Genomic DNA, 144,179 nt, shown 5'->3' on the forward strand with positions numbered 1-144,179 from the left:
AGCCACAAGGTGCCTTGCTTTTAGAAACGAAGGTACTCCACAGAGAGATGGAATAGATACTTAAACAATGAGAGGGAAGATTAACAAGGTAGGACAGATCGAAGGTGGTAAAACTGCACAGTCAGCTAGGTAAGAAGCAAAGGAGGAATCAGTAGCAATTTCCAAAATGCTTCACAGGTGAAAATGCCAAGAAGGAAGAGGAATGGTGTAGCTGGGAATAAGTCAAGGTAATGGGATAAAAATAAATAGGAAATCAACTCAGTGGTCATGTGCTTCTGATCTCAGGCTAATAAAATGTGATTGATTACACATGGAGAAGGCACAGTTCTGCTTCATCTAAGCAATGATTGTGGCAGGCAGAATTCCCTGCCCATCTTCCTCCTACACTGTAGACTGTCTTTGAAGTTCCTTTTTCCTGGAATTATTTGGCTCATGTCTTTTCCTACACATTGACTCTCTTGTAAGTTTGGCTCAGCCAGGCTTAGCAGTACTGTTGTTTCCTATATATGCAAATAAATGTTCGTTAGAAGGTTGTTTCTAGAAGATATCAGATCTGGGATTCATTCTGGCTCGTAAGCATAGGGAAAAAAGGGATCAAGAACTGGGTTCTCATTGGAAGTTGGAGAAGTCATTGTGGTAGGTGTAAAATAATAAGTTAACTAGCTATTTTATTAGCAGGGATTAAATTATATGATTAATCTAGCTCAGGATTCTTAATTTAGGGTCTGTGAACTTAAAATATATTTTGTTAACAATATTTCATTATAATTGATTTCTTTGATAATTTGGTATATTTTATGGATTTCAGAACATTATTCTGAGCTGGTGTTCATAGGGCTATGCCAGATTGACAAATGAGTCTATGACATTGAAAAGGTCAAGAATTCCAAACCTGTGCTACTCATTGTTATAAGACAGAAAGTAGTGCCATGATGTTTGGGATGCAGTACAGGAAAGTGATAATTGACACAGTTTGCTCACAGTGAGCTTCTGCAGTGGCAACTGCTACTCATGGCCTCTAAGTATTCAATGCCAAAGGAATGATAAAGTGGGTACCAGAGAATTAGACAGGGGGACAAAACTTTGTTTAATTCAGTCCAAGTAGGGCTTCCACTGAGTCAGTGATGGCTTTTTATAAGATAAATGGTTACCTTGTTCCTATAATTTGCACTCTTGGGATAACAAGGACTGTTTGGAAGTAGCAACAGATTGATTTGAGTAGTATCTAACCTTTAAAATCATATTTCAAAAATGCTTACATCACATCTCCTCATTAAAAGCTTTTCTACATATTGTGAGATGGTCAGCGGCACTGCCGGGGAAAATGATAGGAAGGGGACAAATAAATCTTAGCTATTTTCTTAACAAAGTTATTATTTTAACTAATAACAAATGAATATTAAGTATCTAGGCACTGTACTAAGTGGGGGGAGCATAAGGATGAAAAGGAACAGAATTCTTGCCCTTTTGTTGTTGTTATAAGATACAGATATAGGATAAAAGGTAAAATGTGATCAGCACAAAGGAGAGATCCAGAAAAAAAACCACTATAAGATTTTGAGTAGGGGGAGATGAATGGGAGGAAATCAATGAGGAGAGCCTACATTGGTACATCCAGCATTTGATGTAGGGGAATATTTAAGTAACGTTCAGTAGGTAGTTGAAAATATGGGATTAAAGCTCACGGGTTGTTTGTCCTTTCTTCTCGAAGAGGACCATGACATTAGGAAAATGATGCCATGACTTGCAAGTGAATTGGATTTAAGTGAGGGAGGTTTGTGCAAAGTTACCAGCCTCATTCTCTCCTATAGAGTCATCTGGGTCCAGTGGCCAGATATAGATTAAGATGACTGGAAATGGTCCCCAAGATTTAAAGCTAAAGGGAGAAGCCAGGGTCAGAGTTAGATATTTGGAAATTAAGCCCAGGAAGTTATAGAATTGAATAAACTTGCCAGTGGAAAGAATATAGAGGGAAGATATCCAAGGATAGGGTCATGAAAAATATCTAAACTTAGTGACCAGAAGACATACGATGAACTAGTGAAGAAGATGGAGAAAATTCTGTTGCAGAATTAGGAAGAAAATCAGGAATAATTTTCTAGATTTGATCTTCAACAATGCACAATCTGTTTGCTTTTGAAGGAGGATTTTCTGAAATGTAACATATAATTCTATGCCTTACTAGAGTGTAATATTGGAATGCCTTTGGGGTGAATGAGGTGTGCATAGTAGTTTCTTGAACTTTCTTATCAATTCCCATAGTCAGTTATCATCTTTATGCTGATGATTTGCATGTCTGGTTATCCCATTCTTGTTCTTGAGTTTGTCCTTCCTTCTTGAAGAGGACCATGACATCAAGATGATGACATAACTTGCAGTTGACTTTGATTTGAGTGAGGGAGGGCTGTGCAAGGTCACCAACCTCACTTTCTTCTCCTGAGCCATCTGGGGCTAGTGGCCTGATATTCATCAGGATGACTGGAGATGGCCCAGTTATCCTATTCTAAAATTTCTCCAATCTTGGATCTCTAACTGTATAGCATCTCAAACTGGATGTCCTGTGGCTGTCATAAATTCAACATGTCCGAAATTGAACTCTTTATCTCTACCCTCTTCCCTTCTTTCTAATTTTCCTACTACTGTGAAAGGGACCATGGTTATCCCAATCACCCAGGTTTATAGCCAGGGTATTATCTTCAATTCCTCACTCTCTCAACCCTTCACCCCATTTCCAATCTATTGCTAAGACATTTGGATTTCATCTTTATAACATCTTGGACTTGTTCCCCTTCTTTTCTCTGGAACTGTCACCACTCTGGTTCAGACTCTCATCCCTTTCTGCCTGACATATTGTAATATGCCGCTCATTGATTTGCTCTGCCTCAAGTTTCTCTGAACTCCAGTCCATAATTCATTGAGTTGCCAGAGTGATCTTCCTAAAACTCAGGTCTAATCATGCCACCTCCCTACTCAATAAACTGTAGTGCCTCACATTCACCTCCAAGATCAAATATAAAACCCTCTTTCTGCCTTTGAAAGTTCTTCATAACCCTCCTCAACTCCCCACCCTCTAGTCTTCTTACAACTTGTAACAGTAAGCACCCCAACACACATGAGGGGTCTGCTATCACAGGTTCTTTGATCTGCATTCATAAAAGGAAAGACAATTTTTGAGGGGTTAACAGTCACTTTAACCAAGCACATATATCAGTCACCTAGTTCAGGGGAGTCAGTACCTTGAATTTCAAAGAAAATACAGAGAAATCAAAAGATCAACAGATATGGCTTCCTCTGCTTGAATTCGACAGACAGTTGGACCCCAACTGTCTGACCATAGTTACCAGAGAGGGAAGCACTGACATCTGGGTTTTCAAAGTGGGGGTGGAGTGGGGGGGTGGTCCTTAAAAGGGTTTCCCAGAGTCCTCATCTGGCCAAGAAAACACTTCCAGTCAGTAAGTCCCAAAGTAAAAGCTCACCCTCAGAGTCTTCATACACCTTTTAGAGCTAGAAGGCATCACATTCTCAGAGAACCAGTGCCTCATTAACAAAAGGCATGGACCTTCCTACAAATCTCTCCAGGCCCAACAATGGGTGGGAAAGATCCTCCTTAGTCACATTCAAATAGAAGCATTATACTTCTTGATTATACTAAAACAACAAAACATCCTATTTTACTTATCACTACATCTGTACCCTCTCATGCCTGTGGCCCTGGTCTCCTTCCTAATCCTCAAATAAGACTGTCTCCAGACTGGACATTCTGGGTCCCCCATGTCTAAAATGCTTTCCCCCAATCTCTGTTTCTAGACTCCCTTCATGGACCAACTAAAATCCCAACTTCTTTAGGAAGCCTTTTCTGATCCTTAATTCTAGTATCTTCTCTCTGTAGATTATTTCCTATTTCTCCTGTTTCTTAGCTTGTTTGCAAATAAGTGTTTGGATATTGTCTCTCTAGTTAGACTACTGACTCTTTAAAAATATGATTTACCTTTTACTATTTTTGTGTCACCATTGATTAGTAAGTAGAACACCAGGCACAAAAGGTGCATGTTTAACAAAAATTTGTTGGCTAACTGGGTGATGGGTATGAGGTAGAGCCTCATCATTGTAGTAAATTTCATTTATTTTAATATTAGTGATTTGAATCATATTTTCTCTCTAATGTGGTTGTTAACTTGATTTTTTCACTTGAAAACTGCCTCTTTATGTCCTTTGAACAAATATTTATTAGAGAAAAGACTCTTGTATATTTTTATCAGTTCTTTCTTGGACATATAGGTAGCACAGAACCTGGACTCAAGATGACTGAGTTCAAATCTGGCCTCAGACACTTACTAGCTGTGTGACCCTGGGCAAGTCACTAAATCCTGTTTGCCTCAGTTTCCTCATCTGTAAAATGAGTTGGAGAAGGAAATGGCAAACCACTCCAATATCTTTGTCAAGACGACCCCAAATGGAGTCATGAAGAGCTGCACACAACTGAAAAACAACATCAATTTTTCTATATCTTGGATATTGGACCTTAATCAGAGAAATTCGCTGTGATTTTTTTTCTCCAGTTGTTTCCTTTCTGATTCTGAATGCAATTGTTTGTTTATTTATGAAGTAGAACAAAACAAGCCTTATGAACCATGAGGGTACTATCTAGTCTTTGCACATAGTTTTCAGTTTCCCAGCATGTCCTCTGTGACCTTAAAAGAACTAACAGAACAATGTTTTCTAATTGGTGCAAATTATGTAACTTACCTGTGAAGACCTCTGCATGTGAAACTCATGGGCTAAAGGAAGAAGTAGTTATACCATGTGAATTAAGAATAGGATTTAAAAATTTATATGGAAAAAAGAAGAGCAGTGGGTTAAATTCCAAATCAATCTGACTACCATCTAAATAGCTTCAAATGACTGGCTATAAACCTCAGGGAGGATAAAGTAGCATCAGTAGAACAATAGATATGACTTGCACGGCTGGAACATAACAATGTCAGGTATTTATAACAAGCATGGTGAGCAATGAGAATCATGAAAAGACTCAAATGCAAACTGAAAAATGATGGCTGCTACCTTCTCCACTTTCAGCTCTCCTCAAAGGAGTCTGGATGACATATGAAATCATCTTTTATGATACCGTGAGGTAATGCTGGTGAAACAGGAACACATATAGATCAAGGTAATGAACGAGTGGCCAAATAGCCTTAATGATTTCCATTTCTAATCAATCCTCATATTAGAAAAAAAACAGTTTTGAAATATATTTCTCTCCCTTCCTTTGAGGAAGAAAAAAAAAATCCCACCAAGGGTTTTTTTTTTTTCCTCTTGGTTTCCTTGTACGTGGGTCCAAAAAAAAAACCTGAAGGATAGGAACATGTCACTTGTTTAGTGTTTATACACTATACACAATGAGTGTTTAAACACTCATTAGTGTTTATAATGTACCTTTGATCACAAAGCATTATATTTTACAGGAGAACGTGCCCTTGAGGACCTATTTACTTTAATTTTATGCTTAATCTTCTTCTTATAGGCAATATTTTTCCTTAATTTCTAGGACTTGGGGGATGACTATATAAAGCATATTTATCATCAGGCAACTTGGGCAAATAACTTTTAATGCAAAAAATGATACATAGGTTTTTAAAAGGTCTCTTTAGTATGAATAGATATATTTTCTTGATGATTTGAGATGATGTGGTTTTTGACTTATATATTTGCACATAGAATGTTCCTTAAGCTATCTACATAGTATTTAGACTAAGTAAACCAATTACACATGTCAAGATGTTTAACATACATTATAATCAAATATGAACTCGGTTGTTCTATGCAATGTGAAAAGAGGTTCATTTGATCTAAAAGCTGTTCATAAATAAATATAACTCAGTCTTAACTTTAAAGTATGCACAATGGATTACTTGATCTAATATACAGTAGCTGATATATAACTTAGTCAATGAACATTTATTAAGCACCTACTATGTGCCAGACAGTGTGGATACAAATCTGAAAAAACAGTCCTTGACCTGAAAGACCTTAAAATCTAATGGGGGAAGACAAAACATAAAAAGAAACTGAAAGGAGGTGAGGGAGTCTGAGAAGATACTCATTGTGGGGCCATGGTGGAGAAGTCATTCTCAAAGTAATATAGCCAGGTGAGAAATGAGGAGATGTCTGAGCTGAGCTCTCTTCTTAAATGCAGGTTTGGAGTTCATGGCCCCATCATAAAACATAGGGATGATGAGATCTTATAGAATGATGTTATTGTTCAATGGTATCCAACTCTTTGTGACCCCATCTGGAGTTTTCTTGGCAAAGATACTGGAGTGCTTTGCCATTTCCTTCTCCAGTTCATTTTACAGATGAGGAAACTGAGGATAACAGGGTGAAGTGATTTGACCTGGACCACACAGCTAGCAAGTGTCTGAATGTGGACTTGAACTCAGGAGGAAGAGTCCTCTTGACTCCATACCTAGAATTCTATCCCTTGTGCCATCTAGCAGTGTTACAGAATGATGAAGTTATCCCAGTAATGAATTTTCTGGGGGCATGGAGGAGACATCAGTTAGAAAAGTTCCAAGGAGGGGGCGGAGCCAAGATGGCGAAGTAGAAAGACGCACATACACATAGCTCCAAACCCACAAACCACAGAACGGCTAGAGGGGACTAACCCAGGGCGAATTCTGCACCCAGAGACCACGGAATATTGGAGCGAGGGAGATTTCTGTTCCGGAGAGACCTGCAAACCTCTCGAGGGGGGGTCCTTCGCGCCGTGGACTGGGCGCCGGGACAGGAGCAGAGGGCAGCCCTGCCACGGCCACGACATCGTGAGGAAAAGATCCAAGCGGGCTACGGGGATGGGATCTCCAGCAGCCACGCGGGTCCCCCCACCCACAGAGGGACCTGCAAACCTCTCGCAAAAGGTCCGTCACGCTGCAGATGCGGAGCCCAGCCCGGACCTGTGGTGGCAGCGGCGGCAGCGGCGGCTCCGAGAGGTACAGATCCGAGAAGGCTCCAGAGACAGGATCTCCAGCGGTGGCACTAGCCCCCCCACCAACAGGTGACTGACGGGGATAGGTGAGAGAGTGTCTTTGGCGGGTCGAGAGGGGAGTGGGGTGCCCCCATGGCTTGGGCCCCCCCAGGAGATAGAAGCTGAGAGGCAGCTACAGACAGGGGCTCCCCAAATGGGCGGGAGCCTGGATCCATTGTGGATGGTCTGTGCATAAACCCCCTGAGGGAACTGAGCCAGAGAGGCGGCCCTGCCCCTGACCACCTGGACTTAATTCTCACACTGAATAGCAGCCCTGCCCCCGCCAAAAACCCTAAGGCGGGAAGCAGCATTTGAATCTCAGTCCCCAAACGCTGGCTGGGAGGACCAGGAGGCGAGGTGGGTGTGAGGAGAACATTCAGAAGTCAGGTCACTGGTTGGGGAGAATGCCAAGAAAAGGGAAAAGAAATAAAACCATTGAAGGGTATTTTCTCGGAGAAAAGACACTTCCTCCCTTCCTTTCTGATGGGGAGGAACAATGCTTGCCATCAGGCAAAGACACAGAAATCGAGGATTCTGTGTCCCAGCCCACCCAATGGGCTCGGGCCATGGAAGAGCTCAAGAGGAATTTTGAAAATCAAGTTAGAGAGGTGGAGGAAAGACTGGGAAGGGAAATGAGAGGGATGAGGGAGAAGCATGAAAAGCAGATCAGCTCCCTGCTAAAGGAGAACCAAAAAAATCTTGAAGAAATTGGCACCCTGAGAACTAGCCTAACTCAGTTGGCAAGGGAGGTGCAAGGGGCCAATGAGGAGAAGAATGCTTTCAAAAGCAGAATTAACCAAATAGAAAAGGAGATTCAAAAGCTCACTGAAGAAAATAGATCTTTCAAAACTGGAATGGTACAGATGGACGCTAAGGACTTTATGAGAAAGACAGATATCTCAGAACATACCGCGCAGATTTGAAAAATGGAAGATAATGTGAAATATCTTATTGGAAAAACAACTGACCTGGAAAATAGAATCAGGAGAGACAATGTAAAAATTCTGGGACTACCTGAAAACCATGATCAAAAGAAGAGCCTAGACATCATCTTCCATGAAATTATCAAGGAAAACTGCCCTGAGATTCTAGAACCAGAAGGCAAAATAAATATTCAAGGAATCCGCAGAACACCGCATGAAAGAGATCCAAAAAGAGAAACTCCTAGGAGCATTGTGGCCAAATTCCAGAATTCCCAGGTGAAAGAGAAAATATTTCAAGCAGCTAGAAAGAAACAATTCAAGTATTGTGGAAATACAATCAGGATAGCACAAGATCTGGCACCCTCTACATTGAGGGATAGAAGGGAATGGAATAGGATATTCCAGAAGTCAAAGGAACTAGGACTGAAGCCAAGAATCACCTACCCAGCAAAACTGAGTATAATACTTCAGGAGAAAAAATGGTCTTTCAATGAAATAGAGGACTTTCAAATTTTCCTGATGAAAAGACCAGAGCTGGAAAGAAAATTTGACTTTCTAACACAAGAATGAAGAGAACCATGAAAAGGTGAACAGCAAAGAGAAGTCATAAGGGACTTACTAAAGTTGAACTGTTTACATTCCTACCTGCAAAGACAATATTTGTAACTCTTGAAACATTTCAGTATCTGGGTATTGGGTGGGAGCACACACACACACACATGCACACACGCACACATACATAGAGACAGAGTGCACAGAGTGAATTGAAGAGGATGGGATCATATCTTAAAAAAAAAAAATGAAATCAAGCAGTGAGAGAGAAATATTGGGAGGAGGAAGGCAGAAGTTATATGGGGCAAATTATCTCTCATAAAAGAGGCAAGCAAAAGACTCATTAGTGGTTGGATAAAGAGGGGAGGCAAGAGAAAAACATGAGGTCTACTCTCATCACATTCCACTAAAGGAAAGAATATAATGCACACTCATTTTGATAGGAAAACCTATCTCATAATACAGGAGAGTGGGAGACAGGGGCACAAGCAGGGTGGGGGGGTGGATAGAGGGGAGGGCATGGGGAGGAGAATGCAATCCGAGGTCGACACTCATGGGGAGGGAAAGGACCATAAGAAAATAGAAGTAATGGGGGACAGGATAGGATAGAGGGAAATATAGTTAGTCCTATACAACACAACTAGTATGGAAATCATTTGCAAAACTAAACAGATATGGCCTATATTGAATTGCCTGTCTTCCAAGGGGAAGGGTTGGAGAGGGAGGGAGCTAAAGAAGTTGGAACTCAAAGTGTTAGGACCAAAAGTAATGTTCTTACCACTGGGTAACAAGAAATACAGGTTAAGGGGTCAAGAAAGCTATCTGGTCCTACAGGACAAAAGAGAAGATGGAGACAAGGGCAGGGAGGGAGGATAGAGGAGAGAGCAGATAGGTCACAGGGGCAATTAGAAAGCTTGGGTCTGGGGCGGGGAGGGGATAAAAGGGGAGAAAATTTGTAACCCAAATTGTGTGAAAATAAATGTTAAAAGTTAAATAAAAAAAAAAAAAAGAAAAGTTCCAAGGAGCACAACCAGGTAAATAAGGAGGAGCCTAACTAGCATTTTCAGGCATAAAAAGAGTGCTTTCCATACATTACCTTAACTAATCCTTAGGAGAACTTCAAAAAATAGATACTTCATTTATCATTAGCCCCATTTTGCAGGTGAATAAAAAAGAATTCTAGATCCTAAGTGATTTGCTTAGAGTTACACAACCAGTGAGTGACACTTAACTGTGTCAGAAAAGGGGGTTTAAATCCCTATCTTTCCAGGTAGGCCAATGCCCTTTCTACCAAACCATAGTAATTCTCTAAATATCTGCTTTGTACAGAAAATTGTTGATGAAAGATACAAATGATTTTAGAAGACATAATTTCTGCCCATTGATAAACGCAGCATTTTATAGAAGAGATAAGACCAATGCATGATGAGGTAAAGCTGAGTAGAGATTTGTCTGTCCATGCTAAGGAATTACTGTGGTGATTGAAGTGACCAGTCACGTAACATTAGGTTTGGATGGTTTTATGAGCAAGTTTCGAGGAACAGAATCATATAAAGTTATTTAGGCTTATCCACAGAGGATTGTAATTTTTTTTTTTTTTTTTTGCCATTGCAATTCATGAAACTATTTGCTAAGGTATGGAGGTATTACATTCTGCATGAGTCTGGGGAGTACCCACACAAATTAAATAATAGAACTGAAGTAATAAGTATTAAGGTACCTTGTCTGTAGAATCCTAGGGACCTTAGAGGACACGTGATCCAATTCCCCTACCTAATTTTGGTCTCCTCCATAGCAATCATAACAAGGAGTCATCCAGCCAGAAACATTAACTCAGGAAGTGCCCCATTCCATTTTTAGCTCTGATTGTTGAACTCTGCTGAACTCTGCCTCCCTCTAACATCTACTCTATGGTTCTAGTCCTGTCCTCTGGGAGGCTAGTCTCTCTTGGACATAATATCCCTTTAAATATTTGCAGACATTGATCAGTATGTAAGTCATCCAAAAGTAAGGCATGTTCCGTTCCATCAATTCTTCATATGACTACTTTTCTAGATTCTAATCCTCATCCTTTTCCTCATTTGGAGGTTTTTTTTTTACTGTTATTAAATTGGCTTCCCAAACTGAATGTAATATATTTTTTTAAAGCTTTTACTTAGTATTTTTTTTCCCTAGTTACATGTAAAATAATTTTTCATATTCATTTTTAAAACTTTGAGTTCCACATTCTCTCCCTCCCTTCCTTTCTATCCCAACCTTCCCCCATTGAGAAGGCAAGCAATTTGATGTAGGTTATACATGTGTAATCATGTAAAACATATTCATAATAGTCATGTTGTGAAAGAAACTATCGACAAGAAAAAAACTCAAGAATATGAAGTTAAAAAAAAACAAGTATGCTTTAATCTGTATTGAGACACTCAGTTCTTTTTCTGAGGATGGATAGCATTTCTTTCACAAGTCTTTCAGAGCTGGATCGTTGTATTGCTGAGAATGGTTAAGTCATTCAAGGCTGATCATCTTACAGTATTGCTATTACTTTGTACACAGTAATACATTTCACATTGCATCAGCCCATGCAAGTCTTTCCATGTTTTTCCAAGATCATCCTGCTTATCATTTCTTATTCTACAATAGTATTCCATCATAATCACATACCACAACTTGTTCAGCCATTCCCCAATTGATGCACATCCCCTCAGTTTCTAATTCTTTACCTCCAGAAAAGAGCTGCTATATTTTCTACATATTTCCTACTTTTCTGTTTTGTTTTTTAATCTCTTTTGGGATATAGACCTAGTAGTGATATTGCTAGGTCAAATGGTATGCCTGGTTTTTATAGCCCTTTGGGCATAGTTCCAAATTGCTTTACAGAATGGTTGAATCAGCTCACAACTTCAGCAACAGTGAATTAATGTCTCACAGAATGTAATAGTCTTAATATAGGGTGGCATGCATCACCAGAGCTCCTGTTTCTCTTGTTCTGTGCACTAGACATCAGTTAATACAGTCTAAGATAGTATAAGATCCTTTTTGGGGGAGAGGAGAGGGAACTGCTTCACACTGCTAACATACTGAAACTTCTCTTAACTATAGTTACTAAATCTTTTTTCATGTGGACTGCTATTAAATCAGATCTGCTGTATCCAATAGAGGCTTTCTGTTCTAGCCTGTCAAGCTCTTTTTTGACCCTAGTTCTTTAATCTAGAATAGTAGCTATTGTTTCTGGATTTATGCCATTTGCATATTTTATGAGCATGTCAGCTACATCTTCATCTAAGCAATTAAGGCAAATGTTTAATGGGATAGGACACATCTCTAATGACCTTGTTTCAATCTGGTAATAATCCATTACTTAACATTTTTGGGGTATAGTCAACCAACCAGCTATGGATTCTGCCAAATACCATCCACCTCACATTTATTAGTTTTGTCCACCAGGATATCAGAAAGACTTAAGAAATGTTTATTAATTACCTATAGAATTAAAACATTGTACTAGGGACTGGGGATTAAAAAGCAAAAATGAAATAGTCTTTGCCCTCAACAACATAATTTTCTACTAGAGAGAAAAAAAATACATTAAATGACTTTTTGAAAATCAGATCTACTTAATGTAAACTGTTCATTTAATAGCCTAATAATTCTGACCAAAAAAAAAAAAAAAAGAAATGTGCTTTATCTGGCATGATTGGTTTCCTATACTATCTCCCCTGCCCCCAGCATGTTAATAATTCAACTTGTTAATAATCCATTATAGAATTCTGTTGGGACTTGACAACAAGCCTGCTAAACTAGTTTGGAAACTACCTTCAACATTTTGAAAATTGTTCAACCTGCTCAACTCTTAGTAAAATGTAAACCATTTTAAGGTGGGGACTAGTTTTTATTTTGTCTTTGTATCCCTTGTATGCAGCAAGTGCCTAATAAACGTGTTTCAGATTGGATGGGAAAGTGTAGTTAAAGGTGATCAAGACTGTCGAGTGTGAACAAATCTGATAGTGGAAGCCATTTCTCACCTCCCTACCCCACATCATGAGCCACAAACAAGGAAACAATTATCTCTAGGATGGATTGGCTCTACAGTGAGGTTGTTCTAATTCTCCATATGGCTTCAAAAAGTATTTGATGAAAGCTTTCAGGTGGGAAAGTTGATTCATTCAAGCATGTGATGTTAGTTACTCTGTATAGGCATCTCACTGAAGCTAACATTATGAATATTGCCTGACATACCCTTTGGTAACATAAGTCCCTGTGTACCACAGCAGTGGGGGTCATCTTATTTCTAGGCCCCCAAAAGCAGGTCTAGGAAGAGTTGGGTCCAAATTTTCTTGGAAATGATTTCTTGAAAATCACATAGCTGTCATTCTGGCAGGTTCTTATTAAATACACAAATTAAGTCAATAATGTATAAATGCTAATACAATAAAAGACAAGTCTCAGACAAGAGAAGCAGAGAAGAGAAGTGGAAGAAAATATTCTTCCAGATGACTTTTTGCTAGAAGGAGAGAGAATAAACAGTTGGGGAAATCTTGCCTCCTATGCTCTCTCTGGTAAACCTGTTTGGAGCCGAAAAAGGAGAGCACAGCTAAACTTCCTGAGGTAGGAAAGCAAATTAAAGCTACCACAATAGAAAACTGGGCAGCCACACTGGAGGGTGAAAGACATATGGAACTCAGAAGCTTAGGAACAAATGAAAAAGGTGACTGCTGCCATCTGAGAGTACCCTAAAGGAAATATTCTATGAGGTTTTGCTGATACTAGATCTGGAAATCTGGAAATGAGGAACGTAGGAGTAACTTCAGTGTAGGGGAGTGTCTTTCCTCTTTTGAATGAAGTCCTTTCCTGTAACTAACACTAAATAATGAAATCTCTAATGGCTTTTTAAAGAGAGATATCTCCTCTACCTATTAGTTGCTCAGAGGAAAGCTTTGCTATATATAGAAAGAGCTGGGATTTTCAAACCCCAAAGCTCCTGCATCATGAGTCAGGAAAAGGACTGTTGCTCCTCCTTCCCCCAACCAACCAAAAAAAAAAAAAAAGAGGAAAATAATTGGAAACTCAAGCATTCCAAGGATGCCAAGGAAATTTCCCTTCTTTGCTTATTGGTTCATCGTTGCATTACAAAAATTGAAGAATTTATTGTGTACTGAATCTGTTTATAAAGGGACACATCACAATCTTTTTCTATTAGCCTCAGAAAGAGGAATTTACCCTTGAAAATGCATTGAAGCTTCACAGAAGAGAATAAAAAAAAAATACCATAAGAAAAGAGAAAATCATAAAAGACTAAAACTAGAGGAGAGACTAGCAGGAAGAAAACCAATATTAGGAACGTGAAGCAGTAGGAACAGACAGGCCTTTCATGAATGGTTTACATTCCCTGAGAGTCAGCCAGATAAGAAAAATCAATTGTAAGATTGAAAGGTGAGGAGGACAAATATGAGAGTATCTGGGGACCTTATTTACTATATTACAAGAATCAAGCCTTTCCTCCCCTTTCCTTACCTCTTTTCCCATGTTTTAGCTTTTAAGAGAATAACTGAAACACATTTTTTTTTGTGGTGCAAGAAGTCCTTTCCCTTCCTCTTGAATTTTATGATACATATTTCTTTTTTGACCATTTTATTTGTCTTTTTTTTTCAAGTGTCTTTATATTCTGTAGAAATGATGCATGGGATTGTGGGCCAAAGACCAGTCCTGAAGTCAGAAAGAACTGGCAAGACTTGAGTCAGTCTTCAAGCTCTGCTTCCAACCCACATAAGCTGGTGATCCTGGGCAAGTCACTTAATCCTTAAATGTCCTGGGCAACTCTCTGACAAGATCAGTTACAGAGGAGCTGCCTAATGGGCCAAAGGCTGGTATTATGAATTCCTCACCTGTGAAACTAGCATGCTTTATACTATGACTGATGATGGAGAAACTATAGGTTTAAAGGAAGGTTGTAGAGACAATGAACAGGTAAAATGAGTTTTTGTTTTTTATAGAACTTTTGTATTGTGGTTATTATTCATTCATATCGTAGGACTATATATTTAGAGGGACTATATAGTAAGGGACTGTAGAAGTCATCTGATCCAACCCCTTCATTTGACAGATGAAAAAACTGAAGCCCAGACAGTTGGCTTGCCTATGTTCACAAAGGGAGTGAGTAGCAGAGCTAGAATTCAAACTCAAGACCTTTGACTCCAAATGATAATTTGTATGATTGCAAAATGATAAGGATTTTATAGAGTCGTGAGCCTAGTGTGGACTATAAATTAGTTCTGAAGTCAGAGAAGAGAAAAATCAAGGCGATATAATATGTTTTTGTGTAATGCCTTAATTTTCAAACAGATTGGATTGGTAAATAATTATATATGAGACTTTTCTTCCTCCGAAATGATGAATTTCCAGGCCATCTGACATTTGACAGACATTCATAGCTTTTTTTGGAAGGCAGTATGATTACACTGCTTACAAAATTATGCAAATGTCCTAGATTTTCCTTCCCTGAAACCATCTTCCTTTGCCCTTATGGACTGAATAATGACACACAATAAGACAGTTTTCCCCCTTTCCCACACCTGTTCCATAAATCTGGCCCCTCTTGGTTTGGCCTCAATTGGTTGATAGAAGCCTGAATGGCAAAGGCACAAAGTGACAGGACAGAGTCATTCTCCAGAACTGAGACCCTCAAGCTAAAAGCCCTACATGATATGAACTCACCAGGTTGGACACACAGGAGGCTGAATTCAAAGACAACAGAAACCTCCTCTGGCTCATGCTGCTTCAAAGCCCATTGCTGAATAAATTAAAATCTTTGACCCACTTCCCTCAGGTGGTGCTCCAGTTGCAATGTACACAGAAGGCCCGGCACTTTATTCAAGCATTGCATCTTTGTAAATAAATAATTATCAGGAAGACTATATATTCTATACTTAGATGCCATAATACAGGAAGCATCCCCAAGCACGCTCTCTCTTTATTGGAGCAAACAGGGGAATTGAAAAGGAGTGGGATAATAAAGTGGGTGGAATTAAAAGTATTGGTAGCTTATTCCCAAATAAATAAAAAAAAAACTTAAGATGTTATTATTTTTCTAATTGTGAGGAAAACATTATGGCTTGTTAAATGTCTCTAGAACTCCTTAACTTGCCAGACTAGAGATATTTCTGCTGTTTGAATATGGTATTCATTACTACAGGCTTTAGGCATTGGGATGTACAGTCATTGTATAATTACTAAGTCACAGTGATTGGATGGTGAATTATTAGTAGGAGGCAATGTGGTATAATGGAAAGAGAACAAGACTCAGAGTCAGGAGAGACCTCAGTTCAAATCCGTCCTCTGACACTAGCTGTGGGACTGAGGGATCTCTCTCAATCTTTCAGTGTTCTCATCTATATAATGGGGATAATATTATAAAGTATTTACCTCACAGGGTTATTGTGACAGTTCAATGAAATAAGGTGTGTAAAAGTGTCTCATAAACCCTGAAGCCCTTTATAAATATCAACTCTTATTATCCAAGGTAATTCTAAGTCCTTTTGTGTTTAAACCAAATGGTAGCTTGAACACATGTGAAACATGTCAGTTTCCTATAAGGAATAAATTCTGATGTTAAGTGTAGAAAGTTTTTCAGTCAGTTGACCTTCTGCCCAAATCATCTGTTTTGTTTTTTTTTTTTCCTAAATGTCCAAAATGAAATCAATACTTGGGGAAAACACTTCTTATTATAATGTTTTCTACATGAGCATGGGCTACTAGTTAGTATCCTCAAGAGAACTCCTTACAATTTGTTACACAATAAAACTGGTAGGGTCTGAAGTCAATTACTAAACAATACGATGTCTTATTCTTACTTTAAACAAAATAAGATGGTCCATTAGTGTAGTTATTGTGCTGGGGCTGGAAATATAAAGACAGTAATTATAAGAAAAAACCCCAAACAGTCCTTGCCCTTAAGAAACTTAGCATCTTCTAAGAACAGGACATATGCATATCAGTAAACAATGCCAAAGTGAGAAGAGGGTAAAATTCTGGGAGGATCAGGGGAGACTTCAAGTAGGCGGCAATGCCTGAACTGAACCTTGAATTAAATGGAGGCATGAGTAATATACAAAGGTGGGAGATGGCACTTTGAGTTTGGGGAACTCCTAGTAATGCAGTTTGGACCTTGCACACAAATACACTGTAAAGGGGAGTAATGTGAAATAAATCTGTAGAGATAAGTTGGAATCACGTTGTGGATGGGCTTAAAAGTTTGTATTTTATTCTATTTAACAGGAAGCCAATGAAGATTTTTGATCAGGGGCATAACATGCTTAAAGCTATGCCTTAAAACCAATTATTTTGGCAGCTGGTAGAGGATGGATTTGAGCCGTGAGAAGCTGGCATCAGAGAGATCAGCTTAGGGGCTATTAACAATACTCCAGGGAAAAGATGATGAGTACTTGAACCAACGTGATGGCAGTGTGAATGGAAATAATGGGATGAATATAGGATATGTTGTGGAAGTAAAATTTACAGTATTTAGCAACTGGATATGGCATTGTATGAGGAGGAAGATTCTAGAATGATTGCATTTGTGAACCTGGGGGACCAGGAAGATAGTTATTCTCTCAGCTGAGGTAGGGAAATTAGATAAGAGGATGGATTTCCAAAGCTGATTTATATAAATCGTTTATATGGTGTTTTAATTGTTTGTAAAGTGTCTTAATACATTGTTCATTTGCTCGTCATAGCAATATGAGGTAGGTGCTAGTATTACCCCTATATGACAGGTGAGGAAACAGTCTAAGAAGTTAAATAGCTTGTTCAGGGTTGAACAGCTAGGAGCTAAGTGTTTGAGGGAAGATTTGAACTGGGGTTTTCTCCCAGACACTAAATCTAGTGTTCTGTTCACTTACTTGCCAGAGTGTTGGCATATTAATTTTGAGTAAACGAATGAATGAAAGCTTACTGTGTGGAAAGTACTGGGGATACTAATATGGGGATACTAATAGAAAAAATATGACAGTCCCTGCTTTCAAAGAGCTCATATGGGAGGAGACAGTACATATGATTTAGCTTTAGGTAAGATAGAAAGGTCTAGTGATACTTAGGGTGTAGTGGCAAGCCAAATGGTATTGTGTTTTCTATCAGACTATTTCTACTGATAGGTGATTTTGATATTGAAACATTTGATTGTGCCAGGGACTTTTGTGATATGAACTCTCTTTTATGGGGCTGTGGTATCTGTGGCTGCTCAGGAGGTACATTTAGGTGGAGCTGTTCAGTAGGTGATGGTCTCTGGAGGTCTAGTGGGAGATCAGGCTTTCTCTGGATAGGTACAAGAAGAAAGGTTTGTAACGTGAGGTTACATTCAGCTTCTCTTGGAGGATGTGCACCATGTATATAATTGACATAGGGTAAGGACTGAGTCCATGTCTCAGTTGCCTTTGTAGCTTCCTAAACACCATGAGCAATACTTTGCATACAGAAGGACCTAAATAAAGTTTTGTTGAGTAACCAATGTGCTTGTTGAATGCCTGAGGCTGGACCCTGTAAAACACAGTGAATACAATTTGTGGAGACTAACTTGGTTGTCTTGTTTAGCTCTTACCCTTTAGGTGGAAATTACCCCTGAAAATGACTTCACCATTAGATAAAAATGACCCAGTCAGCATAGACTGAAAATCACCGAAAAGAGCAAAATGTTAATAGTATATAACTGGAAGAGGTGTTAGAGACCACACAGTCTAATAATTCAGAAGATGAGGAAACTGAGACTCAAAGAGGTTAATTGATCTATAAGTTTTACATCTATATTGTAGATCTATAAGTGGCCAAAATGAGATCAAATGCAGATCTTCTGACTTCAGATGCATCATTTTACATGTGTTACTGAGAAAAATAGAAAATGAGCTTAAATTGAATATTCTCTCACTTATTCCCCCCTCCCTTTTGTTTTGAGGCAATTGAGGTTGTGACTTTTCCAGGGTCACACAGCTAATAAGTATCTGAGGCTGGACTTTGATCCTTCTGACTCCAGGGCCAATGCTCTATCCACTGCACCACCTAACTACCCTCATTTCATCTTAGCCATCCACCTCACAGGATTATTGTGAGGGTCAAATGAGATAATGTTTGTAAAGCATGTAATACAGCGTTTGGCCCATAGTAGATGCTTAATAAATGCTTATTTTTCCCTCCTCACTCCCCTTCCTTAGGCTTTCATAGTACCTGATAGGATCAATTTAGCAACAGGGACTCTTTGGGCTGTCAGCTATAAAGAGTATAATAGATTTTTTTTTTATAAGGTCCTAAGGGACCTTAGGAGTTGTGTCCTCATTTGATAGATGAGAAAACAGGTTCATAAGGATTAAATCACCTAGGTCATAGAACTAACAAACAGCAGAATCAGAATTTGAACCCAGGTGATTTAAATCTACATCCAGGACTCTTCCCAGTCTCCTGAATGCTTGTCAATAGAAGACTGGAAAAGGAAAACCTATTCACTCAGCAGGGCAGGTGACCCCTATTCAAATTGTATTACCTAGGAAGTTAAAGGTCCCCACTCAGATGTGACCTGAACGTATAATTAGCACATCACTGTCAGAGGCAGATTTTTGAACCTGGAGGCCTGTTTGACTTCAGAGCCAGATGCTCTCTACCCCTCTAGACGGCCTTTCTCTCTACCAGTAATGGCTTGCTAATATGAGAACTGCTTGCCTACCTTAATGGGGAAGGGAAATGCCGGCCTTGTTATCCGCCCCTTTAAAAATGTGAAGAACAAAATTGAAATTCTCAAAACAGATTGTCTCTTTTGCTCAAATACTATTGTATACTTCTTGTACAAATGCCTGTGTAATCCTCTTCAGAATGTTGTTTGCATTTGAATATGGCACTTAGCACCAACCTTGTCAGAATCACTCACCTAAAAAATGATTTCAGCTTTTCTTTGATGAAAAGAACAAGATAGCTAACATTTTATTGATCTTTTTGCTTTGTCTGCTCGTTTGACAAGCCCAGAAGCCCTAAGCATGGAGTTGGAACATAGCTAACACATCGAGTACTGACAGCTAAAGAAGAGGAAAAAAATGGAAAGATTATAATTATTTGGTTAATAGTGAAATCTCATACAGGAGTTGTTGCCGAGCCTGAATTTTGCATCTTTTCTCCTTTGGCAATCTCCCATTCTACTGGGGGATGGAGGGGTAGAAGAGGGGAGAGTTAGGAAGACAGAAACAACCTAACCTTCATATACATATGTGTATGTGTATATATATATGTGTATGTATATATACACACATACATACATGTATATAACATATATGTCTGTATTTATATCTCTATTTTATATAATGCAATGGTACATCTACAGCTCTGTGGCATAGTGGATAGAATGGCAGATCTAGAGTCAGGAAGACTTATATTTCTGAGTTCAAATCTGACTTCAGATACTTATTACTTGTGTGACCCTGGGCAAGTCATTTAACCCTGTTTGCTTCAGTTTCCTCATCTTTAAAATGATCTGGAGAAGGCAATTGCAAATTACTTCAGTTTTTTGCCAAGAAAACCCCAAATGGAGTCATGAAGGGTTGGACACAGTTGAAAAATAACTAAACAAAATTAAAAACAAAAGCTCTTATGTTGCCCTTCACAGCATCATAGACTTAGGACAGAGAGGAATCTTTAAACTCATTTTGCCCAAAGGCCCTTAACCTAAAATCCATGATCTTGGAGGGAAAAAAAATAATCTTTTATTTTTACTAACCTCTAATGCTAATTGAACATTTCCTGCAATTGTTTAAAAACATGATTCTGAGAAGGGGTCACCAGACTGCAAAAGGGGTCCATGACACAAAGGTTTCAGAACTTTTGATCTAGTCTGATTCCTTCCTTTTCTAGATGAGCAAATAGCACTGGACATGAAGTGGCCTGTTGAATGTCCCTCAGGGATGTGTATGATAGAACCAGGCTGTGAACTGAGGTCCTTGAATTTCAAATACCACTGGCCTTTCCACTGGCCCTCATCTAATTTTCCTTGGTATTACTTCTTGCAAAGCTGATAACTGCAGTGCCCCTCTTCAGTTAGGTGGATGCAGCAGGAGCACAGGTTTCTGTTATGGTTTACTGTCATCTGGGGGGCCATTGCTTCTGAAATACAGTCTCTAGCTTTAAATATTCAATCTACAGTCGCCATTTGGTGCTTACTACTTTCAGAGGCAAGGAAAGGAATAACTGAAAAAGATTCAGATACCATTGCAGGAAAAAAGACTATATCTTAATGCATTACACTCTCTTTCCCAGCAGGCAAGCTATCTGGGTTGGGAAAATTAGTGGTTGTGTCTTATGTGTACTTTGCTTAGCTCTTCAGTTCCAGTTGCGGAAGAGTCCGTGAATATTACCTGGTTTGTGGTCCCAAACAACAACCAGGTTTCATATTTATAATCTTGTGAGTATTTTATAAGATATTTGTATGAGCCATTGTGGGTACTGGAAGTGGAGTCAAGAAAACCTGGTTTCAAGTATCACCACAGACACTTACTATGTGTGACTGTGGACACGTTATTTACCTTCCTTGTCATTTTCCTCTATAATATCAAAGGATTGAACTTGAATGCCTCAAAGGTCCCTTCTAGTTGTAAATCTATGGTCTTGTGATTAGGATAATGTCCCGCATTATGAGGACTTAGTAACAGTGAGATCTTATTATATCCCTGTGAGATTTGTCTTGATTATGGAAGGATGATTACAGAATACTGTATTCAATGACTGAGGTCCTCCGATTTTGGTTTGTTGCCTTCAAGTTCCAGTGACCCAATTAAGAGTTTCATGTTTTAGACACTAGAGGGAAGCATGTGACTGAGCTAAATTCCCCTCTAGCCTAGAAGGAAGAAACTTCCAATGCTGGCTCTCTAATAACAGTCTTTTTGAAGAGGGGGATGGAATTGAAATATTTAAACTAGTTTCACAGGGGAAAAACACTGGGGGATCAGGAAATGAACAAAGGTTTTGAGTTTTGTTCTCCCTGTAATGGATAGAGATATAATTCATACCATGGGTTATGGTTTGTTTCGTTGTTCAGTCGTGGCTGACCTTTTGTGACCCCATTTGGGGTTTTCTTGGCAAAAGTACTGGAGTAGAGTTTCCATTTTCTCCTCCAGCTCATTTTATAGATGAGGAAACTGAGGCAAATGGGGTTAAGTGACCAGCCAAGGGTCACACGGCTAATAAATGTTTGAGACTGGATTTGAACTCACAAAGCTGAGTCTTCCTGACTCCAAACCTGGCACACTATCCACTACATCACCTACCTGCTGTGTGGTTTGGGAACAACTGCTAAATTATCTATTAAACTAATCAAAAGATTCTTTTAGGGCACATTTTCCCTCCATGTGATATTTATTCAGCTAAATCTGTCTTGTCTATACTGTTAACTTTTAAGAAACATTCGTGAGAATGTTTTTCTCCGAGAGAAAAAATACCTCTGAATCTTATCAGACTTTTCCCTATTGTCTCTATGTCAGGATTTCAATTCTTTGAAAAGCAAGCAGTCTCTAACGTGATGCACTGTTACTTGGGCTTAGTCTTAATGAAAACAATATTCTGCCCAACACATTAGCAGTGATTTAACAACATGTACAGTATAGTATAGTGGCTTCCGTGATCTACCTTTTCTCCTGGATAAGAGACCATTGTTATGGCTACCAGTAAAGAGATAGTGAGACCACTCTTCACCTCTTCCTTCTGGATCTTAGGATCTTAGGTTTGATGTTAGAAGAAGATTTTAAAGATTATCTAAGTGAATTCCCTCCTTTTACTGATTAGGAAACCTAGGCCCTCCCAAAGATAAGTGACATGTCCAAGGTCATTCATTCTTGGAACCCTGCTCCTATTGGCTCCAAATCCAGAACTCTTGAGTTCCTAGGGGGCAAGAATTGGTGACTCCTTTTTGCTTGTATGCCTCCTGGTAAATTAGAAACGTTAAATGCATTTGTGTGTTTATAGTGACTTTACAAATCATCAGCAGAAAGATAAAGAGGTTCCATCTATTTAAATGTCTGGCCAAGTTGTGTTGCATCCCAGGATGAGAACAAGATAAATAGGAAGTACCTGCTGCTGTTTAAAATATGGTTTGTACTTGTACAGATGACCCCCTTTCGGCTTAACTAATTTTGGCTTGTTTTTTGTCTCATGGGAAAATCCAATATTACAACATTAATTATTGAAATAATATAGGCTAGCACTGTTCAGAGAATCTATACCTTCTAGATAGTATAAAATGACACTTTTTAGATTTAGTTCTTAAGTAACAATTACCAAGGTGGGGAGAGGGAAATAATGAAATAATGTATTTACGTAATTACCATACTACAGGGGACCTGTTCTATGATCCCCAGGATATCCTTTCAATGTGTTCCTCCTATTCATTGGGATGACCCTTGAACAATTTATCTTTGCAGAAATGTGACAGGCAAATCCTGCTTTTTTCTCTTGCTTTCTTCCAAGGAAATTGTGAATTTTAATCCGAGTTATCAGTAAATCCATCAAACCCGGACAAAGAGGAGTGTCAGATTCTATTTGCAAGATTTCCTCCATTCCTATTTCACTGCAGAATTTGTGTCAGTATATGATGGGTGCCCTGATCAAGGAGACACAGCAGCTGTTCATAGTTTGTCCTATTTATCCAACTGACAGTTCATTGAGATCTATGCCACTGAAAAATTTGGTCTCTTTTATGTTACACTGTTATTACACAGGGTATCACGATAATTTTTTTCTTCTCTTTAGGTAACCTCTTCTAGTATATCTGAAAAATTCAATTTTAAGAAATCTCAGTAATAAGGAATCAGACTTGATAACATGTAATGTTATACTTCTTGTTCCTCATATTCTATTTTAATTTGGTTAATGTTTTATATTGCTATCAACTTTTTAAAGATCAGAAGTAGTTTCTTCTTTTACCTATAGATCCTAAGCTTTTCCATTGGCTAAGTTTTTCTCTCCATCAGTTTGTTTGGTATTCTAATATGCTTTAGTCTATGTATTTTAATATATTTCTACCATACTATATTTTGTGGGAGGGGAGGGAACATTTGTTAAGCATTTCCAATGTGCCAGGTTCTGTGTTAATATTATTACAAATGCTATTTTATTTGATCCTTGTAACATCCCTGGGAGGTAGGTGCTATTATTGTCCTTATTTTACAGTTGAGGAAACTGAAGGATTAAGTGGCTTACCCAGGGTTACTCAGCTAATAAGTATCTGAAGCCAGATTTGAACTCAGGTCTTCCTGACTCCAGGTCCAGTGCTCTATCCACTGTGCCACCTAACTGCCTCTGTAATAGCCTGGGAAGCATTTTTATAATCGGCCTTGTGTGAAAGACACTTAAAAAAATTCAAAATAGTTGCTTGTATTTTTTTTCTAAGAAGGATGAATTTAACTTTCATATGTATGTTGAAAGCTTCTTTTCTATTGAGGAGAGTTTAGTGTCTTTTGCTGTAATACTATGTTGTTTTTTGTGCACCATAATTCATTTCTATAGCATGTGCGTATATATGCACACACACATATACACACATGCAAGGGTCACCCTATATAATAGTTGGTGGGTGTATACATCTCTTAAACCACAAATGAACTTTCAAGCTATTATTCCTATTATTTCATCACTTTGATTGTAGCAGGGTGGATTTACCTTTTTTTGTAGGGCTGGGTGCTATCAAATACTAATTGTGACGTAGTTGTTGATCAATATTAACCATCCAAGGTGGTATGAGCAACTGAATCAACTGTGCTAAAATATAGATGTTTAGAAATACACAGTCTGAATTTTGAAGAAGTCAATGGTCCACTTGCAATATGGTATAGTAGAAAGAACTTGAGACTTGGGGGCAGAAGACCTGGGGTCCAGGTTTGGCACTGTCACTTCACAACTTGTGCAAACTTCACGAGTCCCTTCCCTTCTTGGGGTCTGTTTCCTCATCTTTAAATGAGAGGTTTGGACTAGATCATGGGTTTTGTAACTTGAGGTCCATGGATTCATAAGGGATCCTTGGATAGAGGGTTCTATGAACTAGAACTAGTTATTTTTCCTGATTTCTAACAAAAATATGACATCTCTTTCAAAGAGTGTAGATGATAGACATTATTATGTTTATACAAATGTAGGCAACAAATATTTTTTGGAGAAAGGGTGGTTAATTTCATCAGATGGTCAAAGAACATATACCAAAAAACTTAAGATTGCTTGAGATAGCTCAAGAGATGTTACTCTTCAAGTGCTATCATTCTGTGATTCCAAATACTCATGAGCATTTTGGACCTCCACTCATGGCAGGACCAAAAGGGGCTCAGTGTTAGAGAAAGACTTAAGCAGTAGTCAGCCTCAAAGAAAGATTTTTTGGGTATTAAATATCCAATCAATATTTGCTGAATGAATGAACAAGTGTTTGCAAGAAGGAATGAATAATCGTGAATCAGCCTTTCCTGGCAAGATGCAGACTTCTGCATGGAGAGATTCCTTTCTTATTCTTTCACTGATCATTTTTTTTGGTGGTGTCTTAAATGCATGAATATATATGCCATTGCTTCAGTCTCTGAGAAGATATTTTTGCCTTTGCTTGAGTTCTTTGCTGGCAGCAAGGAATGAGGTAATGATTTGAGATTTGCCAGCAGTGGAATCCTTTGCTAATTTATAGCTATAATTTCACTGAGATTTTTCTCTGGAATATGTTAGTTATTCATATACTACTCCATTTACACAGAAAGATTGCATTATTTGTCTTATGAGAAACTAAACAAGAATATTTTGTCTGTGCAATAGAGACTTGTTAAGATCATAAGGTTATACCAACCTCTTCATAATTCAGGGAAATAGCGTGACATTCATATAAAAGCAGAGGACTAGAGATCAGAAAAGTTGTTTTCTGGAAACTTCTGTCTCTTACTTGCTATGTGACTGTGGCAAGTCATTAAACTTTCTGTGTCCTAGGATCTTCACTACAAGAAAAGGGTAATGGTTACCTTCCTCTTCTACCTCATAGAGTTGTTGGGAGGATAAAAGAAGAGATATCTTACAAAGCATTAAGTGCTATAGAAATGAATGTAAAGCATAATCATTATTAGAATGAAATAGGATATTAGAATTGGGAGGGGTCTTAGAGTTCACCCAGATTAATTCCATATTTGTTATATGAGAAAAATGAGACAGGGAGAAAAATGTCTTGTATAAGATCATACTGATGGTTTGTGTCAGGGCTTCAATTAGAACCCAGGTATTCTGACTACTTGTTTAGTGATCTTTCTGCTAAATATCACTTGCTGTCAATTTCTTGAAATCATACCTGAATGGACTATGATGGACCAAGTCATGGGAAATTCAACACTTCCACATTCACTATAAACTAGGAGTTGTTAACCTGGTGTTGGGTAGGTCTGATACCAATGCCCTGGCAGTTCACGTGCAATCTCAGGGTGAAATGAGACAGTCGTAAATCATTGAACAGTTAACAAAAGGGGGCTTACTTTGCTCTTGCAAAACAAGGATATGAAATAAAGATAGAGTAGGTACTTAGTTTCTATAAAAGCACTTTCCTCCACTGACGCTCTATTAAAATGAGTCTAGACAGCAGTACAATATGTGGTGACTCACATGGTCTTTAGGCATCCAACAAGTTTTCAGACATTCATCAAGTTGAGGGATCCTGCCTCTATGTGGGTGAAACTTTTTATGTTTTTAGGTGACTAGAAGGCTGCATTAGGGGAAGATGGGCCAATCAGGTCCTAGGGATAGCTTTGTTGTCTTTTGGGGAAAACTAATCCTGGTTGTGGAAAACTTTGACATTTTACAATTGGGGTCCATCAACTTTAAAAAATATTTTTTCTGTGATTCAATGTGATTGGCTTACTTTGCCATCCTATCAATTATATATAAACATATAATATATATATTTATATATATATGTGTGTGTGTATGTGTATGTGTGTGCATATTATTATGAGAAGTAATTCATTGGTTTCACCAGACTGCTAAGAAGGTCCCAGATACAAAAAAGGTTAAGAACCCTTGCTCTAAGCTATGTGTGAATAGGTTATAAAAAGCTAGGAAATGTCAAAACAAGATAACAAATAGCCTGCCCTTCTCTAATCTTTCTATAGCTGGCCATCCTCCCCCGTCTCTGCAGTGTGGGAGTTACACATCCCTTTCATCTCTCAGGCAGAAAAGTGTAAGCATTATCAGCCTAAAGCACTTTAAAAATAACATTGGAAAAAATAAAGCCCCTGATTGGCTTTGAATCAAATTTAGTAGTATCAGTTAATAAATCATTTACTACCAATTTCTGACTGAATTTGCTTTTCTGGGTTTACCATTTTTTAAGTTCCGTTCCTTAGCTAGTCAATTTTAACTGACTTCAGTGTGCTAATTAATGTCAGTAAATGAATTAAAACTCTAATTTAATTCTTTCTTCAGTCTCAAACACAGTCATTCCCTAAAGAAGTCTACAATACATTGCACAATACATATGTTTCAAGAAAGCTTTCCCTTTTATTGCACATATTCTAGCCAGAGGTTAGTTGATAGTATTTCTCAAGTGACTATGGGAAATGAGTATATATTCAAATGAATCTGGGATCTCATTGATTAAGGAGTTCCTTCCAATGATGCTGATTGGAACTCATACATTCTTCATGTTGACTCTCCTTCATGTTCTCCTAAAAGTTTACCATGGTGGTAGTGGGAGCAGGAATGGGAGTGGGGGGTTGTCTACCTTTACTTTCTCCCCTCTTGGGTACCAGGAGTGCACTCTGGTCATCTCCATGTCATCTCTCATTCTTGACATTTGACATCTTTCTTGCCACATATTCCTTGATTCCATCTTTAATTCTTGTTTTCCTTAAGATTCCCTTGTTACATGTTATGATCTTTCCTTTCCATTGACTTCTGTGTAATATTTAATCTTAGTTCTTTGGAAGCAGTGTTACTCCAAGTTTTGTTGATTTATAGTAATACTAATAAAATATTCATATTGAAAACATGGATCTTTGCTCTCATGGGAAACTTAGAGTCAAAAAAGAACTTTCCAACTTCTATAGTGTATCCACTCAAATGCATACTGACATCTGGGCAATAAGTATTCTTCACATACTATATTTGATACCTATATTTATTCTCATCTATTTCATTCTTGTTCTATCTTGACATTTGGTAGTGGACTATATCATTTATAAATAGATTAGGGTGGAGAATTACAAATAGCATTGCTTCATTAAGTAGAAACCAACAGTGGAAACAAATCTAAACAAAATTGGCATGAAACCTAAATGAGACATATTATCTCAAGAATATTCACATGTGAAATTCACAAGGAGAATAATAAATACACGGAAAATGAAATGAATTTTTTTCATCTATAATGATTTCTTTTCATCACTAGTGAGAGAGAAGTCATTACATTTTAACTCTAATGCATTTGTCCATGATATTGTCTATGGCACTTGAGAAGATAAAGTCAAAAAAAGTAGCTGGATCAGACCAATTATAAATTTTTTTATTTATAAGCTATCCCATAATGAACAAAAGATGCATGATTTTTGGTAATATTGCAGGTTACATGTAAACAATATTTGCAAAACAAGCTATATGTAAGATAAATAGGAAATAAGTAGCATCAGTAGAGGCTTCTTAGAGAAGATGGGATTTTAGTTGGGACTTGAAGGAAATTAGAGAAATGTAGAGGTAGAGATGAAGAGGGAGAGCATTCAAGGTTTGTTGGGCAGCCATTGAAAATGCCTGGAGTGGGAGATGGAGGGTCTTGTGTGAAGAAGAGCAAGAAGGCCAGCATCATTAGGTTGAAAAGTACATGGAAAGGAGACAAGATGGCAGAGCATAGACAGGAATACAGCTGAATTCTCTCAATATTTCCCTCCAAACAACTTTAAAATAATGCCTCAAATCAAATTTTGGAGTGAGAGTCAACATAAAATTGGGGTGAGACATTTTTCCAGCCTAATACAACTTAGGAGATTGGAAGGAGAGATCTGTGACACTGATATGGAGTCCTCTCTGGAGGGCACACACATGGCTACAGGTGACTTTGGAGGCATAGCCACAGCAACAGCACCTTTGGGAGCTCTCAGCCTAGAGGTGGTAGGGGGGGTCAGTCAGAAAGAGATTACGGAGGAACCTTTGCTGATACTAGTACGGCTGGCATTGATTGTCAACTATATTGTTCATAAGCAGTTATGATTCACAACGATGGAGAGGAATGCTTTGGTTGGTCAAAAGGGTGCAGAGGCCCTGGTCACAGTTTCAGGACCAAGAGGAGTGCCAGGGTTTGAGGGTGCAGGAGAACTGGGAACCTGATCACAATTCCAGGGGCAAGAGGAGTGCTAATGCTTCTACCTGCAGGGAAGGAAGAGCTATTCCTGGGTAAAGACCAGAGCAAAGACTAGGAAAACAATGAACACACTTCTCCTTATGTCACACCACCTTGGAAACACCAAAAACTTGTAGACCCTCAAACTATCCATGGAAACAGCAGCATGAAAAAGCCTGGAGTTTGACACAGTGCCCCTCTATTCCCTAGAGGGACAGAGCACAACTTTAACAAAAAGTTTAGTCAAGAAATAGGTTGGAAAATGAGCAAATATCAACAAAAAAAGAACTTGACCATAAAAAGCTACTATGGTGGCAGTGAAGGTCAGAATACAAACTTACAAGAAGATAACTATTTGTAAACAGCTACGATCAAAGCGTCAAAGAAAAATGCTAATTGTATCCAAGTCCAACAAAAGTTCCTGGAAGAATTAAAGAAAGAGTGATAGAAGAAAAAAAAGGAAACAAAATGAGAGTGATGCAAGAAAATTATGAAAAGAGAATTAACAGTTTGGTTAAAAGAGGCACAAAAAAATACTGAAGAAAATAATGCCTTAAAAATCAGAATTGGCCTAATGATAAAAAAGGCACAAAATCTGCTGAAGAAAAGAATTCCTTAAAAAAAGCAGAATAGATCAAATGGAAAACGACATACAGAAGCTCACCGAAGAAAATAATTCCTTAATAATTAGAATTGGGCATCTGGAAGCTAATGACTTCATGAGACATCAAGAAACAATAAAAGAAGTGAAAAGAAAGAAAAAAATAGAAGAAAATACTTAATATCTAGTCAGAAAAACAACTGACCTACAAAATAGATTGAGGAGAGATAACTTGGACTATCTGAAAGCCATGAACAAAAAAAAAAGAGCCTGGATATAATATTTCAAGACATCATCAAGGAAAAGTGCCTCCTCTATCTTAGATCCAGAGGGTAAAATAGAAATTGAAAGAACTCACCAATCACCTTCTGAAAGAGGTACCAAAATGAAAATTCCAAGGAATATTATGCCAAATTGCAGAGTTCTCAGGTCAAGGAGAAAATATTGGAAACAACAAGAAAGAAACAATTCAGATATTATAGAGCCACAGTCAGTCTCAAACAAATTTTAGTAGTTTCTATGTTAAAATAGAGGGGGGCTTGGAATATGATATTCCAAACAGCAAAGGAGCTAATATTACAACCAAGAACAACTTATTCTGCAAAGCCGAGCATCATCCTACAGGGGAAGATGAATATTTAATGAAATAGTGTACTTTCAAGTATTCCTGATGAAAAGACCAAAGCCTAATAGAAAATCTGACATGCAAAAACAAGATTTTAGAGAACCAAACAAAGATAAACATGAGAGAGAAATCATAAGGGACTTAATATGTTTAAACTGTTTACATTCCTATATGGGAAGATGATGCATATGGGAAGATGTAACTCCTAAGAACTCTGTCATTATTAGGGGTCTATATAGAGGGCATGAATGTGAGTTGATTATATTGGGATAATTCACCCTCCCCCCAAAAAAGGAATGAGAAAGAGGGATGTACCTGCAAAGGAGAAGGGAGAGGTACAATGGAGAAATATTTCTTTCATAAAAGGAATGCAAGGAAGTGCTTTTGCAGTGCAGGGGACTATGGGTGGGATGGGGTGGCAGACAATGCTTGAACCTCACTCTCATTGCATTTGGTTAAAAGAAGGAAGAATATGTACACATATTTAGTTGGATATAAAAAAAATCTGTCTGACTCAATAGAGAACAAGAGGGGAAGGAGATAAGAGATATGGGGGGGATGACAAAAGGGAAGAAGGGTTATAGGAGGCATTGGTCAGAAAGAAAAGACTTTTGAGGAAGGACAGGATAAAAAAAGAGAGAAGGATAAACAAAAGAAAACAGAATGGAGGGAAATACATAGTAATCATCATTGTGAATGTGATGGGATGGGAATGGGATGAACTCACCCATAAAATGGAAACAGATAGCAGAATGGATTAGAATCCAGAATCCAGTGCCACATTGTTTGCAAGAGAAACACCTGAAATAGAAAAGCGTGCACAGAGTTCACATAAAGGACTGGAGCAGAATGTGTTATGCTTTAGCTGAAGTAAAAAGGAAGGGGTAGAAATTATTTTCTCAGACGAAGCAAGGGGAAAAGTAGACTTAACTAAAAGATGCAATTAGGGGGACTATATTTTGCTGAAAGTGCTATAGACAATGAGTAATATTAAACATTTTTACAGGGCATTGAGTTCAAATTATAAAAATAAGACCATTCTCCAGTTGATAAATTATCAAAACTTATAAATTGAAAGTTTTCATAAGAAAAAAATTAAAGCTATCTAGTCATATAAAATGCTCTAAATCACTATTGATTAGAGAAATACAAATTAAAACAACTCTGGGGTACCACTTCATTCATACCTATTAGGAATGAAAAATGTTGGAAGGATTGAGGGAAAATAGATACACTAATAAACTGTTGGTGGAGTTATGAGCTGGTCTAATCATTCTGGAGAGTTTAGGACTATAAGGGGAACAATTTGGAACCAAAGGGCTATAAAACTGTACATGCTCTTTGACCCAGAAGTCCTCCTACTAGGTCTGTCTCCCAAAAAGATGAAGAAAAAGAAAGAGGACCCATATCACAAAAAATATTTATAGCAGTTTCTTTTGTGGTGGCAAAGAAATGGAAATTGAGGGGATATTCATCAACTGGGGAATGGCTGAATAAGTTATGGCATTTGATTGTGATGGAATACTATTGTGCTATGAAAAATGATGAGGGGAGTGGTTTCAGAAAAAAAAAAAAACATGACAAGATCTATATGAACTGATGCAAAATGAAGCCAGAAGAACCATGAGATGATTGTGCATAGTAACAGAAATGTTGTAATGATGATTGACTGTGAAAGACTTGGCTACTTCAATCAGCAAAATGATCCAAGACAATTCCAAAAGACTCATGATAAAAAAATGCTATCTACTTCCAGAGAGAGAACTGATGAACTGAGTATAAACTGAAGTATCGCTTTCTTATTTTCTTTATTTTTATGTTGCTTTGTTTTTGGATGTGTCTAATGTGGAAATGTTTTACACAAGTTTACATGTATAATTGATACAATTTTGCTTGCTTTTCAGTGGGAGGTGTGAGTGGGAGGGAGAGAATTTAGAACTCAAAATTTAAAGAGAAAAGAATGTTAAGAATAACTAAATAATAATTTTATTTATTAAATATTAAAGAGAAAAGTCCATGGAACCCCAATGGATTAAAAGGCATGATGAGTTATGACTTGCACCAGTAAAAGGCATATCTATATTAAAATCACAGCACCAGCACAGTTTTGAAGCATTGAAGGTTTATAAAGCCTTTGTCTAATTTGATCTTCATAGTAACTTTCCGAAGGAACTTTTATTTCCATTTTTACCAGTGTGGAAATGGAGACTGAGAAAGTTTCAGTGACATAATACTCTTGAAAAGGGGATGAAAATGGGTTATTTGAGACTTGTAGCCTCAGTGGGTCTGTTGTGATAAATAAAAGAGTACGCTGAAGTTTCCTGTGCCATCCACAAAAAGAAAAAGAGAAGCAGAGCTTATCCCTGCTTTTTTGTTCTGCAGGATGGAAAGGGAGCTAAACATCTATGTCTTTAAGGTCGACCTACCACTGCTTAGGTCATGTTTCTAGACATGGTTCTTTTTGTCTGCTCCTCAGTTCTACCTTACTGGGAGTGAGAAGCACTATCTTATCTTCTATGCTATCAACTCTTTCAGTACTAACCCTAACCCTTTTTAAGGAAGGATCCAGTTTTAAAATAAGGGGTCCTGTACTATCAATACATAGGAAACCATGAACACAATCCATTCCACTTGTCTCATTGGGATCAATATTTGGAGTGAGGAAGATCCTATCCTACTTAATAGAAACTAACACCCTCAATTTGGTCACCCTGAAACATTGGGTATGACTTTTTCCAGGCAGTTATTAGATTTTGGCTGAAGATATTGGTGGCGGTAGGGTTGGTGGAGAAGTGACTTAGTTCCAATTTAGTTTTTATGTATCTTATTTTGTACGTAATTGTTTGAACACAGGCTGCTCCTCGAAGGCAGAGACTGTACTTTTCTTTGTATCCCTAGTACTTAGCACAATGCCTGGCACACAGTAAGCTCTTAATAAATGTTTGACTTGACTTACTATCCCAACTGCTCTGGATCTTGATTTTTTTTTTATATTTAAAAAGAGGAAACTGGAGTAAGTGATCTATTAGAGGCCCTCCCAGTTCTAAATTTATGATCTTCTGACCCCTACCCCCCCAGTTCCAAACATTTAGGAAACAGATGGGTGTCTGTTGATAACATAAAATAATGCCAAAGATGGCTAAGCATTTAGCTTTAGCTAACAGAGAGATTAACTGGATAGGGAATATGTGTGAATTTTTGCATGATTAAGAGATCTACTGAGGGGAGCACTGGGAAGGCCATGGAAGGTCAGGTGCTGCATCAAGGCACACATGGCCTTTGACGTCCTTGGAGAATCATGACTTATGAAACTGAATTGATGTTCTACTTCCTCTAACCATGATAGAGGGATTCAGGCCCTGTCATGATGTTGTCATCTGGCTGCAGGTTTTTGCCATATAGAAATTTTCAGCATATATTATTTTAATCATTGCTCCTTGTCCTCATTTTAGCTGAAGATTGAGAGGAAATACTGCATGAGATGTTAGCATTTTTATTTTATGGGAAACTGTGTCTAAGTGACTTTTGATTACTTGTACCCTCCTCCCCCATGTTATATTTACAGACACAATAGCGAGCTTCAGACAGTGTTCATGATTTCTTCATTACCAAAGATTTGTTCTTATTTTCTCCAATCTGTCTTCAAAGGAATAGAAAGTTCTGATTTATTTCAAGAGTTGTGGGTTGTTTTTTTTTTTTTTTAAACTCTGAAAGCAAATACTATTTGCAATGTGACAGGCAATTAGCAAAGCATTTAGATTTATTATAAAGTCCTGGGAATTGTAGGGCTCTATTTTTTTGTTCACAGGAGACTTATAAACTCACTTAAAGGTAATGAGATCAGATTGTCCTTTCCCTACATCCAAATCCCTAGTCCAGGGATTTGAAATCCTCAAGTCCTGTTGCTGTAATCCATCAGGATGATTGCTTTCTTTTCCATCTTGCAGCCATCCCTCCAATCTTTTAAAAATACTGTCAATAAAGTCAACTGTTTTTCTTTCCATTTTTGACCCTATTATTTCCCCTCGTTAAGCCCTCCAATGGATACAAATACTTCAATTAGAGTCTTAAGGTTGTCTCTATTCTGTCTCAGGATAATAACTTCATAGTTCTGTCTACATTTGTCAGGTTGCTTTTCCCTCCTCACATCATGCGAAGTATCATTTTGTTTAATTTTCCGTAGTCTACATCCACACCTTTTTCTGCAATGTATTTGACATCAACAGTTATCTTCTACTTTGACATTCCTCCTGTTGCCAGGCCAACAATCTCTCTGATGAGTAGATATCTCTGTCTCTTGTGGTCTCCTTTGACTCAACTCATATCTTTTCTGTGAACCAGTCCCTTCTCTTGATTTTTTTTTTCCTGTTCCCTAGTGTTCCAGGCCTGGTGACTGGGAGAATGGGTCTTCTCTGATTCTTTTGTTTCTCTCTCTGCCCATCCTCTTCATCCCCACATTTAATCAGTTTTCAAGTCTCATAGATTCTTTCTTGTTTCTCTCCATATCTATTTTTCCTCCTCTAGCAGAAGTTAACACTGACTAAGAGATATAAAATACTTCTTAATTCCCCTGAAAATTAACTCTTCTTTATTGAATATCTATATTCAGGTAGGAAAATAGAATTTTAAAAAGTGTAAATGAAGATAATTTATATGTAGATATATGATGGCATAGCAGATAAAGCACTGTGCTTGGAGTCAGGCAGTTCACTTAACCTCTCCAACCTCAGTTTCCTCATTTGCAAAATAATGGTGCTTATCTCACAGGGTTGTTTGGAGGATCAAATGAGATATTTCACATTCATTTCCCACTAAGTTGTATACCTCCAGAGTTCTCCATCATGCCCCAACATCATTAGACTGGATTATCATTTCAGCCCTGGGACTCCCTCCTTGGAAATACACTCTACCCTTAATGTGCCCCTTCCTCTCATTGGATGACTCCTTCCAGAAATTCCATTTGAGGAGATCATCTAAGCCAACAGTCTCCTCTCCCTCAGGTCTATTAATGTAAATTGCATTCTCCTAGTCAAAGCAGCAGTCATTTTGATTCTTTCCCACGCTTTCTCATACCTCCTGTGCATCCAGTCATTTGCTAGGTCCTATCCATTCTACCTCCACAATATTTCTCCCATCTCTCTGTTTTTCTTTTTCCCCACTGTGGCCTTCCTGCTTTCAGGCACTCATTGTTCCTTACCTTTGCTATGGTAATAGCCTTCTAACTGGTCTGGCTGGCTCCATTCTTTACCCTGTCCAAATTGTATGAAATTAAAGGTTTAAAAACTATGCCCTAACTGATCTCAAAAGCACCATGCTTCAGGTCAGCCTTACTTATACAGACAAAAAAAAGAGAGTTGGGTGGACTGAGGGAGATATGATATATTGCTGGGAAATAAGAATATTGAACTGAATGTTGGAGATGAGAGTAGAATAGAAGGGGCAAGTTTTTTTTGCTCTATACTCTTTCCACTCCACCCCCACCTCTGCCCCCATTTTAAGCCTAATCCATGAGCTAATCATGGCTAGCCATGACAAGGTTCCTTGTTGTGACAGGACACCAAATGGAAGAGCATTGGGAAATGATAATAACTGTCTACTTCTGAAGCCATGGAAGACTGTATACTACACCTCTAACCATATCACTGCCCTGTCCCCAAACCTCCAGTGGCTCCCTATGGACTACAGGATAAAAGTATAAACTCCTTACATTGGTACTTAAGGCCCTTCAACAATCTAGTGTCAACTGACTTTTCTAGCTTTGTTTAATATTTTTTCTCTTCATGTTTTTTAGATTTCAACTAAATTGGATTACCAGAAGCTTACAAATTTCATTCCCATTCTCCCACCTCATCATATTTGTCCTGGCTAGTCCTCATGCCTAGAATCTACTCTCTTCAATCCCTTTTCCTTTGAAAACGAACTCAGGTACAACTCTTTGCATGAAACTTGCTTAAAAATGTTCATTTTGGGGGATCTCTTGGATAAATAAAATTCAGTCGAATATTACTATGTAAATTTAAGAGGATGGTGAAAATGCTTTTTACTGATTCAAGTTCTGTCCGTAGGTACCAGGTTGAATACAATAAAAGGCTCAAGGGAGACCTTATACTAGGGCTAACGTACAGAATTGTTCCTAATGGTTCTGTGGAAGGAGCTAAGAAGCGAAAATTAAGACAATTGTTGATTACTAAGCAAAGCTGAGGGGAATGACTTCTATGAAGAAAAATGACTAGGCTTGACAGTAAAAACCCTTGTTCACATCTTTATGCATCTTCTTTAAGAAGGTCTAGATAAGGCTGATGAGCATTTCTGGTCTGTCACAGAAACCCTCATTTCCATTCTTTTATTTATTTCTTAAATGTATTATTAAAAATGACATTGAATATCAAAATAAGCAACTAAACTTGTTTGGTGATAATTTACATTTAAATGAATTAATTTCAATGCATAAAGTATCACAGTACTGTCCCAGTGCCTTCAAGTCCCCATCAGAATTCTTTGTCCATTCATTCTTACATAATTCTCCAAATGAGATCATAGTCAGTGTGTATTCCATTTTTTCATTCTACTTTTTTGCCTTGAATTATTTTTAAAAGTTTTCTTAGATTTCTTTCTCTTTCTCGGATTTATCAGTCATAATTTCATTAAAGTATTCTATTACATTAATATATCATAATTTACTTAACTCATCACCATGCTTTAAATTTAGTTTGACCTGAACATAAAGTCTGACCTTTTTTTCCTTGGAAAGGAAATTTGCAATGAATGTTTTTCCTTAGGTGCTTTCTCATAAATATTAATTTTTCTCTGACCCCCATTTTTTCCCTTTATTTAAGGAAATTTTATTTTCATCATCCTTTTAAGGAGGCTTAGGGCTGTAATATGTTCCTATCCAAAATTTATTTTCCTCTAGACTCTTATTTAAATTTAGATTATAACCTCATAAAAATTTTGGGAAAGTAATAAGTAGCCATATGTTCAAAAATCATTCTAATTTCCATTTAATTCACTCATAAAATCACCCTCCCATTCAGTCAGACTGCTGTAAGGTGGTTTAGATGAGCGATGTGCTTAACGCTGGCAAACGGCTAGCTCATAAGAAGGCCTTGATCTTACTAGCACTATTAATCTTTCTCCTTTGCACATGTCAGGTCCCCTCACACACAAAGAAGGAAACAGGACCATAAAAAAGGAAGAAAACCATTAGAAGTACATAAAAGAAGAGCTGTGAGATTTTAAATTTTATTTTTATTTGCATGAAATTTACAGAAAAAGGAGTTGGGAAGACAGCGGTGATTTCACAGGCCACATCCTGCTTCACCATCAGGGCCCCCAAATTTCATCCTGACAGAACTGAGTCTGACTGTTCTCTCAAGTGTCCAACAACCATGAACCTGCACCCCCAAAGTTCCAGTGTTTTTCACATCTAATGCCTATTGTCATTATAGTTAATAACTCTTTATATGATCCATCCAGGTCAGGTAAATGAATGCTTCATTGCTAGTTAAATGATTAAGAGTTGCAATTCATTTAACATACTCAATGATTCATATTTAAACTATTATATTGAGTTCAGGCTTGGTGTGACCTATGCATGGCACTATGGTACTTTTTAAAGCCTGCTGCCCAGTATATGGTTATTTTGAAAAACTGATCAGTATTGCCATGTGTTTGAGTTTCAAAAACCATGTTATTTTTTATGTTGCTACCTAATTTAGTACTGTTTTCACTAATGAGTCTCATGGGATTGCTTGGCTTCCCATCACTGGTTTCTTTGGCTCTTTTTTGGCCAGTAGGCTGGGACAAGATCAGGATTGTGTAATTTAGGTCAGAAGGGCAGCTGTCAGGAAATACCAGATTTGTATTTTACCATCTTTTCCTAGCACGAAAGGAAGCAATAAAAGCATGCCTTGTTTACCTCTAGGGGCATGAATTATATATAATTATTCCCTGATAAGTCAAGCAGCATTTGCAGTTGGCCATTAAACATGTTGGCTATGGTAGGAAACCAGGCTGGATGACAAATGATCAGAGGTTTTAAAAAAAATACATAACACTGCAATATGTTTGGCAAAGAAAGAAGGTTTTACTTTGTTCCATTTCTTATTCTAACTTTTGGTTATTAAATCCCCACTAAAAATGACTCCATAAAGTTACAAATCTTTGTAAATTCTACAAATTGTAAAGATTGTTTTGCCTCCAAGAAATTATGATTCAGCTTCTATTTTAATTTCCAGTTAACAAATAAACTCTTGATCCCCAAAGAGCAATGGTAATTTCATACTCAGATCTATATAACTTGTTCTAAATTATACCCTGTAGTGAATTTGAAAATGCTGAGTGCAAAATATTCTGGGTGGTTGGTTGCCAGCATTGCAAAGTACATATTCAAATCAACACTTGTGTAAAAACTACAAAAATGGACCCAGACATTCATCTTTAAGCTGTTTATCGCGCAAGTTTTATTTCATGAGAACTGTGATCAAAAGAATTAGCTCCTATGTTCTGTTGGTGGTGGTGGTGGTGATGATGGTGGTAGTGGTGGTGGTAGTGTGTGTGTGTGTGTGTGTGTGTGTGTGTGTATGTGTGTATTACATATCTGTGTAGCTTGTGAAAAAGAGTCTAGGTAGCAAAGTCATGCTCTAAAACTAGTGTAGATGGCTATTAATAATAATTACTAACTCACACATAGCATTTATATTTCTAGGCTTTGTCTAATGTGTTACAATCACATCAGCTCTATAAGTTAGGTGCTATTATTATCTCCATCTTATAGATAAGGAAACTGAGGAAAACATAAGTTAAGTGATTTGTCCAGGGTCACACAGCTAGTGAGTATCTGAAGCAGCCTTTAAACTCACATCTTCCTGACTCCAGGTCCAGCACTCTATCCATTGTACAACACAGGAAAAAACAAAACAAAACGATGTTTTTCAAGTACAAGAAGCGGGGTAGAAAGGATAACTGGGTACAGATGGAGTCATAGGCCGTGGGATGGTGAGAAAATTCCTTCATTCATCTGAATCTCAATTCTCTTGTCTGAGCTTAGGCTTTCTCATGATGGCTTCCACTATTTCTTTTAGGGCATTCACCTAATAAGTATCAACTCTGCTAAATACGTAGGTCTGAACCCCTAGGTTCAGTTCTTTTCCAATTTTGGTCTGGACTGAAATCTCACCTATCAAAAAAGAGAAATTCTCTTTTTCTTCCTAATCTCATGCAATGAGTAGAGTGTTGGATTTAAGTCAGGAAGGCCTGAGTTCAGATGCTACCTCAGATTCTTATTAGTTCAGTGACTCATCGCCAGTTAGTTAGACTCATTTTCCTCTTCTGCAAAATGAGGATAATCCAGAGTTATTGTGGGGTTCCAAGGAGAGGATAGATAAAGTGATTTATGAACCTTAAAACTCTATATAAATATTAATTATCACAATATTGCTGTTATTATTTTTATCAGTACATAACTGAGTCCCGTAAAAATAAAACAGGCAGTTTGACTTTATGCTGATCAACAGTTTTTTTTTTTTTAATTAATGACTTAAGAGGAAAATTGCTCATTTAGAACAATGATGAGCCCAGAGGGAGTCAAAAGGGAATAGATAGTGTACAATCTATTTAGCTCTCTCCCTAGAAGGAGGGAAGGCAAAGGGGAAAGCATGTGTCACCATCAATATTGCTGGCCAGTGCTCAATCAGTGGCACAGATTGAGCTGAGGGCATAGTCTGTCCTTGGATCATCCCATCACCCCCAGTTAGGAAGGACTGAGTTCCTTGTGCTGGCTAATCCCCCCTGCTGTCCTCTCTCCATGAGTCCTCCCTCCTCTCTACTGTCTTACAGAGGCTTCTCCTTGTTTGCTTGCTCACACTGGTTTCCTGCTTCTCCTACCTGTAAATTCTTTTAAATCCCCTGGTCAGAGGCAAGACCCTAGGGACGTTGCGGATTCTGTGTGAAAACCAACCCTAGTCAACAAGACAGGGACCTAGATTTATTTTCTTGAATCAAACCAGGAATGAGCCACATTCATGTAATACTTCATATGTATTGTCTCTTGATCCTCATAATAACTGTGGGAGATGCTGCCATTATCTCCTTTTTTGTGGTTATTCTGTCATTTCAGTCAAGTCTGACCCTTCGTGATCCCATTTGGGGTTTTCTTGGCAAAGATACTACAGTAGCTTACCATTTCCTTCTCCTCCTCATTTTTACAGATGGTTAAACTGAAGCAAGCAGGGTTAAGTGACTTGCCCAGGGTCACACAGCTAATGAGTACCTGAGGCCAGATTTGAAATCAGAAAGGTGAGTCTTCCTGACTGTAGGTCCAGTACTCTATCCACTGCACCACCTACCTATCTGCTCTGTCTTCATTTTACTTAGGAGGAAACTGAGGCGTAGAAAGATTGAATGACTTGTTCCTGGTCACAGAGCTCATAAGCATCAGAGGCAGGATCCAAACCTTAATTTTCTTGACATCAAGATCAGCATCATTGTGACTACACACTGCTTGTCAGCAGAACTGGGATGTGAACAGAGGTCCTGACTCTAGATTCAGAGCCTGTCCATTAAATGCCATACTACTGGACTGCCTCTCCTGCCATTACCAAATATATGTCGAGGCAGCGAGGTTAGTGTTGTGGGTAGAGTGCTGGGCCTGGAGTCAAGAAGACCTGAGTTCAAATCCAGCCTTAGACATTTACTAGTTGTGTGATCCTGGGCAGGTCACTTTACCTCTGTTGGCCTCAATTTCCTCTTCTGTAAAATGGGGATAATAATAGTATCAGCCTTGCAGGGTGGTTCAGAGTATCAAATGAAATCATAATTGTCAATGTTTAACATAGTGCCTGGTACACAATAAATGCTATATAAATGCTATTTCTTCTTCTCCTACTGGATAGAAGGAGTATAGGCATCACTTGGCCTTCTCTTGCCCCTACCTGTAAGATACTTACAGTGCTCCTCCTTCTCCTCTTCCTTCTTCTTCTTCTCCTTCTTCTCCTCCTCTTTCTCCTATTCCTCCTCTTTCTCCTTTTTTTCTTCTTCTCTTCCTCCTTTTTCTTCTTCTTCTGCTCCTCCTCCTTTTCTTCCTTCTCCTCCTTCTTCTTCTCCTTCCACTCCTCCTTCTCCTCTTCCTCCTTCTTCTCCTTACCTGGTGACCTGTAGTCATTATTTATTTGTGTGGCTTATTTAATTTTGTTTAGTGATTCCTTATGTTTTCCCCATACGTTTATAGCTCCTAGTAATTTTCTCAACATAACAAAGAAAAAAGGCCAGCAAAATTGCCAACAGAGTGACCACATTATGATAGGCACCATAATGTAGGGAAAAGAGTTTTGACTATGGAGGAAGAGAACCCACATTTAAACCTTGAGACTTCTAAGTGATATTTGATGAGTCCCTTTAAATCTCATGGTATCCATTTCTTCACGGGTAAGATGAGCTGGGCTAAACTCTATCCCAGCTTGAAAATTATGACCCTTTGCTCATATTCAGTACCCTTTGTGACCTACTCTCTTCTCCACATCTTCCTCCCCTTATTTCTAGTGCCACTCGCTCACACTAAAACCGAGGTGTACTCCCTATTTCTAGCTACATATTAAATGCTAACTGCAAAGACATGAAGCAAACACTAAGATGCTGCTCTCACTCTAAGATCATCAAAAGATTAGCATCCCATTCAGGGTGTGCAGGCAAATGTTCTCATTCTCAGCTTTCCAAATAAAATAAAATCAGCACCAGGGTAATGTCTTCAGACCCCCAGCTGACTTTGCCTTGCTTTTTTAGTAACACACTTCCCTAATGCTCAACAGGCATTTTTGTTGCTACCTATTGTTTTGCTAATATTTAGAAAGGCTTTCACAGTGGGAGTTTGCAAATGTCTCCACAGCACTCGGACAAACCAAATTAATATAATTCCAGACCTAATAGCTTTTGTTTAGCAAGTGAGAAAAAAAGTGGGTTTGCTTTTTTCCAGTCATAGTGAGTTTGAGTAGGAAAATGAGTAACCCTGGGAAAACCCTTAAAGATTAAAAAAAAAAATAAAGCAGCACAGTTTGTCTTTACTGCAACATTTGGAACAATATTTCATAGGTTATTTTCCAAAATTTTTCTGGCTTCCTCTTCATTTTTAAAGCATTCTTTTTTCTTTACTTTCTTAAAGGAAAGAGACTGATCTCTCAGCCTAAACTCTGGAGCCCCTCTTCCCACTGTATCTTTGAGAGTATTGATCCATCATCTTTCCCCTTCCTTTTACATCACCTCTCTCCTTTCCCTTCTCCTCTTCTCTCCCTTCTCGTTTCTTCCTTTGCTTTCCTCTGCCTTTCACTCTAACTGGGGTCAGAATTTATATGTTTGATAGCTATACTTTTCAGGACAGAATTATTATAAATTCAGTCCTTTCAATCTGTCCTATCAGACCCTGAACACAGCTAGTTATGACTTCTAGTTATAGAACTCATGGTTAGAATTGGAAGGACATTAGGGATGACTGAGTCTAACACTCAAAGAACATAAGTAATTGTCCAAGTGCTAATTATTCATATAGATGGGTTTGGAATCCAGGTCTCCAGACTTCTGATTCTGCACTGTTTTAAGTATTTGCTGTTCTTATTGCCAATGCCATGAGCCTAGATTTATCTCATTCCTAAATCCCTCTTCATCACATCATCCCTTGATAATTATCATGGTTTCTTAATTATAACCTTTTCTTGTCTCCTCGATTCTATGCTTTTGTTCTTCCTACACCTCTTCTACTTCACTACCAAGTTAATAATCCCCAAACTCTGGCTTGCTCAAATCATCCCTTGAAAGCTTTCAGTGACTCCCCATTGCTATGTTCATGGGGCTTTTTAGTTTCACCCTTTCATATTCCACCTTGGATAAGCTGGTATAAGACACTATGCTAGATGATGGAGAGGTATAATGTATATGGTTCGTGTTCCTAGGGAGTTTATAGTCTAAGTGGGGTGATGGGTTGTTACATGAAAATATAGATAAAAATGTAATGATGAAGTGCTTGGGTGCATGTGCTCGGACCCCAATTCTAAAATCACATTTCTCTTTAAAAATCACATTTCTCCCTAACCTCAAAACACCATCCCAGGCAGTGTTTCCTGAGCCCAAGGACACAGCTTGCCCCAATAACTGTTATCTCCCTTCCTGATACAGTAGCCAGCTGCACCTATAGAACTTACTAGTCTGAACTAGCTGTGTACTGGCTGAACAAGCTGCGTACTGGGTCATAATGACATTTACTGCTCACTGACCAATCACAGGTATCCTAGACTTAGGCATACATATACCTCCCTTACATTTATCTTGTCTAACAAGACATTGATGAGAGCAGCCTGGTATTCCTTAGTCAGCCTGGACCATTAGTTGACTTAGTGACATTTCAGGCCAAAACCACACCTCCATGTAGCACCCCACCCCCCTTGGGATATTTCCTTATGAACTCTGGGTAAAATACCTGTGTAGTAGATACCAAAAGTACATGTTCCTGTAAGAATTAACCACTCACTAATCCCACCCTGAATCACCTAGGTAGCATATTTGGCACATGGTTTACTATAGAATATCCTATGTAAACTTTACCTGTACCCCTTTAAAGTTGCAAGTTCCCTAAGAACTCTTGCCCACTGAAAAGTGTAATAAATCTTTATCTTGACTTCGAGAATGCTTGAGTCCATGAATTCATTCTAGGTGACCTGCCCTGGTGCTCCAGGCTTTGTGGGGGTCTCATCAGTAATACCTTCTACAACTTGATTCCAATTAATCTCTCAGTCTGTCTCCCATTATTCCCCAACTAAAACATTCCATTTCAGCTCAAATGGTCTATGGTGTACCCAGTCTTCCCTGAACCCCTATTATTTGTATTTTACCCTATGCGACTTTCTTTGCAGCCCCATCCTTCCTGATTGACCTGCCCTTTCAGAATTTCTTAACTTGTCTAAGTTCTATGCCTAGCTTTTATCCCACATTTTTCAAGAATTTTTTCCCAATCATTCCATATTTTGGGATCGTTTTTTCTTTGGAACTCTAGAGCACTGACTAAAACACCCATTTAGAACTTGATATATGGTATTTTAAACTATTTCTGATCTTTCCCCCCACCCTAAACTTATCTTCCTATCTAGATTTAGAAGTTCTCCTTCCCCCAATTTAGTGTAGAGCCCCATATATAACTGATCACCAAATGTTTGTTAGTAATGATGTTTGTTAGTTTGTTAGTACTGATAGTAATGATGACCTTAGAATGTTTATTGGGAAATGCTCATTTCAATCCCTAGTGAATACATAGCTAGAGAGATAAAGGGGTGTAACAGAATATTCTTAGGTTATTTTAGGAATATCACTTTCCGCTGAAGATGGAGTAGAGACTTTGGCATGGGATTAAATGTTTCAAACATTTCTCACGTATCCATTTCTTCCTTCTTGTTATTCAACAAATATTTATTAAATATTTAATATATTGAAAGCTCTGAACTAGGAAGTATGTAGGGTACAAGAGTGACCTTGTGACCTTGACTGTGACCCTGAAGCTGTTTATAATCTCATGCTACTTGTTGTGGATATATTTTGAAATTTATTTTTTAATTTTTTTAAATCTCTTTAAAAATTATTTTATTTTCAGTGCTCCACAATCACTTCCACATAATCTAGACTTTTTTTCCCTCCCTCCTCCTCCTTTCTTCCTACATTCCCCTTCTCTCCGCGAGATGGCATACAATTCTATATAGATTCTACACATACATTCCCACTAAATACGCCCTCACCTTAGTCATGTTGCATAGAAGAATTAAAATGAATGGGAGAAATCATAAAACAAACCAAAATGGAATACAAAAGAAATTCTAGGATTGAATTCCATAGCTCTTTCTCTGGATGTGGAAGGCATTTTGCCTTAAAAGACCATTTTTTAAGTCCTTGCATTGCAATGAAGTTCTAAGTCTACCAGAAAAAATCCTTATCCACTGTGGTTGTTGCTGTGTACGAAGTTCTTCTGGTTCTGCTCCTTTTACTCATCATCAATTCATATAAGTCTTTCCAGGCCTCTCTGAAGTCTTCCTGTTCATCATTTCTTATAGCACAATAGTATTCCATTACATTCATATACCATAATTTATTCAGCCATTCCCCAGCTGATGGGCATCCCCTTGATTTCCAGTTTTTGGCCACCACAATGAGTGCTGCTATAAATATTTTTTTTTTACATGTGGGACCCTTTCCCATTTTTATGATCTTTTTTGGGATACAGTCCTAGAAGGGATATTGCTGGGTCAAAGGGTATGCACATTTTTGTAGCCCTTTGGGCATAGTTCCAAATTGCTCTCCAGAATGGTTGGATCAGCTCATAGCTCCACCAGCAATGAATTAGTGTTCCAACTTTTCCACATCTTCTCCAACATTTATCATCTTTCTGCTTTGGCATGTTAGCCAATCTGATATGTATGATGTGGCATCTCAGAGCTGTCTTGATTTGCATCTCTCTAATCAATAGTGATTTAGAGCATTTTTTAATATGACTATAGGTGTCTTTAATTTCTTCCTCTGAAAACTGCCTGTTCGTATCCTTTGACCACTTATCAATTGAGGAATGTATTTTAAAATTTTGTAGCACATAGGGATATGGAGGTGCTTAGCTGCTAGTAAAAGCTTGAAGAAACTTCATAATGGTAATTTAGGGATGAGAAGAGCACATATTAGTGGCTTTAGATTCCAAAATGACACTTTGTCTTATTCTTGAATTTGAATCTTGTTTTTAAAAGCCAAATTAAAAACTATTCTCTTAAACTGTCAATCTAATTTAAAAGTCAACTTTACAACAAACTCTAAGGTGAAGATATTTATCAGTGCAATGTGTGGTCATGTATTTAGTTTATATGAATTCAGAGGGCTGGCAAGAAGTTTGCCACTTTTAAAGAATTTGAATGTAACTAGCTATTATGTCATTAAAATGTCTGTCAGAGTGTTGTTTGTAGTCCATAATTACAAAGCTATAAGTATAAAACCATCGATGGTATTCACTAGAAAGGAAAAGTTGCCAAGGACAGCTTTTGCTTATTTCACAGTTCTGTTTCTTGATGGTTGTACTTGGAGTTGACCACGTTACCAATTTTCCCAGCACATGCCCCAATATAATAGACTACTTTTGGAATGTCCTGTTCAGTTCTGGGCACCACATCTTAGGAAGCATGTTGATAGCAGGAGAAAGGCAAAGGAGGCTGAGTAAATGACAAAGGGACTTGACCATACCATGTCAGAATCAGCTGATAGAACTAAGGGTATTTAGCCTGGAGAAGAGAAAAATTAGGCGTGGGACATTAGAACTCTTCAAATATTTAGAGGGCAATTGCCTGGAGAGCGATTAGGTTTTATCTGCTTGGATACACAGGTGAGAATTAGACACAATAGATAATGTTGTAAAAAAGTAGACATTGACTTGACATACAGAAAACATGTATTAGCAGTCTGTGCTGTCCCAAGCTGGAAAGGGATGCTTCTAAAGCTATCAAGTCCTCCTTTCACTAGTAGTTTTCAAGTAGAGGCTAGATGAACCTTGCTGATAGTATAGAATGGATTTTTATTCCAGTGTGTATTAGAATAGATGACCTCTGACTCTTCTAACTTTGAAATTCAGTGATTCCATGGAGAGATATGAACCTGTTAATGCAAACATTCATCATGATTTAAACTTTAGTCATAGGGTGGATTCCTTCCAGCACAAAAGGGCTCCCAGAGTCTCTTTCTCTTGTATTCTAGCTGTCATTGATTGTTGCCAGCTAGCAGTATGACCATTCTCATTTACCCAAAAGCAATTTCTTCCAACTACCAATATAATTGGCTACCAGATGGTATTAATTCCTTATTTGGAAGACATTTGAGATATGGAGCAGATCTGTTGTTTTTATTTATTTTTTAAGATGAGAAGATTTGCCTTTAGTCTTCCCATCTTCCACTCTATCTTAACACCCCCCCCCCCCATACCCTTAAATAAACAACCCTTGCAGCAGCAGCAAGAAAGGAACACAGGGGCAGATCGCTTGGGGCTCTCAGGGTGAGGAAGTCAGTAGTGAAGAGGTCTGATTGATACTATCATTAGCCACAAACTGAAAACTTTAAATAAACTTAGCAGGGAACTTGCTAGTATTTAGTTTGGGACTGCAGAGACCTAACCTTTATACTATGTGCTCCAACACTCTGACTCACTGCAGCTGACATCCAAGAAATCCATGCTTCAGGTTAGACAGCCTCTTCTCAAATAAAAATGGAACAATGATGGCTTCCCGTTCATGTCCTTATCTACATCAAAGTATCCCAAGAAGGAAGAGAGACTTTTCTGGATGTGTGAAGGGAAATTTATTTCCACATATCCATTTGCAAGTCTTATTGTTGAGGCTTAAACCCAGAAACTCCAAAAACTGTTGAGGTTTCATGATGTGTTGTGATAGAACTGTGTCAAAGAATTCAGTTAGACCACCTCTAATCTAAGTAGAGGCATTTATTGGGATTGACATCTCTCATGAAGTGGGCTAAGTTCCAAGAGGAACCAGCAACCTCAGAGAGAGCATGAAGGATTTTTATAGGGTGAAGATGCAATTACATATCAGAAATTTACATAGAATATAGGAATATGATTAATATTAAAAAGGCAGGAGGAGTTTGTTAAGGGATTAGGTAATGGAGGAGGGGTCCCATCTATGGTTTGGTGGTTAAACATTCTGGTCATAACACCCTTCAATTAGCTATTATGGTCCTGTCTGGTCAGGATAGATAGTTATTGTGGTCCTGTCTTGGGATAGACGGATAATGTGATTGTGACTGACTATAAGAACATACCTGTTTCTGTGGGAATGGGTCTGGGGGTCATGGTTGGGTAGAGGCAGTGGCTGGGTTCCCACAACTGCTATTTCTGTGAGAACTGAGTTGCAGGGGCTGACCTGTTGTTCTAGTGAACAGTGAGGCATGTATGAAGAAATTAGGACATTGGGGGGGTAGGAGTTGGGGCTAGGTAGGTACAATGGGCCTGTAATGAAGTGAGACTATTGGGGGGAGGGGTAGCTCTATTAGGACTCCATTATTATCAGGGCCTGTTGATAGTGGAAAGGGGTGGGGAGAATGGGAGGAATTGAGGGAATGGAAAGATGGAAAAGAGAAGATAAAGAGGGAGGGCAAAAGGGAGAGCAGCGCATCCAAGCAGTTCTCTGTCCAATTAAAAAGAAACTGTAAGTTTTTTGATGATGGTCCTTATTTCTTCATACTTCTTCCAGTTTACCTGTATCATATGTAAGAATCTAGCACAGGGGTGGGGAACCTGTGGCCCTCTAGGTCCTCAAGTGCAGCCCTTTGACTGAATCTAAACTTCACATAAAAGGATTTGTTCTATAAAACCTGGACTCAGTGAAAGGGCCTGTAAAAGCAAGGACCCCGACATACACAGGAGGGCCTGCTATCACAGGTTCTTAGATCTGCTTTTCTAAAAGGAAAACAACTTTTGAGGGGTCAACAATCATTTTAATCAAGCATATATATCATTCACTTAGTTCAGGGGAAAAATATCAGCACCCTCACCTTCAGAGAAAATACAGAGAAATAAAAATGGACAGACAGGGCTTCCAACTATCTGACAGTAAAGAATACATATACCACAGATCAATAGACAGATAACTGTCTGACCATACATACATAGTTACCAGATAGAGAAGCACTGACATCTGGGTTTTCAAAGCCAAGGAGGAGGTGGGGGACGGGGTGGGCTGCCTTAGAGGCTGCCCAGAGTCTTGTCTGGCCAAACAAACACTTCCAAAGAGTAAGTCTGGAAGTAAAACCTCACCTCAGAGTATTTATATGCGTTTCAGAGCCAGGGGCATCATAACTCTTGAGAACTAGTGCCTTATTAGAAATTAACAAAAGGTGTGGGTCTCCCCTAATCAAGGCCCGTTAATAGGTGAGGAAGATTTTTAATCTCATTAGCATTACAGGGCCGTACCCAGGGACCTAGAGGGCCACATGTGGCCTCAAGGATGCATGTTCCCCATGCCTGGTCTAGCAAAATGACTTCCCCCTTGCTAGGATTTTGTGCAGGCTGCTCCTCAACTCCCCTTTACAGCTGGGGAAAAATGGTACCTTTTTCTTGACTAGCTTGATGATTATTGGGAATAGTGTTTCCTTATAGGAAACAGGCCAGTTCTGAAATCAAAGTTTTCATCTTGCAATCTGAGGAGCACTAGCCCAAGAAGATAGGTTAATATTAAAGAAGCCATAGACAGCTTCTTTTAAAGATGAGAGGCTTGCATGTAGTACTACCATGAACACTAGCAGGATAATTAGTTTTTCAGGTTGCTTTTTCCTTCAGAAGGCCAAGCAGAAAGAGAGCATTGGGTGCTTGGGGACTTGGACAATGTGTGTGCCAAGGGAAGGTGTTACTACCGCAAAGAAGTGATGGAGGAGAGTGAAACATCTTATTTCAACTGTAACCATAGCTATCTACCACTTGGGAATCTGGACAGGAGGAGTAACATGATCCTCTTTCTATGATCCTCTGGACATCAGAATCAAGCAATGCATAAAGCAGGGAAATATGCTTACTGATGGTTTTTGCCAGTTACATGACAAATCCCGCACAAAATCTAAATAGATGAAGAATCCCTGGCCATAGGAAGGTTATATAGATACTTTTATTTGTGGATGACATTTTGCTTGTGGCACCAAGCCTTGGAACACTATAGGGCTTCATTAATGAGATCCATGGCCAGTCAGAGTGATTGACCAACCATCTACACGAGAAAAAAAATGTATCATATTGTTCAGATGATAATATGTTAAATGAACAATCCATTGGGGTTGTCAACTAATTACAATAGACTTTGGATGGGGGACAGATGGACATTGAACTAGCCCAGAATTGAATAGGATGAGCAGCTTGGGATGAATTACATTTTGAAAATTATATAGCTCTTTCAATAATCCTAAACTGCTCATTGCTACAGTGGAACTTTGAATTGGTAAAAAGTGCATCTTTTTAACACATATTTTCATGCTGCTATTTGCCTGTCAACTCTAAAAGTCCATAATATAAAAAGAATCAAAATTACAGTTCAAAATTGCAATGAAATTGCAATTGCATTATGAGTGTAAGTAACTTATAGCACATTGTCAGTGATGACTTAGGTCTCAAAGTGTTATAAAGAAAGAGGATGGGAAGTGGTATAATAAAAACCATACTGCGGCCCAGAGTCAGAGAGCTTGGGTTCAGAACTCAGCTCTGCTGCTCTCCCTGGATGTCCTGGGGGCAAGTCCCTTCCTGGGCCCTTCTCTCAGGTCTTATTTTTCTAAGCTGTAAAAATCAAGAGATTGAACTAAATGTCTTCTAAGGTCCTTTCCAGCTCTAAATTTGTGATCCTGTAAATATGTATTAATGGAGAATGAGGTTGCTCAGTCATGTAAAAAGACTTAAAGAGGAAAAAGCTTGATTTATAAATTTATGTTATTTGAATGTATTTACAGCCAGTTTTTTGGAGGGGAGAGGAGAGGCACTTAGTCATTTAGAAACTGTCAATAGTGAAGGGTGACAGTTTTATGTCCCAGTTTAACAGAACTTAGTTGAATTAAATCCTTCTCTCCAATTCTTTCCCAATATCTTAAAAGCTGTCAGTGTGGGAGAATGAGACATTGCTTATTTCAGGATACACTGAAGGTTTACATAACAGAAATTTACATAGAATATAGGAATATGATTAATATTAAAAAGACAGGAGTTTGTTAAGGGATTAGGTAATGGAGGAGAGGTCCCATCTATGATTTGGTGGTTAAACATTCTGGTCATGCCACCCTCCAATTGGCTAGCTATTGTGGTCCTGTCTGGTCAGGATAGATAGTTATTGTGGTCCTGTCTTGGGCTAGATGGATGATGGGATTGTGATTGACTACAAGAACACACCTGTTTCTGAAGGATTTCCAGGCCACCTGTGCCCACTTTATAATACTTTCTGTCTCTCATGTTGTCCCTCTGTCTCTGTCTTTCTCTGTTCCTTTCTCTCTGTCATTCTCTCTCTCTCTCTCTCTCTCTCTCTTTCTCTCTCTCTCTTTCCCTATTTCTCTTTATCTCTGTTGACCCCAAGTTCTAAAGAGTAGAAAACTTCCTAAGGGGATTTAGTAGAAGGAAAACAGATAAGGGTCAAAAGGCCTTATCATGATCCATATTTAAAAGAAAAAAAAACAATAGAGGCCCTCCAGTGCATTTTCTATTTGGTAGAAAAATTATTTAGAGGCAGTATGGGATAGCAGTGTGGGATAACTTGTGTATGTGTGTGTGTATGTATGTAGACATACATGTATATATTTTTCATATTCATACATATATGTAAAACAACATGATTTAGGGTTACTTAATTTTAAATGTAGGAAATGCATAAAAATAAAGGAAAAACATGAATAACAAGGATAGCAAAACTCTTGAGCAGCAATGATATACTAGAGTCAATCAGAAATAGGCAGAGAAATAACTAGGTTCTTATAGACTTAAAATTGGAAATATACCCTCTTTTCTCAAGTCCTAAGCAGTACAATCAATCAAAAAACATATAATAATGCCTATCATGTGCCAGAAACTGTACTAGAAGCTGAAGTGCAAGGACAAAAATGAAATATTCCTTGACCTTAAGGAATTTAACTTTTCTTAGTGGAGACAATGTGTATATTGAAATGTTATATAAATAGTATATAAGATAATTTTGCGAGGGAGAACTTGGGTTGGAGGTATGAAGGGAGCACATTCCGGGCATGGAGGTCAGCTAGCGCAAAGGCAAGATGGGAAACAGTGTGATACATATAATGATAAGACCATTTTGATTGAACTGTATAATGTAGGAAGAGCAGTGATGAATAATAAATCTGGAAAGGTTGCGCTGGGGTCAGGTTTTGCACTGCTTTAAAAGCCAAATAGAAGAATTTATATGTGCTCCTCCAGGCAATAGGGAGCCATTGGAATTTATTGAGTATGAGAGTGATAGAATCATGTCTGTTTTTTAATAGCTGTATATAGGATCAATTAGAATGGAGAGAGACTTAAGTCAGGGAAGTCAATTATTTTGCTATGGCACTGATGTAGGAGAGAGGTAGTGAAGGCTTGAGTTAGGTTAGAGACCATATAAACAAAGAGGAGGAAATGGATGCATTTCTACTTGTGGAAGTAGAAATGAAAAGATTTGGCAATTGATTAGATATGTGAGCTAAGGGTGAGTAAGGAGTCAAGGTTAATGATGAGGTGTGGCCTAAATGCCTAGGTTGCTGGTGGTGCCCTTGGCAGATAAAGCAGAGTTCACAAGAAGGATGGGTTTTGGGGGGAAAGAATAATTCTATTTGGATGGTTTAGTTTGAAGTGCCTATGAGATATCCATTTCAATATATCCAAAGTTGAATATGTGTGACTTCATCTCAAGATAAAGACTAGGCCTAGAATAACAGATTTGGGAATCATCTACATAGAGATGATACTTTAACCCTTTGGAACTGATGAAATCAAATAAAAAGAGGATAGAGCTTGGGGGGGGGGGTTACATCCACAGTAAGAGAGAGTAGGAAGCATGATATGGATGAGGAACAAGCAAAGGCTTTTAAGGAAAACTGTTCAGAGAAGCCAGATAGGAGAACCAAGAGGAAGCAGTGCTGAGAAAACACAGAGAGCAAGGAACCTTATTAATCATTTTCACTTCTTAACTTCATAAAACAATAAGGCAATTATCCAAGCCCTGATTTATAGGGTTTGTTGACTTCTGAGGTATAAATGTGCATGCTGAAAATTTAACCATCAGCTTTCCTGAACTGGTTTGTGCTTGCCTCAAAACAGCTCCAAGAAAGAGTATTGAGGAGGAGAGCATGATTAGCAGTATCAAATGCTGCCAAAAAGGGTCAGGAAAGATGAGGATTGAGAAAAGGGTCGCATCATGTTATACACAGTCAATGTCAGGAAAATAAACGCTATAATTCAGAGATGATTCAAACTTATTTAATTTTAAACATAGACAAGCATAAAAATAATGGAAAAAAGTGTATCAGTAAGCACCTCAACACACAGGATGGGGGTGGGTGGCCCTGCTATCACAGGTTCTTAGATCTACATTTATAAGAGGAAAAGCAACTGTTGAGGGGTCAACAATCACTTTAATTGCATTCAACATACAAGGACCAACAGACAGGCTTCCAATTGTCCAACCATTTCATATACACATACGTAGTTACCAGAGAGGGAAACACCAACATCTGGGTTTTCAAAGCATGGGGCGAGGGGACTGCTTAGCAGCTTCCCAGAGTCTCATCTGGCACATAAACCTGCTTTCAAAACTAAGCCCCAAAGCGAAACTTCCCCTCAGAATACATATACTCTTTTCAGAGCCAGAGGACAGGAACCCTCCTGACCCAGTGCCTTATTAGCAATCAGCAAAAGGGGTGGACCTTCATAGGATACAAGCCTCCCCTAATCAAGCCTGCCTCAATAGCTGCACCTGAGGTCTATCAATGGGCAGAAGATTTTTAACTCTTATTACAACATGAATAATCAAAGGTTAGCAAAACTTTTAGGCAGGATTGATATGCCAGTTAGTTACAAAGAAGAGAAATGACTAAATTTTGTCTAGATCAAGGTAGCTAGAAAGTCTCTGAAGTTGTGTTTGAATTGAGGTCTCCCTGTCTCTAGACCTAGTACTCTAGCCACTGACTCATCTAGTTGAATTGTAAAGGGAAGATGGAATTTATTATTAATAGTCTCTACTTTATCAGTAAAGTAATTAATGAATTCCTTAGCTAAGAGGGTGGTGAGAGAAGAGGTTTGAAATATGATCTGTGAGGAATGGGATAGAGTATCAACTAGGGAGGAGTAAAAAAATTGCCATACTGTGATGAAGACCCAGTTGAGATTAGGTTGACTTCTGAAGGTAGCAGGAAGCATGTCTCACTTTCTTTTTTTTTCCTTTCCTTTTCTTCTCTTCCCTTTCTTACCCTTCCCTTTCCTCTTCCAAGTTCTCTCCTTCCCTCTACCCTCTTTTCCATCTATTCTAAAGGCAAAAAATATGATACCCATTTTACATTTGAAGGTCTGCAAAACATATTTCCAAATTAGCCATGTTCCAAAAAAAGTAAGAAAAGGAAAGAAAAGAAATAAAAATATGCTTTATCTGTACTCTGAGCCCATCAGTTCTCTATATACAGGTAGCTAGCATTTTACATCCTGATTCCTATGGTGGATCACTGTACTGATCAGAGTTACCAAGTCTTTCACAGTTGGTTATCTTCATACCACTGCTGTTACTGTGTAGAATGTTCTGATTCTGCTCACTTATACATCAGTTCATATAAGTCTTTTCAGGATTTTGTTTCTTTTAAAAAAATTCTTATTTAGTATTTTATTTTCCCAGTTACATGTAAAAACAATTTTAACATTCATTTTTAAAACTTTTGAGTTTCAAATTCTTTCCCTTTCTTCCTCTCCATCCCCTATCATTGAGAAGGCAAGCAATTCGATATAGGTCATACATGTGTAGTCATGCAAAACATTTCCATAATAGTCATGCTGTGAAAAACTATATTTCCCTCCATCCTATCTCCCCCATTTATTCTATTCTCTCTCTCCTTTTACCCTGTCCCTCCTTGAAAGTGTTTTATTTCTGATGAATTCCTCCCTTTTATCACTTCCCTTCTCTTATCCCCTTCCTTCCTACCTTCCTGTTGTGTGTGTATGTGTGTGTGTGTGTGTGTGTGTGTGTGTGTGTGTGTGTGTTCATCCTTCATTGCCCAAGAAGACTGTGCCATCAGGGAAATAATGACATTACTTGCACTTGACTTTGTTTTTTTTTGAGTAAGGGAGGGCTGTGCATGTCACCAGCCTCGCTTCTCCTCTACAGCCAACTGAATCCAGTGACCAGATATTCATCAGGATGACTGGAGATGACCCAGGATGAGGAGATTGGGGTTAAGTGACTTGCCCATGTTCACACAGCTAGTGAGTGTCAAGTATCTGAGGTGAGATTTGAACTCAAGTCCTTCTGACTCCTGCACTGGTACTTTATCCACTGCACCACCTAGCTGCCTCTTCCTGTTGGGTAAGATAGATTTCTATAACTAACTGAGTTGGTATGCCATTTCTTCTTTGAGTTGATTTTGATTAGAAGAAGGTTTACTTGCTCCCTCTCACCACCATTCTCTTTCCATTCACTGTAAAAGCTTTTTCTTGTCTCTTTTATGTGAAATAGTTTACCTCATTCTACCTCTCCTTTTCTTTTTTCTCCTGGTCCATTCCTCTCTCACGCCTTAATTTTATTTTTTAGATATCATCCCTTCATGTTCAACTCACATCTGTGTCCCCTGTCTATATATACTCTTTTTAACTACTCTAATGATGAGAAAAATCTTATGAGTTACAAATATTATCCTTCCATGTAGGAATGTAAACAGTTTAACTTTAATAAATCCCTTATGATTTCTTTTTCCTGTTTACTTTTTCATGCTTCTCGAGTCTTGTATTTGAAAGTCAAATTTTCTACTTATCTCTGGCCTTTTCTCAAGAATGCATGAAATTCCTCTATCTCATTGAATGTTCACTTCTCCCTCCCCACCCCCACAGCCCCCGTGGATTATACTCAGTTTTGCTGTGTAGATGATTCTTGGTTATAATCTCAGGTCCTTTATCCTTTGGAATATCATAGTCCAAGTCCTCTGATCCTTTAATGTAGGAGCTGCTAAATCTTGTGTTACCCTGATTGTGGTTCCACAATACGTGAATTGTTTCTTTGTGGCTGCTTGTAATATTTTCTCCTTGACATGGGAAGTCTGGAATTTGGCTATAATACTCCTGGGAGTTTTCATCTTGGGATCTCTTTCAGGAGGTGATTGGTGGATTCTTTCAATTTCTGTTTTACTCTTTGGTTCTAGGATACCAGGGCAGTTTTCCTTGATAATTTCTTGAAAGATGATGTCTAGGCTCTTTTTGTGATCATAGCTTTCAGGTAGTCAAATAATTTTAAATTATATCTCCTGGATTTATTTTTCAGGTCATTTGTTTTTCCCATGTGATATTTCACTTTTATTCTATTTTTTCATACTTTTGGTTTCATTTTATGATTTCTTGATGTCTCATAAAGTTATTAGCTTCCATCAGTGAGCTTTTGGACCTGCTTTTCCATTTGGCCAATTCTGCTTTTTGAGGCATTCTCTTCACTGGTTTTTTGTTCCTCTTTTGCTCTTTGATCTAGTCTATTTTTTAAGATGTTATTTTCCTCAGTATACTTTTGAGTCTTCTTTACCTAGCTATTGAATCATTTTTCATGATTTTCTTGAATCTCTCTCCTTTCTCTTCCCAATTTTTTCTCTTCTTCTCTTATTTGATTTTCAAATTCCTTTTTGAGGTCTTGCATGGCCTGAGACCAATTCATATTTTTCTTTGAGGCTTTGGCTGTCAGAGCTTTGACTTTGTTGTCTTCTGATTGTGTTTTCATCTTCCTTGTCACCAAAGTAGTTTCCAGAGTCAGTTTTTCCCATTGTCTACTCATTTTCCCAGCCTATTACTTGACTTTTTAACTTTTTGTGAAGGAAGGGCTCTGCTTCCAGAGTGGAGGATGAAGTGTCCCAAGCTTCAGGGTTTTGGTGCAGTTGTTTTCAGAGATACTTGTAGGGACCTGTAAGTGTTCAGTTCTTCCAAGGTGGTCTAAGGATAAGTGTTTACTCCTCTCCTGGCCTGTGCTCTGGTCTGCGAGTGATCGTAAGCACTCTTTTCTTTCCTGGAACTGTGAGGAAGGTCCCCACTCCATTGCTGCTACAAACTCTGCTATGTTAGTGCTCCTTCTCATCCAAGGACCATCACCCAGGACCGTGACCCAAATCCAAGCATGGGAAAAGCAACAGAATCCTGCCTCAGTGCTAGCAAAAAGTCCTCTGTAATCTCCCTCTGACCAATTGTTCAATACCCTTACTATCTGTGGGTTGAGAGCTCCCAAAGCATCTGCTACCACCACTACCACTGCCACTGCTGATTCAGTCACTCCCAAGGCCTCCTCCTGGTTTGCTGGGGCTGAGGCTGTGCTGGTACAGCCTGCTCTGGACTGCACTCTTTTCTCACCCAGGTCCCACAGACCTTACTGCTACTTTTGTCAATGATTCTTAAATCCTCTTAAGCCTGCTTTGGGTTTGCTGGGGTCTAGTCTGTGCTGGTATGGCCTGTGCTGGACTGTGCTCCTCTCTCAGTCTGGTGCAATGGACCTTTCCTGTTGACCTTCCAGGTTGTCTTGGGCTGGAAATTTGTTTTTGTGGGTTCTGCTGCTCTAGAATTTATTTAGTGTCATTTTTAAGAGTAATTTGGAAGGCTTTGGGAAAGCTCAGGCAAGTCCCTGCCTTCACTACTCCATCTTGGCTTTACCCCTCAAGATTTTCTGAAACCATCTCCATTATTTCTTGTAGCACAATAGTATTCTATCACATTCATATACCATAACTTGTTCTGCCATTCCAATTTGATGGGTATCCCCTTAGTTTCCAACTCTTTGCCACCACAAAAAGAGCTGTTATAAATATTTTTGTAGATATAAATCATTTTGCTTTTTCTTCTTGGCGGTATAAACCTAGTAGAGGTACTTATGTCTCATTTTCTATCATAGAGTTGTGTAAAATTACTTTAATACTTAGAATCTCAATGTTGATCTTATCCAATGTTGTCATTTTACAGATGAGGAACCTAAGGCTTGGACAAGTGAAATGGCATGGCCAAAGTTACCATTTGCTCTTGGCAGACCAGGGATAAGAATCTGAGCTTCCTAACTTCTCCTAGTCTAGTACTCTTTCTTTTGAACCAATGTAATTGTACTTCAAGTTGCATATAACATAAATTTATAAAGTGTGTGTGTGTGTGTGTGTGTGTTTGTGTGTGATAGTGTGTGATAGAATGAGTTACTGGATAAAGAACTGGCCTTGAAGTCAGTAAAAGCCTGGGTTAAACTATTACCTTGGATACTTAATGGCTACATTACCATGGATGAGTCTCTTACCATCCCAGTGGTAACCTAAGAGAAGTTGCTGAACTGCTTTGTGGAATGAGTCCCCTTCAGAGATAAAATAAATAGGACTGGACCAAGGTGAGATCAGAAAATAGGTAAAATGAGCCACTGACATGTCTGTTCTTTCATTTTCAACAATTCCTACCCCTTCTTGGTGCCTTTCTCTAGGTACCTAGTTATGTGACATTGTCTCTTGGTTATCTAGGACCCCCTTCTTCATTGCTCCACTTGGGAAGGCCATTCTTAGAAGTCGAGCTTGTACTGGATCTTTCCTGCATGCCTATCCAAAAAAGAATGTATATTTTCTTCCTCACACTGTCTTGGTGTTTAGCCAATCAGATAATGAGTGACATAGGGTAAATAAGATCATAGATTCAGAGCTTCAGGGCACCTTAATTGAAGTCATTTAGCCTAACTTCCTCAGTTTAAAGATAAGGTGAAGAAACAGATACCTAGATGGATGCAAGTGTTTTGCCCAAGGTCACATAGGTAGTAAGTGACCTAACCAGAATTAAAACTTCTGACCTCTGATTACAAATCCAGCATCATTTCCACTGTATTTTGTTACCTCTTCAATTAGGGGAAATACTCAGATTCAAATTCCATCTTTGATACTCTATATCCTTCATAGGTAAGAGATTTACATGTTAACTGTCCTCCTGACATTCAATGAAATCACTAATGTTAGATGTTTTTGGCCTCTCTCCCAAGCTGATGAGGTAGATATTTCAGTAGAAAGTGGAATTTTCACTCCTCTGCTGTACAAATTCCCATCACAGGTTTATCCCATCACCTAATTTATCTAGGAATAAACTGATCATCATATAGACAGAGATATTTCAGTGTGAACTAAATTAAAAAAATGAGATGATAGGGATGAAGAAGGAAGAAAAGGAGAATTTTCTAGAATGAAAATATAGATTATAGACTTGGAATGGAGCTAAAAAATTTAATGAAGAAATATTTTTTTTCACAGTATTTGCCATTTTTGATCTGTCCTATGAAAGCATTGGATATGGATTTATCCAAAGACCTAGGTTTGAATTGAATCTCTACTAGTTGCTACTTGTGTGACACTGAGCAGATTACCTAACTACTTTAGTTTCCCAAATTTCTCATCTCTCCAATGACAGGATTAGATCATATATTTCTAGGGTCTTTTCTGGTTCTAAATCCAGAGAAGATGAATTTTATAAAGAGATTCATAAGGGTTTTTGCAACCAGTTTTCAGAAATTAAGTATTTCTATAGATAGAATGCTTTTCTAATGACATTTTCTGATGATGTCAGTGGCTTAGATTATATTCCTCTCTTCCTGCTAAATTCCCAAGCAACTTTTAGCAACCTAAACCCTGCAAGATGTCACTTTGATTTCATGCCAGGTAACTTTTCATTTCCTTTCTTGGTGTACAATGGCTCAGGGTTCTTTGCTGTCACTCTCCCTCCACCCAGCCTCCCTTGGGGTGCTTTGATCATGCTGAAGAGGAGGGAAGGTGCAATCAAATTCACAATTAGCCAGCAATTCACATTATGTAAAAGATTCATCATGTCGATTGATGTGAAATGACATGCGATCACACTTGATGGTGATTACTGAATTCTTCAGTCTTGCGGCATGCTGAATCCTATACTTTCAATGGTTGAGTTGCAATCACTGTTAGGCAAATGCCTTTTCAATGTCATTGTGGGAAACCTGAGATTTTTTTTTTTTTGTAGTGGTGTGACAGCAGTTAGATTCATCAGTGTGTTGATTTCACTGTAGAAAGTCCATCTGCCTTGAACCTACTTGACTGATTTCAGGGATAGTTGAGAGATTTGCCTCAAATTCTAATGCTAACCCTCAGAAGCATGACAAGGCTAATAAGAGTGTGGTGATCAAGGCATTCTCCTAGAGGGGCTTCAATCACACGTCCTGGTAGACTTCTCACCTCTTCTGTTTGTCCTCATCTGTTCTCTTCTGACCTGATTGTCATTGTGGCCACAGCTCTTTGGGTCATGTTGAGGGAGGGCTAAACAGTTTATGGGCAAGGTTAATTTGGTTGATTGTCACTATAGAACCTTGCTCTTGCCTCTGCAGAGAAGGCTGTGCCACTTGATGCTTATACACACACACACACACAGACATCAGCTTTTTTTATTCCAGCCACAAGATTTCTACATTCTTATCTCAAATACTGAGTGTATGATAGTACTTCCAATGGTTTGCAATTCTGTGGTTCTAGGCAGTAGATGTTTAAAAAAATTTTTTTTTCTAAAGAGATAGAGTCCTGGAATATTTCATGTCACCTAGATATTGTCTCCTTAGGTTTAGTCAATTGGAATCACAAGATGGAAAAATTGAGTGAATTTCATTAGTGGGGGAAAAAATCCCTATTTAGTATATAGCAAATAAATAAAGCAAACAGATCAGGAAATCATAGTTGATATTTTTAGAAATAAAGGAATAATAAAGGTTGGCAGCATATCCTAAAGGTTAGACGTGACTGGATAAACTTCCTGAGAGCAGGAAATGTTTCATTTCTCTCTCTATAGACCTATTACCTAAAAATGCCTGGAACATAGTAAATGCTTGATAAATAATAAATGCCTATCAGTTGATTGATTAGATGTCCTTGACAAAACCATAACTAAAGAGTCTTTGTCTTAGAACGGAAATTAACAAAGGTACAAAACAAACTCATACTCTTTCAGGATTGTAGAAGTTACTATAGGAAGCAATTGCTACTCCCACTCAATTGTATTTTTACCTTTTCATATTTGAGTTCTTTAAATATTGCAGCATACATGGTAACTTTAATAATTAATAGCAGTAAAAATGATACAGTTTGAATGGTCAGTGAGATCTGTTTGGAAATATATTTTAAAAACCAGTATTCGCAGGCTTCTAAGTTTCAACTTAATACGAAGATTTTCATAGCCAATTTGTAATCCTCTGAAAATATTAGTTTATGAAAAAAATGTCAGTTTGCAATGAAAGGGGGTGTGTGTGTGTGTGTGTGTGTGTGTGTGTGTGTGTGTGTGTATGTGTGTGTGTGTATTTCCATTATGTTATGTTGGGAGAGAACTAGTTGCAAATTCTTTCAAGCAGATTTAATTTCTTCTTCTAGGTTCTTTTTTCACGTTGCAGCCTCTGTTTTACTGTGTAGAATCTTATTAGATGCACTGTTGGATGAAATATGGTCCATCACATTGTAGTTATGCTTTTTACTATTCTTTTATTCCAAGTAATGGGATGGGATTTATTTCAAGCCTGTTTGGATTTGTATTATCTCTATTTCTTTCTGGAGAGCATTCTTTATTCAAAATTTCCTGGAATTTTTAAGATTTTGCAATTAAATCAAATTTCATTGAGTTGGGACATTACTGTGACTTTCTTTCCAAGATTTTTTAATGGCTTTCTGAGACTTGTCAGCTTTAGTTTCCAAAGGAATCCAGAAATTATCAGGTACCACCAAAGTATACTCTCATTGGGGGAGGAGGAAGGGCTTTATTCAGTAGTTCACTAGACTGTCTAGGGGTTAAAACATAAAATGTTCAGATATGAAAGAATATTTTCCTCTCACTTTTTAAAGATGAGTATCCCCCCAGTATCATTGATTTCTTGTGATGGTAGTTTTCCAGTTATTGGAAGATTCTTCAAAAAGCTGGTCTTGCAAGGAACTTTTTTTCACCGTGAACTTTACTATGTCAGCTTTAAATCCAATATTTTGAAGAGATCTTTCTTCAGATGGTGCTTTAAAAATGATATCTTTCCATTTAACAAAGATTTTTTCCCCTGTCTTCTACCTCTTCTACAAATAATGAAAAAAAGTAAGACCCTTCTAATAAACAGGCATATAGTAAAGCAAAACAAATTCTAGCATTGACTATGTCTAAACAATGTCTTAATCTATGCCTGGAGTCCATCACCTCTGTCAGATGACATATCATACTTCTTTGGGTTGCTTTGGAATTCTGGTTGGTTATTGTTTTTATCAGGGTTCTCAAATCATTCACAGGTATTTGTTTTTACATCATAGTTATTATATGAATTTGTTCTTCTTGATCTGCTCACTTCACTCTACATCAATTCATACAACTCTTCCTAGATTTCTCTGCACTAATCTCCTTCAAAATTGTTTATAAAGCCATAATATTCCATTACATCTATTTACTATAATTTATTCAGTCATTCACCAGTTGATATTTGCTACATTAATTTATGTATTTTTTTAAATCACAAAAAGATGCTTTACGTATTTCTGTACATATAGGAACTTTCATTTTCTTTGATCTCTTTGGGTGATATAGGTCTTTTAGAGGTCTTACTGGACTACAAGGTATATATAGTTTGGTAAACACTTGGGCATAATCCCAAATTGTTTTCCAAAATAGATAGACTAATTTGCAGATGTAAAAATAGTGAATAATATGCCCACTTTTGTGCAAACTCTCCAATATTTGTTATTTTCTTTTTTTTTGATGGGAGAAGGTCACCTTTATGAATTTTATGGGTATGAGGTAGAAACTCAGAGTTGCTTTAATTGCATTCTAATGATCTGAAGCATCTTTTCATATGGCTACTGTTTCCCTTCTTATTTTAGCTGCATTTTGTTTTTACAAATCTTATCTTACATGAGAAGCCTTTACTTATCTTCCTTAATGTTGATAACTTCCCTTTGTTGATTTTCTCTATCCTATATATATATATCTTATTTGTACATAGTTGTTTTAGTGTTGTCACTCCACCTTAAATTGTGAACTCTTTAGCTAAAGGCTATTTTTTCCTTTTCTTTGTATCCCCAGCACTTAGCCCAAAACCTGACACACAGAAGTGCTTAATAAATGCTAATGAATTGATTACAAAACCTTTTTAATTTTACATAATGAACATTGTACATTTAATCTTCTATGATCCTCTATATCCTTTTTTTGTCATGAATTCTATCCACAGATCTAAAAGTTACTTTTTTATTTATTCCTCTCATTTGTTCATACCTTTTATGTCTAAGTGATATATCCATTTGGAGCTTATTTTGATAAATGGTGTGATATATCAGTCTATTATTCCTAGCTTCTACCAGACTGCTTTACAATTTTCTCAATAGTTTTTGTTGAAAAGCTACTTTTCCCCCCAGTATTTAATTGACTGATTAGCATTTCTCTTTCTTAACCAATAGCAAATGACTTTGATGATTTCTTCTTTGGAATTTGGTCTGAGATCTGGTAATTCTTGGCTCCTATTCTTTCTACTCCCCTCATTATGTCTCTTTAGATTATTCAACTTTTGTTACTCTAGATAAATTTTGTGGTAAATTTTCTATCTCTATAAGGCAATACTTTGGTATTTTGATCAATGTGGCACTGAATAAGTAAACTAAGTTAGATAGTATTATAATTTTAATTCCATTGATTTGAACTAATAATATTTCTCCCTTTGCTTAGGTCTGTCTTCATTTCTATGAATATTATTATGTAGTTTTTTCATATAGTTCCTATACATATTTTGGAAGGTAGACTTCTAAGTATTTTATTCACTCTATAGTTATTTTCACTGAGAATTTTTTGTATCTCTTTTGTATCTCTATCTTTCGTTGGTTTTATACAGAAATGCTGATGATTTCTGTGGATTTGATCTATGTCCTGTAACTCTGATAAAATAATTGTTTCAATGATTTTTTTCAGTGGACTCTCTAGGATTCTCTAAGTTACCTGTAATCTGCAAAAAGAGATAGTTTTGTTTCTCTTTTGCCTGTGGTAATTCCATAAATTTGTTTTTCTTTCTTATTGCTATAGCTAACATTTCTAGTAATGGTGACAATGGATACCCTTGCTTTACTCTGCTTTTATTGGAATTACTTCTTGTTTATTCCTGTTACATAAAATGCTGGTCCTTGGTTTTAAATAGATACTACTTATGTTAAGTAGACACTACTTGTATTAGGTAAAAGCCTATTTCATCCTATGTTACTGTGTGTGTGTGTGTGTGTGTGTGTGTGTGTATGTAAACTGGAATGGATGCTCTATCTTCTCAAAAGCTTTTCCTGTATCAATTGATATAATTATAGGATTTTTGTTCTTAATAAAAAGACAATTGATGTTATCTTTTATGTTGATAGTTTTCCCAATATTTAACAAATCCAGAATTCCTAATATAAATCCAACTTGGTCATTAGTAATATGCTGTCAGTTAAAGTTTTTGCATCATTTATTATTAAGATATTGATATGTAGTTTTTTCTTTGTCTTAACTCTCCTTGATTTAGGTATCAAGACCATATTTGTATCATACAAAGAATTTGGTGGGACTATTTTTCTTCATGAAAAGAAAATATTCATATGTAATATTAGAATGAATTGTATTTTGAATACTTAATAGGATTTACTTGTAAATCCATCTGGTCTTGGGTTTTTTTTTTCCTGTGGGGGCTCATTTATGATGTATTCAATTTTTTAAAAGTTGAGACTGGGATATTTAAATTCTTTATTTCTTATTTTAGTCATTTAATATTTTAAAAAATACATTTATCCATTTTATTGAGGTTGACAGTTTTATTGTTATCTTAGTTTTATTGTCAAATTAGGGAAAATTAGTTTCTAGTAATTTCCTTTATTTCTTTTTCACTTGTGAAATCTCTTTTATCATTTTTTGATCCAGGTAATTTAGTTTTCCCTTATCATTTTCAAATCAATTTAGCTAATGGTTCTATTTTATTAATAAGAAACAGTTTTTAGTTTTATTTATTAATGAAAAATATATTTTGTTTTCAATTTTAAATATTCTTTGATTTTTTCAGAATTTCTATTTGGCCTTTAATTAATTTAAAAATATGTTGGTTTTATAATTAGTTAAAAATTTTATAATTAATTTAAACTGACATGTTTGTTGATTTGTTTCATCTTTCTATTGATTAAACTATACATTTTCCCATCAAAAACTGCTTTGAGTACATCCTTTTGTATATTTTCTCATTCTCATTATCTTATGTAAAATTATTGACTGCTTCTTTGATTTGTTCTTTGACTAACAAATTTTTTAGAATTAAGTTATTTAGCCTCCAATTAATTCTACTCATTTCTTCAATGATCTTTACTAGAAGACCAAAACATTTTTATTTAATAGTGGTCAATAAAAGATGTGTTTAATATTGCTGCGTTTCTGAATTTGTTTGTGAGGGTTTTAATGACCTAATACATGGGCAGTTTTTGTAAAGGTCCCATGTACAGCAGAGAAATGTGTTTGCTCTTTTCTAGTCCCACTACAGAATTACCAGAGATCTATCATAGCTAATGTTTTAAAAATTGTGTTGAAATTCTTTTCTTTAGTTATGTTTGTCCAGACATAAAAGAAGTACATCAAGGTCCCCCACAATTATACATTTATATCCTCCATAACTGGTATAGTTTTCCTTTAAGTATTTAGATACCATACTATTTAGTGGATATATGTTAAGTATTGATATTAATTGTATATGGTTCCTTTCAGCATAATATAGTACCTATGTTTATCTCTTTTAATTAAGTCTGTTTGGCTGTTGTCTTGTTTGAGACCATTTTTGCTGCCCCTGCCTTTTTTCACTTCAGGTTAAGTATAATAAATTTTGCTTTGTCTCTTTATTTAAATCATTTGAATCTTTGTCTCAATTTTTTTGATTGATTGCATATTATTGAATTCTGCTTTATAATTCATTCTGCTCTTCTCTTACATTTCATGAGTAAGTTCATCCCATTCATATTTATGATTAATACTTGTATATTTTCCTCCATCCTGTTCTTTTCTATTTATTACCCTCTTTGTTTCAGTTATATTGCAAATCTCCACATGGCACCCTCTTGTATAGACCCTATTCTTAGTGTTTCTGTCTTCTGTGTGACCTCTATTGAAAAAAATGTTTCACTGTGATTTTTTTTTCTTGAATTCTGTGATTAGGACTCAGTCTACTGATCTTTTTAAGTCTTTGTTGTAGTAGTTGTGATGAAGAGCTGGGTTGTACTGCTTCTTCCTGGGTGGTTGTTCTCTGGTTATTTAAGTTCAGTGGTGGGTCAACTCCTGGTTCTCAGAGCCAGGCTTAAGCAGCTGCTACCATGGCCACTGACAACTTGCCAGAATGCCCTGGAAAGTGAGGAATGCATGGGCAAGGGCATTGGGGAGGAAGCAGTGGTTGCTGGTGACTGTCCAGACTTTTAACAGTTCTTCCCAGAAAGTGAGGTGCCCCTTTCTAATTCCAAACTGTTCCATCAGTTTGGAGTGCCATGTTAAGAACAGGATGCAAGAACCATATTTCTGTTAATAATGTGCAGGTTTTGGTGAGCACATCTTTCATCTACATGTACCAGTGAGGAAATGTGGTACTGATGATTGGGTGAGAGGAAAGGGTCCATTCCAGAGGTTATAAATTTAGAAGTTCTGCATGTAAGGGTAGGGACAGAACCTGGATTTCATTGCTATAGGGAAATCCCAGGTGAGGAAACTCCTTCTTACAATGGACATTGACACCATATTTGCAACTTGGAGTCTTCGAATGCCATCTAGAACACTGAAAGATTGCTACCCAGTTGACAAGGCTAGTGTGTATCAGAGGTAGGCTTGTATCCAGTTATTCCTGTCCCATAGTGCTTCTGCCATCATTACAGGGCTGCATTTAAAAGCAATGAACGTCTCTGCTTCTTCTCTATCCAGAGATGATAATTGAAGGTGTAGCAGGAATGAGTCGAGAGAAATAATTGAGGGAGATACTCAAGGTTAGGAAGTTGGGGGAGGATGAAGTAGTCAGAGGAGATGGTTATAAACCAGGAGAATGTGATGCCAAGGAAGAAAAGAGATAAAGTGGGAAAATGGGGCTAGGGAACAGTATCAAATGTTATAGAAGGTAAGTAGATCATTAGATTTGCCATAAGGAGGATGTTGGTGATTTTGGGAAGAATAATTTTAGTAAAGTGGCAGGGACTGAAATAACATTTTAAAGGGTTGAGGAGTGAGTAGAGAGATGTATGCTGTGAGTGTACACAATAGAATACTCTTCTCATTAGTTTGTTAGTGAAATGGAAGAGGAGGTAACTGGTGGTTTTGTTTGTTTTTGTTTGCTTGTTTTTAAAGGTTGGGTGAAATCCTGAGTATCTTTGTAGGCAAAAGAAAGAGTACAAAGGGAAATATCAAGGATGCCTGAGAAAAAAGGCAGTGATTGGTGGAAAGAATAAGGATAATAATAATAGCATTTATACAGTGCTTTAAGGTTTGCACAGTGCTTTGCAGATATTAACATATTTTATCTTCACAACCATCAAGTGCTATTACTATCCCTCATTTTACAGATGGGGAGATTGAGGGAGACAGAGATATGAAGTAAGTTTCCCTGGGATCTCACAGCTAGTAAGTGTCAAAGGTTAGATATGAACTCTGATCTTATTGATTTCAGCTTTATCTAATGTGCCACCTAACTCCCTTTAGCTTGAGAGGAATAGTAATAGTATTAAGGGAGAGGTAAAGGTCCTAGCCTTGATCAGGAAGAGAATCACCTCATCTTCTGAGACTGGAGGAAAGGAGGAGTAGATGACTGAGGACAGCATCCAAGAAATGCAGGAAGGGAAAAGGGGAGCCTTCATTGGATGAAGTCTCTCCCTTCAAGGCTCAACTTGGATGAGTTCTTCCCTGGGTGTATGTCACTCAAAGTGAGAATGCTATAAGACCTTAGCCTGAAAGGGCCAGGGTCTCACACTGCATCCTGGGCCATCCCCAGCAGTGCTGATGAATATCTAGTCACTGGATCCAGATGGCTCAGGAGAAGAAAGTGAGGTCGGTGACCTTGCACAGTCCTCCCTCACTCAAATCAAAGTCAACTGCAAGTCATGCCATCATTTTGATGTCAAGGTCTTCTTCAAGAACGAAGGACAAACACAACAATTTTTGACTGGTAAGTTTTACCACTGACTCTCATTTTTGGAGATAGGTCTACTGTGGGGATTTGTTTTGCTGGCATGGCAACTGGTTTAATAACTTTCATATAAGATTATATTGTTTTCTTTTCTTTGCTAGAGTATTGTTCTGAAATTAGTTCCTGGCCAGGTTGTAATGCTTCCATAATGTTACCCTTATTGACTTGGTCAAAATAGATATTCTTTGTTTCAGGCTTCAATGAATTCTTCTGTGGAAGAGGTATAAGAAAATGTGAAGGGTCAGATGTGTAAACCCATTGTTTGACTCTCCCTTGTTCTTTGAATGTTTGAAAGTGTTTTCTCTCTTTATGTTGTCAAAACATTTCATTTCACTAATTATTCAGTAGGTGGCTTAGGTTACTGGCATTTGACTTTGGCTTGATGTTGTCCTTTTCAGAATAATATTCTCAAGTGTCTCACACCACTGAGGAAGAATTCGTAAGGTCAGAGTGTTGGCATTTATAAGACCACAGTGGTGATTCTCTTCATATTTATTATTTCTGTTTTCCTTCTGTAATAAAGATTGGATAATTCTTCAGGTGTGGTGGATCAGGGAATTATCATATGCATTTCACATATTCCAAGGAATGCTGCTGCGGTACCCTTGTGTGGTATATCGTTGAGTGTTTGTGGTAGAAGAACCCAGGGAAAGCCCGTGTAACACAATCCCTTTATTGTATTTCTCTTTCAATTTTTGGCTACCGTAAGCAGAAGAAGGGCTCTTTTGACAGTCTGGTGAAGCCAATGGATCTTTTTTAGAATTTTTTTTACAAAAAATTTGTAACTGGAGGAAATGCTAAATTTCAGCCATAGATGAGTGAAAATAAAGGTACATTTTATTTTGCTTCCAAGTTCATAGACCCCTTTAGAGTTCTGTGTTCCCTAGATTAAGAATACTTGTCTTAAAATATTGGGTTTGTATTGCATCTGAGGATTTATGATTGGGTGGAATACTCAGTTATTCTCTCTGGTCTTCATTTTATTTTTCTTGCTTCAACCTTAACACAGATTAAAACTGTGCCTGGGGGTGAGGGGAGCTGGCAGGGAGATGGCTTATTGGTCTCTTTATTACTTTTGCTTCAAGGTCTATCTTCCAAAACTGAGCCCTGAGTGAGTCTAAGATCCCTAGAACTACGTAGCTTTTTACCTCAAATGCTTTGAATAATGAACACAAAATAAGACACTGAGTCTGCTAAACTAATTTCATATATGGATATAGAGAGAAAGTAAACAAGAATTGTCACAGAAATTGGAGAAGTAAAGTGGTGATCACAGACATTGAAAAATGAGTCAGACCTTTCTGACTTCAAGGAGTGTGTTTTAGAGAGAGGCAGGTAATCTATGGGGTCTGAGAGAGAAAAATGTCTCTAGGGAGTTGCCTTATTTAGTTAGATTTAGTTTGTCCTACCACCTCCTCACCACCAGCAGCTCTGTCATTACCGATCTTTATACTTCCCTGGGATACAGGTTTTGAGGGACATGTCTGAAGTACTGGCAAGACCTACATGTCCTGCCTCTCAAAATGAGTCTGCCATTTGAATTTTATACTTCTTATCCTCTTCTTTCCTTCTTCCTAGAAATCTCCATGAACAAATACCACAGGTACAGTCTCCATTTCCCCCCAAACACCTGCTGCTGCACTTGCTAGGAGTGTCAGTCTTCCAAAACAGGGAGATTAGATTCATGTAATTGCTTTTTTTGTGAGCAACTTTGCTTCTTATCATTTCCATCCTGGCATTCCTTTGGTATTGATTAGGAACACATGGAGACCAGATCCTAAGAAAAATACCTAGGAAAGTTATTAAAAGAACTAGAAAAACAAGCCATTGATTTACCTGGGAAAATAAATGCACACTGATTTTTTCTTAATAACTTACTGTATTTTCTTCACATTATGAATATCAAAATTGATGTGAGGACTTGTGGCATCCTTATTTATGGTTTGTGCTACTTGTCCCAGTGAGAAAACAGTAAATTATGACTCTGGACCCATATTATAATAAAATTTCCTTGGGAACTATTTTAATTTTGAGAAAATGTCATGGACACAACTGTGGGTTTTAACTTTCATTCAACTTTCATGCATGTAGTGCTTTTTGGGCTTCAAAGTGAATGATGGTCCAAAGTCAATAATTCAAAGAAGATAGAAGGAAACTGATCCACTGGGTTTAAATGAAAAGCAGATGTTCTATCACATCATATGTAACAAGAATGGTCATGGAACTTGTTCCTAAATGTTGTTCAGTGAGTTTTTGTAGACATGATTATGGAGATAAAATAAAGAACAAAATAAAAAGCTATTAGAAAAACATATTTAACTCATATAAATGCAAGCTGGCATCTTAAACAGTCTCTTGTAAATGGAGCAGACTTAGAAATAGTCTATGGATATTTACCCTCTCCCGGTCTTATCATGTTTTCAGAGATTCAGTTTTACAACTGCTTCAAATTTTTGTGTGTTTGGCTGCTGAGATATCTTATTTGAAAAATACATTTTTTTGATCTTCCATAATTACACGACATTTCCTTAGACATAGTAACCTGGTTCATAATGCTTTAAAGAGAACTAGAGGCAGTACCAATTTCTTGCTTACAAAAGACCAAGTATCCACAATACATGTATATGTACATATATGTATACACACATATATATCTGTACATTTACCCACCCCTACATCATAGACACATACAAAATATCACCTGATTGACTCCTAGTATAAGTAGTCTACCAGTTTCTAATATAGATGAACAACCTTATATTGTTGTGTTTGTCCTTCATTCTCAAAGAGGACCACAACATCAAGACGATGACATGACTTGTACTTGACTTTGGTTTGAGTGAGGGAGGGCTCTGCAAGGTCACCAGCCTCATTTTCTCCTACAGAGTCATCTGGGTCCAGTGTACTAATATTCATTAGGATGACTAGAAATGGCCCAGGATGCACTGCAAGATGAACAACCTAATTAGCATATGACAACATAGGACAGTGGAAAGTGGCCTTTGGTCAAGTCACTTAATCTCATTGTGTTTCAGGGTTATATCTATGAAACTTTATTAAAGATCTGTCATTTTATAAGTATAGAAATGTACTCCATCTTGGCGGATTGCTAATCACTTAAAAGTTACTCTTGAAAAGTTGTCTCCTTTATGGATTTATATTTTTCATACACATACAATACACACACACACATACATACATATACACACACATATATACACATATGAACGTATAGGACTGGAACTGTTATTTCAACTGTGTAGGGATTTCCCAGTGAGGAAAATCCCTTCTCTGATGGAAAACAACAATGTATAATCTTAGAAAATTGTTTTAGGTTCCGAGTGTTTAAGTGACTTGTGCAGGGTTATGCGTCCAGTATATGTCAGAGACATGATTTGAATCTGGAGATAACAATAGCTAGGACTTAGCTAGTACTTTAAAAATATGACTTCATTTTTCCTCACATGAGCCTTGGGAAGTAGATGTCATTATTATCCCAATTTGACCGATAAGGAAATTGAGGCAGACAGAATTTGAGTGACTTGCTCAGGGTAACACAACACATGAATGTCTGAGGCTGGATTCAAAATCAGGTCTTCCTGACTCCAAGTCTAACACTTTATCCACTTTTTTTTTTTGAAAAGAATATGTAGTATTTATTTTTTATGTAATTTATTTATTTTTCAGTTCTCAACATTCACTTCAATAAGAATTTGAATTCAAAATTTTCTCCCCAACTCTCCCCACCCTCCCACCCCAGGACAGCATGCACCCCATCCACTCCTTCCTTCTGTTCATCTTCTCTTCCACAACTCACCCTTCTTCCACCCCCTTTCCTCTCTGTTTTCTTGTAGAGCAAAACAGATTTCTACACTTCATTGTCTGTCTATATCTTAATTTCCATTTGCATGCTAAAACGTTTTTTTTTGACATTCATGAAGAAAGCTTTGAGTTCCATATTCTCTCCCTCCCTCCTGACCCACCCCATTGAGAAAACAAGCAATTCAATATAGCTCATACATGTGTAACAATGCAAAGCACTTCCATAACAGGCATGTTGTAAAAGACTAACCATATTTCCCTTTGTCCTATCCTGCCCTCAAAATATTCCATTGTCTCCCCTGACCGCAATAGTGCTTGCTTTTGATTATCCCCTCCCCCAATTTGCTGTCACTTATATTATCTTCCCTCTCCTATCCCCTTCCCCCCTGTCTTTATGCAGGGTAAAATAGATTTCCATATCCAATTGAGTGTGTGTTATTCCTCCTTAAGCCAAGTCCCAAGACAGCAGGGCTCACTCGTTTGTTTCATCTCCCCCCTTTTCCCCTCCTTGGTAAAAGCTCCTTTGTCCCTCTTCCATGTGAGATGATTCACTGCATTCCACCTCTCCCTTTTTACTACTTCCAGGACATTCCATTCAACAGTAAATTTTTTTTAGCTATTCTCCCTTCACATTCAGCTTACCCTGTGCCCTCTATCTATGTATATACATACATACATACATACATACACACAAATGCACATACATACATATATACATACATACACACATATACCCATGTACATATATATACACATTTATAATATCCGCATACATACATATATACAAACCCATACAAGCCTACATATATATTCCCTCTAACTACTCTAATACTGAGAAAGGTCTCATGAGTTACAAATAGCATCTTTCCATATAGGAATGTAAACAGTTAAACTTTAATGAGTTCCTTAAGACTTCTCTTTCCTGTTTACCTTTTCATGTTTCTCTTGATTCTTGTATTTGAAAGTGAAATTTTCTATTAAGCTCTAATCTTTTCAATAAGAATGCTTGGAGGTCCTCTATTTCATTGAAATTTCAATTTTTTCCCTGAAGTATTATTTTATACTCAGTTTTGCTGGGTAGGTGATGCTTGGTTTTAATCCTATCTCCTTTGGCCTCTGGAATATCATATTCCAAGCCCCTTGATCCCTTAGTGTAGAAGCTGCTAAATCCTGTGTTATCCTGTTTGTATTTCCACAATACTTGATTTGTTTCTTTATGGCTGCTTGTAATATTTTCTCCTTGACCTGGGAACTGAAATTTGGCTACAATATTCCTAGAAGTTTTCCTTTTGGGATCTCTTTGAGGAGGTGATCGGTGAATTCTTTCCATTTCTATTTTACCCTCTGGGCATAGAATGTCAGGGCAGTTTTCCTTGATAATTTCTTGGAAGATGATATCTAGGCTCTTTTTTTTGATCGTGGTTTTCAGGTAGTCCCATAATTTTAAGATTATCTCTCCTGGATCTATTTTCCAGGTCAGTTGTTTTTCCAATGAGATATTTCACAGTCTTCTATTTTTTCATACTTTTGGTTTTGTTTTGCAATTTCTTGATTTCTCATGAAGTCACTAGCTTCCATCTGCTTCTTTCTAATTTTTAAAGAACTATTTTCAATGAGCTTTTGAACCTCCTTTTCCATTTGGCTAATCCTGCTTTTTAAAGCTTTCCTCTCCTCATTGACTTTTTGGACCTCTTTTGCTATTTGGGTTAGTCTATTTTTAAAGGTGTTATTTTCTTCAGCATTTTTTGGGTCACCTTTAGCAAGCTGTTGACTTGCTTTTCATGCTTTTCTTGCATCTCATTTCTCTTCCCAATTTTTCCTCCATCTCTCTTACTTGATTTTCAAAATCCTTTTTGAGCTCTTTCATGGCCTGAGACCATTGCATATTTTTTTGGAGGTTTTGGATGTAGAAGCTTTGACTTTGATGTCTTCCTCTGATGGTATGCATTGTTCTTCCTCATCTGAAAGAATAGAAGAAAATAACTGCTCATCAAGAAAATAATTTTCTATAGTCTTATTTTTCTCCCTTTTTTGGGCATTTTCCCCAGTCAGTTACTTGACTTTTGTGTCCTTTGTCAAGTGCAGGGTATACTCTAGGAACCTGTAAGTTCTCAGTTCCTCCAAGGTGGCACAATAAAGGGAGAGGAGTTTACTCCTGTCCTGGCCTGTACTGTAGTCTATGAGCAAGAACAAGCACTCTTTTCTGCCCTGGAACTGCGAGTAGAGTTCCCTCTCCACAACCACCTCTAGCTCCATCACATCAGTGACTACCACTCAGGGCTGAGATCCAGATCAGTCACTCGATTCCCCCAGGGTCTTTAGGCCAAGGGCTCCAAAAGTGGACACTGCTGCCACAGTGGCTGCTATCACCCTGGGGCTGGGGCCAGGCTGGGGTCAGACTGTGCTCCTCTCTCACCTGGGCAAAAGAGCTTTCTTACTGACTTTTGAAGATGTCTTTGACACTTGTGGGTTGAGGAATTTGGGAACTGCAGCTGCTGCCTTGGATTCCGTACCCTGAAGCCTGGTCCAGTCCTATCCAAGCCATGCCACATGGCCAAGACTTGGCTGTGCTCTGCTCTGAGCCAGGTGTGATAGACCTTTCCCATTGGTCTTCCAGGCTGTCTTGGGCTGGAAATCTCTTTCACTCTGCCATTTTGTGGCTTCTGCTACTCTAGAATGCACTGAGTCATTTTTTTATAGGTATTTTATGGGTTATGGGGGAAGAGCTAGAGGAGGTCTGTTCTTCTACTCCTCCATCTTGGCTCCCAACTTTATCCACTTCTAAAGTATGATGTTAAACGATCCAGCATTCCTGGCATAATAGAATTTGTGTTCTGTACCTATAGATATCTCTTGATCACCTCTCTCTATTCCTATGGTTATATAGTTATGTATGTATATGTATATGTGTGCAAATATTAATTTGCTAATATTTACTAACATTTCTTTTTGCTAATAATTGCTAACATTTATGCCAGGCTAACTATATTCTAGGAACTGTGCTAAGAACATTTCAATTTTTTTCTGATTTGATCTATATCTCTATTTACATCTGTATCTTTATCTTTATATCTATAGAGACAGACAGACAGACACAGAAACAGAGAGAGCACAAAGAGCCTCAAAGTGTTGAAGGTAAGTCAATACAACAGATTATTATCAAAATGCAGTTAATCTAGTTAATTAAATGAAACGGACTCAAACATTTTACATCCACTAGTCATGCTATTTCCTTTTATGTTTTTCAGAATGAAATATTTTGTTACAAATATGAAAACATATTTGATCTCCCATGGATAGGAGTGGTGTTGTAAACCTCACAGGAGATAGAATAAGCATGCTAGCAAATGTTCAGTCTCTGATGGAACTACCACATAGTTAGCTGGCAGGGCAACATGAGGCTGGTTAGGGAAAATTAAATAAAATTATGTTGTGAACCCAACTAAACTAAACATTTCAAGCTATAATGAACAAGAAAGAGGTTTTTACATGAATCTGTAAACTTCCATTCTTTTTTTTTTAAAAGAATGTGTATTAAATTTAACAAGCTAGTCACAAAACTGTTCTAAATGTGTTTGCTTCTGTACTTTGTCTACTGTGAATTTAAAAAAGTTTTCTTGATGTTCTTTTATTTACATATCTATCACCCTTCCCTGCCAAGGAGATACCCTTCATTTTATATATATGTATGTATGTATGTATATATATATATATATATGTATGTATGTATGTATATATATATATACACACATACATATGTATATACACATATATATTTTTATGTATGTATGTACATATACACATGCATACACACATATATGGCACTTAAGTTAAGGTATTGAATCAGGAATTAGGAGACCTAGGTCTTAGTTTGAATGATTGTGTCTGATCAACTGTATAAGGCTGAGAAATGGCACTTAGTTTATCTCATTTGACCCTCACAACAATCCTGGGAGGTAGGTGTTATTGTTATCCCCATTTTATGGAGGAGGAAACTGTAGCAAACAGAAGTTAAATTACTTGCCCAGAGTCACACAACTAGGTAATGACAGAGGCTGGATTTGAATTCAGGTCTTCTTGACTTGATGCCTGGCATTCTATCCACTGTGCCACCTAGCTACTTGCCCCTCTTTACCCTTCAAGGATTTTACAGGAATATTTGATATAATGAACTCCATTCTCCTCCATCCTTCTCAGGAGAGTAGAATTCCTTAAGGTTGCTTAAAGAAACCTGGGTGTCTATGGTTACTGTCCCTCCTTAAATTATGGCACGGTTACTGTGAAATCCAGTTTCCAACTTTTGTTTTTATTCAGAATTAGCCTCTATTTTCAAACAGGAGGGTAGAGCTGTATAGTCCAAGTCCTGCTTGTTCTTCTAAAGGCCATTTATAGCCATAGAAACAGCAACAACCAAAAAACCCCCTCCAAATCTACTTGCTGTTTGACTTTGATAGATGTAAATTTATTCTAAATGAGCTCGACACTCATTAAAGTGGAAACATATGTTGGTGGCTGTGGCATGCAGGGCCACGTGCCAGATCTCTTCTGTTGTTCCCCACTGGACACCAGTGCCCTGACTATGCTTGTATGTTTCCAGCTAAGATGCCAGATGTTGATTCTTCTACACTGTGAAGACCACATTTTAATGTGCTCACACATGCTTCTGCTGATTTGTAAAAATGAAGGCAAATCTGCAGGTACAAACAGAGCTCCAAGGCTAATCTTCAGAGACAAGGGGAGGGCAGGTAAAAGACTGCCTGCTCATCCCATCTCTGCCTATTCACAAAATACACCCCATCATGTAACTCGGAGACATGTCGTTGAGCTTTCTTTCTCTTCTCTTGGATACTGAGCAATGATCATCTGCACCACTTTGGTTGTTCTTAAATCAACTTCTGTGAATGCAACTCTGTCCTTAGAACATTAGAATTCTGTTTGGAGAAGCATGAGACACATTCACCAATACCAACAGGAAAAATGAAAAATTTCTTCCTGCTGAATCTTGCTATCTATGCTGAGTATTTCTGCCCCTGGGGGAGAAAAAGGCACACGTGGGTGGGGGAAAGAGGTCTCAAATGCAGCCATAATTTTTCCTGAGGTTTTTTTATTTTCTACTCTTCTTAGCCATTGCTTCTAGATTAATACTTTGTGAGTCTGAAAGACTGCATAGCTCATTATCTTATTAGAATGAACTGACTCTTCCATCACTTTCCACATGTGCTGTAATCCAGAGAGTGCTAGAAACTATAACAGATGAGTCAGATGGGATTTAAAGAAAAAAATGCCTCTGATACCAAATAAAGATGGAAAGAGCAGAACTATTTCAACAACGAAACTTTGTCTGGTGTTGTCCTCCCATAGGAAAAATCTCCGAATTCCTTTCTCACTCAGACTATCAGAACCTCTTCTCCTTTTATGAATGTGGTAGGTCCTGGCCCTCCCCACTCTCTGGAATGGTCATGGCTGCTCAAACTACCTGATGAACATGGACATCACCAAATATAATGCTTATAAAATGAGGAACCACTAGGTCTTTCCATTTTCTCTGCCTTATTATATGCCTTTCTGCTACACCTCCCATCCCTTGGGCATTGTCATCTGGCTTGCTTTGTTGTTGCACAGCATTCAATCATGTCCAATTCTTCATGACCACATGGACCATAGCAAACCAGGCCCTTCTATCCTCCATTATCTCCCAAAGTCTATCCAACTTCATGTCCGTTGTTCCTGTGACACTATCTATCCATCTCAGTCTCTGCTGCCCCTTTTCTTTTGCCTTCAATCTTTTCTAACATCAGGGGTTTTTCCAATTCTATCTTCTAATGTACACTAGAGTCCTGGAACTCTCTCCTGGCCATGCCATCTGCCTTGACACTGAACTCTAAGGAAATCAGTGTCTTTTCTATTTGTCTTGTAATTGACCCCTCTTATGTGAACTTTCTCCCCATTACAATGTGAGATCTTTGAGATTAAGAATTTAGAACAGTACTTGGAGTATAGTAAGTACTAAATAAGTGCTTATAAATTCATTAATGCTCATCTAGCCTGTATCTGTCAGAGCTGGAATATTTATATGAAGAGTGAAATTATAAAGCTATGGAGACATAACCTATCATCTTTGAATCCATTTTTCAGATGAATAGTTAGCCTGATTGTCTGATCAGTGGTTAGATTTCTATAAATGAATGGGTTCAAAAATGACAGGTTATGTCTGAGGAATTTATTCAAGTGAAGTCAGCAAGCATTTATTAAATACCTACTATGAACCAAGCCCTTTGCTAAGAGCTAGGGGTACAAAAAAGGCAAAAACTGTCTCTGCTCTCAAGCAGCTCATAGTCTAATAAGTCTAATATGCATAGTCTAATATGCAAGCAGCCATGGATAAAGATGTTTACAGGATGAATTGGAGATAGTCCTAGAAGGAAGGAACTAAGATTCAGGAGGATCTAGAAAGCCTTCTCGTAGAAGGTAAGATTTTAGGTGGCACTGAAGGAAGCCAGGCTGATCAGAGGAGAGAGTTCCAGGAGTATGCCTGGAAGATGGAGCACATCTCGTGTGAGGGAATGACAAAATCATTGTCACTGGATTGGAGGCAGAGTTTATGAAAGGGAGTAAGATATAAGAAATATGAAAAGGTAGGAAGGGACCGGGTTAGAAAGGGCAATGAAAGCAGAACAGAGGATTTTATATTTGATGCTGGAGATAATAGGTAGCCTCTGGAGTTTGTTGAATGAAGGGAAAGGGGTGACATAGTGAAGTCTCCATTTTATGGAGATCTTTTCAACAGAACTGATTGGAGGGTTGATTGGAGTGGGAAGGGAGAGAGGTTAACCAGGAGGTAATTGCAATATTACAGGCATGAGGTGATGAGGGTTTGATCTAGGATAGTGGCAGTGTCAGAGGAGAGAAAGGGGCATATACAAGAGATGTTACAAAGTCAAAAATGACATGAAAACCCAGAGAGATGAGAGCATCAAGGAGAAGGCTATTAATATTGTCAAAAGCTGCAGAAAGGTTAAGAAAGATGAGGATTGAGAAAAGGCCATCAGATTTGACAACTAAGAAATTATCAGTGATTTTGGAGAGAGTAGTTTCAGTGGAATGATGAGGTCAGAAACCAGACTGAAGAAAGTTAAGAAGAGAAAGAGAGGGAAGATGTGGATGCACTGATTGTAGATGACCTTCTCATGGAGATTAGCCATTAAAGGAAAGAGAGATTTAGGATGATAGCTATTCAGGATGTATGGATTAAGTAAATCCGGGAATGAGAGAGCAAATAGTAGTGGAAATGATTTAAGTGATATAAAATGAAAAAGAGGAGAGAAAGAATCCTTTGCCAGTGGCTTCAATTTTTTTTTCAGTGAAATAGTGGTTGGAGATCTCAGCTTGAACGATCAGGTGAGGGCAAACCATGGGAGGTTTGAGGAGAGATGAAAATGATTGGAAAAGCTGCTACGGTGAGTGGGATAGTGATTCAAACAGGAAAATGTAAAAGGATTGCCTAGTCATAGCAAGGACCAATTGAGATTCAGTAATATAATTTGTAGTGAATCTAATACATGGTTTTGTGATTTTCTCCAACTCCATTTAGCAGCATGCGAGTAGGAGCAAAGACAGCAGATGTTAGGTATAATCCGAGACCAAGGCTTAGAAAGACAACATCTTCAATAGGATAAGGGGCAAGGAATGGGGAAAAGAGGACAATATGGAGTTGAACTGGTTCACCAAGGTGTCAAAATGGGGAAGGAAGGGAGAAGAGTGTCATCAGTGGATGGGTGACTACCTGGGGGAAGACTGAGGGGTGAAGGGACTGGAGGTCACTGTCAGGACAAAGAACAGGATTAGGGCATGCAAGGCAACTGGAGAGTTGGAATGAAAATTTATTATGACCAAATAAAGGAATTTCAGAGTTCATGGAAGTGGAACACTTGTGGGTGATGGAAATATAAAGGATATGATCATCTTTATATGTATTTAATAAAAATAATAAGTTATCATTCACATAGAACTTTAAGGTGTACAAAAATGTTTTATAAATATTAGCTCATTTTATCTTATAATAACCCTGGGAGACAGGTACTATAATTATCTCCATTTTATAGATGGGGAAACTGAGGCTTAGGGAAGTTAAATGACTTGCTCAGGACCACACAGCAATGAAGCATCTGGCTGGCTTTGAATTCAGGTCTTTCTGACTCTATGTCCACTGCACTTCCTGCTTAGTTGAGGTGGAGTCAAAGAGTAGGTCATGGGAAAAGATGAAATAGAAGAACTGGGTGTTTGAAGAAACATCAGCATGTATGTTGAAGTCCTCTATTATGAGGACTGGAGTTAGGGAAGAAAGAGGAACTATGAGTTGGACACAACTCACTGAGGAAGAAGGAGAGAGTCCTGGAGGTCAGTAGACAAGAGCCACCAGAATCTTGATTGGATAATAAATAAGGATTGAATTAACTTCAAAGGACCCCCCCCCCCAACCTGGATATTATTCATACTCCTCCAAGGAGTATGAATAAAAGTATCACCAGTGCTCAAAAAGGTGACCAGGGAACCTGTGTCATCAGGAGGGTTCCAAGTTTCTGTGAGTGAATAAAGACACAGAAAGAAAGACAGGAAATGTTTGAGATAGAAGCTATTTTCCCAAACACTTGCCTGGTGGCAGATTGTGGGAAGGGAGGCACTTGCGAGTGCATACTAAGGTAGTCCTAGAATTGAAAAAGACCTAACAGGTCAACTCATTGGCACCGTCCATTTTTGCAGATGAAGAAACCATAGAGATTATTTCAGTTGTCCAAGGTCACAGAGGAATAGGCATTACTAGTGTTTTCTCTGGTTGTAGAGGCTCCAAAGGCCTTGCATTTTTAACTTGCTCTGCTACTGCAAAACCTCATATGGATCTACAAGTCCCATGCCAGACTTCTAGCTTAATTACATTGTCTTTGCCATTGGCTAGAAAGAGAAAGTGATAGGAAATTGAAGTGACTTGTTGAAAGTATAACTTACAGAAGAAATACCTTACTCTCTTTATCTGTAGAGAATATCAAAGCCTATATTGCACAATAGATTCTTTGAATGTAGACTTGACAACAAACTTCTTTGGAGAGGGAGGACATGAAGGAAACTAAGTTCTTGTATAGATGTTGAGAAAATTAGTTTCACTTAACTTCCTTCCCTACTAGTAGCAGGAATAAGCTTTCTTTTTCCCTTCCTTGACTATAAAGGATCTTTTTGTTGCCCCCTACAGAATTGGAAGAGGAAATTCAGGCTGTATATTTATTTTTTGGAGATTAATTTCTTTATAAATAGATAAGTATTGTATTAAGGAGCGTGTATAGAATAGTTAAGGAACAAGTACAGAAAGATTTGGTGTAAGATACGGTGAAGTCTAAGTTGTATATTTTCCTTAACCCATTATAATATCTAGATACAAGTGAAAATATTTGATTAAAATCATAAGGTGGGTGGTTTGAATAATATGAAGGGCAGTACTGACAGCTCTATAAAGTTCATCTTATTGAATCTTGGCATGCATTAAGACTCCTAGTAGAACTATATAAATAACTTGATTATTTGTTTGGCATTTTCTTTCCCTTGCACCACATATGCTATTGACCAATCTGTCTTTGGAGAAAAGATTACAGCTGAGTCCATAACTTCTCAAACTCCTTCAGATTGTTTCTATTTTCACACGGTATTTACCCATTGGCAATAAATCTTAGAGATGACTCATTGCACACATTACTAGTTGGCTACTGTTCAGGTTTCTAAGTCTAAGTCGGCTGGTTTGGGGATGCAAATAATGCATTATTAACAAATGTGTCTTCATGCTTAACAACAGATAGATCTTTGATTAACTAGAAAACCTATCACTGGGGATACAACAATAAAAAAAACAATATTTTAATCATGTAATACATGACACAATTTCCCTCTGAAAGTTGAGTCAATGAAACAAATCTTCTGGACTTGATGAAAACAGGTTGCCTGCACAGGCAAAATGGAAATTGTCAATCCAAGCAATTACCTGGGTGGTTCAGCACTCTACTCCCCCTCCCTCAATTGTCTATTTGAATTATCTGAATTTTTCAGGCAAAAGATCCAGTGTTCACCTGTGTGGATTTGCACATAGAGTTAGTCATCCATGTTTGCAATGAACTCTCTTGTTAGTAATACCTGATAGAATTCTTGGTTTCCTTCAAAGCACATTTGGAATGCCATCTTGTATTCAAGGCCTTTCATGATTCCTCCATTTGTAGTGATCACTTCTCCTTGAAATTAATTTCTCTTTGTTTGTATATACTTTGTATTAGCTCTTCGAGCACAAGGACTGTTTCCTTTTCATCTTTAGTTCCTAACAATGCTTTGTACACAGTAGAGGTTTAACACATTATTTGTTGATGGAAAGTGTTTTCTGTGACTGAATTATCTAAATAAATGCCTCCATTATCTCATTTCCCTCTGTGAAGGTATTCACTGGGATACACGGAAAGAAGAAGGAAGATAAACCTAGTTCTCATTATTGTTGCTATTTTAAAGTAGCTCTCTCACAACAACTTTTGGAGGTGGAGGCAGAACCTGGTGATTGGGAGTCTTCTTTTCATGATCTCCTTGGTTCCCAAGAATAGTCATGAACTGACTACATTGAATTTGCAGATATAATTAGACTTGTGATTCCAATGGTATAGAAAACTCCCAGATGAGGAAGCTGCCTCTACCCATACAGGTGAGTATTTTGATTTTTTTTTTTTTTTGCAATTACATTTTAGCTGCTCACAGCTTGGGGAATTAAGTGACTTGCTGAGGGGTCACAGAACCAATACTTCAGAGACTCGAACCCTGCTCTTTCTAACTGAGGCCAATTCTCAGTCCGCTATGATACAGTGCCTTCTCATTTACCAAACATACACACACACACACACACACACACACACACACACACACACACATATATGTAAAAGAAAAATTAAACTAATGTTAACAAGTGAGTTCTTTCTCTGATCACAACTTTGTCTCTTATGGGCAGGGATGTGTCAAATTCAATACCTTTTAGAAGGTACTAACAAATTAGAAAACTGTCAGAAAACATTCTCTAAACTACTCAACTCAAGCATTCTGCACAATTTGCCTTCATCCATTCAACCAGCTGTCCATCCTTCCAACGTACATTTAGTAAGTTCTTTCCACATGCACTATGCAAGTCACTGTGTAAGACCCTAGGAAAGATAGCACTACCCAGCATGTATTTATTAAGAAGTTTATCACATAGCCTTTACCTTCAAGCATTTTATATTCTAGTAGGAGTAAATGAAATATTATCATAAATAATTAAAATATGAAATAGGAGTGCATAAATAGGGCATAGATTTCCATGAGAATTCAAGAAGATATAACCTCTGACAATGAAGGTTTTCACTGGGCCAAGATCCAATTTGTATAACACCCTCCCTCCTTTCCCTTGATTAACTCCAACTCATTAATTCATTGAAAATCCAGGTCATTTCTATATTAATTCTTTTTTCACTTTACTCTCCCCCTTGCCCAGGTGATACAAAGGTATCCAGGCAGTGGGAGTGGCATGAGCTAATTGGCTGATTGCACACTATTTACTTGCAGCTAGATTCTGAGGGTAGAAAACTTCAAGTCATCGTTTTCCATTCCTGATTTCAACTTACAGCTAGGATCTGAGATTTTTAAAGCAGTCACTAACAGTGTTACAGCCTCTAAGAGCCAATGCAAACATCACTTTTGCTACTTTCAAAGGTACTAGGATGACTACACGTGACTTGGCTTGGTTTGGAATTGCTTCTTTGAAGGTATGGGATCTGGTTATCTATCACTTTAATATTTATTCTCAGTGATGTAGCTTTGGTTCTACTGGAATTTGACACATACCTTAGTGAGAATTCTGAAATGTGACATTCAACATGACTTCCTATTTACTAGAAGTTCTGAATATTGTAATATGAACCAAGCTAGATCTTTCTTCAGTATTCTGCTATTATGAAAGTCGCTTTATTAACTATAGCAGAGAAAAAAAATAAGCAGAAACTTAATTTCCATCTTATTTGGGGAGACAAAGCTTACTGGACATGTGAAAAATTTACATAATTTTGTGGTTGGACGAAGCAGAAAGTGGTAAAGACATTACATGCTTCAAGGTTTTCAGGAAAGGAAAGATCATTTTGGTACTGGTATGGTATTAGAAATCTTCACAAATAGAGGATGATTTTTGCTGGCACATAATGGATAGATCACCATTAGATAAACAAAAAAGAAGGAACCCGGTATTCTGGATGTAATATGGACATGAGCATGTGACTATATCTCTCATGATGCTCAAGTCTTGAAGGTGATCTCACCTTAGAAGTATTATAGGACTCTATTTTCCCACGACACCAAGGGCTTGTGATATAGGGAAATTGCCTTAGAGGGTACAGATTCCAAATGGAATAGTTTTCTTTGTTGCCTGCCCCACCTGGTTTTGCAGTATTGACTCATTTTGCTTAAAGTTTTGAGGTTCAGTCAATAAATATGCTGGGAATTTGGTATGATATTAATGACTTCATTGATTCAAGGGTAGTACACATATAAGAAAAACAGCACTATGACAGTTTGATGGACTTTTCCATTTTAGATTTTTCATTTTAAAACTAGAGTAAATATATTTTAAATCACCCTAACCTAAATATTAAATTCATGCCATGTTTTTTCCTCCCAAAACTATTTCAGAATGGAAGAGGAAAACTAGTCCCATGATAGAGTCACACTGTATATTATTATCATTAGAGATGAGCTGACCTCCTATGCTTCTTATAGAAGGTGTGATTTTAGCTGGGATTTGAAGAAGCTAGTAGGTAGAGATGGGGATTAAATGGATTAAAAGAATTCCAAGCACAGGGAAGAGCTAGAGAAAACTACCGGAGTGAGGAGATGGAATCTTGTGTGAGAAATAATGAGGAGGTTAATGTCACTGGGTCATGAGATACATGGGTAGGGGATAAGGTACAAAAAATTAAAAAGGTAGAAGAGTGCCAGGATATAAAAAGTTTTGGACATCAAACAGAGGATTTTGTATTTGATCCTGAAACTAACAGGGAATCACTTGAGTTTATTGAACAGGGAGATGACATGGTCAGACCTGTGCTTTAGGCAGATCAATTTGCAAGTTAAGTGGAGAAACTGGAGTTGGGGAGATGTTAGTCAGGGCATCTAAGCTATTGCAATAGTCCATGATTGGACTATTTGGAACACTTAACTTGCGAATTAATCTTTCTAAAGCACAGGTCTATACTAGGTTGTGTGCAGTGTCAGAGAAGAGAAGAGGACATGGATGAAAGATGTCATGAGGGTAGAAGTGATAGAGCTTGGCAACAGATTGGATATGGAGGTGAAAGGTGAGGAGTTGAGGGTGATCAAGATAACGAATCTTCCTGACTGGTAGGAGGGTGGTGATATTCTTTTAGTTTTCCATCCCCAGGTGCTCATAGTTTTACATTACAGATCCCATGATCTTAAATACCTTTGCTTTAGAAGTATTTGTTTCTCAAAGGGATTTTCAAGAAGTGTATCATAGTATCATAGATCTAGAAATGAGAAGAAACTTTGAGGCTAATAACTTCAACTCTCATTTTATAGACAAGGAAACAGAGTCAGGTTAAATCAATTCCCCAGGGTCATCTGCATAGTGAATATGAGGCAGGATTCAAACCTGCATTTTCCTGATTCCTAGTCCATTTCTGTGATCAATATATCATGCTGCTTTACAAAAGGGGAATCCAAAGACTGGAGCCTCTACTGTTGAGATAATGGAATAAGGAAAATATGAAGAGGCAGATAGGCCTTTCCAGAATCTCTCAAATTATACCTATTTGGGCCTGCTTCTTATAAAGTGTGTTCTGTTTAGCAGTAACCAATTCTGGCTTCTGAATTTCCTAATTTTTGTTGAAAAGAAAGACTCCTCTGTGCCTTCTGAACCATCATCTTGGGAAAGAACAAATTGATGTAGATGTTCATGGATGATTGCCTCTTCAAGGTACAGCTGGGAGCATGTACTAACTGAAGGTTGTCACCATGTCTCCTTACAGTAGTTTTCTATTCTTTATTATTTTTTTTTCTGCACAATTCTGACAACACATCATTTTGTAGGCATTCCCAATTTGGCTTGTCAATAAAAATTCTATTTTTTGGAATCTAATAGCTAAGACCCATTCCATTACTTAGAACTGCTTTGTCTCTTTCTTAAACAAAATGATCAACAGCTCTTCTATCACGAACTTTCCCCTTTGTACTGTCTCCCTAACAGAGAGAAATAACAGATCTAATACCTCCTAGGAGATTGTGGGTGTGATACCAAGGAGGAACATGAGCACTCAGAGTATAACAAATCAAACAATTTATTGCTCAAAAGGCATGTGATCATGTGACTCTCCAGCTCTACAGTCCCTCTCCCCCATCCCCACTTATTAATCCCAAGGGCATTGTAATTAGGAAAGTTTGCTAACATAGCATACATGGATTAGAGAGCTTCACTAAACTGAAAGCTTGCTAGCATTGGACACTTGCCTAAATGTAGCTGACCAAGTCAGCATATTGTCAGCACATGGCATACCTAATGTCAGTTAATGGTTAAATGTGAAATCACTTCTATTAGCGAGGACCTAGTAATAAGCCAATCCTTGCAATATCCTGGACAGAGATTTCATGAAATTCAGTGGTCTGTCCCTGTTTCAGGGACACTTTTTCCTTGAGCTCATTGTTATATATTCTATATAAGTTAGTGTTTCATTTAGAGTCTCCTGTCTCCCTTTATCAATAACATATTAGGGGAGTCCTGGAAATGTTCACTACTTTTGGTACACTTTCTTTTTCTCTGAATAGATCTGAGGAAAAAAATCTTTCTTATGAATTATAACTTTTCTTTTGATCTTATCTTGGCTTGTTCTGTTTTCTCCTTCAAAGCCATAACATGATGCCCTTTTCTCCATTTCTTGGTACATTCTAGTATGTTTAAAGGTAATGTTACATTTACTATCAATTTTTCCCTTTTCTTTTCATAGATCACATAGATTTGAAGTCATAAGGACTCTTTGAATTCAATTCCCATATCATATGAATAAGGAAACAGAAACCCATAGAGATTTATGTGGTTTTCTCAAGGTCATATAACTAATTAGTGACAGAACTGGGGCTAGAACTCAGATCTCCATTAGGCCAGTGGTTATTTACTACATTGCAATATTTGGGATGTTTTGAGCAAATAACCCTCACTTTCTCTGACATAAAATGATTTCCAGTCATCATAACATTTTAGAGTTGTAAAAGAACTTAATTCCATTTCCAAAAATTGAACTACTTCATTTTACAGATGATGTAACAGACCCAGATTAAGGAGGGGATTTATCTAAGGCTCTCAAACTTGTGCTCTCTATATAGACTTACAATCATGTATGTTTAATTTTAGTTATCTCTGTGATTTACTCTTACTCTTCCTTACTCTCAAAGGCAATCCTGTCTATATTTGGCTGTAGTTATTTCCTAAGATTATGGACAGACAGAAGCTGTTCCCTTTGTATCATCTGTTTTTGGTTGACTTCTCAGCATCCATCTCATCTTCTGACTCCCCCACCCAACATATTGTCTTCTATAATACGACAACCATTTAGTTGATAGTTCATGTGGATCTGTGTTGAGGACCTAGCCCACACTATAAATTCTTATGTAGCATAGTTATATATATGTTTTCTTATCACACAAATGCTAAATGGTTTTTACTCAGTAGGGGGCCGTACAGGGGTGTACAAGTGCTGATTGTAGAGGAAGAAGAATCTCACCTCAAATATGAACAATTTGTGTGGCCTTGAGCAAACCCCTTATTGTCATTTGATTTCAATGTCCTCATGTGAAAAGCAAGAGCTAAATGGTTTCTAAGGTCCCTCCAAGCTCCAAGGTATGGATCCTATGATCCTGGCTTCCTCTGAATAGGAGGTTTTCATTGTAATTTTCAAAGGGAATAATTATACAATTAATGAATAAAAAGCATTGATAAATTCTAAAATTCATGACATATGAAGCACTCGGAAAGAAGAGTCAAATAGACAATCTTTAGCCTGTAGAAGTTTCCAATCTGTAATTAAAAACACAAGCAAACTAATCATGAGCACCATAATAAAGAGCATGAATCCTTAAGTGATAATAGTTAGTGGAGAGAGGCAGGAGGATTCAGTGATTATTTTGCTACTATTTTCTCTGCTAAGGTAAATGATCTTTGCAATGGAAATGAACTAAATGATTAACAGGGAGTAGAAACCCAAGATAAGTGAGATGGCATGAAGGTATTTAACTGCCCTAAAGTGGTTCAAATCATCAGATCAGGACAAACTTTATTTTATGGTATGAAATTACTGGCAGATGTAATTGTTGAACCACTGCTGGTGAACTCTAAAATATCACAGTCCCTTCTATATCACTTCCTTGTTGTGCAGGCAGGGTTTGTGTAACTCAATGAAATATGAGTTATACTGGCCAAGGTTACCTAAGACGGAAAGGTAATAGTGGAGAGTTCTGACAAATGGTGAACCCTCATGTAAGGAAATGGCAAACCACTCCATCATTTTTGCCAAGAAAACCCTATTAAAATGATCAAAGATATAACATTGGAAGATAAGCCTTTCAGGTTAGAAGATGTCCAATATGCTGGTGGGGAAGACCAGATAACAACTACAAGTAGCTCTAGTACTAAGGAAGTAGTTGGGCCAAAGCCAAAGGGAAGCTCAGCTGTGGATGAAAGCAAAATCCAATGCTGTAAAGGTCAATATTGCATAGTAATCTGGCACGTTAGGTCTACGAACCAAAGCAAGCTGGATGTGGTCAAACAGGAGATGGAAAGATTAAGTATCAAAATATTGGTGGGTCAGTGAAATTAAATGAATAGTAATGGGTGAATTTTATTCAGATGATCACTACAAATACTACTGTGGGCAAGAATCCCTTAAAAGTAGAGAAGCCCTCATAGTCAGTGAAAAGGTGAGAAAAGCAGTACTGGGATACTTCATCTCGATAATGACACAATGACATTTGTTTGAATCCAAGGCAAACCATTCAGCATCACAGTACTACAAGTCTATGCTCCAGTCACTGACGCTGAAGAGGGCAAAATTGATTAGTTTTATGAAAACCGACAATATCTTCTAGAAATAATACCAAAATGTTACATTCACCATAAGGTATTGGAATGCTAAAGTAGAAAATCAAAAGATAATTGAAACAACAGGCAAGTCTGGCCTTAGAGTTCAGAATGAAGCAAGGCAGAGAGTTTACATATGGACATCATCAGATGGTCAGTAATGAAATCAGATTGATTATGTATTTTGCAACCAAAGGTGGAGAAGCTCTATGCAGTCAGTTAAAACAAGTTCTAGAACTGACTGGCTCAGATTATGTACTTCTTATGAAAAAATCCAGACTTAAAGAAAGTAGGGAAAAACCATCAAACATTTAGGTTTGATCTAAATGCCATCCCTAAATATGAAGTGGAGGTGATGAATAGGTTTAAGGGATTAGAGCTGATAGATTGCCTAAAGAACTATGGACTGAGGTCTGCAATATTGGATAAGAGGCAGCAACAAAAAACATTCCAAAGTATAAGAAGAGCAAGAAAGCAAAATAGTTGTCTGAGAAAGCTTTACAAGTAGTTGAGGAAAGAAGGAAAGTGAAAGGTAAAGGAGAAATGGAGATATGCCTAATTGAATATAGAATTCCAGAGAACAGCAAAGAAAGATAAGGTTTTCTTAAATGAGCAACATAAAGCAATAGAAGAAAACAATAGAATAGAAAAGACAAGCAACCTCTTCAAGAAAACTAAAGCTGTCAAGGGAATGTTTCATGCAAAAGTAGGCATGATAAAAGACAAAAATGATAGGAGCTTAACAGAAGTAGAAGACAAAAATATATAGAAGAATTGTGCAAGGAAGAGCTCAACATCCTCAATAACCATGATGATGTGGTTACTGCTCTAGAGCCAGAATTCCTGGAGAATGAAGTCAAGTGCACCTTAGGAAGCATAGCTAACAATAAGGCTATTAAAGATGATGGCATTCCAGCTGAATTATTTAAATCCCCAAAGATGAAGACATTAAGTGCTATGCTCAATATGACAGCAAATTTGGAAACACAGTGGCCACTGGATCAGTTTGCATCCCAATCATAAAGAAGGGCAATGCCCAAGACTGTTCAAATTGCCAAACAACTACACTCATTTCACGTGCCAACAAGGTTATACCTAAGATACTGCAAATGAGGCTTCAGCAATATGTACAGTGAGAATAACCAGAAAACAGGCTGGTTTTCAAAAAGGTAGAGAAACCAGAGGCCAAGTTCACAGCATTCGTTAGATTATGGAGAAAGCAAGGGAGTTCCAGAAAAAGAAAGACATCTACTTCTTCTTCATTGACTACACTGAATCCGTTGGCTGTATGGATTATAATAAAATGTGACAAGTCCTCAAAGAGATGAGAGTACCAGATCATTTTACTTGTCCCCTGAGGAACCTATATGTAGGTGAAGAAGTGACACTTAGAACCGAACATGAAACAACTGATTAGTTTAAGATTGGAAAAGAGTAAAAGAAGGCGATAAATTGTCACTCAACAATTTCAGATTTGCAGATGATACCACTCTGATGGCAGAAAGTGAAGAAGAATTAAGAATCATCTTGATGAGGGTGAAAGAGGAGAGTGCTAAAGTTGACTTGAAGCTAAATGTCAGAACTAAGATCTTAATAAATGGTCCCATCACTTCTTGGCAAATACAGAAGAAATAGAAGCTGTGTCAGATTTTATATTCTTGGGCTCAAAAATCACTGCAGCTTGTTACTGCGGCTATGAAATTAAAAAGATGTTCCTTGGAAAGAAAGCTATGACAAATCTGGGCAGTATACTAAGAAGTAGATATCCGCTTGCTGACAAAGATCCATAGAGTTAAAGCTATGGTCTTCCAGCAGGCTATGAGAGGTGGAGTATAAGGAAAACAGGGCACCACAGAATCAACACTTTCAAATTATGGTGCTTGAGGAGACTTTTGAGAGTTTGAGAGACTTTTTGAGAGCAAGATCAAATCAGTCAGTACTTAAAGAAATTAATTAAGACTATTCACTGAAAGGTCAAATACTGAAGCTGAAACTTACATATTTTGGTTGCATAATGAGAAGACAGAACTCCTTGGAAAAGACCCCGATGTTGGGAAAGATTGAAGGCAAACGAAAAAGGAGATGAGATGGATAGATATTGTCATGGAAGTAACAAATATCAGCTTGGACAGACCTCAAGAGATAGTGGAGGATAGAAGACCTGGTGTGCTATAGTCCATGGAGTCACAAAGAGTCAGACATGAATGAATGACTAAAGAGCAAAAAACAACAAAATCTCATAAAGAATACAGTCTGGAAGTGAATGAATATGCTCATTTTGTATAGCAAAGTCTGTCAGCTATGGTCTAGGAAACTTGATTTTGATTACTGGGAAAAAATTCTATAAAACTGTATTAAAAGAATACTCTGTGAGAATTTAGAGCCATCACTAAGATTCGGCATGACATTATTGAGATCATATTAGATTAACTTCAGTTCCTTTTTTGAATAGGACCTTTAGGCAAGTTTGTATCTCATGCTCTCTTAGTGCATCATAAGCTCTGGTAGGTTCTTTCATTCTGAAAAGTCTGAATATGATCTAGACATACACTATGTCTGCTGTCACTATGCAATTCTGTCTAAATATAGAGACTTTTTTTACAAGCAGGTTGGCCACTAGGTAATGACTTCTCAGGTTATGATAAACCATGAAGCAAATAAAATGCAAAATGACTCTTTGTTGTTCCCTGTTTTACTTCTGTAGTGAGGGTGGCAGAGTTATAGAAAGGAGGACAGAGAGTACCAGGGAATGCAATTTTAATATCTGTGAACAAACATTTAACTGGCACTCTGCGTAGAGTTGTCCACCTAATAATTAGCAAATTGTAATAATATTGGAAGTATTTAATCATACAAATATCAATGCTTTTGGTACAAATACATTTGTAGGACTAAAAGAAAGTGCTAGTGGTAGACCTATCAGTTCATTGGTCTTTGTATAAAATTTATATACTGAGTCCTACAAATTAAATTGTAGTATAAAAATTACATGACACTTGGTACCATCTGCTTGTTTGCTCCCTAAGTTTATATTAATAAGTGTTTGGGAAGGCGACACATGGAACTTCTGACCATTTTGTATCTGTCAAAAAAGAATCATAATTGATTGATATTCCTTAACAGTCACAGATTTAGAAATAAGTTCTTATGGAACTTTATTATGTATGTTTTTGCTTTCTTTGTTTATACTAATAAATCACAAATTGATTGATCATTTACTATTCCCACAGTATTGTTCTGGGAATAGTGGGAGATATATAAAATGAATTAGTAATGGCTTCTGTCTTCAGAATCTTATACTATTGTTAGAGAGATAAAGTTAATGTATAAATACAGTAATCATATAAAAACATAATGAAGTGCTAGCTTCTGAAGTTGAACCTGTAGAACACCTAAGGCCATAGAAACTGTTGAGGACTGAGTTGGTCAGCAAAGGTTTCATAGAATGGATGGCTCTCAATGTGTGTGTGTGTGTGTGTGTGTGTGTGTGTGTGCACGTGTGTATGAATGAATGTATGATTTTATTTTGATTCATGGAGGGCATTCTTTGCAAAGGGAGAGAAATGAGAGAATTAATGAAGCTAGGAAAAGCTCATGGCACATTTCTAGAGGACTGAAGAATCCAGTTGGGTTAGAGTGGAGACTAGTAAGGCAAGTATATTTGAATGGGTAGGGTTGGATCTTAAAATTCAGAAACAGTTTAGTTTGCATGTGTGGGGAGAAAGGGAACGCTGAAGGTTTTAGCACAGAGACATGACCTAATGAAAGTGATATTTAAGTAATATAATCAAACCAAGAGTGGCTTGATTAGAATATATGGAAAAAATTGTGATGAAGATACTAGAATCAGAGACCCTATAGGGTTTTTTCAATCTTCAAGGCACAAGGTGTTGAGGAAAGGTGTTCATACCATAGTAGTGCTACTACGAAAATGGAATGATACAAGAAGCACTTGCAGGTTAAATCAGCAAAATTTAGTCAATGACTAAATATGAGGAATAAAGAAGAGGGTTTAAGTGAAGATAATTCCTAATTTTTGATTCTGGATTATGGAGATAATGGTTATGCCATTGACAGAGTCTGGAGAATTGGAGGGAAAGCTTGTTTGGTGGAGGAAATGGGGGAGAGTGTAGTATGATTTCAGTTTTGGATCCATGAAGTTTCATATTACTGTGGGATATCCAAGTAAAACTTTCTAGTAGGAAGTTGAAGATGTGTGACTAATATAATTGTCAAGTGAGCAGTGTTGGGTGACAATTGCTCAACTTTTTGTATAGCAAATGAAACCTCAGTTTTTCAATCTATAAAATGGTGATGATACTTGCACTTCTTCTGGGGTTGTTGTATCACATTTTGTAAATTGTCAAGCACTATAGAAACACTAGTTGTTATTATCATATTTCTTGTTGTGCAACCACCACAAAGATTATATTAAAAGATGGATTAGGCTTGGGCATAGCTGCTAAACAACATCACAGTATTACTGATCCAGCAACATATACTCATGTTAAATATTTAGGAACATGAACATATAAAATCAATAAATAAGCAAAATTTAATTTATTAAAAACAGTATATAAATGCCAATAGAATGATCTTGATTGGTTCTCCCTTTCTCATACAATATATAGTCCACTTGGTGAAAAGAGAGAGAAGAGAGAGAAGGAGAGAGGGATATTGACAGGGAGAAAGAAAGAAAGAAAGAATGAGAATTTGGGTTGCCTTTTCTTTTGTGGAAACATATTAAAACCTTTTAATTTCAACTAGAGCTATTAAGAAACAAGTATAAAAAATTCATCCTGCCTTTTCCCCTACCTCCCCAGTTGTACTTCTGATTCTCTCTAAAATTTGTTACCATCATTTTCTTTCCCAATTTAGAGCCCTTTTATGTGTTGTTCCTCTTCCCACCTCTGCTTTGAATGCAAGCCCTTTGAAGGCAGGGCTCATTTTTCTTTTTGCCTGTATTTGTATCCCTAGTGCTTAGCACCATGCCTAGGAAACATTGCATACTTAAGAAATGCTTGTTGCTTGCCCACCTGCCTACCCTTTCTAGACTTGTTCCTTTTGAAAAATGGATTAGGTCAGGGACAAAAGGACTTTCTTAGGGAAAAGCTATTCTAGGTTACTTCATAATTATTCCAGTTGTCTATGGATATCTTAGACTAGAATAAACTTAACATGTCCAGAACTGAGCTCATGTTTTTTTTACCCCTGAAGTCTACCCTCTTCCTAATTTCCCCATTACTGTTGAGAGTATCACCATCCTCCCAGTCACTCTGGCTCACAACATAGGTATCGTCTTTGATCTCTCTCTCTCTCTCTCCCACTCCCCCTTCAGCCACCCCCCGCAACTCCCCCGCTTATGTCTATTTGGTTGCTAGGCTCTGTTGATTTCACCTTCATAACATTTCTCGTATATATCTCCTTTTCCCTTGTAACACTGCTACCACCTCATGCCTATTCTACTGCAACAACCTACAAGTTGGTGTCCTTGTCACAAATCTCATCCCACTCTAGTTTGTCTCTCCCCTCAGCTGTTGAAGTGAGTCTGGCCATGTCACCTCCCTACTCAATGAATTCCTATGGTTCATTATCATCATTAGGATAAAATACAAAATCTTCTACTTGGATTTTTTTTCATAACTTTCCCCATCCCCCTTACCAGTCTTTTAGCACCTGATACCTCTATTCCCTCCTACCATGTAATCCTCTATCCCTCCTACTAGCTTCCTACTTGCTCCTTAAACATGACTCTCCATCTCTCAACTCTGGGCATTTTCAATGGCTATCTCCCATGAATTCTTTCCTTCCTCATTTCTATCTCCTAGCTTCCCTGCTGTCCTTCAAGTCCCAGCTAAAATCCTACCTTCTACAGGAAGTGCTTACTGATTACCCTTAATTTTAGTGTCTTCCCTCTGTTGATTATTTCCAATTAGTTCTGTATAGGACTTGTTTATACACATTTGCTTGCATGTTCTCTCAGATTATTATGAGTTCCTTGAGAGAAAGGATTGTCTTTTGCCTTTTTTCAGTTTCCAAGTACTTAGCACAGTGTCTGGCACAGAGCAGGTTCTTAATAAGCTATCTTGGGGCAATGGAATATGTGTCGACTGGCCAAAACATTTTCGCTATAGTTTCTTCAACTCACTTTTAAAGCAGCCACAATTCTACATCACAGAAGATAGTTTGAGTGTGACAACTGTACATGTTGTTGGTAGTGTTGGTTTTTTTTTCAGTCATGTATGACTCTTCAAGATCCCATTTGGGGTTTTCTTGCCAAAGATATTGGAGTAGTTTGCCATTTCCTTCTCCAAAGCATTTTACAGATGAGGAAACTAAGGCAAAGAGGTTTAAGTGACTTGCCCAGGGTCACATAACTGGTAAGTGTCTGAGGTCGGATTTGAACTGAGGAAGATGAGTCCTCTTAACTTCAGGTCTGGATACTGTGTTACCTAGCTTCCCCAATTGCTTATGAGTAGTAAGAAATTTGTGTTCTTATGTGATTTTTACAGCTTTATTTTCTAATTGAATAATCAGGATATTCCTAAGAATTTTCTTTTTTAATTAATGAGGGAAATTGGTACATCTCAAATTAGTGAATGGAAGGTAAATTTAAAATATAGTTTTAGAATTTACACCAATATATATAAATATATTGTCTCTTTTTAAAGTATAGGTTTTTCCTTTCCTCTTTTCGGTAATTTTCAAAGTACCTTTGGGGTCTTTCTTGCTATTGTATATGTTATCCCTTTATTCTTTCAATGAGATACCATTTTAATTTCCTTCCTTTTCCCTCCTCAAAGGATTGGAAGTTAGTTGCTCTCTACCAGTTGAAATCTCCCCAAGTCCCCATCTCATTCTGATTGTACTGTCTCCATTTCTATAGCCTTTGTATAATAAGGTAACCATAAATGGACCCAGTGTTCCAAATGAAATCTTACACAGAGCAGGAATGATTTTCTCTGGCTAATTTGTGAGATCTCCATTTATTCTTGACAGGAAGGCATTTTGTCCTGTCTTTTCAAGATGCTCCTCAGCATTATACTAAAGCATCTGGAATTTTATCCTTCTCTTCCTACTCCCTTTAACTTTTAAAAAAATACCATTCTCTGTTGAGGAAAATGTACATGAATCTTTATGTAAATATGGAAATATTCTCTTGTATATCAAATATACAGATAATGAACCAACACATTCATTTTGACCAGATACTGTCCTTTAAGAAATGGACCCTCTTAAAAATATTTCATATTTTAAGGAAGCAAACCCCATGAAGATGCATTTAAATCAATGAGCCACCACGACATAAAAGAAAGAAGCCTGAACAAAAGGGTTTCACAGCTGGAAATTTATGCCAGTAAATACCAATTCAGATCCCTAAACTACTGTCAATTGCTTCCTGGAGAACACTAGGCAGGCCATTTAAATGGACCTTGCACATGTACACGTGTAATTAATCCATTGTTCAACATTATTGAAATGCATCCTGGTGACTTTTTCTCTGGCAAACATTTCCATTGGGGGGGGGGAGATGGGGGTACTTTGTAAAATTTCTAGTCAGTTTCTCTAACATAATTGTGTTAGGCTAATTTTATTTTGAGGGTGCTTGGAAAGTACAGAGGGGCTCAGAAGCTAAATTTAATTCAGTGCTTCCAAAATGCAAAACTCAGATTTATTCTGATGGGAGTGCATCAGTCTCTATTTCTTTAAAAAACAACCAATGAAAGAATTCTTAGACAGGTTAAAAATCATAGCTACAAAACAAAGAGGAAATAAATTGCTTTACCTAAATGACCAATAAATGTCTTCGATTAGTCATACTGAAAGAATTCTAAAAATGAAATTTGCTTGTCATCATTTATGCTTGTTGCAGTTTTTCTAAACTTCTCTCCCCAGCTGGGAGAATGCAATGTACTGATGGCAGTCAATTTTATGTCCTGATTTGTATGCTCTATTGTACATCAGATCTGGGACTTCAAAGACTGCAAGAACAATTCGGATACAAAGCAAAATGATTTTAATTTTATGGAAACCTTCCTCCAATTTAGCTACAATCCTCATTACTCATTTGAGTTATCGTTTTGTCATTCTACAGACCCAGAGTGAAGGGGTATTGCCCTCTTAGACCTGAACTGGCTAAAGGAATGTTTGTTTAGTTTAACGTATTAGCTTTAAGAAAGAAAAAAATATCAAAGCCTTTTGTCTTTACAGTACAGTTTACATTTTTTTTTGAGGAGGAAAGAAAAGCTCTTCCTGCCTTTGCATTGAATATGTCTGTAACATAATCTGTAACCCCTGCTCCCACAGAACAGGCAATCCTAACCATTTCTGTGTCTGGTAAAGCCTAAGGACCAATTCTCAGAAGAATGTTTATATGAATAAAATAAAATACATAGGATTACAAAGGAAATATTGAAATATGATTGTCAACAATTAAAAAGTGTTTATAGACCTTACCTAGGTTAAGAACTCTTGAACAGAGAAATGTCAGTTGTTCTTACATTTTCCAGTCAACCATGTAGGATATTTAGGGTTGCTTCCCATCATATTTGACTCATCCCCAGAACTTTGCACTATGAGATGATAAAGAGTTTCCTGATTGGCTGCTGAGCCAGAGGATATGATGGCTCAGGGGATGAACAAATGGAATTGATCTGTACTGTTTTTCTTCCTAACTACAAATTGTGTAGGATTTCCAAACTGGTCTCCACGTGGCTGTGAGCGCATGACAGCTAAGTCCTATTTCTTACCCAGGCAAATTTGAGCAGGGATTTAGGCTGCCTCTTTTACATTTTCCTCCTTGAGTAGGTGACAGAGCTGCAACTTCCATGTGCAGACACCTAGGTCTATGGCTAATCTACTGACTTGCTAAGATTCAGAAGTCTACATGTTCAGTGGTGGCTATCTCCACTGAATCAATTGATTGAGGCAGCAGCATGAGTGGTTGGTTGTCTGTGGACATGGCTATCAAGTTCACCTGAGGTTTAACTTTGGAGAGGAGTGATGGGGCAGAGATGTGGTAGAATGTATAATATTTAATTCGTTTTTCTCCTATTTGCTTTTCTTCTGATAAAACTTAAGTATTAACCTACTGCACATTTTAACAATAGCTATGCTAGTGATTCCTATTTGAAGTAGGTGTTCCGTTATTATGCACATGTGCTTCTTCTATGTTTGGCATTTCTTAGGTGTTTGGTAATAAATTGCTTGCACCATGGCTGATTCATGTTGTACCTTTGAGTACCTCTCTTACTTCCTATTTTAAAGAGACCTAGAAAAAGTCATAACCTAAGCCTCAAGCCATTTTTCTCTCAGCTGCCATTGGAGAATTAATGAGCCAGGGAATGTGAGAAAAAGGAGCCCCTCTCATCAGAAACTAGACTCTTCAAGAGTGAATCTAATCAAACAACATCCTTGGGTACAGAAGAAGGAGTGGGTACAGGAAGTGGATTCTGTAGGCCCAGCAGTACTGCTTCAATTCTAGGTGACAAATAAAATTAAGCAAAAACGTGTGATGCAGGATCTATATCAGATGATGCGTGTAGCATTCTGCCTTAGTAGTCTCCCACTTCTCTTCTGTAAAAGGAAGCTGGATTCCATTACCTGTTTTCTGGGAAGTTTTATCTTTTCTTAAGCAGCCATTCATTTTACCATTGCAAATATGGTACTCTAGTTTCAGCATCTAAACAAGAGACATATAGAGCTTCTATATAAGACAGTCCTCTAGGAGGACTGCTTTCTCTGGATTCCTTTCCTTAGGCAGGAATTTTAAGGTTATTGTTGCCATGACAGAGATCAAATGGCTTGATTTTTAATTGAGTTAAGTTTTAGTACTGGTTTCTTAAAGAACTTTGTATTTCAAAGAATTTTCCTTTCTTTCCTTTTAAATTTTCATACATACTCACTTGTTTATGATATCCAGTCAGATGTGATCTTTATAGCCTACATAGCAGGTTATGTTGATGTTTATCTGTTGATTCCAGCTTTGCTAAAATTTTCTTAAGAAAATGAACTGGGGTTGAACTAAATGTTATCTCAAGATCTTGTTCGGGCTTAAGATAGATTATTATCTTATTCTTATTTGATGGAATTACCACTTTGAACCGTCTCACCCCAAACTATTGTTTCAATATTCTTTCTCCTAGATTTGGAGAATTTCCTCTAAGCTGCCTACAAAATAGGGAGAACTTTATAAAATCTTATAAATTTGAGGTTCATATGGTTGCAGCATGGTGTCATGGAAATGACCATGGACTTGGAGTTAGAACACCTGGATTCATAGTTCAACTTTGATTATATACTGTGAGATTTTGTTATCAAACCTCTTTTTAAACAAGTTTTTTCTCTATACATTGAGTGGGTTTTACTAAATCATCTCCTCTAAGTTTTCTACTAGTGCTAAAACTTCTGAGGCTATTGGAAGATCATGGTTTTAGGGCTAGACCTTAGAAGTTGTCCAGTTGAATCTCTTCATTTTATAGATGAATAAACATTCCTCTCCAGCTTGCATACTGGATTTATCTAGTACCCCAGATCTTCATCAGCTTTTTCCAGCTCAAGAATTCATATATTGGCAACATCATTGTCCCTGTGACCCTTCTTTCTGATTGGATGGCTCCTCCCAGAATCTTCATTTAGGGAAGAGTTCCCAGTTGAGCTATGGCTCATTTTTCTCCAATTTACCTTCCTGACTTCTCTATCTTTCCCTGCTCTAGGTATCTTTGTCTTTCTCCTCACCCCCAGCGCCCTCCCTCTTTTCAGCCTTGAGGGCAAAGGCTGTCTTTCTCCTTGTATTTGTAGGTTCATCTCTAAGCACATTTTCATAATTCTAAGCCTGACATTATATCAAACACTTAAAAATGCTTGTTCATCTATCCATAGCAGATTTCAAACTGTATTATGAAGCAGCAATTATATAAAAAAAAATCTGGTACTAAGAAATGGAGTGGTGGGTTAGTAGAATAGATTAGGTACATAATACATTATAGTGAATAACCATAGTAATCTAGTGTTTGGTAAACCCAAAGATCCAAACCTTTGGAACAAAAAGTCATTATTTGAAAAAAACTGCTGGGAAACTAGAAAACAATATGGCAGAAACTAGGTATAGACCAATATCTTTCTGTGTATACCAAGATAAGGTAAAAATGGGTACATGGTTTACACACAATAAGGTGAAACCATAAGCAAATTAAGAGAGCATGGACATGTTTACCTGTCAGATATGTGGATAAAGGAAGAATTTAGGACCAAAGAAGATATAGAGAGCGCTATGAAATGTAAAATAGATAATTTTGATTACATAAAATTTAAAGATCTTTGCACAAACAAAACCAATGCTATCAAAATTAGCAAGCAGAATATTGGGGAAAAATTAGCAACAAGCATCTCCAATAAAGGCCTCATTTCTAAAATATATGGAGAATTGAGACAAATTTATAAGAATACAAGTCATATTTCAATTGAAAAATGGTCAAAGGATATGAATAGGCAGTTTTCAGACAAAGAAATAAAAACTACCCATAGTTATACGAAAAAATACACTCAATCAATATTGATAAGAGAAATGTAAATTAAAACAACTTTGAGGTACTACTTCTTATCTATCAGATTGACTAATATGACAAAAATGATAAATGTGGTAGGGATGTGGGAAAACTGAGACACTAAAGCACTGTTAGGAGAGTTGTGAACCGCTCTGACCATTCTGGAGAACAGGTTGGGACTATGCTCAAAGGGCTATAAAATTGTGCATACCTTTAATTCAGCGATACTACTGCTAGGTTTGTATCCCAAAGAGATTAAAAAAGAGGAAAAGGATCTATTTGTACAAAAACATTTATAGCAGCTCTTTTTGTGGTGGCAAAGAATTGGAAATGTAGGGGATGCCCACCAGTTGGGGAATGTCTGAACAAGCTCTGGTATATGATCGTGATGGAATATTATTGTGTTATAGGCATTGACAAGCAGGATGATTTCAGAAAAACCTGGAAGGACTTATATGAACTGATGCAAAGTGAAATGAGCAGAACCAGGAGAACACTGTGCACAGCAATAATACAATGAAGAACTGATTTAGATATTCTCAGCAAAACAATGGTCTAAGACAATCCCAAAGGACTTTGATGAAACATTTCTATCCAAAGAAAGAATTGTTGTTGGAATACAGACTGAAGTATATCATTTTTCATTTTATTTCTTTTTTATTCATCATCTTGTACAAAATGAATATGGTAAAGTTTTACATCATTGCACATGTATAACCTATGTAGGATTGCTTACCATCTCAAGGAAGAGGGAAGGAAGGAAGGGATAGAATTCAGATCTCAAAACTTAAAAAAAATGTTAAAAATGCTTTTACATGTAATTGGGGAAAAAGAAAATATTATTTTAAAAAATGCGTGTTTGATAACCGAGGAAACAAGCTCAGAGAGTTTAAGTCAACCTGCTCAACTTTGCATATTCAGAAGCAGCAGAGTCAGTTTTGGAAGACAGCACTTGAATATACATGTTCATTGTCTGCAGGTGCTGAAGTAGGCCTACGAAACACTTCTGACTAGACTCAATGTACAAACTCATTAATTTACAAATTTGTATTATATGTACGAATATTTACTACCTGTATGTAAAATCCTAAGGCTGTTAAATTCTCTTTCCTGTGATGATCAGGCCTACCAGTAGAGGGGATATACCTTCATTCCTGTTAGGAAAACTGAAGAAACTCCAGAGAATTGTTGCAACAGGGCCTGATGCACCATCGTGACTCATCAAACTGGAATGCTTAATATTGGGACTCTGAAAGTGACTTCCATCAGAGAGTGAAAGCTAGGGATATGTTTTTTGTTTTTTGTTTTTTTAAGGAACATTGAGACTTGACATTCTGCCATGCTCATGCACACACCATTGGACTGTTATTTGAGGATGGTGATTAGCCACTGATGAAGAGGATCTGAAACAGAGAGAATGAATCTAACTCAGTAACTGTTTATAATTGATTGGTGCGTTGTGACAGTCAGAACAAATAACACCCACTAACAGCTTTTGTTTTCTGTACCTGTGCAATTAGAAAAACCTTTAAATACAGTCAGTGCAAATTACTACAGGAACAGAGGAGCTATGGTGAGAGCTGAAGTCTTTCCCCTGAAAACCTTGGTTTTAATCAAGTCTGTGAGACAAAATGTCATGTAATACAACTTTCAGAAGGAGAGGAGGTTTTGGGATGTAGGGAACGTTTGAGGGTTCACCTTCAGTTTCAATTAGTGCAAAATATCAACCTATAGACTATGGATTCATGAAACCAGAGCATCAGTTGAGAAGAAAAAATAATTAAGATGAATAAAAACAGCCTATATATCACTAAAGCATCCACTTTGTTTGATTCTCCTCACCACTTAGGTTGTTTGATTCAATGGAGCGGTCATTTTCCTATTATATAGATAAGCTCTTAGTTTTATTTCCAATATTATTAGCAAAAATGTGGATTAGTATTTACTTTATATCTATTTTACATTTAATCACCTGAGTACATATTGAGTCTTGCCCTAGAATGTAAGCACCCTGAGGGCATGGGCTATTTAATTTTTGTGCTTGTACCTTTAGAACCCAACATAGTGCATGATATAAAGTAGGTATTCAGTAGTTGCTTATTGATAGATAAGTAGATAGGAAACACATCACTAGAATTCTTATATCTAGGAGAGCCCTTTCAACAATATTAGTATTCTTATGATGGACAAGATGTGATGAAAAGTTAACGTGGTGAAAATATTTTCTGTAAATGTCTTCCATGACCTAAACATAGCTCCTTTTATAAACTTCTGCTTTTATAAGTGACCTGGGAGTTTTTTTTAGAAAAAATTTCTTTTGGTTTTTCAAAATAAACATTTCTTTTCTCTCCTCCAACCTATCCTCAATATAAAAGAAAAGAAAAAATAAAAGACACTTCTCTCCTATTGTAACATATACATAATTCATAAAAGCAATTCATATTTTCCATGTTCAAACATATTTGTCTTATTTTGCATCCATCCCCTCTCTATGAGGAGGCAGGTAGCACAAATCATTCTGATGTCTTTCAAAGCTGTTTGTCTTATTACTTATTTTCCTGGTTCTGCTCACTCCTCTCTGCATCAGTTCATGTAAGTCTTCCCAGGTTTCTCTGAATCCATTTCTTTTTCTTTATTTTTAGCACAATTTTATTCCATTCTATTCATATAGCATAATTTCCTCAGCCATTTCCAGGTTGATTGAGCTCCCCTTCATTTTTAGTACTTTGCCACTACCAAAAAAAAAAAAGAATTGCTATAAATATTTTTGTACATAAGACTTCATTTTCTCTTTTTTTGTTTTTTGAGGTACAGGCCTAGTTTCATTGGGTTAAAGGGCATATACAGTTTAATAAATTTGGGGGCATAATTCTGAATTGCCTAGTAGAAGTATTGCTTCATAAAGGGTATACCCAACTTAGTAAATTTGGGGGCATAGTTCCAAATTGATATCCAACATGGCTGAAACAGGTCACAGCTTAACAACAGAACTGAAAAACTAAAGCACCTAGAGAAGTCATCTGATCTAGGCTCCCCTGCCTCGAGGTAGTAGGCAAATATCTGAAATGTTGAAGAAGAGACAAGGACAACTCTCTTTATCGGATAATCCTTACCAAATATTGCAGATGCCTGGGCCTTGTTAGTCAGAGTTTGACTGTTCTCATCTTAATAACATTAAGATGTAAAATACTTTTTAAATGATCTGTCAATTAGCAGTGAAGGTTAATTCACAAGTGCTTCATGAGTCAAGGAGAAACGGAAAAGAAGTGAGGGCCAATCTGTTTCCACAATTTATACATTTAAATCTTAAGAGTTGCCATGATTAAAGCTAATCTTCTGAGGAACTTTCATATTCAGAAAACCTCTTGAGATTCTGTAATTTTGACCTATACTGCCATTGGGTTTTAATGATTCATAATTTCTCAGTGAACAAACAAATCAGCTAGGTCTTGCTAATTAAAAGTTGGCATCTTTTCCCCTTCTTTTTCTTCACAAATCAAAATGATTCGGTTTTAGAGAGGAGAGAGAATTTCACTTTATTATGGGAGGCAGACATGCCACCACATTGATTAGCTGTCTTCAAATATATATGAAAAATTATTGAATTGATGAAGCATAGACTTGTTCTGCTTAGCTCTAGAAAGGGGGGGAAGGTAGCAGTGAGTGAATGTTGCAAAGAGGAGCAGCTTTAAACTTTATAGAAACAAAAAAAAGGCTTCACAATTAGAGTTATCCTAAAGTGGAGCAATTTGTGAAATGTTAATTTCCCCTTCATTTGAGGTCTTTAAGTTTGGTTAGATGATCAATGTCAGGTACTGGGTAGAGGAATAACATTTTTAGGTTGGATGAAATGGCCAGTGAGGTCCCTTCTGTGATTTTTGTGTTTCATTTCCTGATTGGCAACAACTAAACACATGGTTCCTCATTGGAATGTATTCACTCAGTAGCCATTCTCCTAACTCTAAATGTATGTTCCATTCTGATGTAACACTAGTGCAAGACTTGTCAAGATTTTGGAAAAGCAACATTACGTTACAGTATTTCTTGTGCCTTCTCTGGAATCTCTTAAATTTCAGAACAAAAGTCATGTTATACGTAATATTTCCATAAGAGGGTGCTCAGGACATGCTTAAGAATCAGACTTTCTCTATAGCTTGTAGCCATAAGACCTTGGTCAAGGGGTGGGAGTATGGTGGGGAAAGGAGATATGATTTTTACTCTGAGGTTCTTCACTTTGTCTTACCCTACCCATTATAATCACTGGCTGAGTGCTTTTCTAAGTAAATCCGTATTTTTCAAAGATACTTTCTGTTTTTAAAAACAGGACATGTCAACATGGAAGTAAAGATCTCTTAAATATAGTATTTTGTTTGCTTGAAATTCCATGGTAGAAGGAACAGGTGCGTAGTGAGGCAATTCAATGGTTCCCTTGTCTCTGAAAGAGATATCTATAGTAAGTAGAAGTGAGGAGGTGGGGCAGGAGAATTTTCAGTCATACTTCTGACACATCCTTGTCAGAAAAATGGTCATTGAGAAACTGAGCACTGAATTAATGGCTTACTTATTGGACATGGGTTTCTTCATCATCTTATTACATCTTCAGCCTCCAAATGGCTTCTTTACATCTCCTGAGGTGTGTGCTGCTGAAATTTAGGTGCTAAGTTATTAGAATACTTTAATTTTTAATCATACTAAGGTTTTTACTACTCAAAATTATTATGATTTTGTCTATTAGGCATGTAATTTTTTTTATCTAGATCTGTTATTTTTTTCCTGCAGGCACATAGTGGAATAATTTATTATGGAAGAGCAGGGAGGTTACACACACTCAACATACTCAAACCAAGTTGATGTCTAAAAATGGTAGAGGAGGCTTGGAATGTCCAGAGTGAAAGGACAGGAGATAAATTAGTCTCGCCTGAACAGAGGTCCTCAGTTTAAGAAATAATGGGGGAAATGACTGTTTGCTATACGTTACCTCAGGAAGTTTTGGACTAAAACACACTGCCATACACACAGCTAGTTCCCATGAGCAATATTTGTTTCTGGTGGAGGGACCAGCATGTGTGTGAACAGGCTCATTCTAAGTAATTCAGCTTCCAGAAGAGTAAGTGAGGCATGAGGTATATGAGGGCTGCCTCCAGGGCTGATGGAGGTGGTTAGATTGTTCTAATTCTGACTCTCTGAAGCTGAATGGGACTGCAGGAAGATCAGCTAGAGACTGGGATGTAAAAGAGGTGCCATCATTTTTGCACCATTTTTTTGCTGATGAGCTTCTGGGTACTGTCCTCAGAGTTTGGCTCACTGAAGTTCAAAAACAGGCAAAGAGGAAGGATGACATCATTCTAGGGGAATGTGTTTAGCATCAACAAAGGCAAAAATCCAAATTTATTATAAAAACAGCAGCTACACAACAACAAAACCAGGGACCTGTGGACACATTATTTGGAAGACATTTCCCAAAAGTCCTCATTTTACTGTGCTTTTTAACCTCTTTATAGACCTGGAAGGAGCTGAATTTCCAAAAGAGGTTCTTTGTACTGTGTAATCTACCAGCTTCAATGCAGTATTTTTAAGATGTGCACTTTCCCAGTCTGAAAAGAGTACAAGATAACAAAGAGCAGTTGGCCTGAAAAGTGCTTATAACAAACAATGTGAAGTTTGATAACTGTCATTCAGAGTAAAAAGAAAAGTTTTTTGTTAGATAGTAAGAGACTTGAGTATGGTACCATCAATCAAAATAGAACAAGGGAAACAGCTGAACACACTGACAGCCAGGAAAGACTCTTCACGTAGCACAGAGGCAGTAACCCATGGACTATTTCACTGCCTACCACACGCCAATGTGTTCCTCTGAAGCTCCCTCAGAAAGACGAGCCTAAGAGTGATCTTTTACATACACACATCTTATAGTTCATGTCGTTTTTTCTTTTTTAGTTTCTCTGGAGTACAACTCACTCTCCTTAATGTACAGCTCTACTATTTTCAATGACAGGAGGGAAAGAGCCAAATTTTAGCTTAGGGTTAGACTCAGCAAGTTAGGACAAAGGACTTGGACCTCCCAAAAGCATTCTCTATTGGTGTTAATGGCTTGAAACACTTCAGAGAGCTACATAATAATTTTGAAGATATGTTATTTTGTACACTTGTTTTGCTCTAGAAAATTTTCTCATGGTAAGTTTATTAGAAGATTCTGTTGTGTTCTTCCTCTCCTTTCTTTTTCTCCCTCTTTGTTTTGTGAGCTCTGAGTAGGGTATGTGAAAAAGTGTTTTCTTTAGCCCAGAGAGAAGGAAGTCATTGAGTAGAACCCCAATTTTTTTTTAAAGAAAAGATTTGTTTTCATAATTACCCACATATCTTCAGTAAAATTGCTTGCAGCCAGGGCTAACGAAGACGAGATAATTTTGCCAGCATTAGGAATGTAGATGGAGAATGTGGAAGACTGCCGGGGAATGAGACAGAGGAAAGCCATCATGTCACTATGGGACTTGAAGTAATACATATGCATACACCCCCCCCCCCACACACACATACATATATCCGGTGATACAATGGTGGGATAAATACTTTATCCAGAATATTTTATCCTGAACTGAAATTTCCTGAGACATGCTTATTGGCATGCATGCCAAAACTATGCAAGCCTTGTATTTCCCTGGCAAATAACAGCTATCTGCTCCAGCATCCCTAGAGGGAGTACAGTATACAGTGTACAGAATACAGTACTTCTATTAGTTGCCTACCTTGCTGACCTATGAAAAATGGGTCTCCTCCAAACATCTATTTTTGCATTGTACTATTTGCCAATTAAGATTTGCTTTTGATCTTCTGATTGAACCTGCTGGTTTAGGGAATATAGTATTGCACTGTATTTATTTTGCTGTTTTACTCTAAGCACATTAAATAGCTTCCTCAGGATAAGGAGACTTTATTAACCAAACCTCCTATAGGATAAGATCTCCGTGAAAATTCACAGCACATTTGGCCTTTACTATTCCATTTCAGCCCTCTAAAAGTTCATATATTTCTTATCATAAAGTGTTCAGGTCAGTTCATGGAAATATTGCTGCAGTCAAATAAGTGCTTTGGAAGGGAAAATGCTAATTTCACAGGGCTTTCACTTCCAATGGTAATGGAGAAAATATTTGGTACTTGTTTTCCTTGCTGCTTGAGGATACACATTCCATTGCAGCTGCTTATGCCCACTCCCAAAATATAGCCTACCCGAGGGAAAAAGCTCGGGGTTTGCCTCCAGTGAAGTCTTACTATTGACTTTTGTTAAGGAGATAATGGTAGAATATTTGAGTTACCCTAACAATAATGTTGTTTTTTGCATACGAACATGAAACTATGCACCCACTGCCACTAGGTTTAACGCTTTGAAATTCTCTTTCCAGTAGCTGAAGATAGATTTATGCTGATCTGTGCATATAGTGTCTCCCAGTCTTCCTAACAACCACCATCACATGTTCAATACCAGTATTTGGCTTGGGTTTATAGTCTGTATATAGTGGAAAGGAACTCAGATCAAACATCAAGCCCAGGACGTTGAACTCATTAGTACCCTATTTGCTGTGCCAAAGTATAACTAGTACAGTTTTCCCTCAGGCAAATTCCTAATGGCCTGAAAGTTTGTCCTGTTTTCATCAGGAGGTGAGGGTAGGGTCAAGAAGAGGCAGTGGTATTTGCTACTAAATTTGGCATTGACCTTACATCCTCTCAGTATGCTGAGGGATAGAAATGGACTTATTCTGCACTTCACACCCTTCTATTCTCATCACTTTGCTAGTTCAGCTCACTTGTTTTTTTCCCATACTGAAAAAGGAACCAATTTTTCTCTTATCTACCTGACTTTAATTTGCCACTGAACTTTCTGCCAGCAATGGTATTCCTCCTTGCTTGTGGATGTGAGAGATCATAGGTTTAGAGGACATCAATAAATGGGAAATGGTGCTGATGAAGGCAGTTATGATAGTAAAGGACCTAAAGATTATGCCACTTGAGGACTAACTGATGGAACTGGGGATGTTGGCCTGGAGAAGGGAAGATTTTGTTAGCTCCCTTCAAATACTGACTAGTTCTGTTTGGTTCCAGAGGACAGAGCCAGAAGCAATGGGTAGAAAGAAGTTGCAGAGACAAATGTAGGTATGATATAAAGAAAAACTACCTCTAAATTAGAGTTATCTAAAAGTTGAATGGGCTGAACCAGGAAGTGGTTAGTCTCACACCCCCTCTACCCAGAAGTCTTTAAGCAAAGACTTGTCGAGGATGTTGTAGAAGTCAGGCATGAGTTAGAAGAGACGGTCTCTGAGATTCTTTCCACTTCTAAGTTTCTTTGAGTTTATAATTAGTGAAGAGCCTTCATTTTGTAACTAAAAAAACCCAAATATAGCAGAGATTATATATCTTTCCCCCTCCCAATATCTAGATATCATGCTAGGAGGAACTTGCGTTGTTCCCTCTACCCTTTTGCTAGATCTTTCAAGAAACATCTATAGATAATGGGAATAAGCTAAGCCAGAGACAAAGGAGACAACAGAGATATTCCACCAACCGCAAGACTCAATAGAAGCTGCCTGCTGAACAAGAGGTGCATCACCTCAGTATTGGAGGAGAGGGGTGGCAAGCAGCAATGATTCAATTCAATTCAACAAACATTTAGTAAGTGCTTACTCTGGGCCAAGGACTGTCCTACGAGCAAGGAAAACGAAAGAGGCAAAAGATGCTGTCCTCAAGGAGTTTACACCTGATAGGAAAGACAACCTGAAAACAAGTAAATACAAAGCAAGAAAACAGGATACAATAGGATAAATAAATAGGAGGTAAATAAAAGAAGGGATCTGAGAAAGAGACTTGCTATAATACAAACAAGAGGGGTTTCTCCAGTCCTCTAGAAGTTTATTGTGTGTTTTTTAGGGCTATCAACACACACACATATGAACATAAGCACATACTCATTCCTTTATGGTTCAGTGGCTGGTCCCCTGGGAAGACTGTCAAGTACTCTCTAATTGTATAAAAGTAGACCACATGATCACTCTGTTAGTCCTAGGGATGAACATCTTTTGCGGGTTAAGGAGAACTGCAGTGGAATGAGAGCTGGCAGTGATGAAGTTAACAGGGAGTGGCAACCAATCATATCTACTGAGAGTGTCAGGCAGGAGCTGTTGTCATAAGTAGTCTCATTTAGATAGAAGAGCTATGCAAGGAGTGTTCGGAAGTACAGCCCAACTTCTCTTGACTCAAGTCCTACCGTAGGGTACAACTGAAATTCATGGAGACTACTGAAGTTTCTAGAAGAGGGATGTTCACTGGCAGATGGGAGATGGTTTTTCTATTGTCTCACATGTGATTCCTTTCTGTTTATGTTGTTTTATTAAAAAAAAAAAGATCATTTTTCGAATGTTTTGAATCTGTATGCTTACAAACAGAGCTAGTGACAGGGTACCCTAGAGTTAGTGTCACATACTGAAGTTGTTTTTATATCAAACTGAGTAAGGGCAATGAATCAGAGGGGCCCCCAAATGTGTGTAAACCCTTGATCCATCTCAAGAACAAAGGACAAACACAACCTATGAGTAGTCTTCTCCTCCCTTTCTCTTTCTCTCTCTCCCCCTCTCTCTTTCTCCTTCTCTCTTTCTCCCTGTCTCCCTCTCCCCCTCTCTCTCTTCACCTGAGGGTGTTCTGCCCAAAAGAAGCTACATTTTGCTGGCTGAAAGCCGGCCTCATTCACTTGGGGTTTACTGGCTATATTTCTTTCTCAAAGTCCAAGCCTTAAACCCAGTTCGCTCTGGAGCTCATACATTGGACAACAATAGGTCTCTGCCCTCCTACCACAGAGTAAATGTAAATAGGAAATAGTAACTGGGAGGAGTCTTCCTTTCCCAACTTGATTTTTTTTTAATTAAAGGGGCTATCCCTTCACTCACTTCTTAAAGAGACCTATTCATTGAATGGGTGTTGCTTCACTCAAAGTAAGAACCTGAAAAGACCTTAGCCTTAAAAGGACCAGGGTCTCCCATTGCATTCTGGATCATCTCCAGTTATCCTGATGAATATCAGGCCACTGAACTCATATGGTTCTGGAGGAGAAAGTGAGTCTGGTGACCTTGCACAGCCCTCCCTCACTCAAATCAAAGTCAGCTGCAAGTCGTCATCATCTTGGTGTCATGGTCCTCTCCAAGAATGAAGGACAAACTCAACAACAAGCCCTTGGTTTTAAGAAAGTATCTCTGACACATACAGAGCTTAGAAAAGTACAGTTTGATCACTTTCAATACACATAGTAATTCAAAGAAGACTTACAAAGTTATACCCAGCACAGGCTATTAGGGGCATGATTATAATAAATAGATGAGGTTAATTTATATTGAGTTTATTAATTATATGCAACTGATTATTTTTGCCATGAGCAAAAATTGTAGGGATCCTTAAAGTCTACCCTTTTAATTGCTTTAGACTTCTCCAAAGTGCATTTGCGCTGTTTCTTTGCACTAAGAAAAGCAGGTTTTGCTATCGCAAGGCAAACTTCAGCCCAAACTCCTTTGAATTGCCACCAATTTCAAGTCAATGGAGTATGAAGGGATGAGGTTTTGCTGTACTTCCCCTTCCCAAATAAATAAGGTTGCCAAGTTTAGGCAAGTGAGATAAGTCCCAGAAATGGAATATGATTGAATGTTCTCATAGTAACAAAAGCCAGAATATGTGATTTCTAGTCTGATGTATAGCAGATATGAAGATAGAAAAAGCTAGAAATTTTGCTTTCTCAGAGGATTATGTCCTCTGCACGGGTCCTTTCTTATCCATCTTTTAGATGTCAGGATTCTGGCTACCAGAGCTTTTCTTTCCAAACTATAATAGCATTGAAATATTAACACAGTTATCACTTTAAAAATATATATTCATAAAGCACATTACTTTCTCTTAAGAAATTATGGTAAACATAATACAATTATTAGTAAAGGCTAACCTTTCTTTCTTCTGTGGCATTTTGTTAGATGTTAAAAAGCACCATTTATTAAATGAAGATATTTAGTTAAATTCAGTTGAGTTCAGTATAATACTCATGCAGACATTTATACATTCTATACCATTGATGATAAAAAGATAACAAAATGGCATGATCCCTACCCTTAAGGAGTCCACATTAGACTGGAGTCAGGGTAGAGGACGGTAATGATTTGTACACAGGCAAAGTTACAAGGTATAGTGTAATGAGAGCAGAGGAGAGCTCAGTATAAAGTGCTCTGAAATTTTGAGGATGAATAAAACATTTTTAGCCTGCAGTATCAGTGAAGTTTTCACAGAGAAAGTGATATCTGATATGGGCCTTGGAATATGTGAAAGGTTCTGTAATGTGGGGCTGAAGAGGGATTATATTCCTTGCAATAAAGATGGTTGATATGAAGACAGGGAGGCAGTGCCCAGTTCAGGAAACAGCAGTTGAGTTTGGTGGTAAGGTGGAGTGAGTAAAGGGGAGTCAGGTGAAATAAGGTTCTCAATAAGATTTAAAGTTTTAAAATTTTTTTTAAATTTGTATTTTTTCATTTTATACTTCAATACAAAGTAAGAAAAAATTAGCAAACTTAAATACTAAAAGTATATACAAAATAAGAAAAGAAAAATAGAAGCATTGTCATGTGCACAGTAGAATGTGACAAGATTTAAAATATACAGCAATAAATTTCTATTTCAAGAAAGCCTGTATAATAAATACTATTCATTGTGTTGAGAGCTGTCCATCTTTTCTTTGCTTCCTTGTAAATTTCCTTTTGTTCTCTGCTGTCTACTTTTTACTTTGTTCTTCTATCCTTTGTTATCCCTTTCTCTCCCTTCTTCTCCCTTTTTCCCCTTAGAAAGCTACAATTAAATGTGAATATATTTATATATAGACCCAATAGGATTTTTAATGTTGATTTTTGAAAACTCTGAGTTAAAGACCTGGAAATAACACATATTTAGAGAAAGTTTTCTCTTTAAGAATTTCCTTTAATCAATGAAATCACAGGTACAGTTGCTGTTATTTTGAGTTTTTATTTTTTACTTTTTTTTTTTTGAAGCAAGGCACCAGAGAGAAGGAATGTGAAAAGAGAGTTATTGTGTTTATCCTTCATTCCCAAAGAATACCATGCCATCAGAGAAATGATAACATGACTCACACTTAACTTTGTTTTGAGTAAGGTAGGACTGTGCAAGGTCACCAGTCTCACTTCTCCAGAGCCATCTGAATCCAGTGATCAGATATTCATCAGGATGAAAAAAGGGTTAAGATCACAATGGACTGCCTTTCCTACGCATGTTTATCTGCTCTGTTCCTGTGTCTACTCAGCATGGTTTGGCCTGAGGTTCCCTTGTAACAAGGGAAGGGTGGAACTCTGAAGATTCAGGGAAGCCAGAGAGAGGAAGGCCTTTTTACCCTCATATACTACCAAGCCAGAATACCCCAACATGAACTCATTCTTCTGGAATATTTTGCTCTGAATGACACTCTTGGACGTTTGATGCAGTAGATCCTAGAGGTCTCTGTTCCAGGTTCTGGAAGAGGTCCAAAAGTAATTGACTAAGGAGTATGTGATTGTTGCCCTGATGTGGCAGCACCAGCAGATGGAGGGGGTTCCCCTTATATTCAATCACTGCCATCTTGGCTAGGTCCAGGTTATCATGGTTCAGGATTTGAAATATCCTTGTTCAGTCCCCATTTTGGTTGCTGAAGTGAGGGACCAGTGTCTGGAACAGCTTTGGGGTCAGTCCTCTGTTAGTTGGAAGTCAGTCATCTTCTTCTCCTCGGTGTCTCCCAGCTTCTTGTAGTCTATGAGCCAGTCAGCATGGATGTACATTTCGTCGACTCTGGGAGCCTTGAGGTTGTCATGGTATATACTAGTCCCATGCAGAAGTTGGATGTGGGATTCAGAGCCCAGAACCAGGCCCAGGTGGTGATACATCTGCCTGTGTGAGATGAAAGTGATACCAGAGAGCTGCACTGTGGTCGCAGGGAACTGAAATTGTGCCATCTCCCCCTGCTAAATCTTGATTTAGTGCTGAAGGCGAGCTCTCCTTTGGAAGTCAACTTCCAAAGTCATTCTCCTTTCATAGATGATGAAACTGAAGACCAGAGATGATGTCGTTTGTCAAGGAGGTCTGGGTTTTGAACGCAGGTCCTTGGACTTTAAAGTTAGCTCATTAACAATAGAGGAGGGTTCCAGAGGTCATGGTAGAAAGGGAAGGCAGAAGAGTATAGAACCTGGGATGGCAGAGGCAACTGTGCCTTATAAACACTGCTTTCCCTGGTAATCATCCTACTTGGTCAGCATTGATGCCAGGAAGGAAAAGCAAAATAAAAAAATAATGTGACTGTCTCTCATAAGTCTATTCCTTGGTTTAACAATAATACAGCCCAGGTTAGAGGTAAGAGAATGCCCTAGAGTAGTAGTGTCAAATAGAAGTAGGGCTCACTAAGTCACATGTAAGGATCCTTGTAGGCTATATATTGATTCAGTTTTAAAAGTAATGTTGTTTCCATTTAATTTTTTTAAACTCATTTTGTTAAATATTTCCCAACTATCTTTTAATCTGGTTCAAGCCTTCCTTGGAAGTGTTGTAGGTTACATGTGGGCCCTTTGTTGGATGCCTCTATTCAAGGGTACTGCTATTTAAAGTTAACTCATGGGCCACTTTTATCCAACAGAAAATTTCTAGTGAATGATTCCTTTTCTACCTGTCCTGGTTCGCTCTTTCTTCCATCTTTGTGTATTTCTCAGTTGTGTCTAATGAGTGGGCAAAAGAAGGAGAAAGTAATAGAGAATTAAGGAATGACAATATGTCCTTTCACAGTTCCTTTCTTGTTTTTCATTATTTCATAGATCTATACTAAAATTCAGCATGCTGTCTCCCACAGAGTAGGCAACCATGAATGCTAGTGGAATGAATGAGGGTAAATGTTTCCTTGATCTTTGACCTTATAATCCTACTTCACAGGGTTGTAAGGAGAATGAATAACATGAGTTTATTCTACATATTGTAAACATCATAGAAATGTAAAATAATGTTACTGCAAATAATATCATAATATCATATGCATGTCATATATAATAGATAATATCATATTGTCTGTGGCTAACAAATCAGATCCTTGGGATTTTTAGCTTAGCTTTCTGAGATGGAGAAGAGTTAGTAATTAAAATTCTAAATATCGGATTTTATATTCACTATTTCAAAATAGTGGATCTTATTACGGGCTTGGAGTTAGGAAAACCTGCATTCAAATGGTGCCATGAGTACTTACTAGTTGTGTGATTACAGGCAAATTACAAAAATGTTTTGTCCCTCAATTTTTGTACGTGTAAAATGAAGGGGATTGAACTGGATGGCCCCAAAGACCTATTCCAGCTCCACCTAGAGGTATAATCCTATGAATCACATAGTGACATAGTATTTGGAAGAATATTGTATTTTGTAGCAGGGAATTAGAGGCCTGGAAAGCTGAGAGTATCTCTCATCCATCAGTCTTGACTATTGACAACTACTTTCTAAGTCAGAGCACATTTAGAATGGACGTCAGTGTCATGGTCCTCATCTTTTATAACATGGTAACATTTTGACTTTAACTTTATCCATGATATTCTCCTGCCCTCAAATCCTTCAGTAGCTCCCTATGTCCATAGGAAAAAAATGCAAACTTTCCAGACTGGCATGTAATGCCCTCTATAATCTGCATCTGTGCCACCTTTCTGACCTCAGCCTTGTTATCTATAAAATAAGAGAGCTGGACTCAATAATATTTAATTTATGCCATAATAGTAAATATTTCAAAGTTTCAAAAAGCACTTGAACTCTTTGTAAGAAGAGTGTCACGCAACAAGAAAAATGTAATATTATTAAGATATACAGTGGCTTGTAAATTTTACATTGTCAGTTGAGTCATTTTTGCCTAGGATAGAATCTCATAAATTTGTCGTTTCCCAGTAAATGTTGTTTCAGGGTGTGATTTGTGAATTGATGCAGAATGTACCAAAAGGCGTCATAAATCAAAGAAAAAATTGCAATGACAAAGAGAAGTATTCAGAACACATTTAGGCTAGCTTATTCAGATGGTTATTTACATCAAAGATACTAGAAAGCTGTCTCATCAACTTTCTCAATTTAAGTCCTTTGTAGGACAAATGGTAACAAGTGTGCACAACTGCTTTTTCTGATTACTCTAGGTCATCAGCCAATGATTTTCTATTGATGAGCAAAGTTAGAACATGTATGCATTGACACTGATGGTTTCTTTAATGTCATCTGATTTCATCAAGGTGTTTTGAAAAAAAAAAATCCTACCAGATTCAAAGAGAAAAGAAAAAGCATGAGTGATGTTGATTTCATTACCTGCCATTTTGGTAAAATGTGATAGAGGGTTGGGCTTTGAGTCAGGAAGATGTGGGTTCAGGTCATACCTCTGACCCATGCTAGCTGTATGACCATGAGTGACAGTCACTTGAAGTCTCACATGGGGCAAAATTCTCTATGATTCTACATTAAAGATTAGTTGCTGAGCCTTTACTGAAGGCATTCTTTATACTAATAAAATCAAATTTCAGCCTCCTCCAAAGCCAGTGAGCCCAAATATTATTTTAATTATAGAAGTTTAAAGGAAAACCTTATAGATCATGTACTGATCCATTTAATTTTGCTTTATAATATTAGTTATTGTATTTATTATTCTTGAGGTTTTGCTGACTTTACCCTCTATCAGTTCATATATGTTTTCTGAATCCATCTTCTGTACCATTTGTTATGGCACAATAATATTACATTACATTCACATAGCACGTTTCTTTCAGTCATTCCCCAAATGATGAGTACCTCCTTAGTTTTCAATTCTTTGCTACAATAAAATATTCAATTTAATATTTCAGCTCAGCAAACATTTGTTTATCTTTTTCCTAAAGACTTTTATTTTGTATTAAGTTCAAAGGAAGGAAGCAAAAACAATTATGTTCAAAAACAAAGGAATTCAGACATCGTTCTCTGTTCCCATAACTTCGGCAGGAAATGTAAGTAAAACACCCACTGGACAAACAAACAAAAAGTCTAGAAAAAACCAAGCAGAGCCAGATGTTAGGAATACTTCTCTAGGTTGGGATTAGTACTGTTAGACCATGAGCATATAGTATAGGAAGGCAGGGAATTTTGGAAAACGTAGTTCACTTTCGTTGTGTTGTGGGGGAAACCAGCGCGCCCATGTCAAGGAAGTTTGCTACTGCTGCCAAGCGAGGTCTCCCATCGTTTGAACTGGTTGTTGGTCAATGTCCCTTTCATCTTGGCTTTCTTTGCCTCTAGCTCAGCCAGCTCCGGAAGTCGTCTCTTGCTCGTGCTCTTCCACTCCAGCTGTTTTTCAATCACTTTGGCATTCTGCGTATATGAGTCAGCGATTTCTCTAGCCTCAATGTCCTCCTCTTCTTCATCGATGGTGGGAGACGGTGATGGAGCTGAATTTGCCCACGTCCTTTGTACGCGTAGTCATCGTTACATTCTTAGGAGATTCTTGTTTTCGACTGTGTATGTTGGTTTTTCCAAAGCCCTGCCCAAACTTGACAACTGCTCCATCCACGATAAAGGTCATTGGAGCATTTTTCTGCAGGTGCTGGTAAAAGAGCAGCAAACCACACTTCGCACGCTTCTTGCAGAACTGTCGTTCTACGCCTTCAGACCTCTGGAGATGGACACTCTCTTCCTCTTCTGTGTTACAGACCTTGTGAGCATGTTTGGCTGCATCCATCACCCGGGATTGGTCCCGGGGCCTCATGGGTAATTTCTCTAACTGGCAATCCAGGACTAGCACCATCTGGTCGCACAGACAGTAGTAGACATGCAGAGGCTTCTCGCCATCGTCGTACTCCTCTCCGTCCCGGGTATCCAAGCACACCACCGAGCGACTACCTTCAGCATCACTTTAGAGGCATCCCGGTCTAACTCTGAGCCTCCCCTGCGGCTCCAAGTCAACAAACATTTATTAAAGGCTTAGTGTATGCCGGGCACTGTGCTAAGTGCTGGGGATAAAAAAAGAGTCAAAAGGCATTCCCTGACCTCTAGGAGTTTATAATCTAATTGGAGACAACATGCAAACAAATATATAAAAAGGAAGCTATATGCAGGATAAGTAGGAAAGAAGAGGGAAGACAATGGAATTAAAGAAGGGTTGGGAAGTCTTCCTGTAGGGGGTGGGATTTTTTAGTTGGGACATAAAAGAAGCCAGGTAGGTCAATAGTTGGAGTGGAGGTGGGAGAGCCAAGAGATGGAGAGTTCTGTTCATGGAATACCCAAGAAGTCAGTGTCGCTGAATCAAAGAGAAAGTGTTGGGGAGTAAGTAAGAAGATTGGAAAGATAGGAAAGGGCTAGGTTATGAAGAAAGGCCAAAGAAAACATTTTGTATTTACTCTTGGAGGCAATAGGAAACTACTGGAGTTTACTGAGTAGGAGGCAACGTGATTAGAGTTGTATTTTAGGAAAGTCACTTTAGTGGCTGAATGGAGAATGAATTAGAGTGGGGAGAGACAAGGTAGGCAGACCCATCAGCAGGCTGTTGAAGTAATCAAGGCAGGAGGTGATGAAGGCCTCCACTAGAGTAGTAGCCTGTGTTCATCCTTTATTGTCAAAGATCATACCATCAGAGAAATGATGACATGACTTGCACTTGACTTTGTTTTGAGTGAGGGAGGGTTGTGCAGGTCACCAGCCTCACTTTTCCTCCAGTGCCATCTGAATCCAGTGACCAGATATTCATCAGGATGACTGGAGATGAGCCAGGATGAGGCAATTGGGGTTGTGACTTGCCCAAGCTAGTAAGTGTCAGGTGTTTGAGGTGAGACTTGAACTCAGATCCTCCTGACTCCTGCACTGGTGCTCTATCCGCTGCACCACCTAGCTGTCCCTAAAGTGGTAGCAGTGTCAGAGGAGAGAAGGAAGATGTTGCAAAGGTGAAATCTATACTACAATAAAAATTTTGTAAGTATGACTCTTCTTCCTCTTGATCCTTATGTAAGGTCCTTCTCCCCTTCAGCAAACAAACTGTTTACACATGAAAGGAACAACTCCTTAATTGGATAGCTCTTTTTTTTGGAGAAACTAAGGAAAGAAGAGTTAAATAATTTACTCAAGGTTATAACTAGTTAGCTTAGATATTAGGAAACCACAACTCTTCATCCTATTCTAACCTTATCCTTTCTGGACAAAAGTTCTGAGTAATGTAGAATGTTGTAAACCCTTCTCTTCTAGACTTTTCTAGAAAAACTGAAAACACAATTGAATATTCAGTACTTGGTGAATGTATTCCATTAGTGAATAAATAAATAAAGGAGCTTGGAATATATTTTCTTAGTCACATGTGGAACCCATGAATAGTATATCTAAATTAGTAATAACAATAACTAGGGAATTAATGATGAACCAGGTGCATGTTTTTGCTCAAAGTCCGCTTAAAATATGAAGAGTATAGATGCAGCAGGTATAATAAATAGAGGACAAGTCTTACAGTCAGGAAGAACTCAATTCAGTACTGCCTTTAACAGAACCAGCTATGTTACTATGGGAAAGTCATTTAACCTCTCATTGCCCACAGATAACTCCCTAAGACTGTAAGTTACAGAGACTTTGCAAGTGCAGAATTGAGGAGACTTGATTAAACAATAATTCATCTGAATAAGATCATGAGTTTTAGAAAATTGCAAGCTTAACATGAGTCAGCAATTTGGCAACCAAACACAGACACACACACATATTATTTTGATATTAAGCTATATCAGTAGAGGTTTCCAGGAGTTAGTAGGCACTAATCCCATTGTACTCTGTCCTGGTTATTCCATATTCAGCTACATGGCACAATATGTAGACCCCTGGACCTGGATTTAGGAAGACCTGAGTTTAAATCCAGCCTCAGGCACTTGTTAGTTGGGTGACCTTGGGAAAGTCACTTAATTGCTGTCTGTCTTAGTTTCCTCACCTGTAAAATGGGAATAATAGTTGTTGTGAGCATCAAGTGAGATAACATTTGTACAATGCTTAGCAGTGTCTGGTACATAATAGACACTTAAAGCACTTGTATCCCCTTCCCTTTGGGATGCCATAGTTTAAGATGGACATGAATAATCTATATAGTGTCCAGAGGTGCATAACCAGGATGGTAAAGATCCTGCATCCGTGTCATATGAGGATCGATTGGAGGAACTGGAGATGCTTAACCAGAGGAAGAGAAGACTGGGATATGATAGGTATCTTCAAACACCTGAAGGATTATTATTTAGAAAGATCAAACTTGTTCTATCTGGCTCCAGAGAGTAGATCCAAGAGTAACAGATGGAACTTATATGCAAAGAAGCAAATTTTGGTTTGACATCAGGAAAGATTCTCTAAGAATGACCTGTCTTAAAGTAGGATTGGCAGCTTTGGGAGGTATAGATTCCCACTCATTGTTGGAGGTCTTCAGGCAGAGGTGAGATGTCCAGGTGGATGTAAGGTATGGGTTGGACTAGATTGCTGTCGATGTCCCTTTCAGTTCTCAATTCTGTTATACTCTTAAGTGACAGATTGCTGATCTGCATTAATGAGAGGAGTTTCCACACACAGAGTTCCCCATGTAGATAAATCACATGCTCAAATAAAAGAATGCTAGATTAAGTTTTTTTCTGTAAATGAACTAAAGTTTTATTGAGAGAAAAAAAGACAAATCCCAATTTTGAATATAACTCAAGTTTCATAGTCTTCGATTCTGAAAAAGCAACACTTTTCATAAAAATAAAAATTGTCTCTTTACTTTTATGCTATTGTATATATTTACTAAAGCTCACTGTTGGAATTGAAGCTCTCTCTTTTCTGCTTTGCATCGTGTGTGTGTGTGTGTGTGTGTGTGTGTGTGTGTGTGTGTGTGTGTATGTCTGCTATCATCATATCATCACACAAATAATACAAGCCTTACTAAAAGCTGCTAGTTAGGTGCTTCTGTGTTGCATGTCTTCTTAAATTCAACCACATGACAGCCTTCTGCAGAGTCTTATCTCTCCAGTCAAAAAGAAAAGTAGGATCACAATGGCCAAGATGCTTTTTTTTTTCTTTTCTGAATGTGTGCTGAGTGCAGGGAAAGTTCAGATATCATGGAGTTTCAAATGGAGGCTTTCAAAGACTAAAGGAAAAGCAAGGCAAAAAGGGAAACATATTGAACAAAGACATTTTAAGCAAGTCATGTTTATTAAGCTTACTGTATTCTCTCCCACATATTCAAAGGCATCTGATTAAACCATCACTGGGAAATTGACAAAGTTTCTTTCACCTGTTCTATGGAGATAAGCATTTTCTTGGCATATTTTTTATCATCTTCTAGGCTCTGTACCAGGGACCTGGTAAGCATGTTATGTGAGATGAATGTGCCAAAAAAAAAAAAAAAAAGAATTTGAACACAAGATATGTCTTTATGGTGTCAAGCCAATTACTGAGATGGAGTTCAGATTGGTGGTATATAGAGAAAGAAAGGGTCCAGAGCATTTATTCATTTCCAAATGTAGACTGAGTGAACTGTGATATATGTTCGCTGAGTGAGTAATAAGTGGAATGAATGCTTACTTTGAAACTTTGGTCTGTGTTGCTGTTCTGTGGGATGAAACATGACATTTGGAGGGCTATTTTCCATTCTACACAAATTGTCCTTCAATACTGAATCTTGAATTACTTCTTTTTATGTTGCTTTCTCTAGTCAGTGACAACTTATTGACTGCTAAGCTAGATTATCAAAAATATTTTGGGCAACCAGAAATGATGAATGAAAAATTTTATTTTCTATCAGCTCAAGCACGTGATTTCTTCTCCTGGCATTCAAGGCTTTCCACAGTCTGATGCCACCCTATCCTTTCAGTCTTCTCTGATATTAATCCTCTTCCCATCCGCAACATTTTAATGAAATTCCTTTTGCATGAAGGCTTCCTTCTGAACATGCTGTGGCCTTTACTTTCTTTCTTTAGACTATTCCCTATGGATGGGATGCTTTTCCTTCTCCTTTTTTACATCATATATTCATTCCCTCCTGCCTTTTAAATTCTAAGCCAAATACTATGCTCTCCATGAAGTCATACTATATGACTTCTCCATGAAGTCATACCACGAGAAGATAGTATTTCCTCATTATACCTCACACAACAATTTGTTTTGATTTGTCGGATACATTTATCATGTGTTATTTTGTGTTATAATTGTGTATAGATTTAGTATCTCTCTACATTACTTTCAGCTTCATGAAAGCAAGGACTTTATCATATTGAAATTGCATCTGTTTTGCCTCTAGTCCAGAGTTCTGCACACAATAGGAACCTAATACATTCTTACTGAATTCTATGTAATAGGATTTTATCATGGGCTTTTGACCTGAAAATATTTCTCTGAAATTCTAATGGTAATACATTTTTTTTGCATAATTGAATCATGTATCTTTCTAGGTTGTTAAACTAAAAAATAGATTTTAAAGAAACACACAAATAATGAATTTCTTTTAGAAATGAAAAGAAAATACCTTGTTTACAAAACTTCTTTGTGTTACTGAGCTATTCATCACCTAATTTTTCAATGATGCTATACATTCATGTTTCAGTGGGGAAACCATTATCAAAAGAGTAACAAATATTTCTGCCCACAATTCCTGGTGGATTCATGGTTGGGATGTGAAGTATGGTCTGGGATTGGTTAGATATAGTGACCTGAATTGAGGACACCTTCATTCACTCATCAATCTGGATAGTTAAATGCAGGGGTACAGGGCAGCCTGCTTGGAGATGGAACTGATTGTTAAATTTCTAGTATGGGCATTTATGTCTCAAAAATTGACAAACACTCCAGATCAGGGCTTGATTTATTGTTTTGTTGATTTTTAGACTAAAGAAATAGAAAAAAAGGGCTAAAAATGCATATTAAACTTAAACGCACAATCCTAGCTCCCTTTCTTTTCCTCCTCTTGTTATGTCATCTGATATCCATTTTCTTTCCCAATTTTCTCTACATAAGATTTTCTCCTCTTTCCTTAAATGCTTTTAATTTCTTATTGACTTTGATACTGATTAATTCTATTCAGATTTCTGCCTCACTGAGCTTATAATTTTGTTGGAGTGATGAATTATTCACTTGAAAAAATGAAAAAAAGCAATAGCAATTAAAGCTATTTAGGTATTAACAAGATGAGGTAAGTGAAGCAGACAGAAGTCAAGTGACTTGACCAAGTCATGTATCCAGTAAGTATCTGAGACCAGATTTGAACTCGTCTTCCCTGACTCTAGAACTAGCACTTTGCTCACAGAACTACTAGCTGCCTCTTCTGTTAGAGAAAAGATCACTACAACTAGAGGTCAGAGGATCTTTGTTCCATCCCCTGCCTCTACTGTTCGATATCTTATGTGGTTTTGGACAAGTCATTTCCCTGCATTGACCTTGGCTTCCTCATCAGTATAACAAGGAGGCCAGACTAGATGTTCTCCAAGGTACCTCCTGGGCACAAACTTTTAATTATATGTGCCCCAAAATGTGCAATGTCACGCATATGTATATACATGACAGATACAATCTAGGGCTGTAGAGGACCTTAGAGATCATCTAGTATAATTCCTTATTGTACAGGTCAACAAGTATTTATTCATCACCTTCTATGTGCTAGACTCTGGATGTAGTCCCTGTCCTGAAGGAACTTTGGAGCTCAAAGAAAAGAATTTGGGTCTAGAATAGACTTGGGGAACCTGTGGCCTCAAGATCACATGTGGCCTTTTGGGTCCTCAAGCATAGCCCTTTGACTGAATCCAAACTTCACAGAACAAATCCCCTTAATAAAAGGATTTGTTCTGTAAAACTTGGACTCAGGCACAAGGCCACATCCAAGTAGCTAGAAGGCCATGTGTGGTTCCAAGGCTGCTGGTTCCCCATTCCTGGTGTAGGCCATCACAAAGAGTTATGATTGGTGCCATAAGGCAATAACTTGTCACATCCTTTCCAGTATCTATGGTATAAATGATTTGACTACTCCATAGCAAGAGCCAAAAGATGTGACTGTAGAGGGGGCATTGGAAGGAGGGAAGGTATGACCATGGCAGCAGGATCAATGACAAGATATGCAGGTATTCTGGTCGAAGATTGGTTGGGATATGAAGAATGGTCTGGGGCTGGGGTTGAAGTTAGTATTCATTCAGTTACCCAGCAATTAGGGTAGCTCAGTGCAGGGGCATGCTACTATTTGGTCCAGGCTGTAATTGTAGCTGACAGTTAAGTTTTCATTGTGAGATTTTACACCTCAGAAATGTGCAAATATCACAAATCAGGGCTTGATTTGTTGTTTTGGTGATTGAATAGACTTAAGATATCAGAAAATGTAGAACATAGAAATTGATAATAATGCAGATTAAACTTAAAAGTGTGTCCTTGTGGAGATCTGGTTATTAAACATTTAGTAGCACTCTCCTGGTTCATTGGCAGGGTAGAATCTTAGTGTGGATGAATAGTGGGGAGAGGTACATGATCTCTGGAGGTCTAGGTCTTGGAGGGTCACTGTTTCTGTTGGAGAAGAGGGATTGATAGCTGGACATAGTTCAAGATGCCTAGATTGGGTTGAGATAAGGAGATCTAGCCCCAAGGGGAGTAAAAGACTCACCAGAAATAATAGTTAAATAATTTATAAGTCACAATTTAAACTAAAATCTTTTGACCCCAAATGTAATTCATTTTCCCTTATATTAAATCATCACTATTACTACCCTCCCTTTCTCTCCAATCTTCCACAAACTGGGAAAAAGAGAAACCAATCTTTCTTATAACGTGTTAGTAGAATGTAGCAGAAGGGACCCATTTATTGACCATATGCAAAAAATGTGTATCTCTTTCTGTCCTTATAATGAATGAATGACTTTCTGTCAAGAGGTGGGGTGCAGCTTTATCATCAGTCCTCTGGAGTCATAGTTGGTTATTATATTGACTAGAGTTTTTAAGTTGTTCAAAATTGTTTTTCTTTGTATTTTTGTAGTTATCATGAAAATTGTCCACCTGGTTGCTTCAGTTCATACAAATGTTCCTAGTTTTCTCTGAATATACCTCCCTGTTATTTCTTACAGCTAAGTAATATATTGTATTAATTTATCATACTTTTCCAGACATACACTAATTGATAAGAGTATGAGCTTAGTTTCTGGTTCTCTACTGCAACAAGGTGTTTCCATGAACATTTTCATCCATATGGATGTTTTCTTTCTTCTATCTGTTTGAGTATATAATTTGTAGTAGTATCATTGGGTCAAAAGTATGAACAATTTAATGACTTTATGTGGTTTCAGTTTCCTTTTCACAATGGCTGGAAAGTATCCTCCAATAGTGAATTAGAATGCTTGACCCCTCACATCCTTCCAATAGCTGTGGTTTTCCTTTCTTTGGGCCATCTTTGCAATATGGTGGATATGTGAGGGAACGTCACAGTTGCCTTAATTTGTAATATCACTTTGGAGATTGAATATTGATTGATTTTTCTTCTAATCCTTTTTTTCAATATCTTATAGTGGGATTGTGTGTGTGTGTGATTGTCCTTTGTTGCTGAAGAAGACCATGCCATCAGAGAAATGATGACATGACTTGCACTTGACTTTGTTTTGAGCGAGGGAGAGCTGTGCAGGTCATCAGCCTCACTTCTCCTCCAGAACCATCTGAATCCAGTGACTGGGTATTCATCAGAATGACTGGAGATGTCCCAGGATGAGGCAATTGGGGTTGTGACTTCCCCAAGGTCACACAGCTAGTGAGTGTCAAGTGTCTGAGGTGAGATTTGAACTCAGGTCCTCCTGACTCCTGCACTGGTGCTCTATCCACTGCATCACCTAATGGAATTGAACTCTACTTAAGATACTTATTTCATAGGACATTGTAGAAACTAGATGACTTCAGGAATGAACAGTAGGATTTAGGCTAACCTAGAGGGAAAATTCAGCAGAGACAACAATTTCAAATGCAGAACAGACAATTCCCATTTTAGATGCCATAGGATCCTTAAAGTAGCTTTGGACAATGTGAAATTCAGATGTTACATCTGCTGTACTTCAGAAATGCCTGTGTCTTCCTCTGTTTGAACAGATTCAGCATCAACAGAAATTGTTAGACAAGTGAGTAGAAGTGACAGGGAGTTAAGTACAGGTTTTCATTAGGAAGCATCATTCTTTAATTGAGGAGAACTGTGAAATACAAAGGGGTAAATCGAGGAGATTTCCTGTGTCAGTAATTTAGTCCATCAGGTCCCACAAACTCTGAACCTTCAGACTCTTTGGTTCCTATCATGGGGAGCTTCTATGGTAATTTACCAATCACTGACTGACTTGTCTTCACACAGTTCAAATATCACAAAATATAGAGTTAACCAAGGCTTGATATTTATTGTCCATCACTTCAACAGACTTGGGCAAGGAACAGCACTGGAATAAAACATAATCGGGATAGAAATGAATAGTAAAACGAGATAAAATGATCTAAACATGTATAAGCAGTGAAATACTAAATTTAGAGCCGCTCACTGAAAGAATTGGAATGAGGATTTTCTGAGTTTGAGGAGATTAAAATAGGAAGGAGACTTGATTAGTTTCTCCCACCTATTTCAACATCTTCATTTGGCGACCAATGCCTCTCCAAATAAATTGCTTCATGGTAACCTAGTGGCCACAGTAGAGAGGGGGAAATGAAGCCAATGCACAAGATTTATGTTTGTAAGATGAATTTTTACAGAGTATTTTAAAAACTGGCTGAAAGTGGGACTGGGATATCAGGCTCCACATCTTCATCCAGATTAAGTCAATGATGTGGCAACTCTCCAGACTGGAATGACGGTGTATGTATATACACATGTTGTTCAATTGTTCAATCTTATCCAACTTGTGACCCCATGGACCGTATCTGTCCATATACTGTCCATAGGGTTCTCTTGGCAAGGATACTTGAGTGGTTTGTCATTTCTTTCTCTGGATGCAAACGGAGTTTAAATGACTTGCCCAGGGTCAAACAGCTAGTAAGTGTCTGAGGCCAGATTTGAGCTCATGACTTCCTGACTCCAGGCCCAGTTCTCTGTACACTGAGCCATCTACCTGCCCCATTTATATCCATCCATCTATGCATACAAAAATAAATTCCCAACTTCACTATTTTTATTAGGAAAATTCCATCTTTGATATGTTATAGAGATGCCTTCTCCTTTTCAAAGGTTCCAAGATGGTAAATGATGAGTATGAGATCAACTACTTCTATTCTCAGAAGTATGCTGTGGGATCTTTGAGTTCAGGAATGAATTACAGGGATATGGAGGGTCTTGTCCATAATGTCAGGTGTTGTGGGCTCACGTGGGTCCAGATTGACCAATGTCTACGAAGTTATAATTGTGAAGAGGACTTCCTAGCTGAATACAAGAAAGAACACATAGCATACTTGTCAAATGAGAGGGTCTGAATCTTCCATGGAAGTTTTGTCTTTTGATGTGATAGCATTGGTTTCTTTTCTCAGAATGAGAATAAAAGACTATTCCCTGCTCCTCCTCCTGCCCACCCTCCACTATGTGGATACTCATATATTCCTCCATTAGGATTCCATACCTGAAATATTAGGTGAGTCAGTACCCATTTGCTTACTATGTTCACTGTACACAAAAGAGGCAAAAGAAAGCCCCTGCCCTCAAGAGTTCACCATCAAACTTTCATGTGATTCTGGTAATGGAGAAAATTTTTATAGATGTTCATAAAGGAAAATTGGCACTTGCAAGAATCCTAAATTGCAAATTCATCCTCATTTATTATTATCAGAATAGTAGAATTGCAGAGATCATTACTTTTGGAAAGCCCTTTAGCAGTTAGAGTTTTGCTGGCTCTTCCACAAAACTGATCTCATCCTCTTTTCCCCAGAAGCAGTTTGGGAAATAACCTCCTCTAAAATTTCCATCACTTGGACAGTCATATTTCTTTCTTTGCCACTGGAATGGGAGAGTTGAAGCTTTCGGTGCAAGCAGCTTTGGTGTTATTGCCTATTAAAACCTTCCTTTGGTCTCTGCTCTCTGCTTCTCATGCATTGCCAGCATCTCAGCAGATTGGTGGCACAGTGGATAGAGTGCCAGGCTTGGAATCAGGAAGACCTGAATTCAAATCTGACCTCAGACACTTACTGGCTGTGCGACTCTGCGCAAATCACTTAGTGCTGCTTGCCTCAGTTTCCTCATCTGTAAAATGAACTAGAGAAGGAAGTGGCTAATGAAATCTTTGCCAAGAACACCCCAAATGGGTTCAGAAAGAGTCAGACATGACTAAACAGCAGCAAGAGCCTCAAGTACAGCTCCTAGTCTCATTTCCTTTTGACCCTGTTTAATACTTTTGGTTATGCTGATCTCCATGGTTGCTTTTGTCCTTGTAACAAACCCTGACACATATCTTCATTTGCTCTTTAATCTTGTGGCTGTCCTCCGTCCATACCATTGATACCATCTTCCTATGCAATGGACATGCAAGACCCTAGAAATAACTGACCTCCCTGAAGGAATTCTGGTTCTTCCAGTGAGCTCATTCTTGCTCTGGTCATCCTAGAAGTGTAATACCTTTATCTTACCTCAACCATGACTTTTAGATATCTAGATGATAGAGTATGTTTATTAAGTGATAGAGAAATCAATCTAATAGGACACATGGCATAGGGGAACTGAAAATTACGTAGAATGAGTTGTTGTATTCTATATATTGAATGATTTCCCCAAATTATGTAACCCAAATTCAAATTTCTAGACATTGAGCTCACTGTTAATATATACATATAACTAACCATAGTACCCCATATCTGTGGAGTTATATGACTGGGTTTCTAAAATTGTCATCCAATAGGAATTAAATAATTTTAGACATGGAAAAGGGCTTGGGTATCATACCAAGCTCATCATTTTATAAATGAGGCAATTGAAACTAAAGGAGATTGAATCTTTGTTACAGAGCTAGCGTGAAGTAAATCAAAGATTAATTCCCAGGTCTCCTGACTGCTACTTTAGTGCTTTTACTATTATACAACATTTTCCTTTCTATTTCCAGGATTTAGGAAAATGATTCAGGTATACCATTGCAATGCACCAAGCAGCAGTATTCTCTTCAGGATTTCTCTGCGGGTATAGAGATGATCCTGATGATGAATCAAGGGAATCAGATTTTTAAATAGCTTCTTGATTTGCCTTCTACCTCTAAATGAAGTCAAAATTCTTTTCTTTACTGATCTGGCATGATAACGACATAATAATGCCATGTATTTTTAGTTTTATGAGCAGAGGAGCATAGGAAAGTCTTGAGTAGATTCTCTGCAAGAGATTGGGGTCATGAGGTACAAGTACATGTGGTACCAGTGTCTGCCTCAGCAGCCTACAAGAGGACGGAAACTCTGGCAAAGGTTAGTATCCCTGTAGTAACTGGTTGACTGACCCTTAACAGGGCCATCTGTCTACATGGGACTTATTAGGAAAGTAGATCTACACATATTGGTCTCAATGAGTATGCAATAGACAATGTCCAAGCAGAGGCCTAGACCAGAGCAAATCTGGAGGAATGCATGCTCTCCCCTTTCCCTATTTGTAGAAGATGCTACTTATGCCTACTGCTATATGCTTAGTTAAAAATATTTTATTGAGCTTTTTGTTCATAAATTTGATCTTACAGAATCATAGAAGTTTAATACTTAAAGTGATTTCAAAGCCTGTTGAGTCTGCAACATACTTGGCAAGATTGCTCAGCCATTGTTATAGTGAAGTGAATTCTTGTCTCCTCTCAGTCTTCTCTTCTGCACACTTAGCACCCATCACTCTTTCAACCAATCACCATATGTTATGAGAGCTGGGTAAAGGTAGATCCTAAAGGTGTGTGAGCCACCTTGAAAATAGCTCAGTAAGTAAGCCCTCTTACACCAGAGGTGCTAGTCCTTCCTGAAGTCTCACCTGTGGCTCCAAGAAGATGTAGCATGCATAGTGGCCACACTCCAGTAAACGATATCCACAGAGGGGTTAAATCAGATTGAAGGTAACTGACAGGATTCAAACCCATCAATGAGTTAGGGGGATGTGTACCACAAACATATGAAGACTTCTCCAGTAGAATGGGTGATCTGAGCAATTTGATCCAACGGCCATGAAGGTGGTTGAAGAGGTCATTGTGGAGTTTAGAGCTTGGTTAGACATTGAAGGTCATCCTTCATTCATCCACTGCATTCCAGACCAGACGTCATGACTTTCCTCTTGCCACTGGATTTCCATGACTCAGGAAGAGAAAGTGAGGCTGATGACTTTGTGCAATTCTACCTTACTTAAATCCAATTCATGTGCCAGTCAAGACATCACCAGTGATGTCATTGGTCTTCTTAGAAATAAAGGACAAAGAACAATAATGTGTTAAGAATTAGAGAACTTTACCATGCTGGTGAAGGAGGCCAACCTCCTCTGAAGGTCCTTACATGTTATCTCATTAAGCCTTCTCATTTTGTAAATAAAACTAAGACCAAATGACCCAAGGTTATAAGTTAGAGAGAAAATAGTTAAATTTGAACCAAAGTCTTCTGACTTCAAATAGAGTATTCTTTACAGGGCACCATTCTGCCTGTTACTGGAGGAGTGCTTATATCTAATCCTCTTCTTCCCTGTCAGTTTCTACTATTGCTTCAGAGGTTCCTTCAGACTATCCCTCCCTTCTGAAGCATGCTGTATTGTGGAAAGATGACTGTTCCTAGAATCCTGGATTAAAATTCCAGCTATGAGGCTTACTAGCTGTGTAACCTTGGGCTGGTTTCTAGCTTGGATTCTCTACCCTCATTTCCTCATCCACATCATTCGCATTGTCCACAGGCATCCCACAACTTTATCCTGGACCCCCTTCTCTTTTCCCTTTATATTCTCTTCCCTGGGGAATCTCATCAGTTCCCATGGACTCAGTGTAGATGACCTCTATGTAGATGCTTCCTAGGTTCGTATAACCAGCCCAGGTCACTCTCCTGAATGCCAGTCCTGCATCACTAATTGTCTTTTAGACATCTCATATTAGATGAATACCACTATCCTGGTGATTTTGGCCCACAGTCTTGAAGTCATTTTGGACTTCTCACTCACACATACATATCTAGTCTATTTTCTAATCTTGTCATCTCTACCTTCACAACCTCCCTCAAAAACATACTCTTGGCCACCACCCTAATTCAGGCCCTCATCGTCTCTTGCCCAGATGATTCTAGGAGCCTTCTAATTGGTCACTTGCCTCAGGTCTCTCTCCACTCTCATTTTCAATTCAGCTACCTAAGTAATTTTCCTAAAGTATAGGTCTGACCATGTCACCTCCCCATGCAGTAATCACCAGTGTTCCCTGGCTCATGATCTCAAGATCAAATATCACTTTCTGTGTTTAGCATTTAAAACCCTATACAACCTGGCCTCTTCCAGTCTATCCAGTTTTCTTTCACTTTGTTCTTTTTGTACTTTGGGATCTAAAGACATTGACCTACTTAATTCTCCTCATCCACAACATTCCAGTTTACCACTCCATGTATTTGTATTGGCTGTCTACCATTCCTGGAATGTTCTCCCTATGAACCTTTACCACCTATCTTGCTTGGATTTCAGGGGTCTATTCAAATTTCAACTTCTGCAGGGTAGCCTCCCCAGTACCATTTCACTTTATGTCTTCTCTATGAGATTACCTTCCATCTATACCATATACACTTGTATTTATATGGCTATTTGTATTTTGTTTTTCCTATTAGAGTGAGCTACATAAGCTCAAAGTCAAGGACAGGCTTTTTGCCTTTCTTTGCATCCCTAGTACACAGCATAGTAATTAGCCCATAATAAGTGCTTAAGAAATGTTTGTTGGCTGACAGACTGACTTACCATAAGAACAGGAATAATAACACCTGCACTGCCTACCTTATGGGGTTTTTGGGAAATAAACAAGGCATTATATACAAGTGACTTATTACTACAGATGGTAGCTGTATTTAACTGACACACTAGCTACCCTGTGCTCAGGTTAGAATTAAGAGGCAGAAGAAGGAATGACTTGAGCCACTTACTGTTACACAATGATTTGAGGTTTATTGCAGGGGTACAAAGGAACTAGTGCATGCTGACAGTACCTTCATTAGTGAGTACAGCCATTTGGGGCATTAGATTGGAGGCTCAACAGTTCTGCTGTACTATGGCTCCCAAGTTCCCAGTTACTCAGGACATGGTGATTTCCATCAGTATATAACTGGGAATTTGTGGTGGCAGTCAGGACCAATACCTTAAGTGCTGAGTGACTGAGGGCCCCCTTTAGGGAAGAGGTTTTTATATCCCTGAGAGACTAGGTAGAAAAGTACTGAAACAGCTCTCAGTACTTTTTTCTTCTTCTTAAGATCCACTGAGGCTAATTCCTACAGGTTGGAAGGAAATAACCAAGGTTTATGACTCTGGCTGGAGGTTTTAATCTCTATTTCAAGGTAAAATCATCCTCCACTGACTTTGTACAAGACACATGTATAAAGGGAGGAACAAAGGACGTAGGATTTGGGAGATGCTGATTCCTTGGTGGCAGAATCTTAAGGAGAAAGAAAAATTGAAGAAATGACTACTTTATCTCTACTGAGATGTGGAGGGGAAGGAGTGCAGGATGAATGGTGTATGCCTGTCACACTAGTGGTTATGGAGTTAATGGGACAGTCCTTTTGTCCTCAGTATCCATCTTGTTTGTTAATCATGAGTCATCATTAAGTATGGAAGGACAATCACTATTATTTCAAAGCATTTTTAAAAGTCTTGAAAGGACACATTGAGTCAGTGACAAAACCAGGACAGGAAACCTTTGTCCAAGTCTCTAAAATTCAAGTATGCAAGCACTTAATTTGTCACTTCTCAAAGTCTATATATACATGCACGTATGTATGTGTGTGTGTGTGTGTGTGTGTGTGTGTGTGTGTGTGTGTGTAGTAATGTCTTTCAACACCCCCTAACTTAGAGTTTGGGTCCCCTGCAAGGTACTATATAGTATCATTCCACCAAAATTGTAGTTCAAGAGACCCAGCAATGTATTGACCTTTAATAATATGCTAGAGGGCATGTTTAACTTAAAGCAAAGGCTTTAATGAAATAATATAGTACCAAAAGCAGCAACTAGTTTCGCCCCATATATCCTGGGTATACTTTCTCACAAATATACATAGCATCAGTTGAAAGAGGGGATACAGGTATGGACTACATGGAAGAGGCATATATGTAGGGAACATGTATGACCAGGTCTAGTGTTCAGGGGCACCTAATACTTCCTGGACACTGATGTCTTCCAGCGAGGCCATAGAGCTGTTCCACTGGAATTATCCCCCATTAGTTTTATAGCTTCTGCTATAAACAACTCTACAGTTCAGGATTTCTCAATTTTTAAATCTAATCTCTCTTCCAGCTTCCCATGTAGATGAGTGGGTAGTAAAAAGATCAGTAAGACAACACCAAATTTAAGGGAAAGGTCATTTTCTCTGCAATCTACTCTACCCTATTCCTAGGCTTTTGCTAATGAGATAAACCCAACCTAAAGTTCTGATCATCTCTAAGGCATTCCCTTACATCTACCTCTTTGTTTTTGTTTGATCAAAGCATTAGGATCATTGAATCAAAAATTTGATGCTAGGAGGTTACCTAGTCCAATTCCCTCATTTTAGAGGTGAGGAAAATAAGCTTTAGGTCAGCAAAGTGACTTGACTGAAGTCAAAGTGATATTAAACAGTGGAGGAGAGATTTGAACCCAGGTGCTTTAATTTCAAATCCAACAATCTTTTCACCATAACACACTTTTACGTGAAAGTGATTTCTTCTAGTTTTGCGTTTCCTTTTCCAGTCTCTAGTTTCTTTTTCTCTATTAATAATTATCCAGTCAGAGATATGTATTCTGAATATAAAATCATTATTCTTTGTTTTTGGAGGTTAAAAAGTACTCCTCCTCTTCATTTATCCATCTATCCATCCATCCATCCATCCATCCATCCATCCATCCATCCATCCATCCATGCATCTCATTGTATATCAGTTTTGACTACGGAAGGCAGTGTCCACAATGACAGAAGATTAAATACCAGAAGAGTTGCAGCCACATCATGGAGATAATGCAAGGAAATCTGAATCTTGTCCACCCTTCTTGCTGTTGATGTGAGTTGCTTGGGCAGTGTGGGTTTGACATGAAAGTAAGTACTTCTTTAGAAACCCCTAAATGTGGGTTACCCCCTTCTGGAGATAATCTAATGGTGTCTGTGAAGGCTTTATTTTTTTTTTCTATATTGGTTTATAGGCTCCTGTGGGTCCTAATGCATTCTCTGTGGGATAAAATAAAGGCTATCCCATATCCAATATCCAATATCCCAATTATATATTGAATGTTTAAATGGGAGCTGGAGACATGGTTACCCATATCTGGAGGAAACTTAGACAGCTTGTGTCCCCTTTGGGGAAATTGGAATAGGATATAAGGTATTAATCACTTTCGATGGCTTAATACCTTCACATTTCCAGGTGTATTTGCATTTTAATAGAAAAATAATTTCTCCCATTAAGAAATGAATTTTTGGTAGTGGAATTTGTGGCAGTAGTACAAATACTGCAAAGATATTTTTGGACAGATTTCTTGAAGTGTTTTAAATGATATTCTCTGGGGAGAAAAGGGGCATAAGACGTGGTACATTTTGTTTGCGTGGAGGGTGAGAGCAGAAGACTATCTGTATCCGTAGAGGGGCCTAGAGAGTATCATGAAAGCTCTGGACCTAAGAGATCAGCCATTAGGTCAAAAGATGGCAATGAGGAACCAGGAGAAGACTTAAGAGAATGAAAGGTGTCTTTCAATATTTGAGGTGTTGCCCCCAGAGGAAGGACAAGGTTCATTTTGTTTGGCCCCAGAGTGAAGAACTAGGAATACTTGGTGGAAATTTAGCCAAAGAGGCAAAATTAGACTTACGGTAAGAAACAATTTTCTAACATTTAGTTTATTTCATTGGGATGTGCTGCCTCTGGAGATAGTGAGTTATTTCCATCTGGTGGTCTTGGATCAGAAATTGAATAACTACTTCTTGCGTACGTTGTAGAGATAATTTTTGTTCAGGCATGGATTGACCTAGATAATCACGTCTAATTCTTTGAATCTATTAATTTGTACTTCTTAGAAGGAGCAGTGGAGGTTGCCCAACACCTCTTGGTCTCATGTCATATTTTTGCCTTTGGCCTTCTGTTTTGCTAGGTTCCCCTGGTGTTGGTCCTGAATCCTGAGGGAGAAGTAACAAAAGAGAGGTTTGAGCACCCATAGGGACAGAAGAGAGGTCTACATACTTTCAGACCAGGAAGGAATAGTGGGTATCCATAAGGCGAGAGTGGAAATTGACAAGACTAATTATAGAATAGAGTTTCTTGAGGATGGATGTGCTCAAAGGAAGATTTAAGAGTGAAGACAAAAAAGTGTAGTTCCAGATTGCTGAATTTCAGAAGTTGAATTCCAGGTGTTAAAGCTGGTCTTTGCTTAATAAGTTATTCATTCCAGGGTTATTTAAATTTTAGCGGGGGCATCTTAAAAGTCAGAGGGGATTCACTATTCATAGCTGTCAGAGTCAATGATTTGATAGTCTTTATCTTGGCTACAGCATCTATTTATCTAGAGCAGGAGTCCTGAACCTTTGTGTAATAGGGACTCCATCGGGAATCTAGTAAAACCTTTTGATCCTTTCTCAGAATAATATTTTTACCATGCGCAAAAGAAAATGAAATTTATAGGATTACGAAGAAAATCAGTCATATTGAAATAACTATCCAAATATATTTTTAAAATAGTTCACAAATCCCAGGTTAAGAATCTCTTTTCCTAGTTGTAGAGTGTCACCACATTGCTTTCTCCTCTGTTCCTTCCTCCCATAACTCTTGGTAGTTAGATTCTGACACAAAACATTGTGACGTTTGATATAGGCTTGCCTGACACTGTATCATGCCTCTAGGAGACGAAGGTAGCCAATGCCATCGCATGATCACATTAGAAATATATATGTGAGAAAACTGCAAATGACCAAATTGTAAAATGACAATCTTTGTTGCAGCAAGTCTTATAATTTTCCTTCTTAAATTGTGATGAAATAAGGGGTGACCGGTCCTAAACAATTCTTCAATAAAAGAAATCCATGTATAGGGATTGAAACAACCATCTCCTTCCCTCTTCAGATTCTGCTATGCCTATATAAATAAAAATATATGCTGCTATAAAAATTTTTATTTATATGTGCCCTTGTTCTCATTCTTTGATCTCTTTGTGATATAGGCTTACTAGAGGTATTAGAATTTCAAAACAAACGCACAATTTAGTGACTCAAGTATAAAAATTACTTTCCATATTGGCTACACTAATCAAAGGTATTCCAACAGTTCATAATATGCTGACTCTTCCACAGGCCCTCCAGCAGTTATCATTCTCTTGTTATCTTTGCCAGTCTGCTGGGTGTGATGAGTTCAAATTGCCTTTCTCTTATTATTAGTGATTTGGTAGCCCACGATTCTTAAATCACTTCTCCTCTGTTTAATTTCCAGATCAGTTGTTTTTTGGGTTAGACATTTTATCTTTTATTTCCTCAGCTCTTTTACTTTCTAGTAATATTTCTTTTTGCTTCTGGAATCATTGGGTTTTGTTTGCTCTATCTTATTTTCAGGAAGTCATTACTTGGTTAAGGTTTTCTACCTCTGTTTTTAAGCTGTTCATCTTTTTACAGCCTTTTTCCTCCAGTGCTCTTAATTCAATTCTAATTTTGTTTTTTTACCTACTGTTTCATTTCTTCTGACCATTCTTGGAGACGTTGTAGCTTGCTCTCCCCTTCTCTTCACTAAGATTCTCCTTGGGTTGGTTATGAAATTTCTCTTTTCTGCACTTGCCTCTTGGGGATTCTTTTAGCTAAACATCCTACTTAAACATCTGTTAGCTAAACATCTCACCTCAGACACTTGACACTCACTAGCTGTGTGACCTTGGGCAAGTCACAACCCCAATTGCTTCATCCTGGGTCATTTCCAGTCCTTCTGATGAATATCTGGTCACTGGATTCAGGTGCCTCTGGAGAAGAAGTGAGGCTGGTGACCTGCACAGCCCTCCCTCACTCAAAATAAAGTCAAGTGCAAGTCATGTCATTATTTCTCTGATGGCATGGTCTTCTTTGGCAATGCAGGATGAACACACACGGCTAAACATGCCTACTATCTAAATGCCAGACAAAAGCCACCAAGGGCACAAAGAGAATTTAGTGTCTACAGCAGTTTAGTAGCACCTTCACATAGCTACCAAAATCATCTGACTTTATCATTCCATTATCAAGAGTCTCCTCCTTTGCAAACTCTTCAGCAAACCATGCAGAACCCTTTGCCATCTGGCTCTGGCCTGCCTTTCCAAGATTATTTCATATTCCTTCCCATTTTAAACACTGCACATTCCAACCAATATGACTGATTTGTTATTCAGTAGACTTCTTTGGTGCCTTTGCATAGGAAGTATCCATGACTAACATGAACTCCTTGCCTTACCTCTCCCTCTTAGGATAATTTTGCTTCCTCAAAGATACAACTCAAAGAAGGGCCACTAATTAGGGGAAACCTTTCATGATCCCCTTAGTTTCTCTTTCTCTCTTCAAATGATCTTATAGCTACTTCTGTGAGGAAACTAGGTGGTGCAGTGAATAGAGCACTGGACGTAAGCAAGAAGACCCGAGTTCAAGTCCAGTTTCAGACATTTACTGGCTCTGTGACCCTGGACAAGTCACTAAACTTCTGCCTGTCTCAGTTTCTTGTATATAAATGAAGATAGTTGTGAGTATAAGATGGGATAACGTTTGTGAGTGCTTTGTAAACTTTAAAGTGTTATATACTTGCTATTATTATTGAAATTATTATTATTAATGTTGTATCCTCATCAGGACAATGTAAGTTCCTTAAGAACAGAGACTTTTTATGTCTTTGTATTCCCAAATCCTTGGCAGACATCTTAATAGATGTTTAATTGAATATGACATTGACCATAGTATGTAAAAAGACTGAGACCCTGACTGCAATTGTGAGTTGTTTATGAACCCAAACCCATGAATTATGTGCAAAATGAAAGGAAAAAGTGATTTCTAGAGATATGCTATTGTGCAGAAGCATGGCATATCCTCTTCTATAGATGAAAAATCATAGTGGTAGATGAATCACCCTGATGTGCAGCAGTCAGTATCAGGGTGATATGCTTTAATCCAAAGTGATGTGCCACCTGGGTAGTTGAAAGAGAGGGCTGCAGTGAAAGGTCCTGTAAATAGGAACTGTCATTTACTGAAGGAAAAACTCAGCATGGAAGTGGTGGAGTGATTCCATTGCACAAGGGTAGAGGTTTTTCTTCTCCGCATTGATGAGTGTCTAATAAGTCCAGAAAGGGAGAATGAAAATTTCAGTTTAGTAGCATAGGACTTAACATATCAATCCAATGTGTATTAGAGAAACAAGAAGGGGTGCACATGGCAAGGCATTGCTTTCTCCTGCCAATTGGGAGTGCTGCAAGACAGGTAATTAGCTTATCCTTTTCTTTTTATAGAAACATAGAATCTTGAAGTTAGAAGGAACTCTAGAGAATATCTGGTCCAACCCCTCTTTGATTACTATGATCCCTAGCATTGTGCCATGACAGATGAATGCCATTCAATAATGCTATATGCTAATGTCATCATAGACTGATTTCTCTCTTTATTTCCTTGGTTCCTTTGTAAATCTTTGTATCTTGGAAAAAAAAAAGACCTGGAGACTCGTAACATTCTGCCAGTATGGATAATCTATCCAGGGGTGAGTAACCTGTGACCTCAAGACCACATGTGGCCCTCTAGGTCCTCAAATGCAGCCCTTTGACTGAATCCAAACTTCACAGAACTAATGCCCTTGATAAAAGAACTTGTTCTGTAAAACTTGGACTCATTCAAAAAGGCACATGTGGCCTTGAGACCACAGGTTCCCCATCCTGAGTGCTTGAGTCAGTCATTAGAACATATACCTCATAAGATGGCATTATGACAATTATATAAAAGGATAAAAAAATTTCTCACATGTGCAGGGAATGACATCCACAGAACTATTTCTTTTGAGTCTATCATAATTATACATATTTACAAAGTGGCTTCTGTCATAATGTAGCTCTGTTGTTTATACAAATATATACAAGTGTATAAGATAAAAGAATAGGCATGATATGTATGTTTATACATGCATATAATAGTTAAAAGTGAAATATTATAGTAGCATAAGACACTGCTCTTGGAGGTGGAAGAAGTATCTTCACCTAACTTCCTCTTGATTTAGGGTCAGATGAAGTAATGAAGAAGGGAAATGAAAGTACTTGATGAGCAGAAGTGGGAGACATTGTAGATGCAGGCAATATCAAGTGGGGCTGTCGAGATTGGTTCTGAACTATTATCTCAGGAGAGAAGCAGGAATTAAACTCAGACCAACTGATTCTGGACTGAGTTCTTCATAACTATTTTAAAAGTTAATTAGTCCTCAACAGCAGGGTAATGAGAGTCATAAACAAACAAAAGATAGTCCAGCGGTTAGAACCAGGGGACCCTGAAGCCAAACTGAAGAGGCAATTATGAACCTAAAACCTGGAGCTAGGTGTGAACCCCATGAGTTGTGGAAATCTTTCCGCATCTGATATATTCCCTATAGGCAATATATTGTTTAATAGTATGTTGTAATATATTCAACAAACCTTTAAAGTTTTACAGGGGAATTCAATCCCTTTACATTTGATTATAAATGTTCAGTCCTGAGAAATTTTATCTATCTATCTATCTCTATCTACATATATATTTATACACTTATATATGTATGTTTACACACATACATACATGCACACATGTGTTTAATTTAATATTTGTTGAATTCAGTTATTTTTCGGTCTTGTCTGACTTGTTATGACCCCATTTGGGGTTTTCTTGACAAAGATACTGGATTGGTTTGCCATTTTCTTCTCCAGGTCATTTTATGGATGAGAAACTGAGGCAAATGGGGATAAGTAACTTGTGTAGGGTCTTACAGCTAGTGTCTGAAGACAGATTTGAACTTAAGAAGATGAGTCTTTCTGATTCCAGGTCTGGCACTTTATCAACTCTGTCCTAGCTGCTCTTTAGTTCAATATGGTGATCAGATTATTTTAGGCTTTTGGAATTCTAATAATTTAATTTTTTCCTCCAGATCTATTTCATTTGTCTTTGTTGCTTGCAAGGCAGCATTGAGTAATTTCTTGTGCTTGTTTTTCTGCTTCCTGCATGGCTTCTGCTGTTCTGTCTGTAGGAAAAATGTTTCTGTTTACAATGATTATTTGTTGTTTCCAAATACTCTGGTGAATAATTTCTTGATCTTGTTTTTCTGCTTCCTCTGTTCTACTTCATTATTCTATTTTCTAGAAAAATAATTCTTTTTCTTTGAAACTATTGATTTGTTTAATTTTTAAATGACTATTCCTAAGCTATTGATTTCATCACCATCTTGCACTAATACTCCTTAGCCATATTCAATTAGTTTAATCTTGTAATATTTTTTGCTAATTATGGTTTTTCATTTAATTTAGTCAGAATTGCCATCATCTATTTTATTGTAACTTTAGAAAATCCTAGTTTTTTTTCCTGGTCCTGCTGTAGGTATTGTTCTGCCATGTTTTTTCTTTGGTGACCTTTCTTCAACTTCTTCAATACAATTTTTTTTAATTGTCAGAACTTTTCTTTCATCATTTTTTTATCACTTAAAATTGTTTAGACATAATTTTATTTCATAAATTTCTAGTAGTTTTGCTTTTTTTTGTGAGACCTCTATTGCTGTTTTGGGAGAAATAATGGGCTGACAAACCCTTGTGAGATTTCACTCTCACAATCCTGCCCATAATTCTGCATATTTAACTTATAGAAGTTCAAAAATATTTTAAATAGGTGACAGGAATTTGCTAATTAAAGAAATCCTTTTATAAGCATTTTATAAAGAAAATTTAAAATCTGATAATCCTTTGCGCAAATATGAATTTCATATATTGGTTTTTCTTTGAAGTGAATTATGTCAGCGTCAAGATTTGAATTTTATTGTCCTTAAAAGTTCTGAGTTCTTTTTCATCTTGTGACCAGAAGACAATATGGTTTTACTTCCCAACCAAGGTATGAAAGAATGTATGATGTTTAGTATAAAAACTGGGCTGTATTTTATAATGAAAAGAGAACTAATCTGGGAGTGTAGAGCCCTGGATTTTAATATAGAAAATGGCTACCAGCATTGAACAAATTACTCAATCTCTCTGGCAATCATTTACTCATCTCTGAAAATAAGAGTATTCAACTAAATAAATTCTCTCACATTTCTAAAATTTGATATTCCACAAGTTGTAATAAGGGGCAAATTTAGACTTTCCCTAGGAAGCATTTGGTGATTAACCCTTTCTGGCAAAGTCTAGACATGGGAGAAAGACACTTGGCATGATTCAGAAGACTGGTTCTCATGGTAGCTTTGCCATTTACTTCTATATGACTTTGATCCAGCAGTCATTTTATTTCTTCTGGACTTCAGCTTCCTTATCATGAAAATTGTGATTATTATGAATTTTGAAATCCATTGTTGGATGTTGTAGTTATAAGTTATAGGACTCAAATATGGAGTCATTTGGGCTAAGTGGTCCGAATGACCATAAATCTATAAGCAATGATAATTTTCTACTGTACTTTTCTACTGTCTTGGCTCATTATGTCAAAAGCATAGGTGATTATAGCTGTTAATTGGACAAAGCTCCCAGCTAACTGCAGTAGTGATATGCTGACACACATTTTTCTGCTGCCATCATGAATTCAGACCCTTACCGGTTTCAGGTCCCAGTTAGGAAGCTTTCACCTGAGTCTGGAATCAATAGCCAACCTGTGGAATTTCCCTATCACACCTGTGTTTGGTTAGGGATGTCCCCTCCCATATCTGGCACTGATTACTTTTTTTTTTTAACCAAGCCCATCTTTAAGGTATAAAGCCTCCTTGCTCAGACCCTGCTTTGAATGTACACTTTCACTGAAATCTTGTCCTTGTAAACACCTCCCTTGTAGACGTGTGTGAGTGAACCTGGCTCTATGTGACTGAATCCCTGTCTGTGCTGCATAGTGTGTGTGTGTGTGTGTGTGTGTGTGTGCACGTGTGCGCACATTGTGTGCACTTTTGCTTTTGACTTTTAGTTATGCAACTCCTACTTTCACTAGCTTCCTGGGCATCAATTCTTTGTAAGTTCAACAACCTGGGTATTGGCTCTAACTCAAAATATGAGGTGAAATGAAAGGAATGTTATCAGATGACATCGCAGTTTTCTTCTAGTTATAATATTTATAAATCTGTATAATTTGTACTGTGCTAATGCAAGTGCTCTGTTATTCACATGCATGTTTCCCCTCCTCTTTAGGGTCTAAGTCCCTTGAGAAAGTGTCTTATTTTCAGTTTTCTTTTGCTGCCTCCTACAGTACCCAGTAGATGTTATCCATACAGCGAGTGTTTGTAAAATGTTGATTGATGCCTGACTGAAGTTACTCAAGAAGTGAAAAAAAAAAATCCTTTAATATACAATGGATAAAAATCTGCCCTTAGCTGCATCTACCAGGTCCTAAACAAATATATTTTGTTTAAATAGTTTTCCCAGGCCTGAATTATAATCAAAATAATAAATGTTTTTACAGAGGCATATGAGTTAGTACAATAATATTGTTATATTATTATATAGATATAATTATGTACTATATCTTTATAATATAATGATATATATGTATATATAATACAATAATTATATTAGTTAATAGTTAGCTTTGCTTGGAAATAGGACACCTGAGTTGAGGTCTCACCTCTGGCATATATTATCTCTTGACCCCAGAGAAGTCACTTGACTTCTGTTCTCTGGGAAGTTCCATAAGACTTGAAGTTGAAGAGAAGGTGCTGTCTTGTATCATGAGATGGAGATTCCTGTGTCATTGAGATCATGGATATAAGCCCTCTCCCTATCCTACCTACTTCAGTCATTTAGAGAGTAATTTCATTTTGCCGTTGGAGCCTTCTGGAATATAGCTACTATGGGCATTGCTATCTCCATTTTGTTGATATGGAAACTGGCATTCAGACAGTTTAAAAGACTTTTCCATGGTCATACAGATAGGGAGTGCTAGTGGTGAGATGTGAGTTGTCCTAAAACTGGGTTCAAGACTCTGTCCACCACCCTCCTTCCGATGGCTTTTCACAAAATGCTTTCATCCAGAAGGTCATTATCATCTTGAACTCGTTATTATATCTTTAGAAGAAAGACAACATAATTCAAAAAATATATTTTTCTTACATATTTGGGAAACCCATGGCCTATTTTAGATTTGTGTCGGCAATCTGGTTTCCCATTTGTATGGGATTATTAGTGTACACAAGGTAATTTATGTAACACCCTATTGAGAATACCCTGGGAGATGATATATGATGGCTAAATTTAAAAGTACAGTGGATGATGGTTGTTAGGAATTTTGCTTCTCTGTGATTGTAATAAAACCTCTAAAGTAGATACTATGTACTCAAGATTAAATACCTTCTTATTATATATTATATGTAATATTTTAAATACCTTCTTATTATGTATTATTAAACCTCTAAAGTAGATACTGTATACTCAATATTAAATATCTGATTATGTATTATAAAGCCTCTAAAGTACATAATATGTACTCAATATTAAATACCTTCTTATTATGTATCACTTAGAGTTAGAGTAGGACAGTGATGCAGTGGAAAGAAAGCGAGGCCCGAAGTCAGGAAGACCTGAGATTAAATATGGCCTCAGACACATCCTAGCTATGTGACCCTGGCCAGGTCACATAACTTCTATTTGCCTCAGTTTCCTCATCTGTAAAATGGGGATAATAACAGCAACTACTTTGCAAAGTTGTTGTGGGGATTAAATGAATTAATATTTGTAAAGTACTTAGCTCAGTACTTGGCACATAGGCAATATTGGAATGTTTATTCCCCGTCTGACTCCCAAACTCTTTTAGTAGACTTGTTTTATAAAAACAGGAGAGTCCAAGGAGAACTAGGAAATTTTGTCAGTATGGAAACTCTCTTCACCCAATGCAGACTGCAAAACCATCTATGACTAGAGAGGTAGCCGAAATTCAGAAATTCAATGAGTTACTCATGCCCACAGAGTTAGTGAGACTCATGGACAAGATCTGAATTCAAGTTTTCCTGGATTTGACATCATTTGCCCCCCATGATATACAGCCCCTCAAATTCGCCCATTCTAAAACTGTTATTCTTCGATTCTGATTTTCACAATTTTTGCTGAATTCTAGTAACTGGCAGCTCTTTCTTGATGAATAGCACATTTATAAGCTGTCTATGTTGACCTTCTGTTCTAAACTTAATTGTTTATTGAACAAATAAAATCTAAATACTCTAAATTCTCATTATGGGAACATTGACTCAACATCATTATGATGAATTCCTGTACTTATTATTCATTTGTCTTTTTGATGTATTAACAGTTTTAATAAAATAAATGC

At 37.7% G+C, this 144,179-nt stretch overlaps 1 long non-coding RNA gene and 1 pseudogene across 1 annotated transcript; one reads left to right on the forward strand and one right to left on the reverse strand.

Annotated features, from left to right (window-relative positions):
- The first annotated feature begins 318 nt into the window (after nucleotides 1–318).
- LOC140532910 (uncharacterized) lies at nucleotides 319–82,557 on the forward strand. Its single transcript, XR_011976735.1, has 5 exons — nucleotides 319–460; nucleotides 35,864–35,997; nucleotides 40,281–40,368; nucleotides 74,913–74,969; nucleotides 82,301–82,557. It is a non-coding gene; the product is annotated as an uncharacterized lncRNA (long non-coding RNA).
- Nucleotides 82,558–116,786: 34,229 nt separating this feature from the next.
- LOC140531818 (STING ER exit protein pseudogene) lies at nucleotides 116,787–117,471 on the reverse strand (annotated as a pseudogene).
- Between the last annotated feature and the right edge of the window lie 26,708 nt (nucleotides 117,472–144,179).

The sequence above is a fragment of the Notamacropus eugenii genome, chromosome 3 (assembly GCF_028372415.1).
Source record: "Notamacropus eugenii isolate mMacEug1 chromosome 3, mMacEug1.pri_v2, whole genome shotgun sequence".
In the NCBI taxonomy this organism is placed as follows: domain Eukaryota; kingdom Metazoa; phylum Chordata; class Mammalia; order Diprotodontia; family Macropodidae; genus Notamacropus; species Notamacropus eugenii.